Here is a 144,179-nt window from a genome sequence, read left to right on the forward strand (position 1 = left end):
GGCCTTGTGTTTGAGTAGCTACTGTTGAATGCTTAAAAAGAGAAAAGTCCACCAGTTTGTCAAGTTCGAACATAACTGTTGGAAGAAGTAAACAAGAAATGACATGTATATGTTTTACCCATGCATTCTTTATTGCATGGGCTTAAGAAAGTACATATGGTATGAACATTGCTCTTGCAGCCATTGATAAGCTTTCAGCTAAACTTTCAGGTGCTTCAACATTCGTTCACAAGGGTGCTATTAGTTCAGAAGGTCCAAGTATCGTATGAACTTGTCATTGTGATGCTGCTGCTTCAGTAAAAAGAAACACATCTTTGCATGTCGTGTCCTGAAAAGTATATACTAGGGCAAGGTTCCCAAATTTCTGTAAGCGTTCTTCATGAATGCAGTGAGACCCCAAGAAAGGGTATGCACAACACAAAGGAAGAAAAATGCCAGTAAGAATGACTAAGCTTTTTGTGTATGTCTGTGGAGGGGAGGGCAGGGGCATCAATACAGTATTATCAAATCAGAACACTGAAGTGTGCACAAACATGGACAGAAAGAGGTAATGACAATACAAGCCCTTACATCCAACTAATCATTTATTCACAAAACTGCACAATATTGCCACTTGCTTTCATGACATGACAAAACATAAATGAAAACAACTGTACATGCTCAGAAACTGTTACTTGCCATGATAAAATAGTGAAAAGTGTGCTGATGTACAAGTGACTTGCTTTTCTAATATAATAAACGTCATTAATCTATCTAATATGTTCGTTTTTTATTCTCACTGTTACCTGGCACTAATTATACAAATGGCTACGAGGCATCCGCCACAGCCCGGTTGAATCTCGGGCGTATTTTCGATGGAAGTGACAATGCTTGAGGCCCGTGGGCTTAGCTAGGTGCATGTTGAGAAATCTCAGTTGGTTAAAATTTCCAGAGCGCTCCACTACGGCATCTCTGGTAATTGTATCTTGGTCAAGGGATGTTAAGCCCCAATCACTATTGTTATTTATTTAACAATACTGCCAATCTCCTCAGAGACTATAGCAGGGAGGGCATATGAGAAATAAGCAGTCACAAGACTTCGTACAGGCCAACGGACAGGCTAAAGTTTGAATGAAATTTCCTGAAACCTGGTGTGTCAAGTTTTGGCTCTCTTGCAACACAACTTACTTTCCCTTTACCAATCAGGAATGATGATGTTCTTAGTAGATGCCGTCATAATTATGATGTCACAGTGGCTGGTGACACGCCCTCACGCCTAGCCATGTGTGGGTTAGCTGTGTCTGGAGGAAAGGTGTGATGGGAGTTGAGCTGAAGCTGGGTGCTTGGACCTTTCCGAGGTCCCCTGGAAGAGACAACACACCCTTGGCCCAGGCTTTACCTAGAGAGCACTCCTGAGCTGACCCACCCAAGGAAAGCCAGCAGTCACCATTTCTCGTCTCTCTACATATATATTTATATCTTTCTCTCAATTTTAATGTTTCCCGTCTTCTTCTCTCTTCTATTTGCTTTCAATGTTTTTGGTGGCAACGATTATATGTGTGTTGTATTGAGCCTTGGGTATAGATATTAGATTATAGTGGTGGTATATAGCTGACGCTTGCAGGTTCTTGAGACCTGTAGCAACTCCACGTTGGGCATGGCAGTAGGTGTCTACCAGTGCTGCCTAATTTCAAAACCATGTTATTGCAGCAACTTTCCCACACTTTACACATTGGCCTATTGAAAGAGATTGCACCAAAACAGAATTTAACCTTATTCTCTGCTCCAGCCTATACTTCGTTTCACAAGCTGTTGGGAGTGCAGCCAAAGAAAGAGCTCTCGTCCAATCAGGGCTGTAGAGGCACAGAAAATACTCCCTGAAATATTTCAGAGATCCAATACTATTTCGCAAGCTACACTCACAGAAATTGAAAACACGATTAAGATTGACTGTTTGAAAGCATGCAGTGTTTAAATCATTAGTGAAATTAAGACACACAGCCCGCACGGACACATCTCTGCGAAGTTTTTTTGTGAGGTGGTGATGCGCTGCTTCTCGAAAACATGGTGTCACCTGAGTTGGTTGTGTCTGTGCAAAATGCCCCTCAAGCTGAGTGACCAGTAAGCCATCCTCCGAATGTGCGTGGTATTCCCAAGCTGGAAAAGTAGATAGCGTCGAGTGCGACGACAGTGCAAGTGAGGATGCTTTTATTAAGAAAACTGCAAAACTGACCCAAGTGAGTGAGCGAATGCTGTATCATTAAAAAACCGATACAGTTATAGTAGAGTCGTTATGTTATAGCTACTCTGGTTATGTGTGAAGTCCACTTGTCGCTGGCACCAGCTGCAGAACTGCAGGTCAGCGGAGAACAGCTTGGCCCCGATTCCGGAGCTTGCCATAGATGGGCTTTCTACGAGTGATTTTTGAGCATCTTCAGTAATTGGTTGAGATAAGAGAAAGAAATTTTTAGCTGACTTTGGTAATTTACTGGGAAGTCAAGGCCGCATGCTGCACTGTAATATTTGGCTCGGGCGTTGTCCGGGGGCTCTACCAATTGGCAGCGTTTTCTGATTAGGCTCAAAAAGTGTTGCAGGGCCTCTTTAAGTATACTTCTGGGCCCACTATTTCAAGCACTCGGCATGCCACCATTAATGTCGAAGTCACTGACGTGTTACCAATTCCCTAACAATTATGGATTTCTAGAGATAAAAGCCGAGTTGATCATCTACAGGAAAGAGCGGAGAGAATGTGCCAGAGACTAATCCAATGATAAAACAAGTCATCTGAAGCTTACAGATCGAAGGCACTGCAAGTAAAGACCAACACGCAGCAGACCCTTAATCTTTAATTGCTTGACTGTTCAGGTTTAATAATGTCGTCCATGACAGCCGTGACCGATGCGAACACTTCGTGCGGGTCGTCCTCAGCTGAGATCTGAAATACAAACACAACATACTTTATCGAAATTTTGCAGCGAGCCTTAAGGAGTGACTAGGAAAGTTTAAAGTATAATAGCGTACCCCATGTATTTTAAACACACACACAAACACACACACACACACACACACACACACACACACACACACACACACTAATAGCAAGCAGAATATACATATAACTATACTTTGAGGTACCACAAGTTGTACAGGTGAGCTGACCGCGAACTCAGTCTTGAATTTGATCTTTTAGACTCGCATTGTAACCGCTCATTACTTGCATGTATGTGTTTCATGACTTTAGCCCGGATTTTTAGAAACAAAAAACAGTGTTTTAGGCACCAAAAGTAGGTAGGCCAAACAGTTTTAGGCTCCCAAAAATGTAAATATGAACACAATATAACTTTACAAAAACTCAATATTTTGTAGAAACAGGTGCGCAACCTTTCTGCGACCGGAAATAATGAAACCTTATAGTTTGTGATGGCACAAAGGCGCCAGTTCTTAGCATAAAGCCAATCAACTGTCCCTTTTTCCGCCTGGTTTGCGGAGCATTATCACCAGTTCAACTACGTCTACTGCAGAACGAAGGCCTCTCTCATGATTTGCCAATCAACCTGGTCTTGTGCTTTCTGCTTACACGTTATACCTGCGAACTTCTTAATCTCATTGGTCCACGTTACTTTCTGTTTCCCTCTCGAGCGTTTTCCCTCTGAAGCAATCCAGGCAGTTGCTTCGCATGACCAGCAGTTATGCTGCCTGAGGTATAGTGGTTGATTACCATTTATTATTTAGGAATGCTCACCGAATGTGATCCACCCTATCCTTATCGTTTTAGTTACTTCATTCTCATGGGTGGGCTCGGCAGTTACTACCTGTCCTAAATAGATATATTCCTTCACAACTTACAGAAGTCTCTCCAACTATCATGAAGCAATGTTCTCTGCCCAGACAGTTACACACTAATTATATGCATAATAATTTTCAGACCTACTATTTTGCTTTCCATGTCCAGTTTAGTATTCGTGACCTGTAATTTGTCCCCTGAGTTACTCATCAAGGCAATGTCATCAGTGAATTGCAGGCTACTAAGATACTTTCCATTAGCTCGATCCCTAACTCTTCATAATCTGGGGCCGTGAAAACCTCCCGTAAACACGTGGCGAAGAGCATTGGAAGGATTGCGTCTCCCTGCCTTACACCCTTCTTTATTGAGATTATGTCGCTTTCTTTAGAGAGAACTATAATGGCCGTGAATCTTCCATAGATTTCTTTCAGATTGATAATGTAGGGCTCATCGACGCCCTAATTTTGTAGTGCCTGCATTACTGCTGATGTCTCGACTGAGTCAAATGCCTTCTCGTAATCTATGAAGGCAATGTGTAGAGCTTGGTTATATTTCGAGCATTTCTCTATCACCTGATGGAAAGTATGAATATGGCGCCACCGCAGTGGTCTAGTGGCTAAAGTACTGGGCTGCTGAACCGCAAGTCACAAGATCACATCCCGGCTGCGGGAGCACCTGCATTTTCGATAAAGGGGGAAGTGATGCAGGCCCATGTGCTCAGATTCGGGTGGACGTTAAAGAGCCCCAGGCTGTCGAAACTTCAAGAGCCCTCCACTATGGCATTTCTCATAATCATATGGTGGTTGTGAGATGTTAAACCCCGCATATCAATCAATAGTATAAACATAGCCTATTCTGGAGCAGCCTGTACGAAATCCTGCTTGGTTTTTTGTTTGATTGAACTTTAATGTCGCCCTTATTCTACTAGCTATTCTTTTTGTAACAAGTTTAGCGAGAGTGGACAATAAGTTAGCTGGTCGGTGTAATTTGTGAAGTCTGACATTTCTTTTTTATAGGCTATGATGACGTTCGCGTTCTTCGAAGATATTCTACCCTTCCTATCAAGAGACACTTGGTACATAAGGTGGCCAGTTTTTCTAACACAATTTCTCCGCCATGTTTTAGCAGGTCCATTGTTAACTTATACTCACCAGCAGCTTTGCCGCTTTGCATTCTAGGGCATTCATTACTTCCCCTTTGTTATTGATAGAATGTCGAGAATTCCTCTGGGGTTATTATTGCTTCTTACGATATCATCCTGGTTGTTTCGGCTTCTGTACAGCTCCCTGTAGAACTAACTCCTCCGCCACCTCAACCACCCTATCCATAATGGTTATGAAATTGTCTTCCTTGTCCTTTAATGCATACATCAAATTTTTCGTTTATGCACAAATTTGCCTTTGCAGCTCTTAAGATTTCGCCGTTCTTTACAACCTGCTTGATTCTCCCAATGTTATACCTACTGATGTCGCCTACCTTACTCCTATTAATTAGCTTCGAAAGTGCCACTAGCTGTATTTTGTCGGTTACATTTTTGGCTTGGTCAATGACACTTTTCGTCTCCGAGGGTAGTTTGCCATTGTCCTGTCCAGTGACTGTACCTCCAACTTCCATTTCTCAATCTTTGATGATACCAGTAAGACTATTGTTCACTTTGCCAACGCTGAAACCGGGGATCTAATTTACAGCCGCGAATCTAATCTGAGACGAAACCATCAATTCCTGTACTTTACTTCTCAACACCAGCTTAGATATTGGCTTCTTATGTATCAGTTTATGCCTTTCACTTTTTTAAATCTAGGTGAATTCAAACTCTTACCATTCTTACCAGAAAGACTACCAGAAAGAGGTGAAGTGTCAGACTGACCAGCACTTGATGGCCAACTTAAGTGACGACATGCTGAATATATTTATTTATCTGAATAATAAGTATTGGGTCGATAGCATACTGCCTCAGGAATGGAAATCGGTTGAAAGTGCCTTTATTCCCAAACACGGAAAGCCAATCAATATAGAGAACCTTCGTCCTATTTCTTTAACCTCCTGTGCAGGCAAGGTATTGGATAAGGCACTGTACATTCGGCTCACTGAATACATAAATAGTCAGTAGTAAAAAAGAAGCATGAACAAGCAGAAATATTCAAATTGTTCAAACCGACATCAGGAGACACAATCTTGTTACTCCTTCAAAGTTCTCAACAATTTTGGGACGTGAATCATTGGATGAAGGACCCAACTGAATGCGTAATGACGCCAGTTCAGGATATGCGATAAGTTTGCCAGGCTCAAAACAGAGTTGAAAAGCATAAGAGCAGTGTAGCATTCACGTATGTCATCAGTTAAAAAAACCATGCTGTCGCTTGAAAGACCACAAAGCCCATCCGCAGTTTATGGTGTTTTTGCTTTTGTAGGTCCATTCAAATGGCCCTGCACCCCTTTTTGAGCGTGGCCAGAAAATACTGCCGATTGGTATTATTAGTTCCTGAAAACACGCAAGCCGATAATTATAGCGTGGCAAGAGCCTGGAATATACAACTCATTCTATGTCAACCAGAAAAAGCATTCCCTATTCTCCCGACCAATCCTGGATAAACCCATTGGCTGGTTTGAGCATCGTGAGCAGCCTAGCTACGATGTCCGCCACAAGATGCCCTCATATGTCTGCTCGCAAGCTCGCGACCATACTGAAAGGATGCTAGGCGTTCAAAGAAAGTGCTCAAGCTCGTGACCAGCACTGACGAAGGCGTCGTCTTTTTGCCCCCTTGTGATCCCTTTTTCTGTATAGGTTTTAGCACGCTCCCAAGTACAAAAAGGGAGTGAAAGTGCCATAAGCGCTGAATTCCTGTATGTTTGTACTTGACAGATTCTAGAAGTAGCAGTGGATTCGTGACGCAATAAGCTCTTTTAATGAAGCTATCAAACAATTACTTAAAAGAGTGTTTCAGAGCTCCATGATCGAGTCACCTTCACTCGTTTTTGACCTAGGTGAGCTGCCAAAGTTTTGATGACAAACTTCAGCGTAATGAAATGTGGGCCTCGAGTGTGCGCCTCGCGAAATTTCCTGTCGAAGCAAGCAAGGAAACAGTCTTTTTTTCGAAAGGAAACCATAAGCCCACCTTGTGAACGATAAATTTGTACTTTTGAAGCACAGGCTCTGACTCGACATGGAAGGTCTTGATGCACTTGACGATGGTGTCCTCATTGTCGTCCACACGGCCGCTCGTCTGGCCATGCTTCAGAAGCCGGGCCTTTATCGTATCGTCTGACACCTCGAAGTAAATCAGGTTCATGCACTTGCACACCTGCAGAGTTTCATGTGCAATAAATATGTGACTGCTCATATTTATTATTCAGCATCATATTCATAATATCAATCTTTCGACTGTTTGTTTGTTTTCTATTAGAAATATCCGGTGATGACTGATATATTGCTACTATCTGTCTACAGATCACACAACTTGCGTATACGACACGTCCTCCTTCGCCGACATGCGATTTGCTCATTTCCCGTGAAGGCAGTGAAATTGGCATTGTGACCACGATTTATTAAAAAAGTGTGCACGTAGCACCGTCTGTCACCTGTGGCAGCGGTGGTCAGCAGTAACTGAAGTGCAGATAGGCGAAAAGAAAATCATACTCGACAAAAGCCAGTCAGGAAGAAGAACTCCAGGTTGTACAGCAGAGACTCGCAAAGGACATTCTGGTTAAACTGTTGTGTCGAAATACAAATCGCGTGGCTTGCCCCGAGAATTTATTTCTTCAAAATACGGCCCAGGTATTTCTAATGGACTGTATTCAACTGTCCCAGGAAGTCACACGCCTTATAGTGTGACAGTTTTTTTAGCAGAATTTTCGCAGAGTTTTTTAGCAGAAAAGTCAGTGCATTATAGAACCGGGATTACTTTTTGATACCTATCTTTTTCCGTCAGATATACGTATATTTCGCCTCTTACCATTCACTTACGGCAGGTCATCATTGCTTCTGTCAAAACAAGGCACCCTGTACATATGTCCCGAAATCCTGGAGAGGCTCTTTATGTTCCAACTAGATTTTGCAGAGGACAAAAGGTGTAATTTCTTGGCACGCACCAAATTAGCTCTGCTGTATATAGTCATACTTCTAAAAGCACATGCCTCTGAACTACAGCAAAACTTGTTCAGTTCAATTTATGCTAGATAATTTTGGGGAAATTTGTGTAATAAATGTTATACACGTTTCACTGAAATATATTCATTAGGGAGGAGCAGATTGTAGACCTCAGCAGTGGTCATGTGCTCATACTTATGGATTGGCATGTGTATACTTACAGTAAATACACGAATTTCCATTGGCGCATTGGTTATCAAGTCGCATAAGAAACAAAAATAGAAAAATGTCTACGAAAGAGAAGACTATTGTCTAACAGAGTAGTAATCGTGGTAGCAAGTTATGTGCTCAATGGCGCTCCCTTGGTGCGCTTTGCATTTCAGAGTGCTTTTGCTATGACAGGTCTGGCATTGAAAGATTATTTATTACGTATACAAGACTTTGTATGAAGTATTCACCAAAAATCAAAAACTGCTGTAATAGTACAATGACCAAAGTTTTTTTTTCGAAAATTAGGGTGAAAATTGCTGGTGTTGCTCCCCATCGAGCAGAAATGGAGACTCTTTTGGTATGTTTTCAGGGCTACTTGTCCTTCTTGAACTGCGGTATTAGAGTTTGCAGGGAAAACCGAAAAAGAACCTTGGCAACTTTCACCCAGTTCGAAGACCATTCCCTTTACCGCATCCTCCTCCCTTCTACTCTTCATCCTAAATTCGCCTCTGTCCCAAATGAGATTTTCTTCTGTTCTACAGAATTCATTCGAGATCCTCGAACTTTTACTCCGTCATCGTGAAGGGAACTCCATCCCACCCTTGAAACATCTAGTGGCAAAATACGGAATCTATGGCAGCGTATACAAAAGCACCAGAGTTCGACTGGAGCCATTCGAAATGGAAACAATTTAAGCCACTGGTGTAGTACGAGGTGTAGTACAAACGCATTTTCTTTTTTTATAATTGCTATGTATTTATGAGTGTGTCTATTCTGGTAATATATTAAGAGCCAAGACCTTCAATTCTTCTATAGAAGCAAAATTTGACTGTTCGTGTTAATACAAGTGAAGACAAAATCATCACCTGATGCCATGACTGTCATAAATCACCAAAATTTGACATATCATTATGGTGTCATCATAGCATCATAAGACGATGTCATATCATCACTCGTTGGCGCCGATGACGGAGACGATGCAAAGGCAGGTGAGCTGCCCACAGTTTACAACGACTCCTATCCTAGAGGCAGTGCAGAGCCACATTAAGTGCAAGAAGCTCGCAGAGGGAGGCAGTGAAGGATCAATTCATGTACAGAAAAGAAAAAAAGTAGGTGTTCGCCTTATAGTCACATTAGAAGAAAGGACTGTTACAGAGAATTCATCACTGTTTATATACACCGCTTTCCAAAGCGATTTCTTGTGTGCCATCACAGCGTCATAAATTAATAGCGCGTATTCACAAAAAAAAATCCAGTTGGAAGCTTGGCTTTGTCTTAGCCGTATTTTTCTCTAGGCATTCGCGCAGCAACATGAAGAATATACATATATTCTGAAAAAAATAACAGCACACAATACAACTCGACTACTTGCATTACCAACGTTTGACATGCTGCAGGAGCCACACGCATGGACGTTATCAAAATATAGTCCTCAAACTGTTTAAACAGCACGGTGAGTTGTTATGCTTAATTTCGATCTTCTTGTATGACGATCAGGAATATGAACAGGTGAACACAAATGGCATACGTTCCTTGACGTGGACAGGCTACCTAATATGTAAAATACATTAACAGCACGGAGCTGCACGTAGACAGAAAGCTCACGTCAGATTCGAAGCGCTCCCCTTGCTCGACATTCCTGGGATAACCATCAAGGAGGAATCCCTTCACTGTCAGTAAGTCTTTCTTGATTGTTTCCTTTATCAGTTGAATGATCATACCCTGCAATAAGAAAAAGAGGTGCTCATCAAATATATAAGCACTCGAATTTCTGGCATCTGTAATTCCCAAACAGCTGGATGATTAACAGGGCAAAGAAAGTTGCGAATATTGTTTATACGAACATACATACATGCTGACGATATCTGCATGTTAAAGAACAGGGGTCTCACTGCATACCCAGTATAACTTCTGCCAACAATATGAAGCAAATCTACTTAATAATCAACATCGTACTTAATCTCCATGTAGTACACCCGCTCAACAACGTATGCCGAGAATATCAAAACTAACCGAAATGTTTTTTATTACCTGTTAAACTCGACTAATAACTAATGAGCACAACAAAGCATAGAATGACGAAGATATTTTGGTTTTACGCGCTCTTTAACAAATTCATATACCGTGCGAATGCTAGTATACATCAACCCTAAAAATCATCATGGCAAGAAAAGTTGCCCCATGCGGCTGCTCATTTAGGATTAGTTGTATTGTTTTTATCTTGAGCACGTATTTCATAGCGTCTAATACAACTCTCTCAGCATGTAACACGGCCCTTCTGAAGGGGTAACCTTCCCCCTTACCAGTTTGGGCAGGAGGAGGTGTTCGCGTGTCGCGCACCTAGGCGTATGGTCGGATTGTGTCCTTTACCTGCATCTGTCATCCACGAACTTAGCCTATATAGAATCTGCTCTAGAATGTTTCAGATGGAAAGGACTGTATCGCCTGCACACGCAGATGTGGGGAATGTGACAGGCGTATAAGAAGAGCCATATATTGTATAATGCTGCACCTCAAACTGTTAGTCGTAGTTTCTGTCAAAAAACATAACTTTACGGATAAACGAACTATATCTGACGCACGAATTTCCAGTGCTTTTGGCCGTCTCTGTACAGAAGGGGTCCGAGCATGGGTACATTCCCCTCGAACGCAAGCTCGTAGTTCTACTTTGCCAATTATATTTCCACTTGTGCTCCTTTCGCTCGATTTTTATGTAACACGTGTAACTTCGGACTGACGCAAACAGCGTCCGATTGACTGGAAACTATCTAAATAGTACTAGAACCTTCCTATAGGATTATGCGCAAAACACAAACATTATAGTTTGTTCTAGAACTCGCGCGGCCTCTAAGCAATAACCTTGGAATCATCTATAGCACACATATAAACGCCGAAGCGCTTGGCCGCTTGACAGATTATCGACGGAAAAACAAAGTTTCACTTTGGACACGCCGACTGCTGCCTTCGTCAACGCATTATACGCCATGAAAATATCGAGTTGCACGTGTCCTTTAGTGAACGCTAACCACTAAACACTGACACAGTCGGGTAACCGACATTCCTGCGTCTACTAGTAACTCTTACGAACTGCTATCCCTGATTTATCTAACGCCTGCTAAGCCACAACACCGAAGTTTACGAATCTCTAGCTGTAAATGCATTTTCTGTTCTATGCCTGCACAGAACCATGAATGTCTTATTTTCTGCGTAGATATAGCATGTCATGTCTATTGTCCGTTGAAATTAAGCAATTTTAGAGCCGAATTTTGAGCATTCTACGAAACAAAACCTGAAAAATTTACTTTTTCCTTTCCCAGCTTATGAAAAGAAAAAATAGAGAAGAAAAACGGGTGTCAAGGGAAGATGCTGCTCCTGGATGCCAGTGCTACAGCAGGGCCACGCTCTTTAACAGCGAAATTTCTTATACCTAGAAAGCTGTATGGGCTGTATACATCTGTTATCCCCACAACAGAGGTGTTGACGGCGTTTCCATTATCTGAAGTTTTGAGACGTCCTTCACCTGGCGTGCTTCCGCAGAAGTGACCTATCATATACTCCCGGTTTACAATGTGCGTTGGAAACAGCCGAGTATTGCACGGACGTCCTAAGAGCCCAGTACCCGTAGTTTTGACAAAAAACTACCCCCCCCCCCCTCCTCCTTTAAGAAAATTGTGAGGAAATGTGAATGCATTGCGTATCGTTCATAACGGTGTTTTGCTTGTGAGATTCCAGAATTAGAAAAATATTGTTTTTTTTAACCGTGCAGTCAAGAGCGCCGTTCGCAGCAGGTGGCATTTTTTCGTTGCGAAAAAGAGGGTATGGGTGTCCAGCTCTTGTAGCTGGCGTGCACGGTGAAAACATACTGTGAAATGAATAAAAGAGGGTTCTCGGCTCGGGGTCGGTACACAATTCCGGATCTCCACATTTCTGGATCTTCACATTTTAGGATGTTCTTGATAGGCGCCCAGCCAGCGAACAGTCCAGAGTGAGGTGCAAGCAGACAAGAAAGTGGAGTGCAAGGAGGAGAGAGAGCGAACGGTGAGAGGAGCGGCGAAGCACTGCACCTGTCATTGTACCTGACGGCCTTAATGTCAGCATCTTATCAACAGAAACGCTACGCAAATGCTGGCAGCACAAATGCCACAAACGCGTTTCAAACGCACTGAATTGAGGCGGTGGCAAGTCAAGTTCAAGGCAACAAGATGGGGGCTCCGGTTTCTAAGGGCGAGAATAAGCGCGCATGCCCGCCGCTGTTGGTGACAGCTGCCGACGCCGAAGCGTGACTTGGTGGAGGCTCCGGTTGCTAGGGACGTGCACGCCCGCAGCTATTGCTATGGGAGAGGGTGGTAGACAGATCCGAACGAATGTTGACATATTCCGATTAAGAAACGCTTTTGCATTTAAAAAATATCAAATGAAGAGCGTTCATTCACCCGCGTTTCATTGCTGAAGCCTCCAGTCATAGAAAAATTGTTAAAGGGCTACTCACCAGACTCTAAAAATAAAAAAAAACGAGTGCAATACTTTCTTTTATAAGTCTTGTCTTTGATGCTCACTTTTGTAACGCAGATTGTTGCTGTGACGTCAATAGTATACATGCTCTGGAATGGTCTATATATGAAATGTGATTTGTCTCCTGCACTGCTCTGCCATGCAGCCGCCCCAGTCTTGCATGTATATTGTGCATGACCAACGGATAAACATCATTTTGTGTGTTTAGAACTGCGCAAGAGGTGATAACAGCCTGCAGCCGATACGCCCGAAATCCTGAGAGGCTTTAGCGGTAAATGCTGACATTGTTTAGGTGCTTTTAGAACTAAGGTCCAAGGATAATGCATCGCGTGTGAGAAGGGTAGCGAAAGAGATCAGAAAACCACCCCCTCGTCATTGAACAGTGGAGAATGGCCCTTTGAGAGCGTTTTCATGCACTCCGTTGCCGGTAACTTCAAGTAGCCCTGCAGCACTTTTTAGCAAGGTCAGAAAAGGCTGCCGGTCGGTAGTAAAAGGCCCTGATAACACGACAGCCTAACATTATAGCGCAGCATGCGACCTGGATTTTGCAATTATTGACACGTTTCGCAGAAATTCCGGTACCAGCGTCATTTGTTGTGAGCAAAAAATCTTCTGTGTGACCAAAAAATAGAGAAAGATGTTAATAAAATAAATATACAAAAGTTCTAGTTCTGACTAGAGATCGAATCCGGGTCATTTGCGTCGCAAGCGGGTGTTCTACGGCACAGCCACGCCCCTCCTTGTGAACATAGTGAAAATCTCTTCATCTGCTTAAAAATGCAAAGAAAGTAAGCTTCATGCTTTACAAACACACGCGTCCTATATACATGCTTAACAATACAACAAGAAATATTGCAATAATAATGTGTGGTACAAGCGTACACTACCACGGGTGTCCGTGCATATGAAGTAAATAATGACTTCTAGGTTGAAAAGTTGTTCACCCATACAGTAGAAAAGGCACACACGTTACTGCGCCTATTCTCTTTACATGCAATAAGTGCTTGAAGTACGTACTAGGGAAAGGATATCCCTCTTGGGTTCGAACTCTTAGAGGCAAAGCTTAGCCCCCGAATGCAGAGATGTTACTTGACTCGTACTTGACTCGTTCTTGACTCAAGACAGTCTTGCCGGTCGCCATAAATCGTTCTCGAACTTGCGGATGACTTGAAGGCGACTTGGCTCGGTCGAAGTCAGGACAAGTTTCAAGTCAGCTGCGGGGCTAGCTTGAAAGCGACTTCGTGCGTTATTCCAACATGGCCACCTCTCGAATGGACGTCGCGTGAAAGGTGGCCGCTTTTGAGTTTGCTTGCCTCGCCATAAGTGTAGCATTGTTTGAGGCGCACTGCCTGCCGAAGATTTTTGGAACCGCTTAACGTGACCAAGGAAATCCGATGGAGTTGTACGATGAGCAAGAATTCCACGCAAGGTACAGATTCATGAAGAACGCCGTGAGGCAGCTGCTTGTTATGTTGCTTCTCCGTGAAAGTGGGGACAACCGAAGACAGCCTGGGCATCTAGTGTTACAGCTACTGATGGCTCTCAGGTTTTACAGCGCTGGCACATACCAACCAGTTACCGGAAATTTCGTCCGCTTTCCGTAGTCGACAGTGTGCCGTGCAGTCGGAAAAGTTACGCTACTCATCGCAAAGCACCTGTACGCGATGCTGGTGCGCTTTCCGCAGCCGGCGGACTGTTATGAAGTGGCTGAGTTCCCTTGTGTTACAGGTTGTGTCGACTACACACAGGTGTGTATTAATAGCCCCGGCGTCGACAACGCCGAAGTGTTCCGTAACCGCAAAGGCTTTTTCTGTTTTCCTATAACACGACGACATTTTGAGTCTCTTTCGGTAAAAAAAAAAATTGACTCGGTGCTGTGTCCGTGTGCCTCGTCTATCTTTTCGTCCCGTCTAGGGCGCTGTTTCTCGCTCAGAAAGGCATCGCTTGTAGCACAACGCTACGTAAAATTACACACACATAAAAAAGAGGTGCCCCTATCACGGGTTTTTTTTATCCGCGTCACCATCATGCAGCGATACATTGCTGCACTTCGCGAGACAGAATTCTGCTGAGGGCAATGTCCTGACCCCCGCTTTTTCTCTTGTTTACCAAGCTCAACAAAAGGATACGAATCACATTTGTTCCCAGAACTTGTTTTTTTTTTCATATTAACTGCGGCCTAGCCCATTACAGGCATGCACAAAGGCGAACAGAAAGGCAAATACCGTGAAAATCGCGTCACCTCGTAAGCCAGGTCAGCACAAATACATGCCATGGCGTTCGATTGAGAAAAAAAAACGACGAAAGAACCCATTGCGATGCTTGTTTCGCCTCCAAACAAGCAACCATGGAGCAACGCGCCGCACTTGGGTGGCCACTAAAACGAGCGAGCAAGGAACGCTTTACAGAAGCAACACTGCGCATCACTGTGGCGGCAGGCACCACCTGCCGCTCGTTAGCCGTAAAATGGCAAGAATATGCTTGTGGCCTTTCGTTTTTATAGTTATTTCAAAACGTATGGTCTTTTTTTGGCGTAATGCGTGCCTTGCGCGAACTTCATTATTACCCTCGTTAGCAGGCGAGCAGCGTGTTTCTGCTTTGAAGCTCGTTCTTGACTTGACCAAGCAAGACAGCCTGAGCATTTATGAAACGCGAAGACTGACTTGGGCGTTTTGAAGTCCGCTGCTTACTTCACGCCGACTTGCTCAAGTCAAGTTGAAGTGGCGAGCCAAGTAACATCTCTGCATTCGGGGGTAAGGATCCCCCAATTTCTTTTTCTCAAAGTCCTTTAGAAATCATTCCCTTTTCTCTATTGAAATATTGACATGCACAGAACTGGCTGCACCATGTACTCGCATTCATGGTCATTGGGTTAATCGAGCATCGTGAGCTGCACAATTGTTCCTACCACTGCTGGAGGCCACCATGTGCGTTACTGTACACCGGTTACTCTGAGAAGCAATGCAAAGCCTATTTAAAGCAACTGTCCGCCGCTTGGAAAACTTTGTGATTGGGGCACGAATGAGAATATCGTTCATCGTATTGGTGACAAGAAAAATGCAGTTGACTCATAAAAATAAATTATAAGTTTATCTTGATGTTGAAAGTCGACAAAAAATGATCGTTTGCGATATCCAACAATTTTCTCTTTGCTGGCCCATTTCCTTATTGTCTTGATGTAGGATTAAGCTATGATCAAAATTTTCAAGCAATGGAGTCAATTCACTGGTAGGAGAATGAATCCTCACAAGTAGATTTATTTTGCTTAAAAAAAACATGCAAAGCTTGAAATTGTACTTTATACACTTTAGGTAGCTTTAGGTTGTGCCAAATACTAAATTTTGCTTTATTTTTCTCACGCATTAAAGGCGCCCGGTGGCGCTGCACGCTTTTTGTTCACTTGCCTGCATGTCTGCCTACATTTCTGCTTGCAGACGGTGGAGAAACGCAAGCACGGTGCCCACCGCCACTCATAAGAACAACAAAATGTGGGTGTGCAGTTGAAACGACCGCCAAAGTATTAGTTTTATTCTGAAGCCCGCAAAAACTGCTCGCGGTTTCAGTTTTCCATTTTCACCGGCAGTACAATTGCCGTCGCCGCCACCGACCAGTGCCCCGCCGCCGTGGTCTAGTGGCTAAGGTATACCGCTGCTGACCCGCAGGTTGCGGGATTGAATCCCGGCTGCGGCGGCTGCATTTCCGTTGGGCCGGAAATGTTGTAGGCTGGTTTGTTCAGATTTGGGTGCACGTTAAAGAACCCCAGGTGGTCGAAATTTCCGGAGCCCTCCACTACGGCGTCTCTCATAATCATATGGTTGTTTTGGGACGTTAAACGCCACATATCAATCAGCCACCGACCAGTGTTGTGAACATTTACCCGACCGTTGGATAGCGAGCAAACGCAGATAGAAAAACTTTGTTTTAAAAGTTTCTACACACTTTCCAAACTGCTGCATGGTTAGACAGTTCACATGGTAGGCTTTTATTTAAACACAAAACAGAAAAGCAGTGAAGGACGGTAGACAGTTCCTTTAAGGATGAGTCACTTACCAGTGGTTCAAGCTCTCCCTGCTTCATAATGTCGTTGATTTGCTTGCCCTGGTCACTGCCAGACGCCACTTCAGCCCGCAGCAGGTCACCCGACGAGATGTATGTGAAGTCGTACTTCGCCACCATTTTGTCGCACTGCGTGCCCTTGCCCGACCCAGGTCCACCTGCGTGGCCCGGTACGCATTTAGCGACACTAGTATAGACGATTTTATGTAAGACACCCGGTTGCCGCTCCCATGATGGGTTAAGCAAATGTTTTGTTATTTTTGCTTATTGCGGCACGAGTTAAAATGGTCATGACACATCGAGTGCGTCAGCGCAATCATTTTATATGTATGCATCTACCATAGCACAAACTGTGGCACTGTCGGTTTATTCGATGAAGCCACAAAGTGACAAGGTTTTGTATGCTCTCCTCCTTTGTTGGGATTGGTGAAGAAGGTACAAAACATATATACACAAAGGCAAAGGAAATCAGTCTTGAAAAGGACTAGTCCACTTGTCGAAATGTCAGCTCCTGCAACCATCCCCTGTTTACAAATTTCACAAGTACACTTGCAGTAGGCACTCTGGGATAGTTCTAAATGGTCATTTACTCGTTTCTTTATGAAACGATAGTACCGTATACCAAAGATTGAAGGTAAACTAGCATTTAAGAAGGTGATACGTACGGGGCTCATTTATGCGATCGACTTCTGCACTTAAAAAGGAACTTCAAGTGAACTCCAAGTTTTTTTTCCTAAAGTCAACTATAGTATCGGCTGTTCATGTTAGTTCTTGGATTTTCTCTGGTATTGGACCTAAAGTGACTCAGGCTGTGCGCGACGCGACACGCCTTAGTGAAAGACTCCGGATGATCTTGACTACCTCAGGTTTTTTTTACTGAAGTGACACAGCACAACAGTCGATCATCCAAAATTTCATTCCAGTGGCCGGGGCCAAGCACGCAACTTTCGAATTAAAAGTCGAATATTCTAACCGGGCAGTCAGCCACCCCAGAAGTAACATCTGCTCAGCTGTCGTCCTATCATTTTTGATAGAGTCAACAATGCAAAAATGCTCCCTTACATTGATTTCGGTGCAAGTTTAAAATTAAAACTCACCCGAGAGTCAGGACATCGAAAGGGTTCGTACATGCCACATCTCATAACGCATAATGACAGCTACAGGTACACTTGTCGTTGGTGCGTGGTGGCAGACCCGAAAGGAGGAGGTTCGATTCCATCAACGGCGGTCGCATTACGATGGAAATTAAACGTTAGAGGTCCGTGTACCATAAGGTAAGAGTGCATATTAAGATACACCAGATAGTTACCTCACGTGCAGAGTTATAAGTGATCTTCATTAGAAATATTGGACCACTTGTAGTGCTTTCAAACTACATATACACTTCCGCGTTCCTCTTTCATCAGAACGAGGAAATGGCAACACGGAGGTTGATCTTAAACATGAGGATGCCTGAGCGTCATCTTCAAGAGTAGAACGCTATAGCGTAATCTGACCCTGTTCGCGTTCTCTTCTCATATACAGGCCAGCCTTCATTTCTGAGTGAGCATCTCAATCATACCGCAAGGAATTGAATGCCTGTCCATGTAACACTGCCTATTGTGGACTCTCTTTGAGTGTATGCATACTGCCGGAGCATTTGAGTGCGCACTACACCACGAGTCATCATATTGTGAATCAGCGAAGTAGTAACCACTACGCGTCAACGAGGCAATATAAACGCAGGCGCACACCTTGTTAATGACGTTCCCGATTATTTAAAGGTGAACACTTTGCAATGGGTGGACTTTTTATCTTAGCTGATTTCACATGGCAAAGCACCTCGTGCAACTCTACCCCTTTTTATGATCGGTGCCAGGGCTGACAAGGGAACAGCGTTCTTTTTGATCTTCAAACAAGTCGCCGACCGATCGGCGGCCTATGTCTACCATGTATTGTTCCCCCCTTGCCGGAGGGTGAGGCGTTTTGCTGCCACGACGCCGTAAGCAGTTCAGGAGACGACTACAAGTGCAGCATCTTCCTTAAAAGATGACAGCGGCAGCCGCAAATCGCCCCGCTAATTAAGCGGGCAGTACGGCCGACCAGTTTAAGCTTGTTTACGGCAGCCCTGTTGATGGATGCTGTCATGAGCTTCAGACCCCTCGCCCAGCGGCACACATTGACAAGGAAGAACCACGTTTGTGCCACATAGCCATGCAGAGACCACGCTTCAATATTGGACGTTTACGTGGGCTGTGCATGTCCGTCACCCTCGCCGGTTATGTGTGATCCGTGATTGGACAGTGCCATCTGTACGCACTCCCCAATCTAGGGATCTAGGGAGAACATACCTTTTATATCCCCCCCGGCTCATTTGGGGTGCTTTTTTTGAGGGGAGAGCTCGGCATGTACGAAGAACGCCACTATGTAACTAAAGTTTTTACTGACCTTTTTCTAGTGTAAATAAACGTCTGTTCTCTGTTTTCCTGTACAAGCATTGCTCCTCGTTACAAGGGACGAGTTAGATGGTGTGGCCAGCTACCAACGACGAGACCCACCGAACCCGAGTCACAACTGGTTGACAGTGGTGGGATCGAGCTCATCGACCAGAAGGAAATTCCGAGACCGGTGGCCTGGAGGACCTAGCGTTGGACGAAAGTCCTTTGCAGCATCACTGACAACACTGGAAGGAACGCGTCCCAATTCACGACTGCATAGGATGAGAGGACTGCTTTTTTTTGCTGAGATATCACCAGGCTTTGCGTAGGATTGTAAACAAAGCACTGATTTGGTAACTGTTGATGGAAGCACTGATAGTACGTCAAAGTTGTTTAGTTAGGAGTTAGCAGCACCAAGGATAGCCATGAATTTGAAGGGACTAAAAAAGCCAGAGTTGTTAGAGTTCGCCAAAAGCTGGGCCTGCAAATTGCCGAGACGACATGAAAGCCGGAAATCATTGACGCTGCCGAGCAGACCGGCGCAGATGACGAGGAGCTCAGCGAATGCTTAGAGGACATTAAGCAAAGCAAAGACGAGCACAGACTCTGTAAGGAAAAAAAAAGAAAACGTATCGATCGTATGGAAAGGAAACGCCTAGAAGTTGAACTAGCGAAGGCTCAATCAACGAATGAAGCTACCCCAGTGGCACGAGGAAGAGAGCGCCGAATGACAGATTTGATGCCATCCTAAGCAGTAGGGGGGGACATTGGTCTGTTTCTGGTGTACTTAGGGCACGTGTGAAAGGAAAAATTTTGCTAAAGACGCGTGGCCGCAGCGCTTGCTTACGCTGTTGCCGTGTGAAGTAGCTGACATTATAGCCCACATGGGGAAGGAAAACGCAGACGACTATGACAAAGTCAAAGCGAAAATGCAGACGACTATGACAAAGTCAAAGCGAGTCTGCCCAATAAGTACAGAATGTCAGCGGAAGCGTTCAGGCGAAAGTTTCGTGAGGTCGAAAAATCCAGAAACGAGTCATACCCAGGGTTTGCGTACACCTTAAAGGTAAATCTTCAGGAATGGCTTAAAAAGAAGGGCACGCTTGGTGACACGGAAAAGACTCTGCAGTGCTTTGCGTTAAAACAGTTCTTTCGGCGTCTACCCGAAAACATTAAATACTGGGTTCAGGATAGGCAAAGAGTAGATACTATCACGAGAGCGGCAGAGCTCGCAGAGGAGTGCGTAAATCGCCGTGCTCTCGAAAGCAAGGATGTCCCTAGGAGCGAGATGAGTAAATATCATGCCGACAAGCCTCCGCGATGGGCAAAGTCGAGTCAGTATATGCTGAAGGAGGAATTAGACTCCAAAGGAAGTGGTGACGAGAACAAGCGAAAGGAAGAAGCACCCGAGGAAAGGGTGGAGGGACAACAGAAAAAGGCGTTCGGGGCCAAGAAGCCGATAGTTTGCTACAACTGCCAATGAATGGAGCATATTTCTCTAGGTTGTAAGAACCCGAAAGCTGTGGTAATGGCGAAAATTTGTGGTAAAAAGTCAGAAAAGCCTTGGAGAGCATGCAAAAAGGCAAAGCTGCTGGTGAGGATCAGGTAACATCAGATCTGCTGAAAGATGGAGGACAAATTGTGTTAGAAAAACTAGCCTCCCTGTTTACGAGGTGCCTCCTGATAGGACGAGTACCAGAGTCTTGGAAGAATGCTAACATCATCTTAATACATAAGAAAAGAGATGACAAGGAGCTGAAAAATTACAGGCTGATCAGCTTGCTCTCTGTAGTATACAAGCTATTTACAAAGGTAATTGCTAACAGAGTAAAGAAAACATTACAATTTATACAACCAAAAGAACAAGCAGGATTTCGAACAGGCTACTCAACAATCGACCTCATTCATACTATCAATCAGGTAATAGAGAAATGCTCATAATATAACCAAGCACTATACATAGCCTTCATAGATTACGAGAAGGCGTTTGATTGAGTAGAAATATCAGCCGTCATGCAGACACTGCGGAATCAGATTGTCGAGGAAGTATATATAAACATCCTGGAAGAAATCTAAGGGGATCAATGGCTACCATAGTGCTTCATAAATAAAGCAACAGAATACCAATCAAGAAGGGTGTAAGGCAGGGGGACACAATATTCCCAGTGCTATTTACCACGTGCTTACAGGAGGTTTTCAGAAGCCTAGAATGGGAACAGGTAGGGATAAGAGTTAATGGAGAGTACTTTAATAACCTGCGCTTCGCCAATGGCATTGCAATGCTGAGTAACTCAGGGGACGAATTGCAACTCATGATTACGGAGTTGGACAAGGAGAGCAGAAAAGTAGGTCTAAAAATTAATCTGCAGAAAACTAAAGTAATGTACAACAACCTCGGAAGAGAGCAGCACTTCGAGATAGTTAATAATGCACTTCAAGTTGTAAAAGACTATGTCTACGTAGGGCAGGTAAAAACCGCGGAGCCGAACCACGAGATTGAAGTAACTAGAAGAATAAGAATGGGGTGGAGCACATTTGGGAAGCACTGTCAAATTATGGCAGGTAGATTGCCACTATCCTTCAAGAGGAAGGTATATAACAGCTGTATCTTGCCGGTACTTAGCTACGGAGCAGAAACCTGGAGAATTACAAAGAGGGTTCAGCTTAAATTGAGGACGACGCAGCGAACAATGGAAAGAAAAATGGTAGGTGTAACCTTAAGAGACAAGAAGAGAGCAGAGTGGATTAGAGAACAAACGGTTGTCAAGGATGTCATAGTTGAAATCAACAAGAGAAAATGGACATGGGCCGGGCATGTAGCGTGTACACAGGATAATTCTGGTTATTAAGGGTAACTAACTGGATTCCCAGAAAATGCAAGCGAGTTAGTGGGAGACAGAAGGTTAGGTGGGCAGATAAGATTAAGAAGTTTGCGAGTATAAATTGGAGCAGCAAGCACAGGAGTGGGTTAACTGGCGGAACATGGGAGAGGCCTTTGTCCTGCAGTGGACAGAGTCAGGCTGACGATGATGATGATGTCAAATTCATTAAAAGCATTCGTATGTATACAAGTTATACGAGAGAACGTTTCCCAATCTGCACATGATAATTTCCACTTCAGGTTATGTGGTATAGAATGCTCTTCTGTGGTCTTGAGGCAGATAGGGAAGTGGTCACTTCCGCAGGGGTTTTGAACCATTTCCCAATCTAGGCAGAGTAAAAGAGTGGCTGAGCAAATTGTTAGGTCTATTGCAGAATAAGTGTTGTGTGTAGTGCTGTAATATGTTGGTTGTTTTTTGTTGAGAAGGCATGTGCCAGAGTTCAAGAGATACCGCTCTATCAAGCGGGCCCCGTGCATCACATCGAGAGTCTCCCCACGGTGAGGTGTGTGCATTGAAATCGCCAAATAAAATAAATGGCTCTGGGAGCTAGTCAACTAGGTCTTCAAGATCAGCTCTGCTAAGCCCTTGATCTGGGGGGGGGGGATATATAGAGAACAGATAGTTATGGTTATATTAGGCAAGAGGCACGACTGGCCACTGCCTCCAAAGAAGTTTGAAGATATAACTGCTCGCTTGCAATGGACCTTACTGCAATGATAGCTACCCCACTTGACAAGGCAAGGCGGTCGGTACGGTCCTTACAAAAAATCACATTGATTTAAGAATCTTGTGTTTTTTGGCTGTAGATGTGCTTCCTGTATACTTAGCACTTTAGAATTAAACGTGCTAACTAGTTCCCACACGTCATCTAGGTTATGTAAAAGGCCTTTAACATTAAACTGCAGGATCTCTGCAGCCATTATTACCTAGGAGGGTAAAGTACTCTGTACATCGTGATTTGTTTCATGGCAGACTCTCTTTTGGAGGAGCTGTTATACGATGTTTGTTTTTAGCAGCACGCTCACGGGAGCGGTGCCGCTCCTTTGACAGCCCCGGTGTCGAGGCGACTGGTGATTTATCCATCGCCTCACTGGAGACGCTGGATGACCCTTTTTTGGAGGAGCTGTTATACGATGTTTGTTTTTAGCAGCACGCTCAAGGGAGCGGTGCCGCTCCTTTGACACCATCGGTGTTGAGGTGACTGGTGATGTATCCATCGCCTCGCTGGAGACGCTGGATGAACCCACAGTGTGCGCAGACTGTTGTTTCAGCCTCGACTCATAAGAGGCCGTGGAGGCCACTGAGCCACTAGGCTGTTGGTTTTTAGTTGAGGGCAGAGCAGCAGCAGGTGCTGCATCCCACTGGGGGACAGGCCGCTTAGCCGCTGGATCCCTACACAAGGTTTGAGCGGAAGCCATTGGCCATTATGACACTGCCCCCTCGCGTGTCACATTGACAAATGTAGTGTGCTGTACTATTGAGAACTGCTTTCGTGCTTTCTTGAACGATACATTTTCTTTGAATTTGAAAGTTATAATGTCTTTTTCTATGCAGGGAATGATCGGGAGTAAGAAGGGTGTTCACCAGCAGTTCGCACAGTGGGGTGTGTTGCTACAATCATCAGAGCAGTGTTCATGCTCACTGCATTTTGCACACGTTGGCCGTCCTCGGCAACTCAAAGATCCGTGACCATATCTCTGCACCGGAAACATCATCTGGGATTAGGTATGTAAGCTCTGACACAAACTTTCATATACCCTGTTCCAATATGTTCTGGCAGCCTGCTCGAGTCGAATGTGAAGATAAGGTGCTTGGTTGGCATTTATTTGTTATTCCTGCTTATCTTTCTTCTCTTACCATCAATCACATTTTGCTCTTTCCATCTGTCCAATAATTCTGCCTCAGTCAGTGTAATAAGGTCATTGTCAGTCACTACACCACGAACCGTATTCATTGATTTGTGTGCTGTCACAGTTATGAGGATATTTCCAAATTTCTTAAGGCTGGCAAGTTTCTCATGTTGGGACTTACAAAAGGTCTCAAGAAGAAGATCTCAACTGGGCATTTTACTGATCTTATATCCTGGTCCTAGTTTTTCTTGGAGGCATTTGGCAACAAGGAAAGATAAGACACCTCTCACTGGCTTGTTGGTTTGCTCGCTGTGGATATCATGATACAGGGAGAAATTGTCTTTGTACGGTGCAAAAAAAGCTTGATGTCACTTCGGTGCACACTTTTTTGAGAGAGCGATCAAAAAATAGACGGAAGGGAGTACCCAGGAAACGTTTTATGAACCAGCAGCTATGCTAGGCCCTCACCATCGAGCCCAACAAGGGGACGCTACAATGCTTGGGTAACACATGTAGACGCCAGCTATACATAGCTGCTATAACCCAATATAATATATCCAAGGCTAGATATAGAACACAAGGTTAACCCAGGCCATTTAAGAAAACTGGGAAGCAACTGAAAGGATTAGAAGACAGGACAGTAAGGAAAAAAGATGGAAAGAAAAAGGTATGAGAGGGTGGATAGGAAAAGGCGACCTCTGATTTCCCCTGGGCGGGTAAGCCCAGGGGTGCCGTCTGAGTGAAGCCAGAGCCGAAGGGGCGTGTTACCTCTGCCAGGGGGCCTTAAAGGTCCAATCACCTGACGTCGGCTCAACCCCCCAGGATCCCCTTTTTCCCTGACACGGCTCAGCCACGCAGGACTAGGCATAGGAGGGAGTCGAAACCCCTCCATCAGCTCGGGTCTGTGGTGTCGCTAGACTCCAAACACCTGCTTGCACAGACGCCCCTGCGGGAGTGGTTAGGGTGACTGTGCAAGATTACTGTGCCTTCAAAGATGAAATTTCATTTGCATGACTGCAAATGCGAGGTGAGATGAGATGGCTCCATTCAGTTAATTTTGATGATATCTGAGGAACGTGTTGATACATCAACCAGTCTGACTGATGTTCATATGTGTACACATGAGGAAGTCGGTTAGCAACTCTTAGGCAACAATGGAAAGAACAGTTGACATGCCTCTCATAGTACTTTTCTCTACCCACTGCAGACCCCTGCGACCTTTTGCGCTCTACGGAAGAAATGTTATTAAACTTATGGGACGTTTCCTTGCCTCGTATCGCTTCCCAACTTTTATTCAGGCTGTGCAGAATGTATGAATGAAATAATTGCAATATTCAGTTTCTTTGAGGTTGAAGGTCGTCTGAATTAATCTGTTTGCAGAGCGAATGAGCTGCTCACGAACGGATGCAATTATGATATAGGAAGGACACCGCGCCTTTTTGCAGCAAAAAAAATATTGCTTATGTAATGTTCCCAAGTTTTTTTATTCTTACCGAGCGTAAGTGCATCATTATTCTTCATTGAACAATATTTGAATGCGCAGACTAAAATTTAACAGTAGTTTCACTCAATGACGGATACACTGCCAGCAAACATGCTCCGCAGTGACACTTATTTATCCAATAAGAAACCGCAAATTATCAGAGCAAGGTATCTTGCACATAAATTTTTGTTTCATCCCGTCGTCTTTAAACACAATTAGAACATCTTTATCGTTTTTGAGTGAGTGACATTCACAAAAATGAAAAAACTCTAGCTTAACACTTCTCTGCAGTTTGTTTTTAATGGCCCAATCTAACCACGATGGTATTTAATGCCATAGCACTTTATGAGCGGTTCATTGTAAAATAACTATGAGTTCAGTGTTCCAGTTCACATTCCCTTCAATAGCATGTTTTGATCACACGTATCAGTGCGCAACAAATCGCATGCCGCTAATCTGCTACGTTCGAGGTACTCCCGCCCAGTGATACCTACACTGACTGCGTTATTCATTTCACATTTCATCCATAGATATACATGCAGGTGCATTCGGACCTATCTATTCAACAAGCGGCAGCATGTTTTTTTCGTTTTGTGCTCGCATGGTGCCAACGAGCAGTGGGCGACGGAAGAGCCGGTTCACTGGGCGTACGAACTTTTCCCAAAGTGTCTGGTGCCCACGCGAAGCCTTGTGGAATTGCTTAAAGAAGGTCTACTAATACAAGGCCTGTGCACTTGTCTCCTTTTTTTCATCTTTTTTGATGTAGGAACAACTTTGAATAGTAGAGGATTTGACTTTTGGTAAAATGCAAGTGATAGCTTGTAAAATATGTTACTTCTTAAAATTTTCTATACTCAGAGCATATAATTCATTATTACAAGTTTTCAAACATAAAAGTATGAACTGATGTGAGCGTAACATTCTTATTGAGCCTTGAAGCAGGTCTTGGCAGGAATGCGAATTTTCTCTGAAGACATGCTTTTACGGCTTAGCACTATTTCACTAAAGTGAAACCACAATTGCAGGAAGTTGTGCGAATTAAAGTGCGCTTGATTAGGTGGTTTCACGGCTTGGCTCAACTCAGCTGCAGTGAAGCCGCTTTTACAAAGTGTCACATGTGGAATAATATGCACCTACTCGTTCTCTGAATAATTTGAAATTCTAGAAGGTAAATTCGATTATAATCATATTTAAAATTTGCTATATTTGTTTGAAAATTTGCAGCATTCAATTATTTGCACAAGTCTATAGCAAACCAATTTTATAGCAGCTGTGTTTCAACATATGTTCTCGCAATTCACCCCTGTGGCCAAGAGAGAAACCCACATTTTCGAGCTTAACAGTGCACCAAGTTAGCCACTAAAATACCGTGACAGGTTCTGTTAAATACAAGGATGAATGCCTACGACGGTTTTTTGAAGGACAAATGCCATGATGTGCTAATCATTGATGTCCATACATAATATAAGTGTAGTCGAACCAAACGAACAACTGAAAAAAGCATGCAAGAGGAAAAAAGTGTTGCCTCTTTTCAAGGTCAGATATACGTCTGACGTATGGTGGGAGTGATGCGTGTGAAGGTCCAGTACTATAAGTCTTAGCACAATAACAGTTGCCTGCTGTTTCAGAATTTTTGAAATTGTATGGTAAACCATCTGTTCACCAAAAGGAGTCGGTTAAAGTTAAAAGCAATGCTCAGGGGTGAAACAGGATACATGGGCTTGGGCGCAGTCCTGGGAGCAGGGAAAAGTGCTTTGTGTAGTAAGGTTGGAGCACCCAGAAAGACTTTTCGGAGCAAGCTTGGAGCAACCAGAAAAAGGCCCCTTTGAGCGAATTCGAAGAAGTCACAGATTGAGACATAACATTCAGAGCAGAGCCCGTTACAAAGCACTTTAAAGTGACATTTGTGTAAAGATGCATTGTTCACAAAATTGTGCAATCACCTTATTATCGCAATAGCAGTCACTCCTAATGGGTTTTCGCAGTAGCCGTCATGTGCCATATAAAGTCCATATTGGTAACATACCCTCGCGCGTCATATGTTCTATCCGCGGGAGAAAATGCTCGAGCGGGGCTGACAAATATGGCTGTAGCAGATATTGAACAAGCCGGCCCTTCTCTCACTCGGAGGCCGTGTGGAATAACATCACCCTGCTCGAGAGGCGTGCCATCCAAGCAGAGAGGAAACACACCACCCGTTTGAACGAGATGCAGATGCGAACGATATGGGGGGAGGGTGATTGCTGGTGTGCGTGCTAGCTCGGAAGCCATAAGAGTATGGCACGCATACACTTCTACACGCATACGTATACACTTCTACACCCCTGTAAAAAACTTCTCTTTTGTTTTTATATCTTTTGTTATTCCTTATTTTGTGGATTTTAATTCATTTTATGTGCGGGAAGTGACTGACTTGGGTTCATAGCGCTTGCCTCCGCTCCTTGCCCCTCGCTGAGCGATATTAAAAGTTGGATCGCGCTATGTTGGCGTGTTAGCTACAGAAAAGATAAAGACGGCAAGTTGTGGCAGACAGGTAACAGAAGCTGCAGTGAGCTACGCCTAGCAAGTCAACCATGCATTAGTCGAAGATGGCTTAATCGGGCAACACGTGTTTTCCGTGTCTCTACGATGTGCTAACCCAGGATATTGTAGTTCTGTGAATGTTTTTCAGCGTTTCCGAAAGGCAAAGATGAGCACAAGAATATGGACTCGTTATTTGAGTAGGTATTGATTGTGCATGAGTACATGTTAGTAAACCCCGTTCTTTGCAAGTCTGGCTAGACTGACAGAAGTGCAGTGTCGATTGACTAATTAGTGAAGACTACAGGCGAGCTTCTGACAGGCAATTGCGTTTATTGAATAGCTTGAATTTGAGTTGGCGCGGCTACATAGTTTTAGTTTCTTTTACTTTTGGAGTGTAGTTTAAAATATGACATGTAATTATAGGCTGCTTCCTGCTCATAAAATTCTTGTGGTCACAGCTTCAAAATTTGTGAGTCTTCACTTCTAACATTGTCACTCAAATACACGTGATAGGAGAAATGCTTCTAAAAATTTTTACAGAGAATGTCAATGCATCCAATGTTTTCAAAGTGAACTTTTCTTCATCAAGGCAACGCTGTTGTCCTGACGAAGACAAGTCAACTTGCTGAAACGCTGTTTCCAGCGGCAATCTTTCTCAAAAAAAAAGGAATGACAACAGCGGTACTCATAAAAAGTGGGCATGGGGTCCGGTTCCCGGAAAAGCCTAGCAGACGACAGCTGCCCAGAACTGCTCAAAGCGCGCATACTCATATTCACTTTCATTTACGCCGCGCTACACTTTGTGGCGCTGATCAGCTCGGCGATCGACGCTCGCGCGTTCAGATTAAAAAACGCGTGGGTGTACATATTACTAAGTCACAAAAGCATTACCATCTTAGTATGTTTACCATTCCATTATTTTTCATTTTGCAATAAAACATGGCCAGCATCGCTTAACTTTTTGCACATGTGGGGCTGTTGCAAGTCTTCAAAACAAGAATGTAATTAGGTTTGAGAAACATGCCAGGGCGAGTTCCTATGGAAGATGTTCAGAAGACACAAAAAGACGTTTGCCCATCATAATGCTAGCATGAGAAACAAGTTTCCTCTCTGACTTATTTTTTAGAAGCATTTGTTCACACAAACACCTTGAGGCTGTTACGGCCTATTCAGTGTGTGGTGCTATGCGCTGTTATAACAACTATTATGCAAGCCATAAAGCTGCAACTGCCTTGCCAGTTGTGACGAGAATAGATCGCAGCGTGCAAGCAGGACTATTTTGAATTCCATGCACCCAGTGGGTTTACACGATCTCCTGAAAAGCTTTTACGACACACGTTATGACAGACTAACGGATTTGATTGAAGTACTGGGCCCGAATTCACAAAGCTTTCTCTTTGGCTACGCATTTTCTTAGCCAAAAAGTCTCTTATCTGGAGGGATTACTATAGCACAGGTATGAATTTAAATTATTCGGCACTTAAAATGGCAAGGAGGACAGACGATAGCCGATGAAACGACAAGGAAAGAAAGAAGTGTGTGCCGATAATATCAAGGTAGCACGCAAAGCGTCTAGCATCGAGAGTATACGATGATAGCCAATGATTTGCTGCATCTAAGTTTCAGTTCCGCGAGCGTCTGCTACAGCGCTTACGCGATGCCGCGTACGTTGTAATAGACGTTTTGGTGGGCTGTGCAAAGCCAAGCACTCGCCTTTAATCAATGACTGTAGCTAAAAAATAATTGCTTGATGGCCTTAAGCCACCGAGCAATCCATGCACTATCTCGCCAAGTACAAGTAAACAACACTCCAGGTGCACCACATAAATAAAACCACGCATAAATCGATGCATGCAATGTTTGAAAATGTGCCTTGAATGTCTTCCCTTATTGAAAGCGACCACTTACCTTACATTTCATTGAAGCTGCGCTGCTACTTAACTAATTCGGTGCAATCTAGCACGGTATAGTGGTGAACGTAAGGGTGTTTCGTACCTATAGTCAAAGGTAGCCTTTGTTACAATATTCTTATTACAAGACACATGAGCGACCTTGGTGCCTGCAGACGAATTGTGCTAAAATAGATAACAGCAGTAATTAAATGAAATTGTGAGCGCAATTTCGCTGGTTCCATGCACCGCAGCATTTTTATAAAGCCGGAATGCGAGAACGTGCATACGCTTACGCTTAGGTATATGTATACGTAAAATGAGGGAGACTCGTCGGGAGGTGTCTCAGTGCTAATGCTTTTCACAAAACACGGTGCAAATATTTCGTCCAGCGTTGTTTGAGTGCGCAAACAAAGCAAGGGACGTGTATACGAGTCTTGAGGTCGAGAGACGTTATCACACGTGCGAAAAGGATGAAGAGAGAGAGAGAGAGACTCTCGTTTCGACTTCGCGAAAGCTTGAAATTTATAGATAATAATGACAATTTTCTGGCCCAGCAGACGTCAGGGAAAGTCTCCGCAAAGCAGCGTCAGATGCTCGGAGAGCATAAAAAAGAGGAGTACGCGTTATATGGGAGTGACATCCACTCAGAAAGCGAGATGAAGTGTGACTGTCCTTAGATGTGAGAATCATTGCTAATTAGGAGAGTTGAGCCAAAACTTTCCTAAATAACGATAATGGAAGCAAACTGAGCATTCATCTAGTGAAAGTGATACTAGTGACAGTGAACTCATAATAGTTGATTAGCGTTGTCACAGGCTGTTATATATTTTTATTTTCTTATTTATATTTGGCCAACTATGAGAAGGTAGCCTACGTTAGAGCCGGCTATCCAAACATCATGACATTAATGTACAAGAATAAATAGCGCACGGTTATACAGTCACACGTGGCAGTTTCTATCTTCTAGTAACCTTGGACAAACGCATTCTAACTTTTTTTTCTATTTTTGACAAAGTTTCACCGGACGTTTTTGCATTTGGCTTCATTCGAAGGAATGACGATATATCAGCAATAGGGCGAATGCAAGCACTGCTGCAGTGGACGAGTGTAATAAAGAAAAAAAAAAGCTGCTGTGGACGAGCGGTTACAGCGCTCAACTACAATCTACGAGGTACTTGGTTCGATTCGCAGAATCACTGAGCACTTTTTTTTTTCAAGAGGTTGCCCGGCCTGACATTATGCGTGGTGTCGGGTACTAATTTTTTGAGAAGTAGGCTTTCGCACTTGCTTCTTTCAGTCCCCTTTTGACCCAAAAGCGCTGTACTGTGCTCCTTCAAAAATTAAACAATTCAGGGTTCGTAATTTTTTTCATCCATTCTCTCTTATCGCAAAAGTGTACAGAGCTGAAATACCAATATTATACCTGGTATATTACTTTTCACGTGTTTGGATATTCGACCAGCAATCAGTCTTCACGGTGTTTTGAAGAAAAGTTACACATGCAGTGAGCTAACTGCTTGCAGTCAAGTTGACTGCCTTTGTAGGGACACGCTTTTGTGCAAATTTGGTGGGCATCATCACATGCAGCAAGACCAAAGAGTGCCCCGCCGCGGTGGTCTAGTGGCTAAGGTACTCGGCTGCTGACCCGCAGGGCGCGGGTTCGAATCCCGGCTGCGGCGGCTGCATTTCCGATGGAGGCGGAAATGTTGTAGGCCCGTGTGCTCAGATTTGGGTGCACGTTAAAGAACCCCAGGTGGTCTAAATTTCCGGAGCCCTCCACTACGGCGTCTCTCATAATCATATAGTGGTTTTGGGACGTTAAACCCCACATATCAATCAAGACCAAAGAGCACAGACAGTTAGAGCTGACGCGAACAGAGTGATTAGTTTGTGTCTTCTCTCCCGGTATTTGTCATGCTGCACGCTTCAGTGTAATGTCGCTGTCAATGGTTAAAATGAACTATAGCAGTTAATCGAGTTCTGCTGAGAGGGTCCCCTATTGTCCAGAATGGAACAGAACAATGGCAATTTGATTTGTGTGATAAAGAGATACCCTGCTTTTGGTTACTAGAATAAATTTCTAAACTGAAGTTTATTTTTTATTAACAACAGTTCCAGTGCAGATGAAAGGTGCATGGAAAAAATTTGTGTATTCAGCTTGACTAGGTTTGTGACCTTAATTGTAATTGCGAACCGGTATCACAGTATGCATAAATATCACACACATATACAACCACGGGTGATTGCTTGCTTATTCTGATTAAAATTGAAAGGTGGAAATTGACATATTCAACCAACGCAATGTGTACGAGATATGCCATGTAGAGTAGCTATGCTCTGAACTAATCTTCGCAGGTTCGTTCCATTTTACCCAATTTCTTGCCCATGACTGTAGGTTGGTAAATAAAACAACTTCTTCGAACACACATATTCTGTGTAAGGTTACATTTATTTTTATGCAGTACAAAATAAATTGAAATATGTAATGGCTCAAAAGAGAAATAAGTAGAAACAAATTCAGCCATATCATTACCAAACTTACTCACCAATGATAAACGGATTCTCATTTAAAAGATACATACATACATACATACATACATACATACATACATACATACATACATACATACATACATACATACATACATACATACATACATATACGCACACACACATATACATATGTACACCCATACATACATACATACATACACACACTCAGGTGTAAATATTAAAATAAATGGCTATAAAACAACAATTCTAATAAACTCATTTTGAATACACTACAGAAAGTAACTTATGAGAGAAATCCACCGGCACTGTTATGTCTGAACACGGTGTTTCTCGAACCATCTCGCAAAAGCTTGATGCATAGTTTTCCTCTGATGCCCAGTGACAAGCACTCTTTATAAAAAACACAATAATGAAGCCCTTGACAATGTCATGCTAAACAAAAGGGCCGTGCATCAATATTCTGTACATGTCTGCAATATCACTGTGTTTATTTACATAGCTTAGCTCATTCACAACCCACTAACAAAGCATGTTAGGACACTTGGGCTGAAAGTTGGCACAGCGCGAGTAAATTCTAGAAAATACATGAATAATACAATTAAAAGCTACTAAGCTCCTTGGTGCAAACAGTGTTTATATTGACAACTAAAGGTGCCATTTCGTTTCTCCAAAACACTTCTCAAAAGTAGAATCAACTTTATTAATTAAAAGTTTCTATTCGGGCGCGTCGTGGTGGCTCAACGGTGAAAGTGACTCTTTCGGCCAAGAAAACAAAGACCAATTATTTTTCCAGTTCGTGAATTCACCCCATGCTAACATTGAGGCAGCTGGTAGGAGTGCTTTTGGAGAGAGGAAACCACCACATTCCCACCAGTTATGGCCTTGGGTAGCTACTTCACTTGGACAAAAAACACTCCTCAAGAAGACTTCAAAGTCTGCACACCAACACAGTTCCCATACAGCTGTCTATTAGTCTGCTTGAAAAATATTGAGTTTACTGGTGGGCAAAGACTGTACACTATGTGAGGTGATGCTCCAGTGCACTGCATTATTGTCTTGCTGCTGGCCTCAACTGCGATGTTGCTCAGCACATATGTATGTAACGCTATAATGAATGGGCGACGTGGCCTGGCTCATACCCCATGTTTATTCTTCTCTGCATCTACGGACGTCCCCTTTGACAAGTGGCTCCGACTCTTTGAGGTGAGGACTGCGGCCGCAGCATGGACGGAGCGAGACAAGCTGTGCTACTTCTCCGATTACCTTGAAGGTGAGGCTTTCCGATGGTTTCTCACCGAGGTTTTCGACACAGACGCGTCTTGGGAGAGCTTATGTGAACGCATGAAGGGACGCTTTACGAGCGGCGTCGCGGATCCTTTTCGCCAATTCATTCATTGCCGGTTGCGAACAGGCCAGAGCTTGCAGGAATACTATAATGAAAAAATGTCTCTCGGACGCCTCGCCGACTTAAAAGACACGCACCTTATATCAGGGCTCATCGACGGCCTTCCTGCGCATATGGAGATGGCGCTTGCTGGGCTTACCTCGTCTACTCCAGAGGCATGGCTTACAGCTGCACTTCGTGTAGAGTCAACCATGCAGAGAATGAAGTTACATCGCTTTCCACCAGCTCGGAATACACAGAATAACGTAACAAGTGACAGAACTAGTCAGCGTCCACGTAATTCCCCGGTACGAACACCCCTGCGTGAGTGCAAACACTGCGCGATGGATGGCTTACCCCGACAGATGCACTGGCATAATGAATGCCCACGACGCGCAAGCGTTTCCACCCTCTCCACCAACCAGGGAAACGAGGAGGGCGACCCAGAGTTCATGTAATTCAGTTTGATGCCCTCATTAACGGGTACCCTGTCAGCGCTACACTTGATACCGGAGCTACAATTACCTGTATCAACGAAGCAGTGCTGAAGGCACTTCACCTGCAAATAATGAGGAATTCATGCATCTCAGTTCAACAAGTCACATCATCTACCAAAACTTTGGGTCGCGTTAATCTAAAGGTACAGATAGGAAAAGTGACAAGAGAAATTCAGGCTCATGTTCTACAAGGCATGAAGAGCAACTTACTTCTTGGCTTGGATAGTGCTTGCCTCTTTAACTTGTCGCTGGACCTTGACACTATGACTCTACGCCAAGGGAAAGACATCCTCCATTCTCGTACACAGAACCAAACCACGGTTAACAAGGGCGCGTCTTTGCAAGGTGTTGAAGTTTGTGATGTACTGCATCTAAATAAAACTCAACAGTTGGCATTGAAGCAGCTTATCCACAAGTATGATGACATTTTTTCCAAGTCACAGACAGACATTGGTTGCATCAACGGCGAAATGCATCGCATTCATCTCAACAACAATGTTCCCATTCGTAGAGCTCCCTATCGATGCTCCGAAACTGACAGCGTTGAAATGGACAGACAGATCAATGAGCTTCTCAAGCAAGGTGTCATACGACTATCTACCTCCCCATACGCTGCGCCAGCACTTATGGCAGAGAAAAAAGGGGAAGGACGCACGCGCTTCTGCATCGACTACCGCAAGCTGAACGAATTGACGGTGCCTGATTATCAGCCCATCCCTCGCATCGATGACGTTCTCGATTCTCTGGGGAAATCTACGTACTTTTCGACATTAGACATAACGTCAGGTTACTGGCACGTGAAGATTCACCCTGATGACATTCCTAAAACGGCGTTTGTCACACGTACCGGTCACTACGAGTGGCTCGTCATGCCTTTCGGCCTTCGGAATGCTCCGGCCACCTTCGAACGGGCTGTCAAATTCGTATTAGCAAAACACCGTTTGCAGAACGTCACGAATTACTTCGATGACGTTGTCTACTCTGACACGTTTCCAGACCATCTGAGGCATCTGGAGGGCGTTTTGAAAGCTTTCAAAAGCGAAGGCGTCAAGCTGAAATTAAAGAAATGTCAATTCGCTCGAACCTCCATTGAGTACCTGGGACACAAGGTTTCCCATGGCACCGTCACTCCAAAGCAAAGCAACGTGGACGCAATCTTACGGTTTCCGACACCATCACGCCCTAAAGAGTTGCAGCGTTTTCTCGGCACTGTCAATGTTTACCGGCGATACATCGACCACTTCAGTCAAATCGCTCACCCACTGACGCGCCTGCTCAGCAAAGACGCCACCTGGAACTGGGATGCGGAGTGTGAACTGGCTTTCACTCAGCTCAAGAAATGCGTGACGGAAGAGCCAATCCTTAACATCTACGATGCCACTAAGCCTTGTGTGCTATACTGCGATGCATCCAACAGAGGTATCGGCGCCGTCTTGAAGCAGGCTGATGATGAAGGTAGAGAGCACCCAATCGCATACCATTCACGAAAGTTACTAAAACACGAAATTAATTACGCCATCACAGAACTCGAATGTTTGGCAATTATTGACGCCATCGATAAATGGCACTGCTATCTACACGGGAAACCTTTCACTGTGATCACAGATCACGCAGCGTTGCAGTGGCTTAAAAGCATCAAGAATCGCCGAGGCCGACTTTTCCGGTGGTCCTTGAAACTCTCCATGTACGACGTGAACATCAAACAGCAAAAGGGCATCGACAACATTGAAGCTGATGCACTATCCCGAAGCCCGGTAGTTCAACTCCTATCTGCTGAGCAACTGCGAGAGCATGACAACGACAAACCACCCGGAAAGCATACCATTGAGAACGGACTGAGTATAGTGACACGCAGGGGAATACGAAAAGTCTATGTGCCTTTTGCCCTCCGGTCTTATATTCTCCAAAAAGCTCACGACGCTTTCGGTCATGTCGGGGTAAAGAAGACGCTGCGGCTTCTCTCTCCACAGTACTATTGGCCCGACATCATCACCGACGTGAGCGAGTACATACGCCACTGCGATACCTGCCAGCGCTGCAAGAAACCGAAGAACAAACGATTTGGTTCCTTGGAGTCTTTGCCACCAGCGGAACAACCGTTTGATCTTCAGGCCATGGACACTATCGGAGGTTTTGGCAATTACGGCTCATCCAAAAGATTTATTCACTTAGCCGTTGATCATGCCACCCGCTATGTCTGGGCTTTCGCACACAAGAATGAGACTTGCGACGCGTACATCTCTTGCCTGAAGAGTATCTTCGCTGCTGGAAAGCCGCGGAAGTTCCTTTCCGACCGCGGCACAGGATTCACTGCCGGCAAATTCAAGCAGTTTCTCAAGCACAACAATATTCATCAGCTTTTAACAAGCTCACAACGCCCGCAGTGTAATGGCCTAAACGAGCGCACTAATCAGACGATCGTTACTCGCCTCCGATGCAAGATCAACGATGAACCCCGAAAACCGTGGCCGCGTCTCCTCTCGGACGTTGTCGACGAGTACAATAGAACGCCTCACGAAGTCACAGGCTACCCACCCTGCTTTCTTATGTATGGCACACCATCGTATCCCTATCTTCTTCCAGGCATTACCGAAAATCTGCAGGAAGCTCGTACAAACGCAGTCCGCAATTCAGTAGCATATCACGAGAAAAACAAGATCATATATGACAAGAAGTTCCTTCCATTAGAGCTTCAAATGGGAGACGTGGTCTGGCTCATACGCCATGTTTATTCTACTCTGCACTTCTTCCTTCTCTGCTTCTATCAATGATCGCCTCATACGTCACACGATTCCCCCTCCCCCCGAAAGAACGCATGAATTACGCACAACAAAAAATAAACAAGGAGAGGTTGAGAAGTCACAAATGTCAAAATGCACAATTGGTTTCATGGCCCCGTGGTGTTCCGTAAACTCGCAAAACTTCAGAAAAGAGTGCAGCAGTCCGGCAAATGGGGTAGTTCTGGTGGGCGAGGTTGGCTGTGGCGTTCTGGACAAGGTAACCGCGTCTTGCAAAACTGCACTGACCATGACGTGACTTGATCACCAGCGAGGAACGAACAAGGTTGGAAGTCCTTGGAGCACTTTAAGGTCGAATGTCGTAGGCGCAGAATCCTCTGTCGTACGCGCTGTATTCTGTGTCGCGGCTGAGACAGAATTAGTGCTTGCAGCCTGCGTGTACAAGAACTGAAGTTCAAGGAAATATGTCTATGTTCGTGCATTGTACAAATTATAGCGTTCTGTCTCTTTTGCAGTTTTCTGTGGCGTTGGCTCCGTTGTCGTGAACTAATGGGATGGTGTCTGAATCTTTGCGTGGTAGAACAGGTGACTTCTTGTCTTGTGCGGTGTTTCGTGAGGTTTCGAAGCTGTAATCTTAGGCGCAGTCTTGATATTTTGTGCCAAATGCGTTTCTGACACCGATCCCTTATGCGAAAATGCCTGAAGTCTTGAATTTGTTTTAAGAGGCTGACTTGGCGTCGTCGTTTTTGTCGGTGTATCCGTTGGAGTGTCTGCGATTCTTGGACTTGCTTTTGCTGGCGTTGCTGCTGTTGCTGTGGAACGCATTGCGCTGAGATCCCTTCTTGAACATCGCGCTCGTTTTCTTCACAACTTGATGTGGGGCCAAGTCGGCAGCTAGTAGTTTGTGGGCTGTTGTCATGCACTTCGGGCATGGAAGATAATGCTTCTGAATTGGTAGAAAGTTCTTCAGAAGCTTCTTCTACCCTGTTAACTATAGGAGGCTCTGGCGCATTGTAGCGTGCGATGTTCGATGCGTCGGAGCCTTCGGTGTTTCTTCCACTGTCGAGTGTGTATGGACTGGATGGCGATGCATGAACCCGTGTGGAAGGAGCATGGCTCGACAGGGTATTTTCCCGATGCGCCAGGTCATCTACCATAAATACGGCGTCCTTATAAGGCAAATGGTGAGCGCTAGGAGCGCTTGAAGAACAGCGTGATGAAAACCCAGGTGGTGGACCACGTATGCCAGACGAAGAGCGAACGGCATCAGGTGGTTGGGCAACGTCTCGGGTCATATGCTGAAGCGATGACTTCTCAAATGCCGACTTTCGTGCAGAAGGGATGCGCGCTTGACGGTTAGGTTTTTCCCAATATACGCATGGCCTTCTGTGTGTAAACTCATGTGCCGCTTCGTCTTGAGGCAGTTGTCGATGCGCACTGGGCTTTCGAATGGTTGGGGACTGCTTAGGAAATCGACGATAGTGCGCGGTTGTCTCTTGATGGTTGGCAGTGAGTAGGTCTCGGTCATAGTCGCTAAAACGGGTAATCATCTCCTCTTCGATTTTTTGCCATGACTCGTCGTTCTCGAATATGTGAATTAGGTAAAATTTGAATGCCTCACCGGTGACGTAGTCACTGAAGTTCGTAACCATCTCCCGTTCCGACCAAGATGCAGCGGTAGCGTGGAACTCGAACAGGTCGAACCAGTCCTGTACAGGTCCATCGTCCGCTGCTCCGGTGTACTTAGGGATGGGAAGGTCGGTCGATGATTCTGTCATGGTGCTGGTTGCTGTGTGCGGCTAGGAGCTGATTCCGTAGTCGATGTATGGTCAGGGCGTCTTGTGTAGAACTGCGTCGATGATGAGACACTGATGAAGTGGCTGGGAGGTCTTCATCCTGTCGACTTGTGTGACGCTATGATGAATGGGAGACATGGTCTGGCTCATACGCCATGTTTATTCTACTCTGCACTTCTTCCTTCTCTGCTTCTATCAATGATCGCCTCATACGTCACATGTATAAAAAAACAACTAATACTATGCCACTGCAAAGTAATTATGTGTCATTTGCATGAAACTGGGACCACAATAAAAGAACATAACTTTTGCCTTCACAACGTTCAAAAACTGTAAATAAATTTCCACAGAGTTTTCACAGTTCATCTGAGGATAGTAATATTGGTTGTAAACACATTCTTACTTCCACTAACAAACTATTTTAAGATACCACATTCAATATTAGAGTATACCAGCACTTTTGTAGGGCTAAACAATTGTACAGGCACCTAGAAAAACATAAGTGAATGCATGCTATAGCAACATATAAAAATAAATACTTTTATTTCTAGTCTGAGTAGAGCTGCATAGATGATAAGTCACTTGCATTACATTATGAACAAACCTATCCAAGCAAAGTATACATTTAAAAACTTACACTTATACAGTAGATAAGTAGACTGTTGAAGGACGGACAGGCAGTGGGATAATACCCAAGCACTAAAATCTACTGTTAAGATATACTAGGAGTAGTGATGATCCTCTTCCTTCCAAATAAAATAATCCACATAGATTCACTTCCCAGAGCTTATACACTCATGGCATCATTGGTGCTATACAATTGAGTGTACACTGAAGGATTACATCGACTAAGTACATGATTACTGCATCCATGGCTTTATTTCTTGTACTACAAAGAATGCAAACACAGTTACCGTTGGAGACAATACATGCTGTGATTTCTGGCATGTAAATGTAGAGGCACACAGGCACTTAACACACATGTTAAAAACTTCAGCTCAAAAATATTTGCCCACTAACACTACAGCAGCCTTTAAATTAGTGTCATAGTTTGATATCTTCCATGCAAAATTTAAATAATTTCGAATGCAAGCAAATGAACTGCTGAATAATGCACTGCTAAGAAGTTAAGCAGCAGCTGCTCCTGACATCACAATGTGCTCTTTCTGCTGTTGTAAACTTTGAGCAGGAGAACAGTCACTGGCAGTCCCTTTATACTTGTTGGTCTTCTGTGCTCTGTTCTTGATACACTGTTCATGACCGTGGAGCCCCGAACCCCTTGTTACTGCTGGAACTTAGAAAAATACAGATTATTGTTACAACCGTGCTACATGCAAGAGTGTATAGTTGTCAATTATGTGCTCATATTTACAAATATTGTATTTTCAGAAGTCAATGACAAGCCTCAACACACGCACACACAAACAGTGAAGGCTGAAAATATGTTTATTATGATACAAGAGCAAAACCACAATGTTATAGATGAAGGCATGGAACTTCTGACAGGCATAAAAAGCCAAGGGAGTTTCTTTTATTTCGACTTTACACTAGGTGCGAGAAGTAGACCACAAATAAGTTCACTAAGAAACACAAGTTAGACTGCATTACAACACAACAGCCAATGTTGATAACTTTAAGGCTGTCTAACATAGCCAGCTCGCCATACCACATATAGGAGAAAATGGGCAGTCTAGAAGACACAAAGAACTTGTGGATTATGAGTGTGCTTGTTACTGACATCTATTATTCTAAATGAAGAAAACCTTTCAAAAATGCACTTCATCAGGAGAAATAATCATACGCAACAAACACAACGGGCGCCTACAGGTGCTACCAACACTCACCATTATTGTTGATACCAGTGTCTTGCCGGATGGATATGCTGTGTCCTGCACAGAACACCAAAGGAGCGCTCCATGACTTGGATTGCATGTGTGCTAGCTGCATCGCTCTGCTGCTGAAATAGGCTAGCCGCAGACAGAGAAATGAGAAGCCATGGCTTTGAAACACACTGAACGTCACCTTTAGAGATCAACAATGCATACTTAGGTCAGGTAAAATTTGTAGAAAAATATATATCACTATGCAATCGTGGTGAACATGTTCGGCTGAAACACAAGCAACAGCACTGAGAGAGAAAAAGCTACTTTAGGTAAAAGATGCAGTTACTGGCCCTAAGTCATCTGAGGCTTCTTCAATAGGTCTTTCTCCTTGCAAGTTGTGAACAGCAAGGCAATTTTCACCCACTTGCTATTTCCTTCCAGAGCACTCAATCCACAGAGGAAGTCACAAGCTCGAGAGCTCAATAAGGAATCAAAGTGTTTGTGCTCGTTTCAAAGCACAAGCTTTTGAGTCTCAGATTATTGGAGTTTCATTCATAAGCTGCAGGCTTCCAGCTTTCAACATTCTCAATTATCTTGCAATTTAGTTCTGTAAATGTTGAATAAGAATTATGTGTAAGAATATTACAGGTATCCACTGAAAGCAACCATGCTTGGGTTTTCAATTTGTGCACAGTAAGTGGTGTTCACGTAATCGTATGTATTAAAGAAAAACTAACCTTGCAGCCAGCCGTTAGGCAGTTCGGTGCCCTCGAAGCTCCCAAGCAGATTGCAGTCCTTCCAGATGAGGCTGCCATGCATGCTTCCACGCCACTTCCGCTGAATGATAACAGTCCGAGCAGTGACATAGGCTTGCACAGTTAGGGAGAACGTGTCCTTCTTATTTTTGTACAGGTGCTCCAAGTAATGATGAGGATTGATGTGCCAGAATGTGCAACCGATGCATCACAGGACCTTAACAAACCAATCTCTGCGATCTGTGAAGAGCCAAAAACGAGATATTTAAAAACAATCATTAAAAGCACTCACTTCTAATACTTATTTGAGGAAGCTATCACTTCGTTAAAGGGACCAAAATCTGCTATAATCACTTTGAAATAAACTGAAGCCCCATGTAAAATTTACGTACCGCAATATGTATGTCCTACTGAAGTATAGTACTACCACAGTGGTAATCGTTTATAGAACTAATTTTCCAAAATAACATGAATTTTTTAAGTGCAACCTGGCTCCTGAAAAATAAATTCACATTAACTTTCTAACTATCAAACGTGGTCAATCGACAGGCCCAACCTCATAATCAAACAAGAGCTCACTTGTATCAAATCACAAAAAAACTTTTTATGTATTTGCTCCATAATATATGTATGTATATAACAGTAGTAAATTTTTCATGCTTCAACTTACCATAGAGGAACATTACATCTGATGGGCTTAAAAACTTGCACAGGTTATAGAACTGCGTGAATTATAGTACCGGTGAAATTTAGTTCTGCAAGGTGAACTTACCGATGGCAGCATTTAGTAGCCGTCGGTGTCATAAGGAACCAAGTACGGCCAACAGGCAAAGGGCATCTGCAGACTGGAAGCTGCCAATGACAGCAATGAAGGGCTGGCCAGGCGTGCACGTCCATTGATAAAGTGTAAGAACTGGCCATGACCGGCTGTTGTCAAGGCTCTAGTGCCGTGCAAAACGATGGCCAGACGAACTCGGAAACCTGTAGTTAGGCGATATTGGCCTACAACTTCATCCAAAGCAAGGCACCGGTGAAATCTTTGCTTTTTTGGGGGGCTGGAGGGAAGCTTGACGTTCACGGGCTCTCGCTGCCACATAGAACTCTCAATTTGTTACCGAAGAACAGTCTAGGCGCGCTTCCAAAGTAACACGATCCACAACAGAATGTAGCATCTCGCAGTTTTGGTTGATCACATCACAGCGCTAGGACTATGGTTATCACAAAAAGGAGAAGTGACGACTTAACAAACAAAAGCGCCAAGCTGCCCCACCACGATTTCGCAGGGCAAAACAGTTATCAACGCTGTCTTTCAATTTTCGGTCACATGAGCACAGCTTGTTCACAAGTCTTGGAACGTCAACACAGCACCACTGTTCACAACGAACATCGTTTCACTCCCGAACAGTACATTGCTCTCAAGTAAATAGAAGCGTACGGGCTAACTATTGGCGAAGCAAGAAGCGAGCGCGTAGTTCATACGTTTCCGTACGTACTTGGGGTCACTCAAGTAACGTGTCAAAACGCTGTCAATCCGAAATGTCGCACAGCACCAAACTGAGAGACTGGAAAGTCAAGCGAACGAACTGTTACCGGCACACAAACACACATTGCAGGCTTCTCGAGTGCTAGTTGCCGTCGATACATCGACGCCCATCCCCGCTTGATAACCACACCGACGCACAGGCTTCACTGCGCTTCACCGTACACCATTGCACTGCCACAGCTTTCCGCACTGCTTACACGCACCGAAAGAGCTGCTGTAATCACAACACATCCGGTCAAACGCTGAAGTAACTCGTGCGAGAAGCGTTTGCTGAAAGTCGCACCGACCGATATGCTGTTTACGACGCCATGTTGTTTTCGACAACTGCGCAGCACATATAATGATAAGAGATCTCTTAGAAAGTACTTGCACTATTTTCACGGCGTGACAAAATTTTCTCTTATGTGCGAGGGGGGTGATATGACGAACAGCACAGGCGCGCCAGATGAAAGAAGCGTCTTGGCAACGTCACGGAGTGAGCTGATGTAGAGGGTATTGCTTCACAACCAATCACAAGCTGTGCCTGTCGGCCAAGCCGTCGTCTGCTCACGTTTGTCGTCTGCTTCGATCAGAGCATGCGACAGGGGATTCGCCTTCGCAACGCTATTATTCTCAGGTCAAGTGGTCGCTGCGTCGCACAAAATACATGTCAGTGGCTCGCTCTACTTTTGAATGATGTTCGTGCGCCAAGTTAAATGGCTGGTAATTGACGAAGGGATGAATTCAGCCAAGGTTTGCTCTAGAATCGTGAGAGTTGGCATATTTTTGGTGTCATACAAAGTTACTAGGGTCATTTCATTCCGATTGCTTGCCATGGTATCACGGTCCATATCGGTGTCTGAACAGTGAAGGTGAAGATGCATGATTTGTTTGTAGTTCCATGCGTAATCATGCGCACCCCTAATACGCTTTGGTTTACAAAGTATGCTTTGTTCCAGATCGTCCCAAAGTGTATCGACAGCTGTATTTCAGAGATCGCAACCATTGGACAGTTAGAGCCAATGAAAGTACACTAGAGCACAAACTTTAGGAACCACTCACTGAAAACTTCTTCTCATTTTTATTTTCAATAGCGTGCAAAGATTGTGCTCCCATTAACCTCTTTGGTGGTAATTTCCACCAATGAGGCAAGGATCTCGAGTCGCACTTTTAATTGGATGAGATGGGGCGCAACACAACAACATAACAAATAAGGTTGATCCTATTTCATGTCGCGTTCGAATTCACCGACCATTCACGTATCACATTGGTTTTCAACCAACCACAAATCTTTACATGCGTAGTTTTATGCCATTGACGCCCAATAGAATTCTTCAATTACTGCGACTTCGAACTTATTGGACGATGGTGGTTGTCAACACTATCCACTGCGTACAAGGGAAACAACACGTGAAACTCAAAGCGCCGAAAGAAATAAAAACGCACCAGCAGCCATCAGGCAGCCCTTGATGGGCGTGAATTAACTCAAAACCAGCCAGGGCACCAAAGTATACCACTGTGGCAGCAGGTTCTAAGTAGCCACATTGTTCCTCAGAGTGGTCCGGACCACTCTTGGGATTTTTTCTCAGCCATGCTGTTTTTACGCACAATTTCGCTTCGTTAATCCACTTACGAGCACTTTTCGGTAACGTAAGCAAATATAGCAACTGCATCACCATCGCTGACATGTTCAAGGGCAGTCACAGCGCGCTTCATTTGCAGCGGCCGATGTGACAACTATGGCCTCTTACAACGTTTTTTCGTTTCGTGAATCGACTTACGCAAGAAAATTTCTCTTGCGCAAAAATGTTTTCGTAAGTGAGTTTTGTGAATCCGGGCCCTGATCTCTGTGACACTTCCAGAAAATCTGCTATGTAAATTGACCTACGTTTCTTTGATCTAAAGGAAGCTTTGAAGGAGTGAGACATGGTCACCCAACAATATGTGGTTTTCAGCAAAAACTAGAAGTATAGGATCTGATATGTCTATACAGCCGACTCTCATTGATACGAAGTTCATGGGAACTGGCGAAAAATTTAAATTAACCACAACGAATCAAAAATACATTTATTTCAAAGCAGTTTGCGCAAAAATCGGTCATTGAAGTTTGCCTTTGCCTGCTAAATCTTGCAGCAGAAAGAAGTCTTGCAGTCTGAATATGTGCCCAAAAGCTTCCTCGGCGATGCTGTCAGCAGCAAAAAACCGCTGCGCGAGGGCAAGGCCCACAGATCCATCAGCAGCTCGCGGTTGTGGCTCACTTTCAACGTCGTTGTCGTCCACCTCAATTTCATGACTATCCTCGCTAGGCCGAACCATTTTGATGATCTCAGCGTCCGTCAACGCACTGCACGTTTCTACGGCACTGTCAGTAGCAACGTATTCTTCGAAAGAGACGTCACCAAGAGCTGGCAGGAGACTGTCAACTTCAATCTCACTTGTGTCTGCTTCCCCTGCGATATAAAACGAATCATCTGCAGCACTTGCAATGAAACCGCACGCCTTAATGCAGTTCGCCATGGTCTCGTCCTTACGCGACCCAACGCTCACACCAGCGTATGTATAGCGCTGCTAAGGCTCACCTCATATTGTGTTGAATTGTCCATACACAACACCGTCCGCTCAAGAAGATGTTTCCGATAAAGTACTATCACGTTCATTATAATCCCCTGGTCCATAGGTTGTAACACTGATGTAGTGTTCGCTGGCAAGTAAGCGAGATGGATGGCACTCAAGGGTGGCACATTATGTGCGCACTACACTGGTCCACAAGCAGCAACACTTTGCGTTTTGCTAACATGAACTTGCGATCCAATTTCATTAGCCAATCTTTGAATATGTCTGCGGTCATCCACACTTTCCTGTTAGACGCCTAAGTCTACAGGCAACATTTTCACACCCTTAAAACATCTAGGCTTAACGGCTTTCCTGATTACGAGCAGGCGACATCGCTCAGAGCCTGTCATGTTGGCCACCATCAGCACTGACACTTTACTCCGCTTACCTTCTGCGCAGTCATCGTCTTTGAAGGTCAGCGTCTTCTTTGGCAACATTCTGTAAAAAAAGTGCCGTCTCATCGGCATTGAAGATATTTTGCCACTGATATTCGTCCAAGTAGCTGTGAAGCTTACCTTCTCTCCACATTGCAAATGTTGCCGCGTCGATGGCAGCCCTATCTCCATTCACGCTTTTAAACACCATATCATGTTGTTGCTTAAAGCGTGTAAGCCATCAATCGGGTGAAGCGAAGTTCTCGATGCCTAGCATGGTCGCAAGCCATGAGGCTTTCGCTGCATTGATCTCACCCTTGAGCGGAAGTTGGTTGCTTCGTGCCTCTCGAATCCAGACGAGCAACGCTTGCTCCATCTATGGGTGGGCACCAGTGCACATCCTCTTGCAAGACAACTTAAACTGGTCATTTTCATTTTCAAACGTGTCCAGCAACGAGCACTTGCTCTTGAGGATGTTTGACAGGGTGTTATGCTTGATGCCGTATTTCCAGGCGATATCTTGCTTGGGGGTGCCTGCTACTTCCACTTGTTTTAAAATTTTGACTTTCGTCGCTAAGTCTAGCAATCGATGGGGCCCGCGAGTTGCCATAGTCATGACTGCACCTGAAATACATGTAGACTTCCGTTGCATGTGGAAACGCTGTCCGCTCAATGAGATAAACGGTTAGGCTCAGCGCTTGTCACTGCACAGGCCGCTCGCAGAATTGCCTCACCGCTTCATGGTCTGAGGCGCTCTAAGCAGCTGCGATGTAAAGCCCCATACTTCGTAAAAGTACCGCCATCTACTCTTCCCCTTGCTGCCTCCTCTCCGGTGCATTGTTTTTTTTCCTTTCGATTGCAACAATGATGCCCCCTGTTACCCGCCAGGAGCTTGCAGTTTGCTTTCGAGTCGGTGGTGTGCCCCCGCTTCTGCATTAGTTAGAGCCGCTCCTGTACAGCTGTGGCCATGCCTTGCATATGGCTTTAAGTAATGATTCTTCTGCATTGATTTTCTCAGCAAGACTGGATGCGCTCACCATCGATATTATGGCAGAAGAGCTGCTGCAAGTCATGCACAAGCTGTAGCGAATCGCACGTCGTTTAAACTTCTTTTTCAGGGTAGTGTTTCCTTGCGTATCTGGCGCTGATATACGCAACCGTTTGGAAATAAACAGTTCCCGTACGTACGGCGCTGATATACATAACCGTTTGGAAATAAATAGTTCCCGTACGTACAAACTATCTCGATATTTTATAACTGCAGCAATGTCAACAAAGTCCATGAAAGTGCTTGCTCAAAACTTCGTGACGTTTCACATGCTACCTCTTCTTTGCCTGTCCAATAATTTGTGCTTCCAGTACGCCGTTCTAAAATGTTTGTCCTCTTCGGTACAGTTTGTTACCATTTTCTTTAGGTTTTACATGTTTTCATGGGAGTTGCAGATAATGTGGGTGATAAAGGTAATGCTTGCTCAAGGTAATTAATTTCTAATTGCTGGCGGCCAAGATGGTGCTCTGGTGTAGAATACGAAAAACGCAGTTGCGTCAACACTGTCAAAATTACTCCGCGCCTATAGCGATGTATTTTGTGAACTCAATGCACAGTATCACCTTAAAGCAATGAAAACTTTGGCACATCATCATATGTATTGTGACAATTTCAAAGGAGCGCACGAGACGTTGTTGCAGACAGAGGCTGTGCTTGAGAACAGCCGCGATAATCATCAAAATCGAAACATTACCTACTTTTGAGAGAAATGCTTTCACGTGAAAAACAGGTACGCAGGCAACTGCTGAATGCATATTTCTGCTATTTCACGACAACACGCCCCATCATGCATTGCTGCAGTTCACGTCTATGAATGATATGACGTTCCTCAATCGTTCAATGCATGGTTAATAAATAATTTATTTTCTGTCTATAATAATAAACAAATAAAAATAGAACCAGTCTTATTAAACCAATAACATCTCCCTACTCATTGTATACAAGTGTCACACTTAAAACGCGCATGTTCAGTGGCGGCCGCTTCACCAAAAATTGCACTCAACAAGTATATTTTTTGGAAATGTTTTTTATTTCCATAATTTAATGAAATGGGAGATATGTTGCAAAAGTACAAAGCAAGTGTCATAAGACATTTACAGATTTTCACAGAGCAACCCGGCATCGTAAAAAACGACTAGTGAGATGCACGCGTGCACTTCGCACGTCCTCAACTTTGCATGCGCGAACAAGCAACACAGTGGCGCTTTGGCGCATCCAACATAATGCCGAGCGGCAAAAACCGGTTTTTCGCCACATCCACCCGAAGAGACAAGAAGCTCTGGCGGGTAGAGAAGAAAGCGGCGCAGATCAAAAGAATGCTGTACTTTTTCGTAGGTATAGGGGATTTACTGCGATGCCAACGGCGCCGTTAAGATGCAGGAAGTGTTGAACTGTGGTGCTGTGGTCTGCTGGGATGCCTTCGAGTGCCGGCTACACTGAAATCGTTATTTTGCACCTTAAAACTAGCAAATTTATCAAATAATATTACAATTTCTGCGGGAATTTGATTAAAAATTTGAATTAACTTAAATTTCGGACTTCTAGCTTCCAATTTATGAGCATTTCTTTCTATTGAATTGCATGCAAAACTGACGGGACCTCCATTCCACTTCCAATGAAGCGACAATTCCAATTAAGTGATTTCTAGTTATTGGTAGCCAAGTGTATAGATATGAAAAGTGGGCTGTAAAAGAAAAAATATTTCCGTTTGGACAAACCGCAAAGTCACTAAATATATAAAGGAACGTCAACTTCGTCCGTTTGCCTCTGCCTTTTCTCCTAGGAGCTGCTGCAGCAGTACCTCTAGCGTGTCCAGCAGGAAACAACTGATGTTTTTACGCTGCAGTAAAAACAACTTTCCGCAGTTGTGCTCGAGTTTGCCATCATTGGCACAGTAAGTTGGCACACCGAAAAATTCAGAACTACCGTATGGACAGACTGAGATGTGGTTGACCACGTACCAAGCACTAATAAAGGTGCGAACAGACAAGATGGCACTCGCATAATCCCCTAAGAAACCAGTGTGCCACTTTAAAAGGTTAGCGATTTCTTAGCGCCGCTGACTTTGTAGGGATGCTGCCATCACAAGCGAGTAGACTTGTGCAAATGGTGAATTTTAGGTTAAAAGCGAATTACAAGCGAATAGTGATTGTGGTCGAATAATTTCGAATCTCATTCGAATAGTATATATGGCATACAAAGAAATTGGGCATATTTATCGTGACCCAACTGACCTGCACAATATTTTTTTTAACTTAAATAGGGCCTCTATGCAAATGCATCTTTTTTTCACTCAAAGGAAGGGGAAAGAACTCAACAGTAGTAGGATTTGACTTTCTGTAGGGTGTAAATCGTAACACTTTAAAATTTATCATACTTAAGCATAAAAGCTATCATAACGAGCCTGTAAGCTTCCTAATATGATGAATTGATTTGAAGGTAACATGAGGCACATGCATTAACATCATAGAAGGCCAACAGCACATACTATCAAGACATACAATTTTTCCCTCTAACAGCCCAGAGCTCATGAACTGGGATTCACTTGGGAACAAAGATAGCGAAGGCGCACTTACACAGTGGTCCTTATTTTTTTTTTATGTTTGATGCCTGGGTGAGCGTGTGAGTGTCTCGTGTGCGCTCAAATTAAGTTTTTGGAGTTGCAAAAATTTGTTCTACGCTGCAGTTGCTACAAGTGACGGCATCTCGCAGTTGCCCCAGTAACGACCGAGCGTGCCATGCCCAAATAGGCCAGTGGCAGGTACAGTGGCTGTTATGAGTGATATGTGATCTTGTAGCATCATTTGTCGAGAAAAGAGCAATTTTCAGCTAATTTTGCGAATTTATTATGAATCGTAAGATGCGTGCTTAGCTATAATATTTGGCTTGCGTGTTCTCGGTAGTTACTCAGTAGCCTCGACTTGCAATCAGTAGCATTTTCTGTTCATGCTCATTAAGTGTTGCAGGGCCCCTTTAAATTTGAGGGGGGGGGGGCGCTTCGAGGCAAAGTGTATTTTTGTTTGAATAAGTGAATTCACGGCTTAGCATTCTTACACTGCAATGAAACTATCTTTACAGGCAGTTACATGAGGACTAATATACACCAATTCTTTCATTGCGAATACTTCGGAATTTTCAATAATTTAAATTTCAATCAAAGTGAATTCGAATACTTTATTATTCTTTCGAATATTTGAAGCGTTCGAATATTTGCACAAGCCTTGAAGTGAGCACTTTCGCACACTAAGAAATTGCAAACCATACATTTTCAAGCTGTCAGACACCAATAAAACACGCCTCTTGCATTCCTACACATTACGTTGCCATATATCGCTATATTACATCTTCGTCATTTCCCAAACTTTTTGTATTGTGTCAAATATAACCGCAGCGCCCTCGGGTGCTCTAGCAGAAAAATTGCGCAAGCCCTTTTTCGTCCAATAGCCATGTTCCTCAAGCTTTACAGCTCAACTAACTTCATTTGCATCCTACAACGCATAGGGGAGAGAAGGTGCCTGGTGCATTGACACGAATGACGCTAACGTAGTAACTTTTAGGAACTTTAACTCACTGCTGGAGACAGACATTTTGCCATAGCACATGTGACGTGATGTTGAAAGAAGTGGAGCAGTCATCTTTCCCCGAAGCTCCAGCCGCTACAAACAGTAATACTTCAGTGCCAATCTGACGAAACCTTGAATACTTCAAGTACATGCGCATCAGAAAATTGAACACTCGACTTAATGCAGGCCCTTGCACTGCTTCTTACATCACTGCCCTAGAGTGCACCAGCGCTGCCGAAATCTCAAGCCACTAGCGTGTTCATAAAGACACTCATTTATAAATTAGGTGCTTGAATAAATGCACCGAAATTTCATGATCTGATTTGCGAATGCTCAAGGATACCATGTAACACAGATTATGATAGAAAATTGGGTGTCCTGACCCCTTTTACAACTTCATGCAGCTTTGTGAATCTATGAGAGAGAGCCAAAAATTTTTAGTCACCTTACAAAGCATTAATATAACTTTACTTGTTAGTAAGTACCTGTGACAAATAAGATTTCACGGTGAGCCGCGCATGCTGAAGTTTTCGGGGACAAAAATCATGAAAATTTATGTGCAGAGGTGAAAATCTGATCATTCGGCCTCTTCAATCAAGGACCCTACTACTCTGAACCTCAAATGCTTTGTACCATGCACTGTGTAAATTGAAGTATTCAAGAGCTTTTGCCTTCCATCCCCATTCGTACATAATTGCCACAAATGGGAATGAATTTCATACATGAATCCCCATAGTGAAACATCTTATTCTGTGAACCAACACAACGTTTCTGCATTCAGCTGCCACTGACTCCAATATCTATACCCAACACACTGCACAGTTTGGCCTTAATGGGTGCGGACCTTTGCAGGAGAACAAAATGAAAAGCTTTCAATTTCAATTTCAATTTATTTTATTTTCTGTACGTGCAACAGAAAAAACGAAGCAAAAGCAAAAGGCTACATAGCCTGACGAAGGCTTTTGCTCCGAAATACAGTCTGGCAAAATAAAATAAAATAAAAACCAAAAATAACATGTCATACACAACTTAGCCGCAATTAGAGAACATCATTATATACAGATACAATTTGAGAATTCTGATCACACATGTAACCATCACAAATATAAAGAAAGAACAGGACAGTAAATAGTAATAAAATACCTAAAAAAACATCGTAATATATACAATAGGTGAGGTAAGGAAAGCATCTGGAGACACATACATTCCTAAGCACCTTGAACAAACAATAAGCAAAAATAAAAAACAACAACAAAAGGACACAAATAGTGTACTCTAAGCAATTAAGACAAGGAAAGTAATAGGTAATGCAAATTTCTGTATTAAGTGTATTCAATACAATTATAAAGGAGAAATTCCTTGAACCTATTTTTGAAAGTTTTCCTATTTAGGTCAAGTACGTCACCCAGTTTGTTGAGGAGACTCGGTATTTGATAATCAATATGTTGTTGACCATAGGTTGTTCTAGTTTTCGGTGTTCTTATACTATGTGTACGGAGATAGTACTCAGCACATCGAGAAGAATCGTACATGGGGTAAAGTTTATTACTTTGGATATACAATAATAACTTATAATAATATATTTGGTTTGCTTGTAATATGAGATATTTAGGGAATAACGGACGTGCGCTAAGACCTTGTGGCATACCGTAATATCCCTCGAATAGTCTTAGTACCTTCTTTTGTAGTGTAAGTAATGTTTTATAGTTTTGAGCCGTCGTTGTTCCCCAACATAAGACACAATAACTTAGCCTGGAATATATCAGTGTATAATATAACGCTTTCTTTAGCCAAAGTGGTAATAACGGACATAGTTTGTACATACATCCAACGCTTCTACTTAGATCTGCTGCCAATTTATTTATATGTTCATTCCAGGAAAGGTCTTCCTGGAACCACACACCAAGTCAAGGACAAGCAATTGGGACAAGGAAAGTAATAAATAATCCAAATTTCTGTATTAAGTGTATTCAATACAATTATAAAGGAGAAATTCCTTGAACTTATTTTTGAAAGTTTTCTTATTTAGGTCAAGTACGTCACCCAGTTTGTTGAGGAGACTCGGTATTTGATAATCAATATGTTGTTTACCATAGGTTGTTCTAGTTTTCGGTGTTCTTATACTATGTGTACGGAGATAGTACTCAGCACATCGAGAAGAATCGTACATGAGTCGTTGTTCCCCAACATAAGACACAATAACTTAGCCTGGAATATATCAGTGTATAATATAACGCTTTCTTTAGCCAAAGTGGTAATAACGGACATAGTTTGTACATACATCCAACGCTTCTACTTAGATCTGCTGCCAATTTATTTATATGTTCATTCCAGGAAAGGTCTTCCTGGAACCACACACCAAGTCAAGTCAAGCAATTGGGACAAGGAAAGTAATAAATAATCCAAATTTCCAATATTCCTTATTGAACAAGTCAAGGTACATTTCTATACCTTGACTTGTTCTAAAGTCTGACCCTCAAAGGAGACACTTAAACTTATATTCCGTGGCTTATTAATGGGTGCAAACAATATATATTTAGTTTTACTCGCGTTTGGCCGCAACTTGTTTAGTTTAATCCAGGAAGACAACTTATTTAGATATGTGTTTACAGACTTTTCAAGCTGAGAGATCGATGAACCAGCAAAAAATATATTGGTGTCATCAGCATACATGATTAACTTAGGAGAGTCCAGAAGTCTACACAATTTATTTACATAAACTATAAACAACAGAGGACCAAATATCGATCCTAGTGGGACACCTTTGTTGAGCCTCACACGGGGAGATGTCTCTTGATTAATAGCGACATACTGATAGCGGTCTGTTAAGTAATTTTGAATTAACCTATTGGCAACGCCACGGACACCGTAGTTATTAAGTTTTTCTAAAAGAACACTGTGGTGCACGGTGTCGAATGCTTTGCGGAAGTCAACATAGAGACCAAGAGTATATAGCTTTTTCTCAAAATTGGTTAGTATCTCGTTTTTAATATTGAGTAATGCAAGCTCGGTGGATTTACATTTTTGAAAGCCAAATTGGGCATCACTTATTACATTGTACTTCGCAAAAAATTTTTGTAATCTAATATTATTAGCGCTTTCAAAAAATTTTGACAGAATCGGAAGTACCAATATCGGTCGGTAGTTTTCAATCTCTTGGTCATTACCACCCTTGAAAACCGGACATGCGCGAGCTATTTTTAATTCATCAGGAAATACGCCGGTAACAAGAGTTAAATTAATAATATGTGACAACGCAGGTGATATAACATCAGCGATGTATTTTATTGGTATAGCTTTAATATCATCGTAACCTGCTGCACAATTGTTTTTGACCTTTGTTATTAATTCTTCGGTTTCATGACATGAGATAGTGTGCAGAACTATAGAGTTAGGTGAGCGACGGTCATTTACAGGCAGTTGTGTGTCCTCGTCATACCCCGCATCATCGAAATCACAACTTTTTATGAAGTAGTTATTCATTGCCGTTGCCACCTCTCGGTTACCAAGGCCACTAGAGTTTTCCAAAACCCTAGGAATGTGGCTTTGTTTTATTTGACCAGAAAGATTTCTAACCTCGCTCCAAATTTTGCTCGGATTATCACTTATTCTACTAAATAAATTCTCATAATACCTGAATTTAGCGCGCCTTATTTCACCATTTAGATGGTTTCTGTATTTTTTGAACTCACTGAGTAATTTGATATCTCGTGTCTTTATAAACGCATGGTAAATGTTGTTCTTCTTTGTAATTTTTTTAAATAGCGCATTACTTATCCAAGGTTTTCTAATTTTCTGGCGTTTTGCGTTCTTCACAGACACCGGGAAAGCTTCATCATAACACTTTATGAGTTTATTAATGAATAGCTTGTATGCCAAGTTAGCATCCCTTTCTTGTAACACGTGGTTCCAGTCTGTTGCAATAACACGATACCGGAAGATTCCAAGCATATCAGCGTTGATCTGACGAGACCGTACTTTTTTATTGCTTTTGCAAGTACCATTGGAAGGAGGAATGGTGCAAAAGATCGGTAGATGATCGCTTATATCTACTGCCAGCGATCCAGCAACGCAAGACGTTGGGAGTGTGTTCGTCAAACATATATCAAGTAGTGTCGCAGTCTCTGCAGTTAGGCGGGTTGCCTTAGAAATTACGTTATTACAGGCAAAGGAATTTGCCAGCGCTATTAACTGCCGTGAAGTTGCATCCTGAGAGAGCATATCGATGTTTACATCGCCCATTATCACAAGTGGAAAGCCAGTAGGACACAAGTACTCAAAAACGTCTTCAATGAATTAAATAAACTTTGTTTTACACCCCGAAGGTGGTCTGTAAACGATCACAGAGAATGATTTTTCTAAGCGAACCATGAGGCACTCTACAACTTCATTAACCAGGGAAAATTGGGGGACAACTTCATGCTTTAAGGATTGTTTGACGTAAATAGCCACTCCACCACCTCTGCCAACGGGACGCACTACGCCATTGTAAGTGTAGTTCTCAAAATATGGTGGATCTTCGCCTACAGTTAGCCAGGTTTCAGAGAACAGCAACAAGTCAAAGCTAATTGTAAGGGAGCTAAATATATTGAGGATCTTATCTGTCTTGTGGCGTATGCTGCGTGTGTTTAAATGAAAAACCTTTATGCACCTGCGCGCAGCCCCAACAAGACCATTCGCAGAACTGCTATCATGATAGTCATCACTAGGTATTGCTGTATCGGTGCTCATTTTAAACGAACGTATATCAGTTTGTGCATGTTCAAAAAAAAATGTTCACTCTGTGGCAGTTCCGCCCCCTTTCACGGTCATTTTGGCGAGATCATCTGCGTTTCTTATCTTTAGTATAGGCGAGGTTTCGTTTCTACGAGCAAATATCTTGCCCCGATGTCCAGACAAATTTCCAACGCATTTTCTTCTTTCTCTGAATAGCTGATCCAAGAAGCTGTTTTCCGTGTTTCGTCAAGTGCTCATTGACATATACTGCAGAAGACGTCTGGCTGCCCAGGTCCTTGCTGTCAATTCTAACTTTCTTTGACTTGCTTAGAATGGCAAGCTTCTTTGTCCTGCGCACAAATCGGACTACTATATTAGTTTGGTCATGACGAGCAGTCGGTACTCTGTGACAGATATCGACGTCATCTGAAGTTATTTCCTCTTGAATGGCACCACAGATTTTCTTAACCGCATCAAGGGGTTCAACATCAAATGGGACACCCTTAATTTCCAGATTATTTGAGCGCTGGTAACTTTCGACCTCCTCTATTCTACGATGTAGTCTGTCATTTTCAGCTTTGAGCTTTTGGTTTTCTTTTATTACAGATTGAATATCTGCTCTGAGTTCTTTCACTTCGTTCAAAGCATCTTTTATATCTCGAAGTTCCTTTCTTAGTTCTCGTTGTAAGTCTTCGATTGCTTTAGCAGTATCGCGCGCATCCTTCGACATGGTTAGCCAACACAAATGCGTTCACTTGCAAACGATGACACAGGAACAGCACGTCCGGCAGCAGTGCACAAATCACAAAAAAATGCTGTTGAATACAACAGACAAATTCTCACCTGAAACAGGCGTATACTTAGTAAGCGATGCCAATGTGCACTGCTGCCGGACTGTAGGCGACGACTTTCTTGCAGCGTCTTTTGTAGCAGCGGTGAAATTAGTAGCTATAAGTCATCAGCAGTATAGCTGTTAGAAGATTCATTACATGAAAGTAATGCCGTATTTACTCGCGTAATTAATGCTCTCACATAATAAACACCCACAACTTCACTTGTCAAAATTTGGATTTTTTTCATTTCCCCCCGTAACAAACGCACCCCTTACACACGTCCACTGCAGTCCCGGTTAAAGACTTGCCTATTGAGTCTCTCCCATTTTTTTATCATCATGCCAACCTCCCTCGGCTCCCAGCCTCCCCACTTTCGCGCACCGCCGCATAGTTTCTGTGCGTGGCACGTACACAGTCTTTTTAAATATCTATGAGCCACAGCAGGGTTCACGAACGGTGCGAGTGTAGAGACATCATAGCTGACAAGCACACAGCAAGCGAAGGTGAGGAAACTTCCTGTGCCAACCGACGGTCGCTTCCTGCAAATTCGAGACTTTAAGGCCCAACCACATGCACGCAATTTTCGAGCGGCAATGACAGGATTGGCTTTTGCAAAAGGCCATTCGTCATCATCGCGTCGAAAGTTTCTGGAAAACCTGCGACGCCTAGAAAAGATCGTGACTACTTCCACAACATTGTCCCCGATTCTCGCTTCGGTTAAGAGCAAGGCAGTTGCCGTATTTAGTCGTTAATCTTGTTATCGACGGTTTGTTTTAAGGCTATGGTGGTAGCTTGCTGCAATGCAAACGGCGGCGACGTGGTCGTCATACGAGGTTGCCATGAAGTTGGCTAAGTGCGACATGGCGCTTTAGCACACGCTTCTGGGCACCCCTCAAGATCGCAGCAGATACCACTGTTGCAGTTAAACAATTGCGAGAATAGATAGCCATGAAAAGCTTTTAATGGGTGCATGAGTCGTGTGGGAACAGATTGATTGATTGGTATGTGGAGTTTAACGTCCCGAAACCACGATATGAGTATGAGAGACGCCGTAGTGGAGGGCTCCGGAAATTTCGACACCTGAGGTTCTTTAACGTGCACCAAAATCTGAACACACGGGCCTACAAGAAGGTGTAGCATTTCCGCCTTCATCAGAAATGCGGTGGCTGCATTTCCGCCTTCATCAGAAATGCAGCCACCGCAGCCGGGATTCGAACCCGCGACCTGCGGGTCAGCAGCTGAGTATCTTAGCCACTAGACCACCGCGGTGGGGCCGTGTGGGAACAGCTTGCATAAGATGGGGCATTCAACCACCAAAGATGACTGAAGTGCAGCAAAGAAGCTGAGCAACCTAAATTTTTTGCATCACCGCATTTTTTTGCTCATACCGAAAAAGTTTTCACAGTATATTCCCAGCAAAATAAATGCTACCCAACTTTGCTCCGATTTTTCTAGAAAAAAAGTGTGTTCATTACGCAAGTAAATACTATATTTATTCAGCTATTCATGGCTGTTAAAATGTTGGCCTCATCTACAATATGACAATAAACTTGAATAAAGTGTATATTTCTCTCAACTAGTATCTTGTGACCATCAGAAATATTATGGTCAATGGAAGTAGACTATATCCCCACTTTTGGGGTTGTGTAGAAAAAGAATAGGTCACTTGCAGTGTTTATATATGATGAGGACAGAATGAGAATGCCAGGGATGATATGCAGGCAACGTTTTGAATTAATGTGTTGAAGTGAAATGTAAAAGGTTGAACCCTCGCATTTAGCCTGCTTTGAAGTACTAGTATACATATAAAATGTTAACTTACTGCCTTGAAAGCACCGATAAAAGAAGTACTATACCTTACATATTTGGGGACTATGGAAGCCATGCTATTGGTGGCAACTTCGAAAAATTTAAGACAGGTTTGTCAGCGACTATGCGCATTAAAAATAATTGCTGGTGCATGATTTATCTTTATGCATTTTAATAATTATGTAGCAAGATTTCTTGATCTCAGTGACAAACTGTGGAAAGCATGCAGTGAGTGAAGAGTGATTTCATGTGTGTATATCTATCACAGCCTTTGTTGGAAATTACTTATCCCAAGTGTTACAGCATGCCGCATCACAATTCTGAAATATTTCCTAGAGCCGTCAAACAAATGTTTTAACATAGAAATTGTTCAGATTGAGCAAAAACATTTAGCATGTTAATCATGATGTGTAATAAAACATTCAGGCTTCTGGATAATTATAAGCATATAATTGCAATACGTAATGCATAAATTGACACCAGTGGATCAAGACAATATATTACCAGATATAACTACTCAAAATATTCCAAAAATATTGTACGATTCCTTCAGAGGATCTGCAGATGAACGTACTGTGTATGAACTGGTCAACAAATATTGCCTCCTCACAAAAAAAGGAAAGTTATTTCACTGTTTGCTCAAACGAAAGCACTTACGTTTGAAAAGTCACCTGTTCGAAGAGCAGCCGACCTTCGGATCCTCTCTTCTCTCTGAAGCTTCTTTTCAAAGTCGTCAGGAGAAATAGCTACAGAACATAACATTTAAAATGAGCTCTGCAGAATCTCACAAGATGGCGGAAGGGTGACGAAAGAGATCATTGACAAACATTCATTCGTAGCCTGAAGCTAGACAGATTCGTATGGATTTAGTTGTACCATCTCGCTACAAGTGAATGTTCGTCAGTTCTCTCAGAACAGAAGATGTCATTCAATAAATAATGATAGAGTAAAAGCAGTGTAATTGAAATTTCACAGGGCTGGAGAAACTGTTTTAATCAACGAAATGCAGAGTTATCGAAAGTATCAAGAAAAAACTTAAAAAATGTCTGTTTCATCAATGCACTTTCATTTTCTTGAGAAATACATGAATCCAAGATCTAGGAGCCACAGTTCTTTTAATTTGTAACATCGTTCCTTATGTAAATGTGGCTCAGACACTGTGTCTTAAGCCGAAACATGTTTTGATCTAATAAGTTATTACGAACTAGCAATGCAATTGTGGATTAATCCAGGACATCTATTATGTGTGTCTATTCCCGGTATGGCCAGTATAGGAGCAGGTTTGGGCCATGTTTCCGAATGACGTTTTTGATGCTTTAATGTCTCGCTGTGCTTCGAGATTTATATTTGATATGTGCTATATATTTATGTATGGTTTATGTTTGTGATATATGTATATATATATATATATATATATATATATACTAGGACGAGAGAACAGGTCTGAATTATCCAATATTCTGAATAAACAAGGGAATGTTGAATGAACTAGCTGTTACTGTGTAACACTTCTTTAGGCCCGAATAAGTGAACGGGTGACAGCACACAACTAACAGCAGTCTAAGAATCAACTTGACGAACTGAACTACTTCTTTCGTCCCAGCAGAGAATCATATTCTTGAACGTGAAAAATACGCAAGCAAACAGAAGTTATCACTCTCTCTTTTTGTGGCATGTGTGTCACTAGAGATAATCATACTTAAACGAGCTCCCTTTACGTCAAATTGCACTTTGTTTGAATATTTTTTCAGTCCACTAGCTGTTCAAAATGAGGTCACTGCATGCTTCTTGGAGCTTTTAAACCAAGAGGTTTGCTTAGTTACCTGCATCTCTGGATTGATATTATAGTGCTTAGCATTGAGTAATAATAGCGATAATAGCGAACTATTCATCACTTAGCATTGATGTCTAGTTTTTTTCTTTTTTGCTTTTGTTATCACCATAATTACTGGACTGTAATGCAAGGGTTTCCAGATTTTTGCTGCCTGAAGCCAACCCTCTCGTTACAATCGAATACCAAAATTCAAGTTGTCTAAAAAGTGCAATAATGCACACAAGTCCCGCTTTTGTTCAATTTTTTCTCTTGGAAAGTCATTGGTAGCATTACAATCGTGATTGCTACATTTGGGTGAATACACTGCCTAGTTGCAAAGCAAATGTCAAACGTGCAAATCAAAGCTGCAACCACAATTTTAGCAAAAATGTTGCAGTCTGGCCACAAAGAAGGGCACAAACTATAAAGGTTGAGTGATCACCATCAGCTTAACTAAGCCCCCTGCAAGGCAAGGGCCTCTCTCAATCTGCCAATCAACCTGGTCCTGTACTAAAGCAGCTCCTACATGAGTATGTTCTGTGAACCACAGATTTTTTAACAAGCCTCTTAGTTAATCATTAACACAGACTTGTTAACATGCACAGATATAGAACCTGATTCTGGAATATATGTGCTGCAACCGAGAATCGCAACTCATGAAATCAAACTCGAGAGGAAATGTTAAGGCTAGTGCTTTGCATGCAGAAGTTTAATTGACATGTAAAAATTTTGCTTTTCTTTTTTCCTTAAAGCTATACAAGTGTAAACATTCAAGAGCTGCGGACAGTGCCCTGGGATCGAGAGAAGCCTGCATGAAATATTGCCGAAAACATAAGCAAAGAAAACTCATACGTTTTTTCCAGTAAAAAAAAAGTTACCCCCCTCTCCGAAGGATATTGTGAGAAAATTTGAATGCATTTATTGCGCCGAGAGTATGCCGTAGTATTTTAATGGCGTAAATTTATGACGAGACGAGGATTTGTACTGAAACTCTTTATTTACACATTAATCAGCCAGTGAACGGTCTAGAGTGAGGCGCGGACTTCACTCCATGTATATATACTTACGAGCTAGCGAACTGGAGAGTGGGGCGCACGGAGGAGAGAGAGTGAACGCAAGAGAAGGAGCGGTGAATCACTGCACCTACCTTCTCTTACACTCTCTCAACACACACGGGAGCTCCGCCAAGCTCCAGTGATGCGTCGCATGCCAGAGAGCGTTCCTCCTCTCCACTCACTCTCCGCTACTCCGCTTGCAACACCTCAACACCTAATATATTTTAAGGCCGAAGGGCTGCCGCAGTGACGTCAGAGGGTGGGGGCCCAGTTATGCCCCGAAATATTGCTGAGCATGCTCAGTAAGATTTTTTTTCCTCCATCTTTTAATCCGCCCAATTTAGCCACAGCAGCTGCGACAACAGGAGCGTTGGTTCTCCTAAAACGTGAACAAAATACTGGCTTTCCGCCGCATTCGCGGCGTAACTGAGTCCCCACCCGCTGACGTCACTGCAACAGCCCTTCGGCCTTGAAATTTTGTCGGTGTTGAACACCTGCAGCTGTTGCTATGGGAGAGCAAGTGAGAGTGGAGAGATAAAACCTGCCGAGGCACAGACCCGGAAAGACTCCTGACATGCTCCCACTAAGAAATGCCCTCACATTTAAAATGGTTCGCGCCTAAGAGTGACCTCTGTCCTGGCCTAATGACTGAACCAGCACTCTTTGTAAGCTTTGAATTGAAGATTTGTAACTTAAACATAACAAATTTACTGTACACACTCGTGTAAGACCACAATTTCAAATAAAAATCTTGAAATTTTTTGGTTGTGGCTCATACATGAATAGTATCATGGGCGTAGCCAAGGGGTTGAGAGAGGAAGAGTTCAAACCTAAATAAAAAATTTCACGTTTGCTTGCGCGGATGAAAATACATAAAGTATAGTTCACCCTCCCCCAACCCTGAGAAACTTCCTGGTTCTTGTGCTGAATAGTATATAATTTTTTTCCCATTGGAAATGCCTCTCATCGGGTAATGATCACACTGCATAGTTTGGTCATCTGAACTACAACCACGACTTTTTTTAGGATTCTCACAAACAAAAGCATGACCTCGGAAATCTGTACTTCAAATTAGAAATACAGCAGTTGTGGTATGATTCAAGAAGACTTAGCAAAATCAAGGGCTTTGAGACAACAGGTTTGCTAAACCTGTTGCATTGGCATCAGCTAATCATCACTATGACAGGTGCTTCACCCTTCTCCACGTTTGATCCTGATCCCATTGCCTTTGCATTTCTGTTGTTCGTAATTCGTAGTGCAAGTGTGCTGCATACGTTCAGTTTTTCAACACGTCAAACTGCTTGTGCCAACGAGATGGCTTCATCCACAGTACTGCAATCACTTAATGATTGCAGTACTGTGAATGAAGCCATCTGCACAGTTTTGTGTCAATCCATAGCCTCCGAGCCCATGCTCAATGTGCACAGCTGCAGTGGCTAGAGTACATGGATAGAGTTTGGAAGTCTTATACTCAGCCACGAGTCACGAGCAGTCGCCTCAGCGCTGTGAAAGGACCCTACCTCCCGCCAAGTGTGTCACTGTGTCGACGTAATGTTGCGGCTCCTTTGTGACACGCTTGGACAAGCTTTGTGGTTTCTCTCACGGATGTGACACAAGGCCCAATGCCCACGATGTCACAACAACACCGTGACACCATTTGCTGAAGGGTGGGGGGTTCTTTGACGGAGGAGAAAGTCTGCACTGCTCTTTACATGCAACCGAGTGCAGAAAGAAGCACATTTAAGACGATCGTTTGCAGAGGCACTTTTTCATGGAATTTTGCTGTCTATGGACCACAACAGATCGCACTCTGCTAAGTGTGCTAATACAGCTGGCCCGAAGTATCACTCTGAGCTGCTGATGTGTTTTAGCAAAAATATCACTAGATGTGATTGCTAACCAGACACAAGGTCAAATGTCTTCATTGGCCATAAAAGTGATAAATGAAGAAGTTATGGCACTGCATGTGCTAAAAAACACTCTTTGCTTTGTGCTATAAATTGTAGGTCGCAGCGCAAATATGGTGGAACGGCTTCACTTGGCGGGTGCTTCAAGAAGGAGAGTGTGTTTGTACATGAATAACATTTCTCAAATATTTGGTTTGAAAAATGTAGGTGCAGCCCTGCCTAGGAATTGCACAGTAAAAAGAGGTGTTTATATCTAAAATTGGATGTATCAAGATTGCTTAGCGTTGTATAGTTCACATGGTCTTGACAATCAATATCCACTAGTGCTTATATACAGGCATATTTTCAACAGCTTACAAATGATTCAAAAGTGCACCCAATAAGGTAATAAATTGGGTCAAACCTTTTTCATTCCTGTGTGTATAGTATGAACACAACGTATGAGAGCTTACATAATGCAGAAGACTACAGAGCCAGACTCCATAAACTACACAAAGATCACTCGCACACAATACACTCTGTGTATGCAAACAATCTGTCTAATTGTTCCCAATGGTCGATTTCTGCTTCTAATGCTAAAGTTTTGAATGCTATGACGGGAGCAACACTTTTGATAAAATGTAAAAAGCAGCTATTCAATATGGCAAAATTACTTGAAAAGCACTAGTAAAAGCATTTATTTGTTCAAATAATTTTTATTGATATATTTGATCACCACGTACCCCCCTCAGTGCTCATTGGCATTGCAGTGGCAAGAGGGGCGGGGAGACTCAAAATACCACTACGTAACACAAATTACAATACATTGTGTACACGCAAAAAAAATTCAGGGAGCTCTCATACTCGAACAACCATGCAAAAAATCTTGAGCACCAGTAGTGAAATAAAAAAAACACCCTCAGTTTAATTTAAATGAATATCATTTTGTGTGCAGCTGGCACTACTCGGTTCTCATTTGAAATTTTGTTCCCTGTATTACGAGTCTCAAAACTAACTGGACTGAGCAGTAGTGAGAAAATCTATACCCTTGAATGACTCGCACCTTTCGACGACAGTGGACAGCCTGCCTCGCCCCAAGTCTGGACTTTCCTCGATCGAGAATGGAGGTGGAAGTGTCCATCGGGGTAGTGGGCAAACCAGGGGCCTCGGCAAGCTGCCGATGCTCGTTGGTGCTGGCCACGTCTCTCGGCACTGTTTTCGTTTCTGTAAGAAGCAAATAGCACCCTGCATTCAGCGCAAGTGAAGAACAAGTGAGGACTTGAGCACAAGTCCTTTTCTAATTTGCCAAGCACTTTCCCGCCTGGTATTTTTTTATATTGTATAACTCAAATATTTAATGAGTGGAGCAGGAAAGAATTGAGAAAGAGTAAGAGTTATGCAAGGATGGTACGGAGGTTCCTCTGGCCGTGGTCATACACCTTTCATCAGGGGTGTCAAACACACGACCCGCAGACCTTTTGCTACTGACCTCGTTCACTCATGACGGACATCATCTCAAATTTTTCTAAAATTATCTACACAAGTACAGTCAAGCTCGCTTATAACGATCCTGAGCATGATGTTGCATCCGTTCGATGTATCCCAAAGTCCGTAGTAAATGAAACACAGATTTTAAAAAAGTTGCGAGTGAAAACACAAAGTTTTTCTTGCCCCAAAAAGTCCGTGATGCACGTGTTTCGAAGAGAAGAAGTGATAAGGGCGGTCTCGAGTTCATTTCAAATGGCAGGGTGCTCGTTCGCCGAGGCCCATGGCATGAGCTGCATGAGGCTCTGGCTCAAAATTTTCGTCGTTCTAGCAATCCGATTCCTCCAAATTGCTCTCGCCACGTACTTCATTCACAATGCCCCAATCCGTGCACGGTTCCGCAGCGTCGGCATCATCATCGGCCGTAATTAAACTATGCCAACAGATGTCCCACCCGCTCTCCCAGGTCGGAGTCGACGACGCACTGCGACAAATAACTGCCGCAGTGGCCCTGTTCGGAAGCTTCAGGCTTAGCATCGGGCCCAATGTAAACGAAGTCGGCCTCGCGAAAACAGTTTCACGCGCATGTAGCTGTCAATGCCGCCCACAAAATATTCACCATCTCCACAGCTGAATACTGCGACGCCCGAAGCGGCAAATTTGCATCCAGGTGGTCAAAAGCTATGAGCAAGCGCTCCGCAACGCGGCACCTAACGCGCGCAATACACTCATGCCAAGCAGTGACACTTTCGACGTTTTGTTGAAGAGGTTGTGATCAAGAGAGGGGAGCAGATTTGCGAGAGAAGGGCAAGAAGTTGCGATAAAGAGAGGGGAGGATGCAGTGGGAGGGTGACCTTGAAAACCAAAACACACGGGAAGGAGGTAGGTTGGGTAGCTTGCTTGAAAGGTCTGCCAAACTCGCATGTAAAAAACTTGAAAGACTGCCTGCACGCGCAGAAGTGAAAGCACGGCAGTGAAGCAGGGGGACCCTTACGGAAACGCCATACCTGGCCCATATATAAGTTATATCTGGCCATATATAAGCATAAATGGCAGCATATGTGGCCATATATAGGCATATATGGCAGCATATGTGGCCACATATAAGCATATATGGTTGTATATCTGGCGGAGTCGGTTCATGTATGGGGTTATATACGGCCATATATGACGCGGTTGGCCCATATAAGGAGTCAAATCCGGCCAAATAAGGCACGGCCACACCATATATAACATATCAAGTGGATCCTTATATGTAAAAGTGCTCTCTTATATGGGATGAACCACGTATATATTTAGCACCGTGATCACACTTTTATGCAAATTTTAATATATAACAATTTGTACACAAAGCTGACCTGCTTATTTTTCATAACAATAGAAGTATTAAATATATATGTTGTTTCTGCCGTGCAAAAAAACCGAAATTTCAGGTCAGCTTTGTGTACGTGATAGTTGTAACTCAGTTGGATGCATATATGCATGCATTCGTGTAATTTAACTCGTACATTTTTCATGGCATTTAGGTTTGAAACAATAAGTTGCAATTAATACGACGTAAATATTGTATACAAGAGCAGACATGTTTTACGAGGAAGGAATCGTGTCAAGTCACAAAACGTATTGAAGCTTCCGAACCTCGTTAATATTATAGAGCAATTCTATATAGTATTGTGTAAAGACAAAATGCATGCAACTCATATTGTTCACATTAATGCATTGTTTAAAGTGGCAGCAAGAAATAGTAATTTCAATGCGCTTTTAGCTTCCACAGCGGTGGACAAAATTCCTGATTATTTGAAAGTTTTGATGGCTATATGCTCCCTTCATATAACAAGATTTCTATTAATCCTGTGGACCCCTCATCTGCGACTGCTTTCAGCAGCCATTTACTTTAATTGCATGCGCAGTGCAATGTTTAAGGGAGTATTTTCAAAAACAAAAAGAACTTACGTGAATGAAACTTCCAGGCACCATTATCATTACATTCAAGATGGAAGTTGTACTAATTTATTGCAAAAATATAGCTTGCGTTTCCTTTGGCTACGTATAATGTTCCTGGCTGTGCACAAAGTAAATTTATCGAAAATTTTATGATTGCACAAGTGAACAATTAATTTAGTGTAATGTTTGCAAGCGTCAAATAAATCTCACGTCATAGACATGTACGTTAAAAAAGGTGCAGCTGACTCACATGTGATACATATTTAATGAACAATGTAATAAAATGCTGAAGCTTTATAGCAACATTTAACGTAGGCTGCCGAATTCACAAAACTTCTATTTTGTGTCGGTGTGTCATTACTTGGTCGAGGTCACTAAAGCGCACGTGCCATCATCAGGATTAGCCTAAACATTCCCTTGTGAATACAATTAGTATGACACATTTTTTGCGGGCTGGCGTGATACCTAAGCCAAACTCTACATTATGTAAACAGCCCCTTGCTGTGCAGGCGCGTAGCGATTCAAACTGCTTGCGAACATATCCTTTCAACACCAACACGGTAGTGCACTTATAAGATATGTATGCCGGTACATACCCACCAAACTGACAAGTGTACACTCGCGTATAGAGATTCATGGGCACCCGGACACTGGCATTTCATTCAATGTGGCTAGATATTTTCGGACATGTCAGAATGATATGAGTGTATTATTATTATTATTATTATTATTATTATTATTATTATTATTATTATTATTATTATTATAATGTTGTTGTTGTTGTTGTATTTCGCAAAACGTCCAACATCGAATTCATATGCTGTCATACTGTGTCGTTATGTAAGTTTTATGAGATCAGTTATCTTGGTGTTCTTTTTGATAGCATGCTGAATTTTTCTACTTGCATTAAATGTGCTGCCATGCGAGGCCTTCATTCTCTTCCTGTTGGCTCAACATCTCGCGAGAATCCGGTTCTTCTACAGCCTTCTACAAATTGTACACCGCGATATGTCGTCGTCAATTTGAGTACATATGCTTATTTGATTTGGAATGGCCCTGCTATAACCAGCAGTAGCGCCACTGAGTGAGTCAAGAAAAATTTCATAAGCATTTACCCTCATTGTTTCACTAGAATCCTTTCAACACTGCTAGAATATTATATTTGCCATCAGTTAACGGCCGGCAAAATCGCGCTGAGCTGTTATTTCTTTACAAGCTAGTTCAGGGTGAGATATTCTGCCCTTCTCGGTTGTAATAATTTTGAAACTCCACGTAAGTTATCGAGAGAGAATCGACCGTTGCATGTACCTGCCAGCTTCTTTCAACACTCTATCCTTTGCAGAATACTGAGTCTATCTAACGTCAACTTTGTTAATTCGTTATGTTTTTCATAGTCTACAGTCATTTTCTTTTTGTCAGTGAGGGCTGCCCTGTCCTAACGTAGCTTTGCACATGCACAGATTCTTCCCTTTTCCGTCTTTCAGGAAGCCTTCGGCACGGTTATGTATAGTCTACATTATTTTTCAGTCCCATTCCATGAATATCTACTCTTTTATTTGTTGTTTTCATTGTGCGTTGATTTCTTTTCGACTGCTCGTCTTTGCTCTTTTTATTGATTTGCATTTCTGTGGACAGTCTGTAATGTATTGTTTGTTTTTGTTTTCTTTTCGCGCGCGCCAGCATGAAAGACCCTATGGTTGTTCTTGGGTAGGTTAAAAAATGATTGATTGATTATTGGTTGATTGAATATTATTATTATCATTATAAATGCTTGTGAAATAACATGATAATTCGGCTGAAACGCGTCTTCGTAGCCAGCGTACACGAAGCAGCGATTTCAGCTCCGCGGAATGCCTGTCTCAAAGGACTTGCACGTGCAGCTTTCTGGGCCCGCGGAAGGAAGTTGAAGTCCATTGTACGAAAAAACTCGCCTGACTGCTAGGTTGCAAGGGGTGCGCACAGTAAAAAAAATACAAAAAAGGGCGCCCATCGGATGGGTGGACAATTCGGAGAAAGTTGTTCGAAGGAGCCCACGTAGGCACCGTGAAGCCCTGCCGTGGCTTACACCAGTCTGTGGACTGAGCAGGAAAGAGAGTGCCGCGGCCCATTTCAAGTAACGACAAAGAAAATAGTTTGCACAAACATTCAGTCGTATGGTAATAAGATTGCGTCAATAATAGTTAAAAAATGAAACGTCGTTCGCCAATAAGCTCAGGAAAATTTACTTCTAGTGAAAAGTGCGTAAATCATTGATCTCAAGGAGTAATGTAGCGTCCATTGCAATATTCATTGTCAAGCCTGCGTGCACTGTATCCGTCCGCGTCATTGTTGTTTTTTTTTGCTCGCCGGAGTCATGGGTGCTGTGCTGATTGAGTTTGTTAATTTTCATTCCTTTTGCTCTTATTTCGTGTTCAACTACTGCTCCAATTTACACAAGATAATCGTGCAGCTCTCAGGAATCTACTTCGCTGTACGTGGCGAAATTGTGGACGGACGTGGAAGTGTTTTTGTGTGCGTGTGCGTCTGTACGCTGCTGGATTGGCGATCGTCAACTTTTCGTGCGAGAAGAAAATGGATACCCACGCTTGCGGGCAAGCGTTCCTTCAAAACTTCTTCCTAAAGCAGTACGAATGGACGTGGTGGCTTTAAGGTGTGAATAGGTTATCAGGATTAACAGGCTCCTTTAAAGACAAGTCTCGGTTAAATGTTAAGGGAAGTTCATCATTTTCATTACCTTCGCACATTGTTCATAAATATTATGATAACTCGAAAACATACCACATTGCATGCTTGCTGAGTAAATAACTTTATGCTAACCGTGGTTACGTCATTAGGCTGTTTTGTTCAAGCGATATGACAACACTTTCTTTTTTTTTCACTTGATCCAGACAGTGCTCTATTTAATCAAAAAATCTAAGTCAGGAAAATGTTGGTTTTGTGTATATTGATGTAAATATACTTGTGTTGTATTTTTCTCATTTTAACGCTTGAGGAAAAACCAAGGATAAATTACAACTTGCGCAATTACAAATGAAAAAGAGTTGCATATCTCCAACTCCAAGGGTGTCATGAGATTTATGAGCCCACGTTTGAATTTGTCTTGCGTTTGAATTTATCTTTCTTCGTCTACGTTCCACTTGTTTTTATATTTACGTGTGTTTTGATAAGGACACGCAGTTAAAATTTTGTTGCTAGTTTGATTCTTCAAAACAGGGTGCAATGTCACGGATCCAAATGGAAAAACTTAAGAATAGCCCGTAATTTTGTTTCCGCCATCTACAATCAGGGTGATATAAGTGTAAATTTGACTGGAATGCGTACATCACAGGCGACATTACCGTTACTGATGTCGCAACATCGCGTGGTTATCTTGAGGAACTGCGCATACCCGCATACATAGTTACACAAAATAATGTGATGTCACGTTTTAATCCGTGAGCACTGTAGATATTTTTACGCAAGCCGACAAATAAAATGGTATGATGCGTTAGAACTTGCTACTGTGTGAAAAAACTGGGGAACTGTTAAGCTCCGTTTTTCACAGTTGAACGTGATAGCAGTATCGATCATGTTTCTTGTGTGTAATTGAATCACTTAGTGTGTACTCTTTATTGCATGATGCTACTTGAACAAATTTAATTGTGGAATAGTACTGCGTAATTGAGAAGGTTGAAAGTGTCTCAATGAAGGTTTCGCACATGACTGCATTTTGTGTGAAAAACTGGTAACACAGTTTAAAGAACAAGAAATATTATGTAATTACTGAGTTGCGCGAAAAGATTAAAATACAAAAAGAACACACCTAGATGCAGCACACACTGACAACTGAAACATTGTTGGAGAAAACAGACATACGTATATATGCGGTTACAAGAACACATGCGGTGAAAGAAAAGGATTAGATGAGCAGACAGATTGTATAAATGATGCGCTTCCAGGAAAGCTACCTCAGTAGCAAGCAACATAAGTGAGAGTTACGTGACACATGAATCCCCAGCTTTGTTTATGAAATACGCCTCTCCGATTTCCCGCGCTATACCATGTCACTAAATCTAGCTTTAACTACCGTATTCCAAACAAGGGCGCGCAGCCACACTCTAAACAATATGATGATTAATTAGAGAATGGTTGTTAATTCCTTTAGAGAAGCTTTGTGATCTACAATTATATAAATAAATTCTAAATAATACTTCCCACATGACAGCGCAGTGCCGTCCATCACACCATGTTCACACTGTGAAAGAAAATGATCAGATGTCTGCTCATCTAATCATTTTTTTCCACCTGACGTGTTGTCGTAACCGCATACATATGTCTGTTTTCTCCAATGAAGTTTCAGTTGTTAGTGTGCGCTGTGTCCAGGTGTCTTCCTTTCACACTTCTAATTTTTTCGCGCAACTAAGTTAAGATGAAGTACCAACTCGACCAGCAGAACGTGCTTCTCAATATAATGTGTGTAAAATGTTTTAGAACTTTATGCACCCACTACGCAGTCGTGAGGGAATACGTGCAGTAACCAGTGTGCCTTTTGTAATGGTTGGCTGTCTTTAGACCGCGAAGTCACGTTGGTAATAACGTGTTGTGATGCTTGATGACAATGCACGCTTGTATCATGCAATATAGCTGCGATATTAAATGTTGTGTTGTGAAACCTGTATGCAGGATACATGTATTTTTTAAGCATGACAGTTATTTTCCTTGCATTACAACAAGAGGAAGTTATTCATGCTTCATTTCCAAGCAGATGCATAGCTGTGTTGTAGAGCACTTGCATGCCATGCAAATTGCCTGCATGATTTCGATCATCACTCATATCCGAAAATTTATAATATTTGTTTTATTTGCATTCTCTCAATTTTCGATCATTGACAAGACGATTTTTCACGGAGAGCCACCGATGCCTACACCGTAATTTTTGCAGAATGAGCTCTTTACCACTGTTACAATAATGATGCATTATTGGCAAAATGGAAAGTGGATTACGTTTACAAAGTACATTTTTAGTGTCCCGTTGGCAAGAAATATTGTTAAATGCCTCCGTTCCCACGCACACAGAGACCTATAGACACCAGTTTTAGCAGGTCATTAGTCACAATACTTGTACATAACAAGCTTGCATACCAATCACTTTCGACCGAACTCTTTAAAAGTTGATTATAAACTCATTTAAGTTATTCAATGCACACGCAGTTCATACGGTCAATAGCAAGTCAATATTTCGTTTTGACTGACCATGGACGCTCCATTGACACACGAGAAAAGTTTTAAACATAACACACTGTGAAAGATATCTTTACGAAACTCAAATTGGGTTCTTTTATGCTATTTATTTTTGTCAAGTCGGAATCGATAAAGCGGAATATTTACTTGCACCGTACTATGTCTCGGACCGTGTTGACCATAGGTTCAAGATAAGAATAATCGCATGCAAGACTGACGTGTTTCAAAATGATTTTTTACCAAAAAAAATTACAAGATGGAACCAGCTGCCTTCTAGCATTGCCTCTACACTCCCAAATATTTGTTTTATTTCATGTTAGAATTGTTCTGATTTATATGTTAGAACATGTTCCGATTTATATATGAATTTCTCTTGCAGATTGTGATTCAGGTGACATTGATTATTTGTTTGGCTATGTATTTTTTGTATTCTACTTTTCGTAAATGCTCCCTCAATGTAATGCCAATTGCTGCTGTGGGTAATGAAATAAATAGATAGATAAAAAAGTGTCGATAAGTAAGCAATATATTTAAGCACAAAGAATGTATCTCTTCAGGAAAAGTGGACTAACAGTGACATGTGCCCACCACAAGCTTTAGATATGATGCCAAGTTACATTCTAGCAAATAGTTGTTGAGAATAACTTGAGATATATTTAGGAAAACCTAATTGAACAAGAATGTTCAGGGGGTATGTACTGCCTTTGTTTTGGAGATGATAGTGGCTGCATGCAACCTTTCAACAAACAGGTATATTTCTAGCTGAAGAATGATTTGAGCAGCTATATTTTTTGCCGGTGACAAAAGCTGAACTAATATAGATGAATCATTTGAATGGCTTTATATAAAGGTATCCATATAAGGCCATATATGAAAGCATCCATATAAGACCTTATATGGATGCTTCTATATATAGCCATATATGGCCATATACAGCAACACCCATATATGGGGATATAAGGCCCATGTATGGCTATATGAGGATTTGGACATATCAAGTTATATACGGCCCATATATGGGGATTCCATATATGGGCCAGATATGCCCAATTCCTGATGTAGCCATATATGGGGATTTTTATATAGGTCCATATATAGGATTTTTGTAAGGGGACAAAGAATGAAGGGGTGCCTAAGAAAAAGCAGTCGGGGCATGGAAGAAGGAAAGAAGCTTTCCTTCCTCCATGGGTCGGGGAGAGCGGCAACTAGAGGGTCCCGGAGGCAGGGTCGGCGTTTTACAAAAAGAATGTACGGGCACCATGCTGATGCCTGATTGGTGGTGGAAAGTGGTTTCCCAGGAAGTTGGCAGACCCCTGACTCCGTTCACTATAACCGATCAGCGGCGCTCGGAGACGTTCGTTGTAGGTGCGATTTTGTGCCATTAAACCAATGTATATTTTCACGGTCATGTGGATATTGTGTCTTTTAAGCTAAAGTTCGTTTTAAGTGGGGCCGTTATTTGTGGGCTTGACTGTATAATCATCAGCTACACAAACATCACTGGTCTCAAGCAATGTCTTTTCTGAGGCACCCCACCCAGTAACAATGGAACATTACAGAGAGGAAAAAAATTATATTTTCGAATCGCCACCCACTTTTCAGTCACTCTGGCAGTCAGTACAGATGAGGCTTTTGTGAATAGTGAACTTAAGGTTCGAAGTGAAGAGAGGTTTCCGATGAATAATTTCAAACCAAATTTAAATACAGTAGAACCTCTATGATACGTTTACGATTGTTGAAATTTCGTGATGATTTGCATTCTAAGGTTGTTTTAGAAGGACTACATTATATAAAATACGCCGTGAATAGATGTTATACGATCAGTTTTCCTAGCCACCTCGAATTATACGAATGTGCGATGGACCGCTGCACGCAAGTGACGCAACGCGGCTTGTCTGTGGGAGGAAGGCCCATTCACTTTTGGCCTTGAAGGGAGTGAATGTGGCAAAACTCGCAAGAATTTTCCTTACTTTAGTAGCTGGAAAAACACGCCGCGAAAAAAATTGACCCGAGACAGATTTTTCCGCCACGCGACACCAAGTCGTCTTTTTGCTTGACGGCTTTGGCTACACCGGCTGCTGTAACTCTCAAACCACGTCATGTAAACTATAGCAAACTCTATTATGTAAACCCCCAGCCGCTAATTTAACATGGCGGCAAAGACGTCAGCAGTGAAGTGCGTGGGCGTTATCGAAAACTACTCGTGCCGCATGTCAAAGCTCACTACCTTGACAAGGACGAGTTCATCGAGAGTCTGGTTTGGATTGCGATTGCTGAGAACCCCAGAAGTAGAAGGTGTTGCAACAAGCAAGTTAGCATGCCCTAACATGTCTTTTTTTTTTCTCTGCCGGCTGAATCTGTCACTGCTACTGTGTCCACTTACGTCATTTCTGCTGGTGTGCCTTCCGAAACAACGTTTGTAAAGGGGTAAACTGTTTCCTATTAGTGCTTTGCCTGCATAACTAAAACTCTGTACGAACATAAATGCTGAGAAAACGGGCAAAATGGAATGAATTCTCAAGTGGCGGTGGCATAAGTACGAGGGGCATAACTAGCGTGAACGTTTTGAACGGGCCCGGATGTATTTTCCGGCCGCTCTGGCGTTTTTCGCCTGAATTCTCTAGCGTGAATTCTCTAGGAATGATTTTTCTTCGGGGCGCACTTTTCCAGCAGCTTCAACGACGAAAAGAGGGCATTTCCAATGAGTTTTGTCACTTTCGCTTCCTTTGATGTCACGTGTGAATGCGTCACGCCAGCAGCATGATTGAAGGAACCGGGGCACTTTATTGAGAGATGAGGAAAGCAGGAAAGTTGAAAAGAAAATCAAGGGCTTTTTTTAGCAAGAGGGAGTTGCCAGTAACGTTCTTGTTCATCTTCAATATTAGCTTCATTTTGTTTTTGGTACGTGAAATTTCCGGATGATATGAATGTTTTGTGTGCACCCTTCGAATTCGTATCATCGAGATTCTACTGTAGTATATTATCACGTATTATAAAGAAAATTGGCATACTTGTCTTGACACAACAAACCTGCACAGTAACAAGCAACTGAGTTTTATAAAAGAGCTTGCCTGTGGAAGGACAGAGACGAGCAGTTTCTTCTGCAGTGATGAAACCTTGCTCTTGAGTTGATCAATTTCGATGTTCTTTTCTTCAAGAGCTTTTGTCAACTGAGTCTCTTTCATGGCCTGCATGCATAATTAAGTAAAGCACTGTTCTCCTGGGAAGGAAAAGATGATTGCACACAACCTACACATAGACACAGAATATAGGGACAAGCGCAACACGGTTGTGCTCATCCCTGTACTCTTTTTATATGTGTACTCTGTTCGCTGCCATTTTTTTCTTCAAAGTATGGACCAACTAGCCCAGCAGCAAGTTTTATTGAATTCTTCTTTTTACTGCGCAAAAGAAGAGAACATTTAGAGCACAGCCTGGGGTATTCAGGCATGGACTGTTGCACATGGAACAGCCTTGCGCATCACTTGCAACAGTAACATGTAGTGCCTTGTTACAATTACCTAAAATATGGAAGAAATTTGGACTCGATGCTTCTGTATTGCTACACCAGGGAGGCAGGATCTCAAATACAGTTGAACCCCGCTACAACAAAACTGATGGGGCCCAGAAAAAAATTTTGTTGTAGTGAAATCTAAAAAATATAGCTGATCTGAGCTAGCAAAAGAAAGGAACGTTTGCTTTCAAAAATCAAAAAGTGTGCGCTGCTTTCTGTTCTTTCCCAGCAGCGCCACGACGCGATTCTCACCCATGCATAGCGAGGCTATCGTGAAAAGCATGCTGAAACAGCACCTACAACCGCTTTTGTGAATGAGCCAAACAGTTGCATTAACACGTTAACACCAGCAGCTGTTCACCGTTAGTGTATACGACAACGCCGAAATGGAGTCAGGGTAGCGTGGAGCAGTGACTTTTTCCTTATTCTCATTTGTTGATAACGCGGACAAGCAGCCGCTCATGATTAGTTATCACAATGGCCAAGCGTGAACGAAAAGATAAATTGGCATTGAAAAAGTCATCGTTCTGCGGTTACACCCAACAGCAGCATGAAGAAAACCATGAATTGAGTGACTGAGCTTCAGCTTCGGATCGTCTGCAGCTCAAAAGCAAGCCAGTAGTGAAAGCAAGGCAGTGTCATTACCATCACTCTCGAGCAATGGCGGCACCTGTGCTTGCTGAACAGCGATGGTTTCTGGTGGTGCCAACGCGTGTTTGGGACTTCGCCGACGTATTTCCAAATTCAAAAAACACATAAAAATGTTCAAGATTGTGTTTGCTGCATAGCAATAAATATCTGAGCCTGGAATTGCGTTTTGAAATTTCGTTGAAGCGGGACAGCAGAAGAAAAAATGTGTTGTGGCGACTATATTTATGCATTGGCTCCCGTGGACTGCTGACGGGGAACCGTGAAGTTTTCATTGTAGCGAAAATTTCGTTGAAGCGGCATTCGTTGTAGCGGGGTTCGACTGTATTGCGGTCTTAAAGAAATGCTTAAACGACTTAGTTTCAGGGAAGATATATTTGCACACATATACAGTATTCTCACTTTAACCAATATATTTGACATAAATATTGCCAGCATTTATGTAAGTGTTTAAGCTGCACTTAGAAGAACTTGTTGCTGGGTGAGTAGGTGCATATTAACAAAAAGAGGCATAACTGTGCTACACAGTGTAGTGCAGTTATCCCTTTTGTGATACAGTTAAAGCTCTTTAAAGGGAACATCCATATAATGAATTTCTCGATATAAGGACGTTTTTCTATTCTCCCCCATTGCTCCATGTTATCTGCAACCTCTATGTAACAAAGTAACAGCGGGAGACAACCTTGATATAACGAATTTTCCCCATGGACCATATAGGAATTTAGCTCTGCATTTCGTTACGAGCATGCTTCTTCCGCGGCTGCCCCGTCGCTGACGAAGCGCGAAGCGACGCAGTGCGCACGACGCACCAGGGAGAGCAAGCGCTCGTTATTGCACGCGAGTGAGCGCGAGGCGGGCGGGCCTGCCGTTCTCGTCGCCGCGGGCGCATGTGCGAGTGTGCCTCCCACCCACTCCGCACAAAAACAAAAAAAAAACAACTTTTGCGGGTTGGCAGTGCCCCGCTTTAGTTAGCGTCATATATGTGGGGCCGTGCTGCATATGGGGGGTGCTTTATCGAATAGTTTTCTCGGCATTCGTGTCGCTCGCTCTTCGTTTTCGACGCCGTGCATGCGTGCATAGTTTTACTGCGCGCGCATGGGTTGGCCCCTGGCGACGTTCAGCTTTGCTGTTTTTTTTTACCATAGCATTTATGCGGAGAGTCCCGGCTGTTTATTGCCGTCGCCGCCGTCATTCACCGTAGGAGTACGTATCCAATATGAAAACTCAAGCAAAAAAAAAAGTCGCCCGTGCTTCGCACCCAGCCCGTCACGATGCGCTGACGCACGCTTATCTCCCACGCATACTTTGCCCCGCAGAGGGGAGGTTAGATGCCTGTGCCCGCACGCTTACTTTCGGAAAAAAAATAGCACCTTCCACTTTTACCGGAACGATTAAGTTTAGTTGCCAGGTGCACAAAGATTACTTCGCTCGCTGGACAGGCACCATTTGCGAAAAGAGTGTGATTTTTAAACTTGGTGAAGTAACAGCTGGGGCACTTGTTAGTTTGTACTCATATCTGTACCACTGATTATGTTTCATGCCTTGTTTTTGTATAAACAGCACATTAAGTGTCGAGCGGTAAAAGCTGTCAGTTTGCTCTTGTCCTGTGAATTGTTTTCTGCATCATTTGTGCGTGAGCAGCACGTTGCACCATTCAATCTGCTTTCCGTTCTTAGCATTATATTCAAAGTAATTGCTATTGCAGTAATTAAGTGCCTTGCCCTTGTGACAAAACTGTGACTTTTCTTAATTTCAGACAACTGTGTTGTCGTCACCGAGGGGATGTCAGATGAGGTGTTCATGGAAACTCTCCAAGACGGTTCCTTGGAGCTCAACTCGTCACGTGCTTTCGTCTTGCGCCGCGAGTTACCAGGCTGGTAGCTTTCACGATTAGCTGATTAGTTCTGGCAATACGACGGCGCGTTGAATGAAATGCAATGAACGCGATAGCAAGAAACTGTATTAGTATATCAAATAAGGCTGCAGCCAACTTTTCTGGATCGGATATCGCGGAACTCCTACAAAGTGCTGGTGTGAGCGAATACTCCCTGTCAAGGAAGAAGTGCTCTTTTCACACAGTCACTTCGCGTTGAAACCGCACTGGTACTCGCTGAGACAGCAAGTGTTCCAGCGATCGCTACTGCCCTTAAAGTTCATTAATGCTACTCGATCGATTCCCCCCGCCCTCCACGTGTTGCTTCATGCTAGCTCAAGACGGGTGGTTTTCTCTGAGAATTCGACGGCAGTTCAAACACGCGGGGTTATTTATCTTAGGCACTTTCCAGGTGATAGGAATGGGCCGACTGATTTGATCTCTGCTTCAGCAGAGCTCACGCGCTTTTACCCGTTCCTGAAAGTTACGATGTGCGGGGGCATCTTATAAATTCGGACTTGTTACGGAACATGGCGGCGATGGAAAAAACCCACGGAGTGTATCCATGTAACTGTTATCACAAAAATATAGCAGTTTTTTCATTGTGAAATAAGTGTTCTCGGTGAGCTATGCTTCAGTACCCCTCTCGTGTAATTTGCACATTTATTTTCCAAATTTTTTATACCAAACCTGCATATAACGAAATCCTCTTTTTAACAAATTTTTCTGAGCCTTCATCAGTTTCTATATATCCAGGTTTAACTGTACTAGCTCAGTTGGTAGAGCATCGGATGCATTATTCCAAGGTCGCAGGTTGAATCGCTGCACACAACAAGTTATCTTTTTATCCACTTTTCTTTCTTTACATTTACATAATAATTAACTCATATAACATCCCATACTTTCCTAATGTACACAACCAGACACACAGTTATGATGAGCATGCATTTAAAATTTAATTAACATAATTTTATTTGTAAAATGATTTCATAGATCCCGAATGTGTTTTCACATCGACAATCTGAAGGCACTGTATTATGCATTCATTCACAGCCATTTTAGTTATTGCATTACATCATGGTGTAAACCATATCCAGTGCACATTTGGCTGTTGAAGGTACTGAAAAAACAAGCCATGCGACTCATAACTTTCGCTTCACATCAGATGCTATTACATCGTATTTTTTGCCAACTTGACATATTACCCATCTTCCAAAAGTACATTTATTATGTGTGTGTTTTAACTTTCAAAGTTTCCCACTTCCTCCTTATTATCGACATACTTCCTACTGCCTTGTTGAGTAATCCCAATAAAACTAGAATCGCAATCTCCCAAAGCCTTTCGTTACCTATTATTCACACTAGTTATAGAAAACTGAAAACTATTTTTTCAATTTTACTGTGGAATTCACCATCACATGATTTAAAAAGAATGCGCATTGTTTTAAAGGCAAAATTGAAAAAATGTTCATTTGGTGTATAACTGCTACTTTTTTTCTTTTCCTATTGTTGCCCTGTTTATAAACAATTGTTAAAGTGCTGATTTGAACACTCCGAAAAGTCCTTGTTACTTGTAACGTTTAAAAAAACACTTTCTTGGTTTCTATTTTAGTTTTTCCTTTGTATTAACACAGAACGTCCCACCTGCAATTTGTAACCTAGGGACCTCCTCCTGCATATTTATATTCTATGCATTATATTTCTGATGCCAATAAAGAATGATTGATTGACTGATTGACGGATAAAATTGGCCGGTACCTAGAGGCAGGCACCAGTATGCTGCTGAAACAAAAGAATTTATTTTTGAAAATCTTGGGCAAGCATTGCAGAAATTGGGGCTATAAGACGGAGGCTTTTGTAAAGATCCCAGGACAACTGGAATACCATTAATGAGTAATGTGACACCCCACCTTTTCTAAAAATGCTGAAATATGTTACCCACTAAAATGCAGAAAAAGTAAAATTATATTACTAGGTTAATGAAAAAAAGTAACGCATTACAGGTCATGCTTTAACTTGTAATGCATTACCGCCTACTCTGGCTATGGCAGATTTATACGGCCTAGAAATGCAAGGTGTAGAAATTTAGTTGCGTACGGGTCAGCCAACTCAAAATGCTCAAGCTTGCTTAAAGTGCTCTCAAATTTGCTGCCATTTACCACTGGCTGCACTATGGACTGGTGGGGCATTGCATGGCGCATTACAGCAAGAGAGTTACTCATAAGCAAGCAAGGGGCCTATGCTTAGTGATACAAATACATAAATGAAAATGTAGTAAATGTAGCTAGTATAAGGAAAATTCTGAAAGACCTCCTACGTACCTCATTAAAATGTATCCACAACACTACAGTAGGAATTTTCTGCGATGGAGGTCCTTGGTTCAGTTCTCGAGCAATTGATGCATGAGCATTTGATGTTTTCAATTTTTACAGTCGGTCCTGGGTATATCGAACTTGGATGTATTGAATTAGTGGCTATATCGAACAGCCGAAAAATCGCCTTAAAAAACACATGTGAAAGTACAGGGCACAGGTGCGCGTACATCGAGCACTTGTACGCCGACATATTCCATATATCGAACATTGCGCTGCATTGGATGGAGCCGTGACACTAATCACAATTCAGTCTCTATCCAAGAGAGTTGCAGACCTTTTTCGTGCGCGCGTCGGAATGGTGATCACGTTGTTTGAATAGGTTCACACAGCGCTTATTGAGTCGCCCTCCAATATAGTTACGGATCCTTATCGTGTGCACTAGCGTCAAGAAAGTGATTGGGTTGCTTCAATAAAAGTCGAACTGACAACCCATCTCCTCAGAGCGATACAAATGATAACCGGAGCGTGAAAATAATGTCAAACAATTCACAATTGTGAACTGCTTCGGTAAAGCTGGCTTTCTAGCTTCACCTGACGACTTTGGGAGCGACGGTGATGTCACAGCAGATGACGACATAATCCCCCTAGAGGATGACTTTCACCAGCTTTCTCCGTTTCCGGGTGCCATCGCTGATGGGGCCGCAGCGAGCAATTTTGTCAGTGCTGATGATGGTGTGCAAGCCGTTTCGGTCCGCACCAATGCAGAAATCGTGACCGACATCGCCGGTGCCGGTAAGGCCGACCAGAGCCTCGACGATGATGCCGACGAAGTCTCTACGCAACCCTGTACCGCTGCAGACCTTGCGTCAGCATTTAGCCTTATTTGCCGCTGTCGTGGTGCTTCAAAAGGTGCTGGGCTTGCCTATGTAGAAAGCCTAAACAAAACTAGGATGGGCTCATGAATTTATTGGCTCAGACAAAGAAGCAAACCAAGCTAAAATTTTTGGCATCCCAAATGGAGTGCGGTGGATTTTGTGTTTTTCTTTTGATATTCTGGGAAAGTCTGAAAGTGGGAGCCCAAGAAGCCGGCTCCCAGTCCAAGCATCGTGAAGCTATAATTTTTTGAAAATCGCTGTTTTCTCGCAATTTATAGAAAAGGTTTTGCTACACCTAGGTGGGTGAAACGAAATGTCCAAAGAACTTTTGCGCAGTTTTCAGTGTAGATATTTTGGAACAACATAAAAAAAGGGTTCCATAAACTGAAAACTTGAGTTTCAAGAAATCGACTTTTTTGCCATTTTTCGCGATCCCAAAGTCGCGTCTCCCCTTAAGGCGATCGAGAAGACATGACGGGCTTTCTGCAGTGCCAAGACCGACCGGTGTATGAATGTCGAAGAGCAACTGGTCCGGCATATGCGGGAGCTACAAGACGGTTGTGCTGAGTCATTGGATAATGTGCAGACTGAGGCGCGCAGAACAGCCCGAGCTCAGCGCATCATAGCAAAAGAGTTCAAAGCCACCTCCGGATACACAACTCGTTTCATGCCGTGCCATGGCCTCGCACTGCAAAAGCGGACCACGTTGTGCCAGCGTTTGCCAGCAGCATTATGAGAACAAAGTGGTGGACTTCTGCCATTTTGTTATAAAGCTCCGACAGCAGAAAGACTTCATTTTGTCCGAGATCAGCAATGCTGATCAGACTCTTTTTGCTTTGATATATGCCACAGAACACGACAGCGGAGGAGAATGGTGCATCGAGCGTCATCTTTAGAACGTCTAGCGCTGAAAATAAGGATGCATCGTAATGCTAGCGGTGACAATGGGTGGGCGCAAGCTACGGCCTTACATTATTTTTAAAGGTAAGGCGCTCCGAAAAGCGAATTCCCTTCAAGACATGTACGTCAGAGTCCAGGAAAAAGGCTGAATGAGCACGGCCGGGTGGTCTGTTGTTTCCGTCCATGCTTATCCTGAACAGTTTTCGTGGCCACCTACCAGACCGGGTACGAGATAAGCTTAAGGAGCTACGCACAGATGTGGGAGCGATTGCGGGCAGCCTTGCATCGATACTGCAACCTTTGGACGTGTCCTTGAATAAGCCTTTCAAGGACAATGTTCAAAGACTGTACACCACCTCGATGGCTTGAGGAAAACATCAGCTGACTCTTGGTGGTAAGATTAAGAAGCCGCCTGTGGAAATGCTGTGCGCTTAAATCGTGGAAGTGTGGCAGGCGATCTCCGAAGAAGTCGTCAGGAAAAGCTTTAAGAAGACTGGCATCTCGAACACACTGGATGCCAGGTGCAGATGATTTGGACACAAAAAACGAATCCCCGCTCGGCGAGGATGAATGTGTGCTTTCGGACTCAAGATAAGGAAAAAGAAGGACACCAACGACTTTTGTGTTGATAAATTTTATGTGTGTGTGTGCAGTTGACAGCTCTCGCCTGTTCATTAAAGGTATGTAGGTATGGTTGTTTTATTCTGAATTAATTGGTAAACGATAATGCCGCCTTTTACTTGACAAATGTGCAGATTTAAAACGCAAGAGAGTTGAAAGAATTTTTGAAAATTTTACCCCAAGTTCTTACTGATGGTGCGTCTATTATGCGAGTAAATACCATACTTCGTACACACAAACTTTATTTCATGAAAACCTTCTTTATTTGTGTCTGCCTCGTCATCATAATTTATGCTAAAACGACAGTCTAACTTCATCAGGTGGTGCTGCGTACACTCCCTGTCGTGTAAACCAAAGATAATGAGGGCTTCGGAGGCCTTCTGCACAGTGCAATGCCACGTAATGAAAACCGCATCGTCATCGTACGTTTTAGTATACACTGAATGCACCGACAACCGAAGTGTTTCCGCCAGGTGGTGACTAGCACCACATAGCCACCTCCCCCTCATTCACTATCTTAATGATCACACACTGCTGCTTTTTCCAAAACTATACGGTTCTGCCGATGGTTGTGGCAAGCAGTAGTTGATTCTCCAAAACTGCCGAGATTGCGCGACTCAAAGCACGAAGTCCTGATGGCCGTCTTCGGAGTTGTCCGAGTTAACGAGCATTTAACACCATTGAAGTACACCTAAACCTCGTTATAATGAACTAATAGATATAACAAAGTAAATCTAATCCATCTCTTTACCAGCGCGCAACTATCCATCAACGTCTGTTATAGTGACTGAGGCCCATGGAATTGTAAAACTAATTGAATCGCTCAGAATATCCTCTGCTTGTGGTGTTGGCAACATAAACGCAAGAATCCTTAAAGAAACTAAGCATGCCTCATCTATGTTCCTGTGTAAAAATATTCCAACAGTCTTTGAATGAAGGTGTGGTGCCACGCGTTTGGAAAGAGGCAAAGGTGGTTCCGCTACACAAATCAGGAAACAAGCATTCTGTTACTAATTACCGACCTATTTCACTTACTTTTATACCATGCAAACTTTTGGAGCACATAATTTTCTCTTACTTGGTCAACTTTCTAGAATCAAAATCGTTCTTTAGCACGTCACAGCATGGATTAAGGAAGTCATTCTCATGTGAAACACAGTTGCTTTGTTTTACCCATTCGTTACATATCATTCTAGATCGGAGTTCACTGGTCGACTGCATCTTTTTAGACTTTTCGAAGGCTTTCGACAAGATTAATCATCACCTACTACTATATAAGCTTAGGACTCTTAATATTGATGGCGGCATTCTTGCTTGGATCGAGTTTTTCTTAATTAATCGCTCACAATTCGTTGTTGCTAACAACTACAGCTCACCCTCTTCTCCCGTTACTTCTGGTGTGCCCCAGGGTTCTGTGTTGGGCCCTTTACTATTCCTTATTTATATTAACGATTTACCCGATGTTGTAACTTCTTCGATTCACCTTTTCGCCAATGACTGCGTTGTTTACCGAGAAATCTCATCTAACTCTGACGCTAGTTCTTTGCAAAGTGACATTAATAATATTGCCAGCTGGTGTAGAACTTGGCACATGGACCTCAACACTAACAAATGCAAAGTTTTACGTATCTCACGAACTACCGGTCTCCTGTTAACTACATCTTAAATGACGTTGATCTAGAGTCTGTAACTTCGTATAAATACTTGGGGATTCATATAACATCTGACTTGAACTGGAAACATCATATTACCTATGCTATTAACAATAGCAACCGTATGCTAGGGTACCTGCGACGCAACTTTAGCCGTGCCCCTCAAGCCGTGAAACTAACCATGTATAAAACACTAGTTCGTCCGAAACTTGAATATGCATGCTCCATTTGGGATCCTTTTCAACTGAACTTGACTCACTCGCTTGAAATGGTACAGAATAACGCAGCACGCTTCATTTTATCTAAATACCATCGCACTAGCAGTATTACGTCAATGAAACAGAGCATTTCCCTACAGTCACTTGAATCACGTCGCAAAGCATCTCGTCTCATACTTTTTCACAAGATAATCAATCATCCACTTTTGAAAGCTCAGTTCATTACCACTCCTGCCTATTGCTCAGCTCGTTTAGATCATCAACATAAGGTACACGTCATTAGCTGCCGCACTAACACTTTTCATCATTCCTTCGTCCCACGCACATCCAACGACTGGAACCACCTTCCCTCAGACATGGTTTCCATTTCAAGTCACGACTTGTTCTCATCTACAGTACAGAATTACTTACGTGATGACACGTGAAGTGTATATTGTACATATATATTTTTGTACTCTGTTTGCCCCATTCTGATGATTCTTACACGTACATTCATTGTACTGCCTAACATCGAATTTTCATGTTTTGTAATTTTTATTATTTTTATGTTACTATGTTTGCTCTTGGTTATAGTTTTTTTTTCTGTACCCCACTCCCCTCTGTAAAGCTATGTGCGATTGAGGGTAAAATAAATGAAATGAAATGAAATGAAAAAAATGAAATTCCCCTTCAAAACCCTATTGAGAACCATGCATTTTAAACCTCGTTGTAACGAAGTATATTTGACCGGTAATAGGATCTAACAAACTAAATTAGTCAATCAAATCTTCTACAAAAAAACCAACCGAAGTGTGTTAACAAGTATATCGTTTTCTGCGGAGTTGTACTCTTGCTCGGCGCGCTGCGTGAAAAGCGTGGAGGAAATGACATCAAGGCGGCCATATTCACTGGGCACAAGGGCGGTGTTGCTATGGTTACGTGTTGCGCATTATAGCTGGTCTAGCAGTGAGCGGCCGTGGCTGGCGGTGGCATGTGTTCCTCCCCAGGTCATGGATATTGTTGCGAACAATATCCATGCTCTGGGCCACGTTATTGTTTACGCAGTGTTCTCCTGGGAGTTACTGTACTTTAAGCAACGTTTACAAATCCTTTTGTTCATCACGGGCTTTCAACAGTGTGTAAAACGAGTGAATATTCATGACATGCAGAGGATGACGTGGATGAAGCAACTAGTGTTCAGCAAAATTTCGTTGGGCACCAATGACGAAGCGGAACGACAACGAATGCGTTGCAGGTAATTGACGGTTGGGTAGTGCTGCTGCTTGTGACAATGGACGACGCTGTTGAGCCCAGCAAGACGCAAAACCATGTGCACATACGTAGTTTCATGTTGTGTGTGTACAGTAACAACTTGCATGTGCGCATTAAAACACCTTTTCTCTTCTGCTTCGTATACTCTCCCCAAGCATTGCATGTAACCTCAGCGTAACAGCAACCGCGTTCAAGTGTCACTTGCACCATGGTCCAAGTCACCACGGTCGCAGAGTGCTGACGCCTGTGAGTTTCACACTGAACACGAACACAGTGGTCGGACGCTGCGTCGGCCACATGGCGGAATGCAACCGTAGAAGGCGCACGACTGACCGTGTTGTCTGTACAGTGGCTGAACTATAGACGTGAAAACACTCACTGTTGTCGGTGCATCTAGCGCGCATTCTCTCGTACTTGCTTCGTTGTCGGTAAGCTGTTACTCGCTGTTAATACTGGGACGAAATAATTTCGCCGAAGGTGTCGCGCTGGCCCAGAGTGTTGAGCCCCATTCCATTAGTTTCGGATCGTCATGACGCGCGCTTCACAGCTGACCTGCTTTCCGAGCCGGAGAGAGAGTCGTGCATTCTGCTTTACATTCCGATATAAACAAGAGAGGAGAATTCGCCCAGTCAATATGGCCCACTTCCGGCTTCATCGCGGCTTCACAAAGAGTGACATCAGGGCCTCTCCTACCTTTCCTTCCTTCGTGGGCGCGGCTCTTTGAAAACTCCAGCGCCGACCTTATAGCCATGCCCAGCGCGGCGGAGTCTCCGTCCTCACACAGCCAGCACAGAGGATTGAGAAAGCGCTGAGCTGGTCACATGACCGAGAAGTGGCGCCGTGGTGCAAAGCGATTTCCCTCTGCGTTCTGCTGCTACCCTCGGCACCGAGAAAGCAGGCCTCTCCGCGACAGCTTTTTTTTCTCTCTCTCTCGCTCCACTCCACTCCCATACTCTTGTGTAATATGGGTGCCAGGACACGAGGGTCTGCAGGGAAATGAAGCGGCTCACGCCGCTGCCCGCAAGCACGTCAGCCGGGCTGCCCTCTGCCCACAGGACATTCCACCCGTCGTTGAAGAGACGGAAATTGTTCAAAACACCTACTTGTCGTTACTCCAGCACTACAGGCTGGAGCGACATGTATACCCGCCACCACACCCAAAACTGACAAAAGAGGAAAGCGTAGTACTGAGACGCCTGCAAAGCAGCACATACAGACATGGGGCCCTAATGCATCGTCGCTACCCAATGAGATATAGCTCTATGTGCCCGCTTTGCAGCGTACCGGACAGCCTAGCGCACTTTCTTCTTGCATGCCAGTGTATTGCCAGACGTGATCTGCCACAAGACATGACTGATAACGAAGCAGGACGGACATACGAAGACCTAACCGAAACGTGCGAGGCGAAGCTCGCCCTCGAGGATCTGGAAGAGCAACAACAACTCGACGCCAGAGCCAAGAAGGCAGTAGAAGCCAGAGGGTTTCTAGACTAAGGAGCCCCCCCCCCCCACCTAAGGGTGACACCGGGCATTGCTCAGGGCACTGTTTCAAAATAAACGTTTACTTCTCTCTCTCGCTCCATGCATGGCCTTGAAAGGAGAAGGGTTCCTACGTGCAGAGACGGAAATGGGAGAAGCGCAGAACAGGCACGTCGCAGATCGGCATTTGAGAGAGAGAAAACAATCCACCACAGTGTTTTTTTTTCCTTTTTATTCCTTCACGGGCAGCGTTGAGAGGTGCCGCCGCAGGGTTGGGCATGGTGCTGAGAGGTGCTGAGAGCATTTTTGGAGAGCGGTATGTTCGAATAAACCGCCGCAAGTGCTTGCACGTTCGAATTACAGGGCGTTTTCGCCAATTAGAATACATATAGCTTTTACGGGACCTCAACGTGAATTTGAATCACCCGAAAAATTTAATTATTGAGATACGACTCAGTTTATTTTCGGTGGCACGTGTGGTCGCGTAGCTGTACATGGGGCAGCAAGGCGGTTTCCTTCTTTGCATGCTTATAGGTATGCGCCCATCTTAGGCATGCGCCCATCTTAGCATACATTGCCACAAACTATTATAACATATATAACGAAATAATAGAGATAATGAAATAATTGTGGCTCCCCTTCAACTTTGTTATAACGAGGTTTGAGTGTATACGCTGCTTCCGGGACCACGCCGCGAGTCAAACTTTACTAAATTTCAGAGTCAACGTGATCAGCATGAATGAGATTTTACTGTTATACGTGTTTCTGTGTAGTTGATTCATGCATAGAGAAAGACATAACTTATGACAGGATAGTGAAATACAATGCATGCTGCACTAACTTATCAAAGCTGATGTTTACATACTTCTTTCATACATCACAGTTTTACACAAGAGCAAAGGAGTTAAGGCCACATCACACATAAGGGAATAAGAATAACGGCCATCTTACTATACACTCTAAAAAAGAGTGAGTAAAAAAGGTGTCTATTTGTCCCACAACAATAATCGTCATCTATATTGCGTTTCATCCTTGCGCTATTGCCCCGCGCCCAGTACATTCCGGTCACGATCGACATGCCTATTATCAGGGCTACATTGCATTCTCGATAGGAAAGTGGCCAGCGCCGAGTTTACAAGAAAGGAAGCGCGCGCAAGCCTGATGACGATTATGGTTGTGGGACAAAAAGAGACCCTTTATACTTGATATTTTTTTAGAGTGTACACACAATGACACGAGCTACCGTCCTGACAACAAAACATTATTCCCGTGCCACATAAAAGAAGTATCACTGATACACATATTAAGTTTTATATAAAACACTCACCAACTCGTGTGCGAGCGTGTCACCACTGTCATGTAGAATTGAAACGCTTGGAAGCAAAGCCCAACATTCACTGAACCAGCAATGTGCCAGCAAATACAATATGTATATGAAATCATGCTTGAGTGACTGCTAATGTTGAATGTGACTGCTGTTTCCCTCCTTGAAAAAGAAGCCCACTTGTCGAAACGCCATCTCCAGCACATACACGCAGTTTTTAATTGAGTTTCTCATTGCTGGAGCTACTATGCTCTATTATCAACGTGCTGGCTTGTTAGACATAAGTCCTTCAACCATAAAATTGATGCAGGTAATACAATAATAAAGGGCAATTTTATTGCACCAAAAATGTCAAGGACAAAAAAATGGACAACTTATCACCCCGAGTCTTGAGTTCCTGAGCATCGAGATGCAGCTCATGGCCATATCAAGAGCCAAGGCGGTGGCAGCCAGGCCCCGCCTGACGGCCATACCTCTGTGAAAAGAAACTTTCACATAAAGTTTCTTCTGTCTCACCTTGATTGTGCCCAGCGTCTGCTCTATGCTGCATGGGTTGATTGTGCATACTATGGCAGAGTGCGAGTTGCCACCCAGGGAGTTTCTAAGAATGTGAGTCAGTTTGGAGTCCCTGGAGTTGATGTGACCTCTGAAATGAAAATTGGTGTAAGTGTTCTGTGAAATTACTAGATAAAAAAAAAACATCAAGAACACCACAGGAAGATAGAAACCCCAAATTTTATCTTGGGTAATTTTGTATGCAGCTGCATCTCATGTCCCTCATTCTATATAAAAAAAAGCTTAAAAACCTTTTGGTGGTGCCCACCTCGAAAAATAGAAATAACTGAGGGACATGCTTATTGCAAAAATGAATGTGGCAATGTAGCTAGGAAATGACAGTACCACAGCTTGAAAGTAAGCACAGAAGCAGAGACATAGGACTGAGTTACCTGTTTATAGTTTGTCCATCACCCACATTAACGATTTAACAGTTACAGTTTTATCTCTAACTCAAAATCTCAGCTTGCAAACAGAAGCTCAAATTTTTGTTATACTCACTCTTGCAAAACACTAAAAAAGTAGAGGACAGACAAAGGAACATTAGGCACATGGGGCTCTTCATTTTTTTGCGAAAATTTGACAAATTCCACTTACTGCTGATCATGAAGCCAAAAAACAATAAACAGTGAAGTCAACACATTAAGCTATGTGCCCCGTTGTGCTCTATAAAAGCAAAGTTTTTGCTCTTCCCTCTGCAAGAGTGTTGTGTTTTACAAGTTTCATTGCATAATGGGCAAGGCAACAAAGCAAGCAAACGATCATCTTACTGAAATGGAAGGCAGCACTTATAACGACTCTTACACCCGGTTCTAAGGCGTGAGAGAATGACGCACGATGTAACGTGATGGTCACCTTTAAAGAATGCGAAAACAAATTTCAAGTTATCTACCAATTAAATGCCTATTAATTATGAAATGGATGGTAAGAAGACTAATTTACTAGATTAGCCAACAAATCTTGTTTTTATTTTGCCTAAAAGCGATTTGTAATTTGTAATCGTCATCATCGCGACTTCCTGCAGTTGTGACTGTGGCACAGGACCAATGTTTTTATTCAAGATGCATATGCTTTCCAGTCCTGTTCAACTAATACATGCATTCGCATGCACTTGATAGCTTTTTTGCTAGTCAATTTATTGACAAGCAATTGTGTATCCATCATATGTAGCCGGCGGGTTTGATAGGAGAGCGTGGGGACCACGACGCAACCAACATTACCTTGCTGACCAAGAATAAAACTAATTGAGAACACATTTTTATTATGAATCATAAAGAAGTTTTTAAAAGCCTCCACTTCAGCAGTAACCCGGAACCTAGAACTTTTAAAATAACAAAGCTCTTTGTTGCAAAAGAATATGTGTGACGTGCACCAGACATGTGTGCACGTCACTTTTTCCGCTCGAAGGGAAGTGGAAGCAACTTTGAACAGCAGCAAGACTTGAACAGCATTATGGTGCAAGTTATAACTGGTTCATTAAGTTGCCTCTTAAAAATTACTATACTTGGTGCATGTGCGCCCTCAGAACACTCCTTCAGACTTCAAGCGTAACTGTGGTGAAGCTGATATGCACATTTAACCTTCTTTAACCTTCAAATGTGACTTAGCGACAATGCGGTCTTTGCTTGGCAGGCTGGTTTCAATGCACAGTACCGCTACGCTGCAGAGAAGCAACATTTACAAAAAGTTAGATGTGAGGATATAGCATGTACACATATTCGTTTACTTCGAATACCGCAAATATTAGCAGTGGTCGCATTTTCGTCCATCCCTAAAGTTTACCCTAAACAATGAATTATCTGACATTACCACCAGCACTGGTGTCCGTAACCACTATCTGCAAAACAGGAAAAAACAAAATAACTAAAAGTACACATGACCAAACCCGATTCAATCCCAAACCATCTGCGTGACAGCCTAGTATTTTATCACAGAGCCACCCCTGTGTTTGAAAGACCGTTGCAAACTGATCGTGTGTAGGCTTTCTGTTCGTCAACAGGTTAAAATGTGTAATCTAAACAATAAAGTAATACGCTGGCAACACACAATGCGAATTGCATAATGAGTGGGTCATTAAATGCTTCCAACCCATCTCAAAAGTTTCAGACCTAAATATTCATTGTCGTCAGCCGCAGCATCAACAAAGTGTGCACAATGTCTTGCAGATGTGTAGCAGGTACCTCAGTTCTCTGAAAAATGACAAATGCTAATGGGATTGTGCACACTTCCTCACCTAATAATAATTAGGATGATTGGTAATGTAGGTATTATGCAAGTGTACTTGTAGTAGCTTCGAGCAGGCCAGTGCAAATATTAGAATGCACCGAAATATTTGAATGAATAATTCAACATTCAAGTTCACTTCCACCCGAATTTAAATTATTGAAAATTTTCAATCATTCAATACGAACGAATACATGCACAAGAATCTGCATGTGGAAACCTGCAGAAATGGTTTTGCTGCAGCAAAGTGGAAAACATTACTTCAAGGGAAATCCACACAGCCCCGAAGTCCCACTTCAAGGTTAAATGAGGATTGTAGCCACACAATGATTCATTCAGGTTTAGCGCATACTGCGCAGACCTGCCAATTTTTAATTTGGGAAGGATTGGGAGGGTGGGGGGAGGATAAAGGTGGCTCACAACAGAGAGAGAGAGAGGGAAGGAATGTAGGAAAGGTAGGGAGGTTAACTAGACTATGCGTCCAGTTTGCTACCCTACACATGGGGAGGGGGAGAGAGAGTAAACGGAAAGATAAGGATAGACCCATGTCACATCACACACACAATGCCGAGTTTCACAGGCGGTCTCTCAATGAAGTTGTTGACAAGTATCTCAGGAGGGCTCGGGTGGCTTTCTGTGCTGATGTGCTGCGCGACCAGGCTCCTAAGATCTTTGCTTCATTAAATGGCCGGTCATCGAGTCTATTCAAAGCACACTGGATAGTCCGGCGATCTTCATCAAATTGGGCACAGTGGCACAAGAGATGTTCAATAGTCTCTATACAGTTGCAGCTTTCACACACGGATGAATCCGCCATGCCAATGCGATGGCTGAATGACTTAGTAAACACTACCCCAGTCCACTGCTGGCACAGCATTGTAGCGTCACGTCGAGAAATCTTGGATGGCAGTTGTTTCTGAAGTAGTGACTTCAGATTCTTTGGGCGTTGTTTGGAGTTAGATAGAGAATTCGAGTGCGCAAACGTGGCATTATGCGCGATGTGACGAAGTTCTCTAGCTGCGTCTACTCTTGACAAGGGTATTAACAGTGTGGGCGCTCCATCGTGGGCACATCGGGCAGCGTCGTCGGCGAGGTGGTTACCACTGATGCCACAGTGGCCCGGCAACCATTGTAAAGCAATGTCGTGTTCTTGATCAGCAGCGCGATGACAAATTTCATTAATACGATGCACCATCTGGTGGTAGTTTCCACGTCGTAGACTTCGCACGCATTGAAGGGCTGCCTTGGAGTTACAGAAAATGGCCCATCTACTAGGGGATTCTTGAATAACAAACTCCACGGCAGCTCGAAGAGCGGCGAGCTCGGATGTCGTAGATGTCGTGACGTGTGATGTCTTGAATTTGACGGTGATTAATCGAGATGGTATGACAAAGGCACCTGCCGAACTTTTCGAGACCGAACCGTCCGTGTAAACATGAATTCGGTTAGCATATGACAAATTCAATATGTCCAGTGAGATCTGCTTGAGGGCTGCAGGTGACAGGCTTGCCTTTTTATATATCCCCGGCACTTCGAGGTGCACAGTCGGTCTTTTCATGCACCACTCTGGAGATAGTGGTATGGTTGCGGGCGAGAATCTCCACGAGATGGAATTCTGGTTAGCCGCAACAACTTTGAAAAACGCTGCCTTTGGTCTTACTATAGTGGCAGGCTAGCAAGGTGGTAGTTAGGCACTCTAGATATGTGACGGATTTGTGTCTGGAGTGTGTGAACAGTTATATATGTCGTGATTGGATGGTCTTTAGTTATATATGTTTAGTTATATATGTCATGATTGGATGGCTCACAAATTGGCAGACTGAGACGGCACCATCTGTTCCATCCCTGAGACTGCTTTCTATCACCTGCATTCAACGGAGAAAATTGTACTTGGAAGGAAGTTGTAAACCAAGACTGAGGTGCACACACATTGAAACCATTTTGGTGCTTTCCTATCCGTTATATTCTCCTACCACTTCTGCATTGAAACACAACTTCCAATTACAACCTGCTTCAGGCAATCGTTACCAGATGTTAGTAATTTCCGGATCATAATATCATTTTATATACTGTAAACATGGCATATAAAAAGTTTGTGCTTCTAGGTATTTCATATTGTTCTGTCACAATTATGACTGATATTAGTCTGCCGTTGAACCTTTTTTGTGTGTATCTCGCATCAACGAATAATCCCTCAGGACAGACGTGGCTCAGCCCTAAGGTGCTTCGCCCCTAAAATTCATCCTGGTCTGCGAGTTGAACATGGGTCAAAGTCTATCAGAGGTGGTCGCTCCGACAATTGAGCTGACCGGAGGCTAAGAACAGGCAACATGAGGGCAGATGAATTGAGACATTTAACCTAAGCAATGAATGTGGCAAATCAGATCTGCATTATCCCAAAGAGTGGAGAAAGCATTCAGGCTAAGAATTGGAATTTACTTGTATAGCTTTGTGTTACAACAGGTAGATGCCAATTCTCCCTTTCTTGTTAATGCTTTATTGAAATGGCGAGATTCTGGAAATTGAAAGGCCAAACCAATCAAGCTACCACTTTATGTACAATAGCATGTGTAGACAGCGTTTATGTAAATCTTTAAATGAGTTCATGGAACAATAAAAAAATGAGTGAGTGCATTTCCAATGGTAAGCGAATGTTACTGACGCACGGACAAATTGACGGACAAATTGGCCGGTATCTAGAGGCAGGCACCAGTGTGCTGCTGAAACAAAAGAATTTATTTGTGAAAATCTTGGGCAAGCATTGCAGAAATTGGGGCTATGAGACGGAGCCTTTTGTAAAGCTCTTAGGACAACAGGAATAACTCTAATGAGTAATGTGGCACCTCACCTTATCTAAAAATGTAGAAGTATGTTACCCACTGAAGTGCAGAAAAAGTAAAATTATATTACTATGTTAATGAAAAAAAGTAACGCATTACAGGTCATGCTGTAACCTGTAATGCATTACCGCCTACTCTGGCTATGGTAGATTTACACGGCCCAGAAATGCAAGGAGTAAAAATTTAGTTGCGTACGGGTCAGCCAACTCAGAATGCTCAAGCTTGCTTAAAGTGCTCTCAAATTTGCTGCCATTTACCACTGGCTGCACTATGGACTGGTGGGGCATTGCATGGCGCATTACAGCAAGAGAGTTACTCATAAGCAAGCATGGGGCCTATGCTTACCGATACAAATATATAAATGGCAATGTAGTAAATGTAGCTAGTATAAGGAAATTTCTGAAAGACCTCCTACGTACCTCATCAAAATGTACCCACAACACTACAGTAGGAGGTTTCTGCGATGGAAGTCCTTGGTTCAGTTCTCGAGCAATTGATGTTTTTAATTTTTACAGTCAGTCCGGGGTATACTGAACTTGGATATATTAAATTAGTGGCTATATGGAACAGCCAAAAAATCAACTTAAAAAACACATGTGAAAGTACAAGGCACAGGTGCGCTTAGATCGAACACTTGTACGCCGACATATTCCATATATCGAATGGTGCGCTGCACTGCAGCCGTGACACTAATCACAACTCAGTCTCTATCCAAGAAAGTTACAGACCATTTTCCTGCGTGCGTAGGAATGGCGATCACGTTGCTTGAATAAATTCACACAGCGCTTATAGAGTCGTCCTTCAAAATAGTTACGGATCCTTATCGTGTGCACCTGCGTCGAGATTGTGATTGGGTTGCTTCAATAAAAGTCGAACTGACAACCTATCTCCTCAGAGCGATACAAATGGTAACCGGAGCGTGAAAATAATGTCAAACAATTCACAACTGTGAACTGCTTCGGTAAAGCTGGCTATCTAGCTTCACCTGATGGCTTTGGGAGCGACGGTGATGTCACAGCAGATGACGACATAGTCCCATCGAGGATGAATTTCACCAGCTTTCTCAGTTTCCGGGTGCCATCGCTGATAGGCCACAGTGAGCAATTTTGTCAGTGCTGATGATGGTGTGCAAGCCGTTTCGGACCGCACCGATGCAGAAATCGTGACCGACATCGCCGGTGCCGATGAGGCCGACCAGAGCAGTGATGATGATGCCGACGAAGTCTCACGCAACCCTATACCGTTGCAGACCTTGCGTCAGCATTTAGCCTTACTCGCCGCTGTAGTGGTGCTTCAAAAGGTGCCGGGCTTGTCTATGTAGAAAGCCTCAACAATATTGAGGATGGCCTCATAAATTTATTCGCTCAGTCAAAGAAGCAAGCCAAGCAGAGACTTTTTTCATCCCAAATGAAGTGCGGTGGATTTTGTGTTTTTCTTTTGATATTGTGGGAAAATCTGAAAGTGGGAGCTTAGCACAGTCTTTGGAAACTGCTCCGAGACTCTTGGCGCTTCCAGGTAACCCTCAAATGAACCTATTTTATATTTTAAATTATTGATATAGATAGATATGTGGGGTTTAACATCCTAGAACCACCATATGATTATGAGAGCACCATAGTGGAGGGCTCTGGAAATTCTGACCACCTGGGGTTATTTAACGTGCACCAAAATATGAGCACATGGGCCTACAGCATTTTCGCCTCCATCGAAAACGTAGCCGCCGCAGCCGGGATTAAATCCACCTGCAGCTCGCGGGATCACGGATATATTGAACTATTTCATGATCCCCTTCGAGTTCGATATATCTGGGATCGACTGTACTCCCTTTTTCTCTTCATTTTTCAATTACTACTGCTTCATTTTTCAGTTTGCTTTTATACAATGGAGGCAGTGATACGACAACCGGTGCACACTTTTCCCGTGCGTGTTTTTTATGATGTCGCTTCTAATGAGACACCATTAATATCTTTTGGTTACTAACACCGTGAATTATAGGTAGCATTCAAGTCAGGCTATATGGTTATACGAAGACCTGAGCAGCATTTTAATTTGAGGCATTGCATTGTTCTTACTTACTGAACAACCCAAGAAAAAAAGTGGTACAAACATACCTTCACTTGATCCTTGAGCTCTTGAATTTGCATGTGGTAGCGAAAGGTTCAGAGTTTCGATTGTAAGAATCTCGTCACTGTTGGAGTGTTCTGTATGTTTTTCGCGGAGCTTGCAAACTGAAAAATGCAGAAAACAATATCAACCAAAGGCAGCAAAAAGGTCATGGGATCCCTCTTAAAATATAGGTGCACACGTTAGGCATACTAGGAGTAATTAAATATTATAACCGTATTTACAACAAAGTAAAGGAACTAATAAGCCATATCACAGTAAAGCCTCGTTAACCCGGATGTCGCGTGACGGGTGAAAATGTCCAGAAATATTCGAATTCTTGGATTATTGAATGAACCATGCAAACAAAAAGAAAATGAGTACCGTATTTACTTGCATAATCAGCACACTTGCATAATAGGTGAACCCCCCTCCAGTTTCGTCGCGGAAAATTCTATTTCAATTCCGCGCATAATTGGCACACCCCAAACTTGGCCGTGATCATAAACTATTATACCCCTCAGCGGTACAGTTGGAATGTGGCCCTCTTACTCTGAAGAAAAAAAGAAGGCAAATCGACGAGCAAATAACAAAAATTCGAAGTGCAATGACCTAACCAACGAGTTTGTCGATATAAAACTTGAGAAAAAAAGCGTCCACGAGTGAAAAAAAACGGCTGTTTCAATAATTACTGATACCCTCCCAATCGCCATGCTCTTTGGAGGTCACGTGTAGAACGCCGTGTACTTCATCGCCATTACCACCATCTGAAAAAAAGAAACACCATTTTGCAAGCGGTTGTGTATGTTGCGGCCGTGTATTCGACCTTGGATCCAACATGGGGAAGTACGCAAGCTACATGACTGGGTTTAAAGTGAAGGCAGTGCAGTGCGCGCTGGAGCATGGCAACCGGGCTGCAAGCAAGAATTTTGGTTTTGGAGAAACCAATATTCGGTACTGGACGGATCAAGAAGAAAAAGTAACAAGGGGAGGTGGCATTGAAAAAAACTTTTTTATTCGTTGACCTACAGCAATAAAATTTCGAATCCATTCTCACAAGTGTCTCGAATAAGGAAATATGCAGTTTCATCAAGACACCTTCAGTAGTTCTCAAGTTACATAGTGCTACAAGGTCCATTTGCATGGTCTGCTCGTGGAAAACCTATAGCGCTGTAACAAAACATCCCAGGAAGCTCCGGATGGTGTTGATCTTTACTCAAAAGAAAGCTACAGGGTATGGCACTCTCAGAATTCTTTAATAAGTTGACTTTTTTCTTAGAGATCGTCATGGCTGCCGACACATTGTCAGAAACAGTGGCACGGACAAATCATCGTCTAGGAAAAAACATTACCATAAAACAGAAACTGAAGATTGCTTTACCCACAAGCATTGTTCAGGGATTCAGGAAAAAAAACAGAATCAAAATCGGTCCAGTTATTCCCGTGCTACTCTCTCCACGAGCAATGCAGAATGTCCTAAATACACTTGTGAGCAAAAGCCTGTCGAAGTTTCTGACGGGTTTTTTTATCAACTTTTTGTTTATTGTTGGATATTGATGAAATCTGGCACAGACACTAAGAATGACCTCACAGTGCTTCCATGAAAAGTTTGAAGCGATACCACAAATGCTTTATGAGAGACAAATTGTTTCTTCATTGAACCTTGTGGAAGGGCTGGGCATAATGTCGAAAAAACAGTATTGAGATGGCTTCGTTTAAAGTTTCAACTTTTCTTTACGTCTCTAAGACACCTAAATTTTATGATTTCAGGTTTGTCTTGTGATATTTGACTTGTTTTCATAATTTACTCCTTTTCATGATATACAATGAACAAGTGTGGATTTCAAACCAAGTTCTTTGTAAGAAAGAGTGGTGTGATAGATATATGACAGAAAAGATTGTAATTGAATAAAACCATATACTGAAATTATTACACATAATTTTGTGCTGAAGTTAAAATTAGCATAATTAAGCACTTGATTACAAATATTCACACAACTTTTCTTTATTTGGAGAGAGAGGTTTATTGCATCAGAAATATGGATCACACCATGACGGCCTATGCCTTCTTTCCAAATAACAAAGTTATGGGCAGAAGAATGGTGGCACAGGAATTTAATTAATGATGCGAAACGGGCATATAAAGATTTGTGCCCCTCATTCATTCATGCTCTTTTGCCGCTCTAGCCATGAAACAAATCATCATAAAGCCGGTCACGGAAACTCTAATCTTCTGCAATTCATTCATATCGGAACATTCATACACGTGCGTGGCGATATCAAGCACGGCTTTAAGCACGTCTGAATCGCATCTCAAAAGCTTATTGACAGCACTCCATATGACCGTGGGGTGCGCGGCCACGTGGACAGTGACGCCGGCACGTAATGCATTTGCCGGCGGCGATCAGTGACGATGCGCAAAATGTGTAACTACGATGACGAAAAATCGGCACGCACTGCACTTGGCATCGCATTTTCGAATGACGACGCGCGAAACTGCTAGCCGCTGTTCAGAGCAATCCTTGACACTGAAGGGGGGGGGGCGACAAGCATGACTGTGTTGTCCGCTGCCGATGCGTAAAATGCCTGTACGTGATTCAGAAGAGCTAGCGAGTGATGTGATACATTCCTTGCGAAGAAGCATGTCGCCAAAAGTGCGCTTGCGCATCGTTCCTGCCCGCAGTCTTGCTGTCAGCGGAGTTAGGGCTAAAGCCGACTCCGAAGACGTGTCGCACTCGTAGACCCCGCGCCCGCTCGTAGCAATCTCATCGTGCATCCGGTGCAGCCACTCGTATAGTAATCAGATCGTGCCGCCGCTTACAGCTTCGTTGCTTGAGAAGAAGCGCACGCCGATTGATTGATTGATTTGTGGGGTTTAACGTCCCAAAACCACTGTATGATTATGAGAGACGCCGTAGTGGAGGACTCCGGAAACTTCGACTACCTGGGGTTCTTTAACGAGCACCCAAATCTGAGCACACGGGCCTACAACATTTACGCCTCCATCGGAAATGCAGCCGCCAAAGCCGGGATTCGATCCCGCGACCTGCGTGTCAGTAGCCGAGTACCTTAGCCACTAGACCACTGCGGCGGGGCCGAAGCGCACGTCACCACGAATGCGCTAGCGCGTCGTTCAAGCCCGCAGTCTCGCTGTCGGCGGAGTTAGGGATAAAGACAACTCCACTAACGCGCGGCGCTCGTAGACCACGCGCCCGCTCGTACTAACTTGATCGGGCATCCGCTTACTGCTCGTAACTGAAGCGTAAATATATCTTAAGTGATCATCAAGCCGTGAACACGTCACGAAGTAGTGACTTTTGAGAGCCATGTCCTCGCGACGTACAAGCAGCAGACGACGATCTCCCGGAGCGAGCATCGGGCCAATGGCGAGGCGAGCTTAGGCAACAAGGCGGCCATGGCCAATCAAGGGTCTCAAAACGACCTTCAAACGTTTGCTTTTTGTGCACTTGTTGTTAAAGGGAGGAGCCAGCTGAGGCGGGAAAGTTAAACACGGAGAAATGCTTTTTCCGATGAGCCCAAGAAGCCGGCTTCTCGGGCTCATCGTCGAAAAGCAAACGTCGAAGAGCAACTGGTCCGGCATATGCGGGAGCTACAAGACGGCTGTGCTGAGTCATTGATTATTATGCAGACTGAGGCGCGCAGAATAGCCCGATGTCAGCGCATCGAAGCAAGCGAGTTCAAAGCCAGCTCCGGACGGACAACTCGTTTCATGCCACGCCATGGCCTCGCACTGCTAAGGCGGACCGTGCACGTTGTGCCAGCGTTTGTCAGCAGCATATGAGAACAAAATGGTGGACTTCCGCCATTTTGTTATAAAGCTCCGACAGCAGAAAGACTTCATTTTGTCCGAGATCATCAATGCTGATCAGACCTTTTTGCTTTGATATATGCCGCAGAACACGACAGTGGAGGAGAAATGTGCATGGAGCGTCATCGTTGGAACGTCTGGCGCTGAAAAAAAGGATGCACCTTAATGCTAGCGGTGACAATGGGTGGGCGCAAGCTACGGCGTCACGTTATTTTTAAAGGTAAGACGCTCCGAAAAGCGAATTTCTTTCAAGACATGTACGTCAGAGTCCAGAAAAAAGGCTGAATGAGCGCGGCCGGGTGGTCTGTTGTTCCCGTCCATGCTTGTCCTGAACAGTTGTCGTGGCCACCTACTAGACCGCGTACGAGATAAGCTTAAGGAGCTACGCACAGATGTGGGAGCAATTCCGGGCAGCCTTGCATTGATACTGCAGCCTTTGGACGTGTCTTTGAATAAGCCTTTCAAGGAAATGTTCCAAGACTGTACACCACCTCGATGGCTTGAGGAAAATATCAGCTGACTCTTGGTGGTAAGATTAAGAAGCGGCCTGTGGAAATGCTGTGCGCTTAAATCGTGGAAGTGTGGCAGGTGATCTCCGATGAAATCGTCAGGAAAAGCTTCAAGAAGACTGGTATCTCGAACGCACTGGATGCGTGTGAGGATGACATGTTGTGGGGTGCGGATGATTCGCACACAGAAAACGAATCCCCGCTCGGCGAGGATGAATGTGTGCTCTCAAACTCCAGATAGGGAAAAAGAAGAACACCCACGACTTTTGTGTTAATAAATTTTATGTGTGTGTGTGCAGTTGACAGCTCTCGCCTGTTTATTAAAAGGTATGTAGGTATGGTTGTTTTTCTGTGAATTAATTGGTAAACGATAATGCCGCCTTTTACTTGACAAATGTGCAGATTTAAAACGCAAGAACAGAGTCGAAAGAATTTTTGAAAATTTTACCCCAAGTTCTTACTGATAGTGCGTCTATTATGCGAGTAAATTCTATACTTTGTACACACAAACTTTATTTCATGACAACCTTCTTTAGTTGTATCTGCCTCGTCATCAGAATATTATGCTAAAACGACAGTCTAACTCCATCAGGTGGTGCTGCGCACACTGGCTGTCGCGTAAACTAAGGATAATGAGGGCTTCGGAGGCCTCCTGCACAGTGCAATGCCACGTAATGAAAACCGTGTCTTCATCGTGCGTTTTAGTATACACTGAATGTACCGACAACCGAAGTGTTTCTACCAGGTGGTGAATAGCACCACATAGCCACCTCCCCCTCATTCTCTATCATAATGATCACACACTGCTGCTTTCTTTAAAACTATAGGGTTCTGCCGATGGTTGTGGCAAGCAGTATTTGATCCTCCAAACTCCCGAGATTGCGCGACCCAAAGCCCGAAGTCCTGATGGCCGTCTTCGGAGCTGTCCGAGTTAACGAGCATTTGACACCATTGAAGTACACTCAAACCTCGTTATAATGAAACAATAGATATAACAAAGTAAATGAAATTCCTTTCGAAAACTCCATTGAGAACCATGCATTTTAAACCTCGTTGAAACGAAGTAAAATTGACCGGTAAATAGATATAACGAACTAAATTAGTCTATCAAATCGTCTACAAAAAACGGACCGTAGTGTGTTAATAAGTATATCGTTTTCTGCGGAGTTGGACTCTTGTTCGGCGCGGCCACGGAGGAAGGAAAGGTAGGAGAGGGCAAGCCCAGCCGGCGCGCTGCGTGAAAAGCGTGGAGGAAATGACATCATGGCGGCCATATTCACTGGGCACAATGGCGGCGTTGCTATGGTTACGTGTTGCGCATTGGAGCTGCTCTAGGAGTGAGCGGGCGTGGCACGCGGTGGCATGTGTGCCTCCCCAGGTCTCGTGCTGAGCCGTTGCGAACAATATCCATGCATGGGCCACGTTATTGTTTACGCAGTGTTATCCTGCGCGTTACTGTACTCTTAGCAACGTTTACAAATTCTTTTGTTCATCACGGGGTTTCAACAGTGTGTAAAACGAGTGAATATTCATGTCATGCGGAGGATGACGCGGATGAAGCAATTAGTGTTCTGCAAAATTCTGTTGGGCACCAATGACGAAGCGGAACGACAACGAATGCCTTGCAGGTCAGTGACGGTTGGGTAGTGCTCCTGCTTGTGACAACGGACGACGCTGTTGAGGCCAGCAAGACTCAATGAGAACCATGTGCACATACGTAGTTTCATGTTGTGTGTGTACAGTAACAACTTGCATGTGCGCATTAAAACACCTTTTCTCTTCTGCTTCGTATACTCTCCCCAAGCATTGCATGTAATCTCAACGTAACAGCAGCCACGTTCAAGTATCCCTTGCACAATGCTCAAAGTCACCACGGTCGCAGAGTGCTGACGCCTGTGAGTTTCACGCGGAACACGGACACAGGGGCTGGACGCTGCGTCGGCCACAAGGCGGAATGCAACCGTAGAAGGCGCACGACGGATCGTGTTGTCTGTACAGTGGCTGAATTAAAGACGTGAAAACATTCACCGTTGTCGGTGCATCTAGCGCGCGTTCTGTTGTACTTGCTACCTTGTCGGTGAGCTGTTCCTGGCTGTTAATACTGGGACGAAATAATTTCGCCGAAGGTGTCGCGCTGGCCCAGAGTGTTGAGCCCCGTTCCATTAGTTTCGGATCGTCACGACGCGCGCTTCGCAGCTGACGTGCTTTCCTAACCGGAGAGAGAGTCGTGCCTTCTGCTTTACATTCGGATGTAAACAAGATAATAGAATTCGCCCAGTCAATATGGCCCACTTCCGGCTTCATCGTGGCTTCACAACGAGTGACGTCAGGGCCTCTCCTACCTTTCCTTCCTTCGTGGGCGCGGCTCTTTATAAACTTTAGAGCCACGCCCCGCGCGACGGAGCCCTCCGTCCTCACACAGCCAGCAGAGAGGATTGAGAAAGCCCTGAGCTGGTCACATGACCGAGAAGCGGTGCCGCGGTGCAAAGCGATTTCCCTCTCTGTTCTGCTGCTACCCTCGGCACCGAGAAAGGAGGCCGCTCCACGACAGCTTTTTTTTATCTCTCTCGCTCCACTCCACTCCCATACACTTGTATTATGGGTGCCAGGACACGAGAGTCTGCAGGGAAATGAAGTGGCCCACGCCGCTGCATGAAGATCTGGCTCAAAAGTTTCGTCGTTCTAGCAATCCGATTCCTCCAAATCGCTCTCGCCACGTACTTCAATCACAATGCCATTATCCGTGCACGGTTCCGCAGCGTCGGCATCATCATCGGCCATAAAAAACCATGCCAACAGATGTCCCACCCGCTCTCCCAGGTCGAAGTCGACGACGGACTGCTGCAGTGGCCCTGTTCGGAAGCTTCAGGCTTGGCATCGGGCCCAGTGTAAACGAAGTCGGCCTCGCGAAAACAGTTTCACGCGCATGTAGCTGTCAATGCCGCCCAGAAAATATTGCCGCCAGCACGTAGTGGGTTGACAGCAAGAGCGGCTCTAAAACTGGAGGAAAAAATAGGATCGCGTTCTTCTTTGCTCGAGAGCCAGCCACGACTGACGCATCGTCTTAGTGCTAGCTACCTGGTGGTTTAATAAATCCCCCAGTACTTGTGACTCATCGTGACAAACTGGTGGAGGTGCTGGGTAGTTTCACGGATGCTGCAGACCCCCCCACGAAGCCGCGATACGAGTCCAGTGCCAGTCAATACTCCCGTGCATCGGACCAGCCGCCGAATCAGGGGATTGCCTCCGGAAGCCGACGATACTGCTCCCACCACGTCGACAAACATGACCAGCGCTTCGGTGCAAACCTCGGCAACCGGGACGGGAAGCACGACGTCGAACCGCTACATGTTGGAAAGCCCACGCGCACCGGCGACGTTCCATGGCTCGGAGCACGAGGACGTTGAGGACTGGTTGGCAGATTTCGAGCGCGTAGCCGCCTTAAATCAGTGGGACGACGCAGCGAAACTGGGTCGTGTCTAATTCTATCTCGAAGACGGGGCACGTACGTGGTATCGAAACCGAGAGGAACAGCTGACGACGTGGCCCGAATTCTCTCGTAGACTTCTGCAGACGTATGCCAATGCTGATCGCCAAGAACGAGCTGAACGAGCTATTCTGGCCCGCGTCCAGCTGCCAAACGAAACTGTGACCACGTTCGTCGAAGACATGGCGCGCCTCTTCCGACGGGCCGATTCAAGAATGACGGAGGACAAGAAGTTGCGTCACTTGATGCGCGGTGTCAAGGACCAGCTTTTTGCCGGCCTCGTGCGAAGTCCTCCGAAGACGGTCGCGGAGTTCTTGTCTGAGGCCGTGACAATGGAAAAAATGCTGCAGCAGCGATCCAACCAATACGACAGGCAAGTCAGTGGCATGGCTACTGCCGACATTTTCACCGCCACTAGAACCAACAACGACTCTCTACGTGAACTCATCCGTGATATAGTACGTGAAGAGTTACAAAAGGCTGGTGCAACACCTCATCCTACATTCAACTCTATTGCAACTGTGATCAAGGATGAGCTGCAGCTGCAGGCCCTCCGGGACACCTTGCCTCATGATACAGCTTTGCCAGCTCCTGCTGAATACCGCCGTGAGACAACCTACGCGGAAGCCTTGAAACGCCCTGCTGCAACGCCGCCATTATTCGTCCATCCTGTTCCTGCTGTTTCACTTCAGTCAGCGCAGCACATACCGTACTACGAAGGCACGTACACGCCACCACCGTTGGCCTTTGTCCCTGGTGCTTCTGTCGCCCATCGTTCAGTGCAACCAGTTCAGTACATCGACGATCGGCGCACGTCTCCTCGAAAGTCTGATATTTGGCGCACACCTGATCGCCGGCCTCTGTGCTTTCACTGCGGAGAAGCTGATCACTTGTACCGCCAGTGCCCATATCGCCGTCTTGGGCTTCGCGGCTTCTTTGCGTACTCACCGCCACCCCGTTACGGCCAGAGACCACGCGGCATTGAAAACTACCTCTCCCAGCAGCATGCACCACCATCTGCCAGGCGCCAGTCGCGCTCGCCATCACCGAGGCGATTTTCATCAACGCCCCAGCGGTATTCTACTACACGGTCTCCCAGCCCCCGCCGGGAAAACTAGCCAAAGCGACCTCTGGGGGCGGGGTCGCTGAACGTCGAAGCGCTGAAGACCTCCTATTGACGCATAACTGTACAGAAACCGGTCCGACATCACATACTGCTGCAAAGGATGGCCGACTTTCACTCGACATAGCAGTGACAATTGATGGTTGTGCAGTTAATGCGTTAGTGGACACCGGCGCAGACTATTTCATACTGAGCGGGAAACTGACAACGCAGCTGAAGAAAGTCATCACGCCGTGGCATAACTCGCAGATTCGGACAGCTGGTGGCCACGTCGTTACTCCACTGGGTGCCTGCACAATTAGAGTACAGATTCAAGGGTACACATTCGTAGCAAGCTGCCTTGTTCTACGCGAATGTTCCCGTGACGTCATTCTGGGAGTTGACTTTCTACAAGAAAATGGAGCTATCATTGATCTGCAAGAGCGCCGCGTCACGTTCTCAGCCCAGCGAGCAATCAACGTGCAGGATGGTGGAAGGCGTGTCGACGTACTCCGTATTTCTGAACAGAGTGTGACGCTTCCTCCACGAACAAGTGTTCTAGTCGACGTAACATGCTGTGGTTTGGGTGATGGCGATGTGGTGGCTGAGACAAATTTAGAACACCTCCTGCAGCAAGGCATTTGTGTAGCTAGAAGTGTAATACACCTTCATTATGGTCGATCTGAATTGCTCGTAACCAACTTTAGCAACGAGCATCGACATCTTTTCCGTGGCACATCGATAGCGTTTGCCCACGAAGTAGCAAACGACACCAACTGTTTCACGTCGGAAATAGTGGATACCGCCGACACGTCAATGAGCAATATTGACATCAATCCTGATCTGTCCACCGTTAACCAGACTGCACTACGATCGCTCTTGTTCGAGTTCAGGTCTTGCTTCGCAACTTGCTCAAAGATCCGCCAGATGTCCATCACTCAACACAGGATAATCACGTACGAGGACGCACGTCCGATACACCAGAACCCCTACCGCGTGTCGGCCAAAGAACGTGAAGCAATACGTACGCAAGTCACCGAGATGCTTGACGATGGCGTTATTGAACCATCTAACAGCCCGTGGTCATCTCCAGTCGTACTTGTCAAAAAGAAGGACGGGTGGTTACGCTTCTGCGTCGACTACTGAAAGCTTAACAACGTGACGAAAAAGGATGTGTATCCGCTGCCACGTATCGACGATTCGCTGGATAGACTTCGTCGTGCCCATTATTTCACTTCTCTCGATCTCAAAGGCGGGTATTGGCAAATCGAAGTATATCAGCGAGACCGTGAGAAAACAGCCTTTGTGACTCCAGATGGCCTATACCAATTTTGAGTGCTCCCTTTTGGCTTGTGTTCAGCACCGGCAACTTTCCAGCGAATGATGGACACTGTCCTCAAAGGGCTCAAGTGGCAGACTTGTCTTGTCTACCTTGATGATGTGGTGGTCTTCTCTACCACGTTTGAGCAGCACCTTCACCGCCTGCGCAGCGTGCTGGAGGCTATCCGATCGGCGGACCTCACACTAAAGCCACAGAAGTGCCACTTCGGCTATAAAGAACTAAAATTTCTTGAACATGTAGTTAGCGCTGAAGGAATCCGTCCCGATCCTACCAAGCTTGCCGCTGTTGCCGAATTACCAGCTCCTGTTGATAAGAAAGCCGTCCGGCGCTTTCTTGGTTTGTGCGCCTACTATCGCCGATTCATTCATGGCTTTTCACAGATAGCAGAACCTCTGACTCGTCTCACAAGGGACGACACACCATTTGTCTGGGAAAATGAGCAACAAGCAGCTTTTGATGAGCTGCGACAGCGCATGCAATCAGCGCCCGTTCTCGCTCATTTCGACGATGATGCTGACACGGAGGTCCATACCAACGCTAGTAACATTGGGCTCGGTGCAGTGCTCGTTCAGCGTCAAGAGGACATCGAAAGAGTGATAGCCTATGCCAGCCGCTCTCTATCCCGTGCCGAGGCGAATTATTCCACTATGGAGAAAGAGTGCCTCGCAGTCGTGTGGGCAATCACCAAGTTCCGCCCGTACCTTTATGGTCGTCCCTTCAAGATAGTGACGGACCATCACGCGCTCTGTTGGTTGGCAAGCCTGCGTGACCCTTCGGGTCGGCTAGCATGGTGGAGTTTGCGGCTGCAGGAATTTGATGTCACCATTGTCCATAAGTCCGGCCGTAAGCACGAAGACGCTGACACACTGTCACGCGCACCCCTTCATGTCGTCAGTCAGGAAGCAGAGGAAGACGAAGGCTTTCTGGGCGCCGTTAGTGCATCAGACTTGAGCAAACAACAGCGAGATGATGCAGAGATTCGTCCAATCATTGATCATTTAGAGGGCCAGGGCGCAATCATACCAAGTCATTTATCCCGCTCGTTGACGTCGTTATGCTTACGAGACGGTGTGCTGTACAAGAAGAACGCTCGTTCGAATAATCGTGCTTACCTCCTGGTGGTTCCTCGAGACATGCGAGACGACGTCCTCTTCGCTTGCCATGACGAACCCACATCCGGTCATCTGGGCTACTCAAGGACACTTGCCAGAGTTAGCGAGAGGTACTATTGGCCAGGACTTTCAGCAAGCGTAAAGAAGTACGTAAAGAGCTGTCGGGAATGTCAGCGCCGAAAGCAACCATCTGTTAAGCCAGCTGGTTTGCTTCAGCCCATTGAAGCACCCTGCACGCCATTCGACCAAGTCGGCATGGACATTCTCGGGCCATTTCCTATGTCTGCGGACAGCAACCAATGGGTGATCGTCGCGACCGACTATTTGACACGCTACGTTGAAACCCAGGCAATCCCACGAGTCACCGCTTCTGAGGTAGCACAATTTTTCATGCGCCACATCTTGTTACGACACGGTGCTCCTTCCAGTGTAATAACAGACAGAGGGACGGCATTCACGGCGCAGCTTACGGACGAATTTTTCAAACTGAGCAACACCAGACACCGAAGGACAACTGCGTACCACCCGCAAACCAACGGACTTACTGAACGACTGAATAAGACCGTCGCAGACGTGATCTCAATGTACATCGACGTACAGCACAAAACATGGGACCGGATCTTGCCTTACGTGACCTTCACGTATAATACCGCCGTGCAAGAGACCACGCGATTCACGCCATTTCGGCTTCTCTACGGCCGCGAAGTGCAGACCATGCTAGACTCAATGCTACCGTGTCAAGACGAAGACGAGTGGGCAACAGACGCCGAAGAATTCGCAGAGCGTGCTGAGGAAGCCCGGCAGCTCGCGCCACTGCACATCGGCCAGCAACAGCAGGCAGACGCACGACGCTATAATACCCGCCACAGAGAAGTGTTTTACAGCCCCGGAGATCAAGTTTGGGTGTGGACGCCCGTCCGCCGCCGTGGCCTTAGTGAAAAGTTGCCGAGCCGGTACTTTGGCCCATATAAAGTGTTACGCCGCGTCAGTGATGTGAACTACGAAGTGGTTCCGGACTCAACACCCCATGCACGGAGCAGGACACGGCTGAGGCCGGACGTCGTTCATATGTTGCGCATGAAGCCATTTATTGCGCGTTGTTCGTAACTTTTCCTTTACCGTAGAGCGTTCTTTGTGTTTTTTGTTTATTTTGTGAACTTACTTTCTCGTTCATTGACGTTTCCTATGTTGGCACGCTCTTCAATTTTTACTTTCACTTCATCCGAATTTCCATTTTTTTTCACGTGCCTATGTAGTAGCATCGCGGTGCTGCTATGTTCTTTCCTTTCCTCTTTTTGGTACTCGTTTTTTTTCTTTTCGGAAGGGGGGTTAATGCCGCCAGCACGTAGTGGGTTGACAGCAAGAGCGGCTCTAAATCTGGAGAAAAAAAGAAGATCGCGTTCTTCTTTGCTCGAGAGCCAGCCACGACTGACGCATCGTCTTAGTGCTAGCTACCTGGTGGTTTAATAAATCCCCCAGTACTTGTGACTCATCGTGACAGTATTCACCATCTCCACAGCTGAATACTGGGACGCCGGAAGCGGCAAATTTGCTTCCAGGTGGTCAAAAGCTATGAGCAAGCGCTCCGCAACGCGGCACCTAATGCGCGCATTACACTCAAGCCAAGCACTGACACTTTCGACGTTTGTCGAAGGGGTTGTGATCAAGAGAGGGGAGCAGATTTGCGAGAGAAGGGCAAGGAGTTGCGATAAAGAGAGGGCAGGACGCGGTGGGAGGGTGACCTTGAAAACCAAAACACACGGGAAGGAGGTAGGTTGGGTAGCTTGCTTGAAAGGTCTGCCAAACTCGTACGTAAAAAATTGAAAGAGTGCCTGCACGCGCAAAAGTGAAAGCACGGCAGCCTGGATCGTTGCGCGCCGAGGTGTTGGAAGAATTAGCGGCCGTGGTCGAAAAATCGTTTTGTTGCGCCGGCGGGTTTGCGTGGCCTCACGAACTTTGATATTTCACGATTCATTATGCGCAAATTAACAGCCATTTTTGCGCTTCCGCACGCACGCGGAAGGCATGCTGAGCCGAGTGCTAAGTGAGCGAGAACAAGTCCTAAACACGAAAGGAATCGCACATGATCAGAGTCGGTGGGGTAGCGTACACGCGGGCACTAGACGCAGACTGTCAGTGGCCAATGATGTTGGCAAAGGCTCTGGTCACTCAAGCCCAGCGGTGCCAACGACACTACCAAAGATCAAAAACAGGGGAGATGGCTGACCGGTCTTCCAAGGATCGGTAGTAGTGTGAAAACGCAGGCCTCGTCTGGCGGTGCGGGGTGCTCAGAGTAGCAGGGGAACAAAGGATGGAGGGGTGCCTAACAATAGGCAGTCGGGGCATGGAGGAAGGAAAGCAGCTTTTCTCCCTCCATGGGTCGGGGAGAGCGGCAACTAGAGGGTCGCGGAGGCAGGGTCGACGTTTAACAATAAGAATGTATGGGCACCATGCCAATGCCTGATTGGTGGTCAGAAGTGGTTTCCCAGGAAGTTGACAGTCCCCTGACTCCGTTCACTAAAGGCCCGTTTACATTGACCCGACGAGGGCGCGTTGAGTCAAAATAAACAGGTTTTCTGGACTCGCCCTCCCCATGTATAAGTGGACGCGTCGGGGCGGAGAGTCGTCGCGGCGAGTCCCGTCGACCCGGAGACAGGGGGTAGGTTCACCGAACTCGCCGCGCTCAGAAAGGGCATGTATAACCGGTCGCGCTGAGTTGACGGCTCGTGACCTCTCCCGCACGTCGCAGTCTCCGCTTCCCCTGTCCCCATCACTCCGACGTTGCTCTGTCTCTGTCGGCCGGTACGCGCGGTACGCGCGGAGGACATCGTCTGTTATGCGGTAAATGCAGATCACTTTTACGTTTAAATCTTGCTTGGCACGTCCTACGAGAGCTTGTTGGTTATCGTTCTCACGACCGGCTATTATGCTCTGCCCGTAACAGGAAATCGGCTTGTGCGCCAGAAATCTCAAATACGTGCACATGAACGCTTTAATAAAGTTTCTGGTCACCTCGCCATCAGAATACATTTGCGTCAATTCACAGAATCGTCTACTAATGCGCAGCATTTCAGCTCCGCTTGCATTTATTTTGCGTTCTTCACAGCCAGGTTCGACTATGAAAAGGCAAATACTTTCGGGTATTTTATTCTTTGTAAGTTTTGTTTTGGGTTTTTTTGCAAGTGGTGTAAATTGACTTTATCACAAAAATTAAGTGACTTTACCAATACGTGTAATTCCCCCCAGAGGAAAAGCGTAGTCCAGGGTTGGTTTCGCTCTTTTCAATTCGTGTTTCATGAATCCCTGAATGGACTTAGGAATTTCGAACGTTTTTTCGGGTTTAGTGTTCAGGTTTTGGAGGAGATGAGGGTCGTTCCACGCCAAATATCCCAGACAGTACGCTAGACCATCTAAGATTACACTCTAAAAAGTAATGGTTGGTCACTTTACTACACTATTCATTTTTGGAACCAATTTTCTAAAAAAAATTTTAATTTCTTAAATATGGTGACAGTTAGGTTGCGACGAAACTTCGAAAAAGTGAAATATTATACGCAGCACGGTAAAACGATTCTAGTCGGTAGGAAAAGAACCGCGTTTCCTTGTTAAAACGCATTCACCACTAGTGTACGTTAATGTGCTTTGCGGGGAAGCAATGCAGTGTTCTTGACCAAAGTCAGAAATTTTTACAGCTTTTCAACTTTTCCAGAGACAACGCAGCTGCATAGCTTGCTTGCATTGTTGACGGTAAGAGGGGGAAAAACACGAGTCACGAAGCCAGTAGTTTGGAAGCGCTGGCACATGAACTTTGAAAAATTTGCAATATTGTTCATGTTCAGGCACTTATCGGTCTGTGTGGCGCTCCATATAAAAAATATGCACTTTGGATCATTTCAAAGGGTGCAAAAACGATAGTTATTTCTGTAAGTTTGATACGAATCTTTGTTTTACGTGAGAAAGTATTATTTATATTCGGTACGGCGAATTCCTGGAGAGACCAGCCAGGGGTGAACAGGGGACGGTGCGTCAGGCTGCGGATACGCCTGCGGCGAGCGCTGTGCCGCAACAGAACCACTGCTGCCATCGCGTTGTGCAGTGTCAGCCAAGACACCAACACAACCATAAAGTCCAGCTGGTGCAAATTGAGAAAAAATACCAAGACAGCCATCGCGGTGGCGGAGCGACAACTGCGTAAACAACCGCAGCCCACAGCGCCGAGAGGCGAGAGCGCAGGCTTGGAGGAGCGGAAACCGGTACCGGAAGACAGGCTTTCGGCTCGCCTCGACGCAAAGCGTCGCTGCGACCACCGCTCACCTCAACTCGTCCGTGCGAGTTCATATAAACTCGGACGCGTCGGGGTAATCTGAACCCGCCACTCAACTCAGCCCGCCCCCGTCGCGTCCATGTACACGGGGCTGCTGCGATCACCGCTCACCTCAACTCGTCCGTGCGAGTTCATATAAACTAGGGCGCGTCGAGGTAAGCTGAACCCGCCACTCAACTCAGCCCGCCCCCGTCGCGTCCATGTACACGGACCTTAAAACCGATCAGCGGTGCTCGGAGACGTTCGTTGTAAGTGCGATTTTGTGCCGTTAAACCAATGTATATTTTCACGGTCACGTGGATATTGTTTGTTTTGAGCTAAAGTTCGTTTTAAGTGGGGCAGTTATATGTGCGCTTGACTGTATATTCATCAGCTACACAAACATCACTGGTCTCCAGCAATGTCTTTTCTGAGGCACCCCACCAAGTAACGACGGAACATTACAGTGGGAAAAAAATTTATATTTTCTAATCGCCATCCACTTTTCAGTCACTCTGGCAGTCAGTACAGATGAGGCTTGTGTGAATAGTGAACTTAAGGTTCGAAGCGAAGAGAGATTTTCGATGAATGATTTCAAACCAAATTGAAATACAGTAGAACCTCTATGATACGATTACGGTTGTTGCAATTTCGTGATTATGTGCATTTTAAGGTATTTTAGAAGGACTATACATAATATAAAATATGCCGTGAATGGATGTTATACGATCAGTTTTCCCAGGCACCTCGAATTATACGAATGTGCGATGCACCGCAGCACGCAAGCGACGCAAAGCGGCTTGCCTGTTGGAGGAAGGCCCGTTCACTTTTGGCCTTAAAGGGAGTGAATGTGGCAAAACTCGCAAGAATTTTTCTTACTTTAGTAGCTGGGAAAACACGCCGCGAAAAAATTCGACCCGAGACAGATTTTCCCACCACGCGACACCAAGTCGTCTTTTTGCTTGACGGCTTTGGTTACACCAGCTGCTGTAACTCTCAAACCACGTCATGTAAACTATAGCAAACTCTATGATGTAAACAACCAGCCGCTAATTTAACATGGCGGCAAAGGCGTCAGCAGTGAAGTGCGTGGGCGTTATCGCAAACTACTCGTGCCGCATGTCAAAGCTCACTACCTTGACAAGGACGGGTTCATCGAGAGTCTGGTTTGGATTACGATCGCTGAGAACACCAGAAGTAGAAGGTGCTGCAACAAGCAAGTTAGCATGCCCTAACTTGTCTTTTTTTTTTCACTGCCGGCTGAATCTGTCACCGCTACTGCGTCCACTTACGTCGTTTCTGCTGGTGTGCATCCGAATAAACGTTTGTAAAGGGGTAAACTGTTTCCTATTAGTGCTTTGCCTGCATAACTAAAACTCTGTACGAACACAAATGCTTAGGAAACGGACAAAATGGAATGAATTCTCAAGTGGCGGTGGCATAAGTATGAGGGGCATAACTAGCGTGAACGTTTTGAACGGGCCCGAATGTAGTTTTCCGGCCGCTCTGGCGTTCTCCGCTTGAATTCTAAAGCGTGAATTCTCGAGGAATGATTTTTCTTCACGGCGCAGTTTTCCAGCTGCTTCAACGACGAAGAGAGGGCATTTCCAATGAGTTTCGTAACTTTCACTCCGTTTGATATCACGTGCGAATGCGTCATGCCAGCAGCATGATTGAAGAAACCGGGGCACTTTATTGAGAGATAAGGAAAGCACGAAAGTTCAAAAGAAAATCAAGGGCTTTTTTTTTGCAAGAAGGAGTTGCCAATAAAGTTCTTGTTCATCTGAATATCAGCTTTATTTGTTTTTGGTACGTAAAATTTCTGGATGGTATAAATGTTTTGCATGCACCCTTCATATTCGTATCATCGAGGTTCTACTGTAGTATATTATCATGTATTATAAAGAAAATTGGCATACTTGTCTTGACACAACAAACCTTCACAGTAAGAAGCAACTGAGTTTTATAAAAGAGCTTGCCTGTGGAAGGGTGGAGACGAGCAGTTTCTTCTGCAGTGATGAAACCTTGCTCTTGAGTTGATCAATTTGGATGTTCTTTTCTTCAAGAGCTTTTGTCAACTGAGTCTCTTCTATGGCCTGCAAGTATAATTAAGTAAAGCACTGTTCTCCTGGAAAGGAAAAGATGATTGCACACAACCTACACATAGACACGGAATATAGGGACAAGCGCAACACGGTTGTGCTCATCCCTGTACTCTTTTTTTAAGTGTACTTTGTGCGCTGCCATCTTTTTCTTCGAAGTATGGACCAACTAGCCCAGCAGCACGTTTTGTTGAATTCTTCTTTTTACTGTACAAAAGAAGAGAACATTTAGAGCACAGCCTGGGGTGTTCAGGCATGGACTGGTGCACATGGAACAGCCTTGCGCATCACTTGCAACAGTAACATGTAGTGCCTTGTTACAATTACCTAAAATATGGAAGAAATTTGGACTGGATGCATCTGTCTTGCTACACCAGGGAGACAGGATCTCAAATACGTATTGCGGTCTTAAAGAAATGCTTTAACGACTTAGTTTCAGGGAAGATATATTTGCACACATATACAGCATTCTCCCTTGAACCAGTATATTTGACATAAATATTGCCAGCATTTATGTAACAGTGTTTAAGCTGCACTTAGAAGAACTTGTTGGTGGGTGAGTAGGTGCATATTAACAAAAAAAGGCATAACTGCGCTACACAGTGTAGTGCAGTTATTCCTTTTGTGATACAGTTAAAGCTGTTTAAAGGGAACATCCATATAACTAACTTCTCGATATAAGGACGTTTTTCTATTCTCTCCCATTGCTTCATGTAATTTGCGACCTCTATGTAACAAAGTAACAGCGGGAGACAACCTTGATATAACGAATTTTCGCCACGGACAATTTGGGAATTTAGCTCAGCATTTTGTTACCAGCATGCTTCTTCCACAGCTGCCCCGTCGCTGATGAAGCGCGAAGCGACGCAGTGCGCACGACGCACAAGGGAGGGCAAGCGCTCGTTATTGCACGCGAGTGAGCGCGAGGCGGGCGGGCCTGCCGTTCTCGTCACCGCGGGCGCATGCGCAAGTGTGCCCCCCCCCCCACCCACTCCCAACAAAAAAAGAAAATTACTTTTGCGGGTTGGCAGTGCCACGATTTAGTTAGCGTCATATATGTGGGGCCGCGCTGCATATGGGTGGTGCTTTATCGAATAGTTTTCTCGGCATTCGTATCGTTCGCTCTTCGTTTTCGACGCCGTGCATGCGTGCATAGTTTTACTGCGCGCACATTTTGTGGCCCCTGGCGACGTTCAGCTTTGCTGTTTTTTTTATTACCATAGCATTTATGCGGAGAGTCCTGGCTGTTTATTGCCGTCGCCGCCATCTTTCCCCGTAGAAGTACGTATCCAATATGAAAACTCAAGCAAAAAAAAAGTCGCCCGTGCTTGTCACCCAGCCCGTCACGATGCGCTGACGCACGCTTATCTCCCACGCATAGTTTGCCCCGCAGAGGGGAGGGGGTGGCCAGATTAGATGCCTGTGCACGCACGCTTATTTTCGGAGGGGAAAATAGCACCTTCGACTTTTACTGGAACGATTAAGTTTAGTTGCCATGTGCACAAAGATTACTTCGCTCGCTGGACAGGCACAATTTGCGAAAAGAGTGCGATTTTCAAACTTGGTGAAGTAACAGCTGGGGCACTTGTTAGTTTGTACTCATATCTGTACCAATGATTGTGTTTCATGCCTCGTTTTTGTTTGAACGGCGCATTAAGTGTCGAGCGGTAAAAGTTGTTTGTTTGCTCTCGTCTTGTGAATTGTTTTCTGCGTCTTTTGTGCGTGAGTAGCACGTTGCACCATACAATCTGCTTTCCGTTCTTAGCATTATATTCAAAGTTGTAAAGGAAAACTACCGATAGGCGAAGAAACCAGACCGAACGCCCTTTCTCGTTTTCAACTTCTTCTTCTTCTTTTGCAGTACTAGCCTGCACACGTATATTCCTTTTCTTTTCCAACATACTCCCGCCTCCAGTAGCGTCACTCAATTCCAGTCTGTACAATTTCTGCACTGGTTTTTTTAAAAACTTCCCGTCTTGAGCTTTCACTCAACAAGGATACACTGTTTGGGGAGAGCGTGTGCAAGCTGCAGTTGTTCGACGTCCTTCGCGAATACTTCCAGCTGAACATATCAGACCCGAAACATTTCAGACGTGCTGAGCTCCCGTGCCAAAATCGTTTCGCTGAGCAAAGCTTGAAGTCCACGGCATCAATTCACAAAGTGAAAGACTCAGGCGGTGACGCGCAGGAGCTTCTGTGGGTCCTTTTGCTTCCTTATATCGATCACCGGGTGTAAGTTTCTGGACGACACTTGCAGAAATACATGTTACGTCTCAATCTCTGCCTCTTAGTTTATCGGTTTGTACTGGTTAGGTTTTGGAGGCCAGCTTGATTTTTGCTTGGACAATCATTCAGGTCCGTACCACCAATAGCGACATGCACGTAGAGTCCTTATCGGTATACCTCTAGTCAGTACATCCACCGGGTTGTCTTCGCCAGGGTAGTAGCGCCATAACGCTGTTTCCGTAACTTGCGTTATTTCAGTCACTCTGTGCTCTAAAAACTGACTCCACTTGCTATGGTTTCCGCGGATCCAGCTCAGTGTAACCATTGTTGGGACTCCGGGTCCTGCCGGTCTCGTTTTCGGTAGCTGGCCCCGTCGCAGGATCCATCGTCCAACAATTCATCGAGAAGAAGCGCCCGAACGAACAACAACGATTTATTTACATGTGGAGAAGTGGTCAACTGACCCAAAGAGAGAAGAGTGCGATAAAAAACGTCTTCGGCATTTTATAGCGCCGCGCCGTTGACACTGGGCGCCCCGTCCGCATCGTCGGCCAATACAGTGTCTCCGGCACCTCAGCCACGAGAGAGGGGGAAACACACCTCACAACACATGGAGTGGCACAACCTAACACGAGGTCCATATATGATCACGGCGCCCTAAAATGTTACCAAACATGGTCACGAACGCACAGCAGACCCCGGAGCTCTCCCGGCGAGAGGAGGAACCCGAATGGGGAGGTGTGGGTGGACGACACCGTCGGTCCAGAACCGGTTCTCCCCCAAACTCTTCCTGCTTGGCTCCCCAGGGCCGGTCGTAACAGTCTCTCGCGCGGGGGGGTGAAGATCTCGATGGGTTGAGGTTTGCCGCCACTGTCCGGAGAGATCAGCGCCGGCAGTCGGTTTGGTGACGACCGTCTTTGATGAAGTAGAGGGCAACACCTGCTTCATTGTGGGCTCAACAGACATCACATACGCACATGAAAACACAACTACTCAGCCGGTGAGCGCCGGACAATTCCGCCAAACTCCACCAGGCAATTTTCCCCTTTAAGTGATATTAAAGGAAATACACAATTTATTTAAAATGTTACTCACACTTTAAGGTGACACAAAACAACAACACTGGAAGCACACCAAACCCGAAACCCTGGATAGCCGTGTCTTCAACGTTTTCAAACAAGTACACCTAAAAGAGTAAAAAAAACAATCACTAGCTCTTGTCTAGGTCAGGAAAAAAAATTCCAGAGCTCTCAAGACATCCTCTCGCGTCAGGGGCATCGACTTAAGCCATCAGCGTTGCCATGGAGTACACCCTTTTTGTAGCGTATTTCAAACGTATATTGTTGCAAAACGAGGCTCCAACGCAGCAGGCGGCCGTTCCTAGAGGACATGGTCTGTAGCCAGGTGAGAGGACAGTGGTCCACTTCCACAATGAACTTGCTTTCGGCAATATAACAAGCCAGTTTCTGGACTGCCCAAACCAAGCACGCACATTCCTTTTCGCTAGCGCTGTAAACCTGCTCGCGAAGGGTGAGTTTCCGGCTAACATAGAGGACGGGATGCTCTTGATCCCCCTCATCCCTTTGACTAAGAACTGCCCCCATGCCTCTATCACTAGCGTCGCATTGGACTATGAAAGGCCTCGAGTAGTCCGGTGAACTAAGCAAAGGTTGGCTCGACAAGGCCGCTTTCAAAACGCGGAAAGCCTTTTCTTTCTCCTCATCCCAGTCGACCATTTGGGGCTCGGTCTTGCGCAACGCGTCAGTAAGAGTGCTGGCAATGTCGGAATATCTAGGGATGTACTTACGATAGTAACCAGCTATTCCAAGAAAAGCCCGAATATCGGTTTTTGTTCGGGGCTGGGAAAAGTCTCGCATAGCTGCCACTTTCATTTCAGAGGGACGGCGATGCCCTCGACCGATAACATGCCCGAGATAGAGTACCTCCGCTTGTGCTAGCTGACACTTGGGCGCCTTTACCGTTAAACCTGCTTCGCGTAGGCGTGTCAGTACTGCTCTCAAATGCGCCAAGTGTTCTGGCCAGGACGAGGAAAACACGGTGACGTCGTCCAAGCAAGGCAATGCGAAGTCCTCTTGACCCCGCAAAACCTTATCCATTAAGTTTGAAAAACAGTAAGGCGCGTTCTTTAGGCCGAAACTCAACACTTTAGGGCGGAATGTCCCCAATGGTGAAACAAATGCAGCATACCGGCTCGCCCTCTCGGTGAGCGGCACCTGCCAGTAACCTCTCACTAGGTCTAGCGTTGAGATAAATTGCGCGCTGCTTACCCTCTCGACGCGTTCCTCAATGTGGGGAATTGGGTATGTCTGATCCTTGGTGATGAGGTTTAACTTACGATAGTCTACGCAAGGACACGGATCTTTGCCGGGTACCTCCACAAGAATTAACGGGGAAGTGTAATCACTTTCACACGGCTCAATCACGCCCAATTCCAGCATCCTGTTAACCTCTGCTTTTATTAGCTCAAGCCGGCGAGGTGACACCCGATACGTCTTAGATCTTACCGGTTCCGACGAGGTAAGCTCTATGTCATGAGTGAGGACGGATGTCCGGCCTGGCTCGCTTACAAATCTGTCCTGAAACTCGGTCAAAAGACCACGCAATTCCTGCTTCTGCTTCGTTGTCAGTTGTGACTTTGATGCTAAATCCTCAACTCTTTTCTCGATCGGGACTTCGTCCGATTCGGGAGCTAATTCAGGGATTTCTGCCGGAACCTCTTCCGGAGCATTTAAAGTCATGTTCACGATGGCTTCCTTCTCTTTGTAGGGTTGGAGTAAGTTGCTATGATACACCTGGTGTGCCTTACGACTTCCTGGTAATTTTACCACATAGTTGGTGTCAGACAATTTTCGAGTAATCTCGGCCGGGCCGACCCATTGCACTTCAAGCTTATTCTTTTGGGAGTGCCTTAACAACATGACCCTGTCTCCTACAGCAAAGTGTCGCGCTTTAGCTGTCCGATCGTAGTAAAGCTTAGCCTTCTGCTGTGCTTTGGTCATCGCACTCTCGGTCAGTTCTTGGGCTTTTGTTAGACGATCCAGTAAGGTGAGGACATATTCCACTACTACAGGATCATCACCCTGACCTTCCCACGACTCTCTCAGCATACGAAGAGGAGACCGCAGTCTGCGGCCGTAAACAAGTTCCGCTGGCGTAAACCCTGTTGTCTCATGTGGTGCAGTTCTTAGTGCAAACATCGTTGCAGGTAAGCACATTTCCCAGTCAGTTTTTCGTTCAAAACATAAGGCTCCTAACACTCGCTTCATCATGGAGTGAAGCTTTTCTATCGAGTTCGATTGCGGATGGTAGACTGAACTATGCAATAATTTCACGCCACACTGCTCTAGAAAGGTTGTCGTTAAGGCACTCGTGAAAATGGTGCCCTGGTCTGATTGTATCTCGGCAGGAAAGCCTACCCGGGAAACACGGACAGAAGTGCGTTCACTACTTCAACGGAACTTAGCTCTTTTAGCGGGACCACCTCTGGAAATTTAGTAGCTGGGCAGATTAAGGTCAGGATGAGACGGTAGCCTGAAGTTGTCTTGGGCAAAAGACCTACTGTGTCAATTACCAACCGACGAAAGGACTCCGTGATTACGGGTACCAGCTTCATTGGAAATTTCGCCTTATCTCCCGGCTTACCCACTTGCTGACACACATCGCAAGATTTTACAAACCTCTCTACATCTTTAAAGCATCCAGGCCAGTAGTATTCCTGTAAAAGACGATTTTTCGTCTTCTTTACGCCTAAGTGGCCTGACCATGATTCTCCATGCACCAAACTAAGCAAATCCTGACGATACGCCTGAGGTACGACTACCTGGGCAAATTGTACTCCTCGCCTATCTAAATATTTTCAATAGAGTATGCCGCTCCTCTCTTCGAATCTCACATTTCGCTTGGCGATTCCCTCTAACGAACTGTCCTGGAATTGCTTAAGCGTCGGGTCTCCCTTTTGTTCGGTTATTAATGAAGCGGGACTCACCTGCAGCAGCCGACTGAAATTATCCGAAGTTGGCATGACACACACTCTTTTGTATTTCCTAGTACCTGGAATGTGTCACCCTCTGTGCTATCCTCTGTACTACCAGGAATCGGCTTGGGATCAACGGCATTTTCTATTTGCTCAGTCAACGAGGCGTAATTGACCCCTTCCAATTCGGGAGGAGGTTCAACGTCGCCTTTAGGAATGGTTGCCTCCGCGACTACGGCTTCTGCATCCTGTTCTCGTACAAGTCGATTCGTTACCGTGGTGTCCAACTCGCAACCAGGCCCGTTGTCGATTTGAGGCTTGTTTGCCTCAGTGAATGTTGCTCTCGCAGCCAGCGCACGTGCCTTCGATCTAGTCAGTGCCTGCACTATGCCTTCTCCCAACGTTAGACCTTTCTCCTTCAGCATTTGATCTGACTTATTTGAAAATAAGTAAGGATACTGAGGGGGTAGATATGGCGATACCACGGCTTCCGTTTCCAACGTACCAGATGCGCCTTTAAGGACAACTTTAGCTACGGGGAGGCACTGACTGTTTGCTTCTACGGCTTGTCTAATCCAGGCACAGTCTCCTGAATACTGTCCGGACTGAACAAAAGATGGATGAACTACGTCCATAGTGGCTGCGGAGTCTCTAAGAACCCGACACTGCTTGCCGTTCACGGTAAGGTCGTACATATAGGGCTCTAACAACTTCATGTTCTCGTCGGCTTCATTTATAGATAAAAAGGCCACCTTTTCTTTCGGGCAATGTTTCGCGAAGTGCCCTGTTTCGTGGCAATTGAAACAAGTCGCCGGTTTTTTCGCCTCAAATTTTCTTTTGCTTGCCTCTGCCGACGCCCCATGGTTAGATGCCTTGTTTTCCTCACCCTTTTGTGCGAGACTTGTCGGTTGTTTTCTAAACGGCGCCTTATTCGGTAGTAGGAATTTTTCCCTTTTTAGCTCTCTGTTTGCCCCGAGGGCGCGGCGCGTAACGAATTCTTCAGCGAGCTCTGCGGCTTTCGTTACTGTGTTCACGTCCGGTCTATCCTGCACCCAGAACCTCACCTTTTCTGGTAACCTTTGATAGAATTGTTCCAGACCGATACACTCGAGCACCTTGTCATGATTCCCATACGCCTTTGCCTCTTTGAGCCACTCCCCCATGTTGGCCATTAACTTGTAAGCAAACTCCGGGTATGAATCATTGTTCTCTTTTACGGCGTTGCGAAATTTTTGTCTGAAACCTTCCGCTGACAACCTGTATTTCTTGAGAAGGCTCGACTTTACCTCACTGTACTCGTCAGCCTCCTCTTTCGTGAGGCGCGCGATTACTTCTGAGGCCTCCCGCGGAAGTAGGGACAACAAGCGTTGAGGCCACGTATCCTGGCTGAAACCTTGCCTTTCACAAGTTCTCTCAAAGTTGACGAGAAACAGCCCAATGTCCTCCCCTAGCTTGTACGATCTCATTAGGTCCGTCATTTTGAACCTGACCCGCTCTGCGGTACCGGATGCTTCGCTGCCTCCTGTTCTACTATTGTAGCGATGCTGAGGCAGATAGGCCAAAAAAACAAGCAACTTTATTAGGGCGAACTTGTGCCCACAAATCTAATGACTATGGTCGTCGAGTCCAAGTAGCCGAGAGGCACAGAGTCAACTAACTTCCTCTTCCTCGTTGTTGGAGCGCACGAACGCGTGACGCATGCCAGCCGGGTCTTGCTGGTGCTCTTGCCATGATGATTGCGGCGGCTACTTGAACATGGCCAACCTGTCGCGGCATTATCCCCCCCTCAGACGCATCGTCCCGATGCTTGAGAGAGTAAAATGATACATGCGCCCTCACTCGTTTTCCGACTATCTGTCATGATAGGGCTTCATGCGGACTACGTGTACCACTTCCGTGGTATTGCGGCGTCTTGAGCTCACGTGTCCCGCGGATCTGACTTCATAAGTGACGTCGCTGATACGGTTGAGTGCTTCATAAGGGCCGAAGTATCGACAAAGAAGCTTTTCAGAGAGTCCGCGGCGGCGCACTGGGATCCATATCCACACTTTGTCACCGGGATGATAAAGTGCCTCACTGCGTCGCTTGTTGTACCGACTAGAGTCGACGCGCTGTTGACGGCGTATTCGGTATCTTGCCATTTGTCGTGCTTCTTCGGCTCGTTGCAAGAAGTCATCTAAGTCAGGTGGATAGCTGTTTTCGTCCTGTAGCGGTAACATGGCATCCAGTGGGGTGGTCACTCTTCGGCCGAATACTAGTTCGAAAGGGGCAACGTGGGTTGTTTCTTGAACGGCTGTATTGTATGCGAATGTTACGTAGGGTAATATTTCATCCCCCTGTTTATGTTCAACATCGAAATACATTGATAGCATGTCGGTCAGAGTTCTGTTGAGGCGTTCGGTTAAGCCATTTGACTTGGGGTGATACACCGTTGTTCTTCTGTGATCGGTATTTGTCATGCGCATCAGACATTGCATAAGGTCTGCAGTAAATGCTGTGCCGCGATCCGTAATAACGACGATGGGCGCACCATGTCTGAGCACTATGTTGTTCACAAAGAACTTGGCGACTTCGGCAGCTGTCGCACTGTACAGAGAGTCAGTCTCAGCATAACGGGTCAGATAGTCTGTAGCTACGACAATCCATTTCTTGCCTGCACATGATGTCGGGAAAGGTCCTAGGAAGTCCATGCCGACTTGTTGGAATGGGGCATCCGGAGGGTCTATTGGATGGAGAAGGCCGGCTGGTTTTACGGCTGGAGTTTTGCGCCGTTGACATTGACGACATGGTTTCACGTAGCGCTGCACTGATGCGAGCAACTTAGGCCAATAGTACTTCAGGCGAATCCTGGCGAATGTTCGGCTCACACCCATGTGGCCGGACGTTGGCTCATCGTGGCATGCATGCAGAATTTCCTGTCGCATGGCTGTGGGCACGACTAGTAAAAACGTTTCACCATTAGGTTCAAAGTTCCTCCTGTAAAGGACACTTCCTCGAAGGCAGAACGTGGAGAGCCCTCTGGAGAATATGCGAGGTACTTGAACGTCGAGACCCTGCAGGTGTTGTATAAGCGCCAGCAAATCCGGGTCATCTCGTTGTTGTTGAGCGATTTCGGATGTGTCGACAACGCCTAGAAACGGGAAGTCTTCCTCTTCAGGTACACTTGGATCGACGGGAGAGCGTGACAAGCAGTCGGCATCACTGTGTTTCCTTCCAGATTTGTATACGATCGTAATGTCATACTCCTGCAGCCTAAGGCTCCATCTGGCTAGTCGTCCTGACGGATCCTTGAGATTTGCTAGCCAGCATAGAGCATGGTGGTCACTGACAGCTCTGAACGGTCTACCATAATGGTAGGGTCGAAACTTATTTATTGCCCAGATGACTGCGAGGCACTTTTTTTTCAGTAGCAGAGTAGTTTGCCTCTGCTTTTGAGAGTTTGCGGCTGGCATAGGCTAACACTTTCTCTTGACCATTTTGCCACTGGACCAGGATGGCGCCGAGGCCGACATTGCTGGCTTCGGTGTGGACTTCAGTGTCGGCTGTCTCATCAAAATGGGCAAGTATTGGTGAACCCTGTAGCCGTTTTCTTAATTCATCAAAAGCTTTCTGTTGTTCATTTTTCCATGTGAAGGGCACGTCGTCTTTCGTTAGTTTTGTAAGAGGTTCCGCAATCGTTGAAAAGTTTTCCACAAATCGCCTATAGTAGGCACATAAACCCAAAAATCGGCGCACTGACTTTTTGTCTTTGGGTGTAGGGAACCTCTGAACAGCGGCTGTCATTTCTGGATCTGAACGAACACCGTCAGAACTAATGACATGTCCAAGGAATCTCAGCTCTTCGAAGCAGAAGTGGCATTTTTCGGGTTTGATTGTCAACTTTGCTGACCGGATGGCTTGTAATACAAGGCGCAGTCGCTCTAGATGTTTGTCGAACGTTGCAGAGAATACCACCACGTCATCCAAATACACCAGGCATGACTGCCATTTCAATCCGGCGAGGACAGTGTCAATCATTCGCTGGAACGTCGCTGGCGCGGAACAGAGGCCGAATGGAAGCGCTTTGAATTCGTAGAGGCCATCTGGTGTTACGAATGCCGTTTTTTCACGGTCCCGCTCGTCTACCTCTATTTCCCAATATCCGCTTTTCAGATCCAAGGAGGAGAAAAACTTTGCGGATCGCAGCCGATCTAGTGTATCGTCAATACGTGGCAAGGGGTATACATCTCGTTTAGTTACACTGTTCAGTTTTCGGTAGTCGACACAGAATCTAAGCGTGTTGTCTTTCTTCTTAACGAGCACTACGGGGGACGCCCATGGACTATTTGAAGGCTGGATGACATCATCCGAAAGCATTTCCTCCACTTGCTTCTTAATGATTTCGCGTTTTTTCTGTGACACTCGATATGGATGCTGGCATATAGGCCTCGTGTCGTCTTGCGTTATAATTCTGTGTTTCGTAATTGACGTGCGCTGTACCTTCGAGGTAATTGAAAAGCAATCAGAGAATTCTTTTACTAAGGCGTAAATCTGTTTCTTTTGACTGTCCGGAAGGCTCTGGTTGACGGTCACGAATGTGTCGATGTTGCAGGCCACTGGTCGAGTGGTTGACGTGGTTAAGCTGCATAGTTCTGTCGCCATACAGAAGTCGTGTAAATAGGCAATAGCCATGCCTTGAGCGATGTGTTGAAGTTCATTAGAGAAATTCGTAAGTAGGACATCTGCACAGCCATTCGTCAAGTGAACAAGACCCCGAGCTACGCAGACACCTTTTTTCAAAAACAGCCCTACATTTGTATCCGCTATGCCTTCGCGGTTGTAAGACGCGTCATTCTCTACGAGCACCATTATGCTGCAGCGTGGTGGCACAGTTACGTCATCATGAACAACGCGTAGAGCAGTTAGGCGTCCATCAGATTCCTCTACAGGTATAGCTCGTTCAGTCGAAAACGACACGCTGGACCTACGCAGGTTGATTACGGCGCCATTAGCTCGCAAAAAATCTATTCCTATAATAAGGTCTCTTGAACATTCTGGTAGCACAATGAAATCGGCAACGTAAATAAAGCCCCGTATTTCAAGTCTTGTGGTGCATCTGCCAAGGGACGTAATAATGTGACCACCTGCCATGCGTATCTGCGATCCACTCCACTGTGTTACAACTTTGTTTAGCTTCTTCACCATCTTGTGACTTATCACTGAATAATCAGCACCGGTGTCGACTAAGGCATTCAGCTCCCATCCTTCTATTCTCAAACATAAATCTGAAGTAACACTTTCGTGGTTGCACCCATTTACCGGAAATACACCGTCGTCGCCCTCAAGCCATATTGGAGGATCTTCGTAATTGATGTTATCAGCGGCCTCACCTCCACAGGTCGCTTGCTTCAGTTTTCCGGGAGTGGACTTGGAGAGCGATGGCCAGGCTGCCTTGAAGGTGCACGTGGGCTGGATGACCGGTAGCGCATAGGCGATGGTGACCGTGACCGACGTTGGCGTAGAGGTGGCGAGTTCTGGCGCGTAGACAAGTACTCCTCAAATTCCGCTGGTCGTTCGCCGTTTCGAGGGCACGGTGCATACGACGGGAAGCCTCTTAATCCAGCCTGTCGGTAAGGGCAGAATCTGTACAAATGACCCGCTTCGCCACAATGGAAACAAAGAGGCCTGCGCTCGTGATCACGCCAGACGTCACTTTTTCTGGGCCTAGGCTCCGCATAGCGATGCGTGCTACGTGCTCCTGGGGGCAGATAGGTAGCCGTTGGTTCCCGTGGACGAGGTACGCTGCGTGCTGTAGATGGGAGAGGAGTCGTCGCCATCGTAACTGCTGCATTGCTGTGTACCGTTGGTTGTCGGAGAACTTCAGAGTACGTTCGGATAGGTCGAACTGGCTGCAGCTCACGCTCTGGTTCTCGTATGACCTGCCTCAGTTCGTCACGAACAACGTCTGTAACAGATAGTGCAGTTGAATTCTGGGGCATTTGCAGTCTGCTCAGTTCTTCCCGAATAACTGATCTAATGAGCTCTCGCAGGGCTTCAACGTCGTTTCGCACGTCTCCAGAGAATAGCTGTGCAGATGCGCAGTTAACATTCCGGTTGTACTGCCGAGCGCGCTGTTCTAGTGTTTTTTCGATGGCCGTCGCTTCCGAATAAAACTCAGCAACAGTGCTTGGAGGGTTGCGGACGAGAACGGCGAACAGCTCTTGCTTCACTCCGCGCATTAGATGGCGCACCTTCTTATCTTCAGCAATGTTGTGATCCGCACGCTTGAACAGACGGACCATGTCCTCGATGTACATGGCAGCAGTCTCGTTTGTGAGCTGGTTCCTGGATTGAAGAGCAGCTTCCGCTTTTTCCTTTCGGTCTACGTTCGCGAACGTAGCCACTGCTTGTCGTCGAAATACCTCCCAGGTAGACAACGAGGTTTCATGGTTCTCAAACCATGTCTTCGCGAAGTCGTCCAGGGCGAAGTATACGCGACGGAGCTTCTCTCTTTCGTCCCAACCATTCAAGCGCGCCACTCTCTCGAACAGGTCCAGCCAATCTTCAACATCCTCGTACGAGTCGCCGTGGAATACTGGCGGCTGGTGCGGTTGGCTTATGAACACTTGTGCCGGTGTTACCTGGGTAGTCATAGTGGTGGCATCCATAGTTTGAATTCCCCTTGGTGTGGAGTGAAGAGGACCGAACTCAGGTGAGTCACCTCGAAGACGGCGACTTGCCCTCTGGTGTACAAGAGTCACTTCCACGGGGTTGATACGCTGGTCGTCGGGGCTACGCTGTCTTGAGCTCGCGGGGCTTCGATTCATAACCCAGCAACTCCACCAGAAATGTAGCGATGCTGAGGCAGATAGGCCAAAAAAACAAGCAACTTTATTAGGGCGAACTTGTGCCCACAAGTCTAATGACTATGGTCGTCGAGTCCAAGTAGCCGAGAGGCACAGAGTCAACTAACTTCCTCTTCCTCGTTGTTGGAGCGCACGAACGCGTGACGCATGCCAGCCGGGTCTTGCTGGTGCTCTTGCCATGATGATTGCGGCGGCTACTTGAACGTGGCCAACCTGTCGCGGCAATATTATGGCTAATCTCTAGCTCGAGGCGCTTCATTTCAAGCTCGTGCTTTCGCATCTTATCTGCCTCGGCTTCTGCCGCTTTCCTTTCGGCCTCGGCCGCGGCCGCCTTTCTTTCGGCCTCGGCCGCAGCCGCCTTTCTTTCGGCCTCTGCCGCTTGCCTCTCCTGAATCTCCTCGACACATTCTGACAGCTCGTCATCCTCCGCCTTCAATGCGAGAATCACCTCTATCAGCTCTGGCTTTCTTTGAGAGTCCGACACCTCCAGATTCAACTCCCTTGCAAGAAGCAACAACATGGACTTTCGCAGGGATTTCAGATTCATGGCTGCCTCCAGTACCGCTGTCTCTGTTCCACAAAGATTCCTGTCCTGCAACTAATTAACCTTGACGGCAACGACAGCTCTAGATACCTGCCTTGCCTCAAGTTTTCCGTTAACTTAGTCTACAAATAAAGCTTCAAAAGCTCTTACACGGAATCCTGCCCTGTCACTGTTAACCTTGACGCCACTGACAGAAAGAGCTTAACCAAGCTATCACACTATTTCTGCCTGACGCAAGTTACCTGTTAACCCAATGACCAAGACAGCTCCTCTCTACCAGCTTTTACTTAACACATAGAGTAAATGCCTGGTAAAATTTAACAGAGAAAGCCGGCACTCACCCAGTTCGCAGTCATGTCTCCGGCGTCGTGCCTCTCAGAAGTGCCGTTCGATTCCCTCTGGAAGTCGATGAGCTCGTGTCCTCCTTCTCCTGTCGTCCTGTTGTTGAACTTCGGGCTCACTCCGTCCAGTGGTCGCTTTCGGGGTTATCGGCATCCCGCCGCTGCCATCCAGTTGTTGGGACTCCGGGTCCTGCCGGTCTCGTTTTCGGTAGCTGGCCCTGTCGCAGGATCCATCGTCTAACAATTCAGCGAGAAAAAGCGCCCGAACGAACAACAACGATTTATTCACATGTGGAGAAGTGGTCAACTGACCCAAAGAGAGAAGAGTGCGATACAAAACGTCTTCGGCATTTTATAGCGCCGCGCCGTTGACACTGGGCGCCCCGTCCGCATTGTCAGCCAATACGGTGTCTCCGGCACCTCAGCCACGAGAGAGGGGGAAACACACCTCACAACACATGGAGTGGCACAACCTAACACGAGGTTCATATATGGTCACGGCGCCCTAAAATGTTACCAAACATGGTCACGAACACTCAGCAGAGCCCGGTGCTCTCCCGGCGAGAGGAGGAACCCGAATGGGGAGGTGGGGGTGGACGAGACCGTCGGTCAAGAACCGGTTCTCCCCCAAACTCTTCCTGCTTGGCTCCCCAGGGCCGGTCGTAACACCATGGACTTAGTCCACATGACGCAATGAAAATGCTTGAAATCCCACGAGAAGCAAATGTATTTTAGCAATCTGGCTCCCACTACCGGGGCCATAAGCTCGAGCTTTGAAAGCGTTAATGTCTTAATAGGTGCCACTCTTAACTTCGCTACTATCAGAGAAGTAGCGGAGTTTCCACCTTCATCAAATGCTCTCAAATAGGCACATGCTCCATAAGCCTTCAGGCTGGTGTCGACGAATATATGCAGTTCAGCCCCTTTAAGTGCTGCATGCAGTCCGTCTGTCACGCAACGCGGAATCTTTATGTGGCCGAGCTGTATTACATCTGCACACAAGGCTGCCCACTGCGTCTTGATCACCGCGGGCAGTTCTTTATCCCAGGAATGGCCTAAAACCCAAAGGCGTTGAATCAAAAGCTTCGCAGTGATGGTGAATGGTGATAGAATGCCAAGTGGGTCATAAATTGGAGAAGCAACCTTCAGTAGGGTACGTTTCGTGTCAAGCTGGCCAGCCACTAAATACTGGGCCACCGACTTGGAAGAAAATTTGAAGTAATCATTTTCTATATCCCATTGCATTCCCAAGACTGCAGCTGCTTCTCCGGACGCTCCTTCTACTTGCTCCTCCTGGTTGTCGAAAATGTTCTGCAGCTGATGGTCATTGGTCTTCCACTTTCTGAGCTTCATTCCAGCATCTTTCATAATTTCTTTCGACTGCTCATAGATGCACCGACCTTTATGAAATGTCTCCGCACCCACCAATAAATCGTCGACATAAAATCCCTTCTTTAATGTAGAAACGAGCACTTTATCTTTACATGCGTTATCTGAATGGCAGTAAATAGTTGCCATGAGCAAGAAAAGGCTTGACATTGATCCAAACGGTACCCGTGTCATGCGCCATTCGACGAGCTTACGGTGTTGGCTTACGGAAATAGAGTCAAATAGAGTCTTAATTTGTAAGACTGCCTTTTCGATGTCGGAATTCATGGCGACAGGGTACCACGGAAAGCGAAGAAGGACTTGCAGAAATTATGAATTAAGGTTCACTCCTTTATCCAAGCAGTCATTAAGGGATGGTAGACCTTGTGTGTGTGACGATGCGTCGAACACTACACGCAGTTTGGTCGTTCACGATTCCTCTCCCATTACTTCCCGATGTGGCATATATTATAGTATGTGATCTTCCTCCCGAGGAGTATCCTTAGGCACCACTTCCGCGTGACCCAACTCCAGATATTGCCGGATTACTCTATCATATCGCTGCAACATTCCTTCCATCGTTGATAGCCTTCGTGTTATTCTTTGTAGACCTGACAGCGGAATTTCCCGGTTGTTCCCTAGAAGCGGTTTCTTATCTTCCTTCCAAGGCAACGCCACAGCGTATGTGTCGCTTTTCTTGCTAATGGTTTGATGTAATCGTGCAACGGACTCGTGGGAGGAAGGTTCCGTTGAATCTGCGATGCCCATTGCTTCTGGTGTCCAAAAAGATTGCAAGGTCTGCGAGGTTGATTCGTCATCCCCAATTGCTTGCACTTTCAGAATGCAGACCATTTGGCTAAAGCTGCAGTCAAGGAAGGCTTTTTGGTGACTGGGTCCTTGTAGCGTCCATCCAAAAGCTATAGTCATTGCTACCAGTCCTAGAACTTCTGCACTTTTGACGATGCGTCCCGAGATGATTTCACAGTTTGTCAGCACCGATCAACAAGCTGAGGCTATTTCCGTTTCCGCATCAAACTTCTTTTCGTCCGCAATGACCCTGCCTTCAAGACGCAGGTTCTGAACAAAATGGCTGTCAGCTTTCGGGGAAGCAATATCGTGACAGATAACTGGAACAACGATTGCGCGCAACGTGCAGGTGTCAGAACCATGTTGGCTACGCAGAGGAACTTCTACCACTTGCCGTTTTTCCACAGTACTTGGTGATGAACAGCCAAATGTATTCAGCGCAATTTAAGTTTCTCCCAGCACCTGCAGGTGTCATGTCTTGGCGAGATCTTCCGTGACGAAGGATCGTTGACTCGCTCCATTGAGAATCCCTCGGACATACCTTGTTTTGCCGTTTTTGATGATAAAGGCGCGAAACGTTTGTAGATATACTTCACTGTGATTTGTTGTGCCCCCGCTCAGTGAATCCTTCTCACACAGCATAACTAATTGTGACGACACCATTCCTACTGTGCTGCCGGAGGAGTCAACTGGACGAGAAGGTGTCGCTGTTTGGTTCGATGTATAGTGCGGGTCGCACATGATTGATGCGTGCCTCCCGTGGCAGCTCGAGCAGGTGAGTTTGACGCGGCAAGAACGTGCCTGATGTCCTCGGGACGTGCATCGATAGCATCGGTTGTCTTTCGCAAGCATTCCTTTCTTCGAATCGATGGCAAGGTTCGCGTCACAAGCGCGGGTGCCATGTTTCTTCGACTTGCAGAAAAAACACTCAACCCAGCTGCTCGATGTGCTGTGTAGTACGAAAGCCGTGCTGGTGCTGCCGCTTCGAGTCCTCTGTGCATGGTCATCCAGCAGTCGGTCATTAAAAGGCTTGCACTGCTCCCAACTTTCTAGCTCTATACGTGTATAGGTGAGCAGCTCCTTTAACTCCGCATCAGATGTAGCAGCTGCCACGCTTGGCTCAAAGACATTGGCGGCATACCCGTTTTCTCTTAGTGCCTGACGGCGCTTTGCACGTGTGTAGGTCACAATGATGTCGTACGGTAGGGCTTCCTGTAAAATGTCAATCAGCATAGCGGAAAAGCTACGCGTAGGAACATTTAGTGCAGTTAGACAACAGATATTTAGCTGCACAGCATCGTAAAGTCGCCTAAGGCCGTGGACGTCGCTTCCCGACTTGATGTGAGGTAGATTGCGAAGCGCTGATAGGTGGTGTTGCTCGATCCATTTTCGATCTCCGAAGCGTTCCTTCAATAACTCGATGGCGTCTGAATAACAGGCTTTGGAAGTCGGAAAACCAGATATCGCAGCTGCTGCTTCACCCGCAAGATAATGACGTAGATAGAAGAACTTCGTCGTTGTTGACAAAGCGTTAGTCAGGTGGACAGTTTGCTCAAACTGCTCTAGAAAGCTGACCATTCATGTATATCACCTCTAAATGTTGGCATGCCAAGGTTCGGCAGCCTTGGGCCAATTTCGGTTGGCACGTCAGATGGTGATGTGTTTGCGTTCTGAGGAGCAGCCGCTGCTGAACTGTCTCCATGTCGCAAACCGTCTATCTTGCAGCGAATCTCAGCGAGCATGCTTATAGCTTTGTCGTTATACTCTGCTGCCGTGACATACTCAACTTCAAACTCCTCGTCTTCTACGTGCTCCTCGAGCGCATCATTGATCTTCGAGAGCTCGTTGTTGCTCGCTGACAAATGATCATAAATACCTGTGAGTTTGGGCTTGTCCGCGGCAGGGTCACTTAGCAGTGACGTTGCTTCTTGCAGGAGCTTGGTGTTCTGGGCTCGTCGAGCGGAGCACTTGGTCTTGAGGCGATCCATCGGATCCGGTGTTGGAGTCTAGTCCGGTCTACGCCGATCAGGAACGATTCGTTGCAGTCCTCGCCGCCCTTAAAACGACGCGGTCGGGTAGAAGGTCCCCTCGAGTTGTGCGATTAAGGAGATGTGTCCGCACGAGGGTTTCGGCACCACGATGTAAAGGAAAACTACCGATCGGCGAAGAAATCAGACCGAACGCCCTTTTTCATTTTCAAATTCTTCTTCTTCTTTTGCAGTACTAGTCTGCAAAAGTTTATTCCTTTTCTTTTCCATTTATTGCTATTGCAGTAATTAATTGCTTTGCCCTTGCGACAAAACTGTGTTTTCTTAATTTCAGACAACTGTGTCGTCGTCACCGAGGGGATGTCAGATGAGGCGTTCATGGAAACTCTCCAAGACGGTTCCTTGGAGGTCAACTCGTCATGTGCTTTCGTCTTGCGCCACGAGTTACCAGGCTGGTAGCTTTCACGATTAGCTGATTAGTTCTGGCAACACGACGGTGCGTTGAATGAAATGCAATGAACGCGATAGCAAGAAACTGTAATGGTATATGAAATAAGGCTGCAGCCAACTTTTCTTGATCGAATATCGCGGAACTCCTACAAAATGCTGGTGTGAGCGAATACTCCCTTTTTAGGTAGAAGTGCTCTTTTCACACAGTCACGACGCGTTGAAACCGCACTGATACTCGCCGAGACAGCAAGTGTTCCAGCGATCGCTACTGCCCTTCAAATCTAAGTTCATTAATGCTACTCGATCGATTCCTCCCACCCTCCCCGTGTTGTTTCATGCTCGCTCAAGATGGGTGGCTTTCTCTGAGAATTCGACGGCAGTTCTAACACGCGGGGTTATTTATCTTAGGCACTTTCCAGGTGATAGGAATGGGCCGACTGATTTGATCTCTGCTTCAGCAGCGATCGCGCGCTTTTACCCGTTCGTGAAAGTTACGATGTGCGGGGGCATCTTATAAATTCGGACTTGTTACGGAACATGGCGGCGAAGGAAAAAACTCACGGAGTGTATCCATGTAATTGCTATCGCAATAATAACGCAGTTTTTTCATTGTAAAATAAGTGTTCTCGGTCAGCTATCCTTGAGTACCCCTCTCACTTATTTTGCGTATTTATTTTCCAAATTTTTAATACCAAACCTGCATATAACGAAATCCACTTTTTAACAAATTTTTTTAGACTTTATCAATTTCGATATATCCAGGTTTAACTGTACTAGCTCAGTTGGTAGAGGATCGGATGCATTATTCCAAGGTCGCAGGTTCAATCGCTGCCCAAAACAAGTTATCTTTTTATTCGCTTTTTTCACATATACATAATAATTAACTCATATAACATCCCCTATACTTTCCCAATGTACACAACCAGACACACAGTTATGATAAGCATGCATTAAAAAGTTCACCAACATAATTTTATTTTTAAAATGATTTCATAGATCACGAATGTGTTTTCACATCGACAATCTGAAGGCACTGTATTATGCATTCATTCACAGCCATTTTAGTTATTGCTATACATCATGGTGTAATTCATATCCAGTGCACATTTGGCTGTTGAAGGTACTCAAAAAACAAGCCAAGCGACTCATAACTTTCATTTCACATCAGACGCTACTACATCGTATTTTTTGCCAGCTTGACATATTACCCGCCTTCGAAATGTACATTTAATATGTGTGTGCTTTAATTTCCAAACTTTCACACCTCAACCTTATTATCGACATATTTCCTACCCCATTGTTGAGTAATCCCAATAAAACTAGAATCGCAACCTGTAAAAACCTTTTGTTACCTATAGTTCACACTAGTTATAGAAAACTGAGAAGTATTTTTTCAATTTTATGTTGGAATTCACCATTACATGATTTGGAAGACAATGCGCGTCGTTTTTAATGCAAAATTGAAAAAATGTTCCTTTGGTGTATAACTGCTCCTTTTTTTCTTTTCCTATCGTTGGCCTGTTTATAAACAATTTTTAAACTGCCGATTTCAACACTTCGAAATGTCCTGGTTACTTGTAACGTTTAAAAAAACACTATTTGGTTCGTACTTTAGTTTTTTCTTTGTAATAACAGAGAAGGTCCCACCTGCTGTTTGTAACCTAGGGACCTCCTCCTGCATATTTATATTCTATGCATTATATTTCTGATGCCAATAAAGAATTATTGACGGATTGACGGACAAATTGACCGGTATAACTAGAGGCATGCACCAGTGTGCTGCTGCAACAAAAGAATTTATTTTTGAAAATCTTGGGCAAACATTGCAGAAATTGGGGCTATGAGATGGAGCCTTTTGTAAAGCTTCCAGGACAACTGGTATAACTCTAATGAATAATGTGACACCTCACCCTATCTAAAAATGCTGAAGTATGTTACCCACTAAAGTGCAGAAAAGGTAAAAATATATTACTATCCCTACTGAAACGTTCCGTATGAAATCTTACGGAAAATATATGGACTCCGTAACATTTCCTTATGCTACATACGGAAAAAATATGGAGTTTTATGGAAATATACGGAAGTTGTATGGCATTTACGGAAAGCTTCTTATGGAGTATAAGGAAGGATAAGGAAATTGTATGGCGTATACGGAAAGCTTTTTATGGAGTATACGGAAAGATAAGGAAAATGTATGGCATATATGGAAAGCTTTTTATGGAGTATATGGAAGGATAAGGAAAGATAAGGAAACTTATGGAGCATACAGAGAGTTCATGATGGAAGGATAAGGAAAGTGTATGGAGTGTACAGAAGCTTTCATAAGGAAAATGCAGAATGTAAGGTCTTACGGAAATATACAGATTTTGTAAGGTGCTTACGAAAATGTGCAATAGTGTATGAAAGGCATGTGGATTGTTGCAAAAATGTGGAAAGTCTACAGTTGTTGTCACATATTAAGCAGGAAATCCGAGCTCTATAAAGTTATAAATGAATGCACAGTGATATATATAGTACAAAAGAATAACGCAGCCTAGTCTGTGTTGTCAGTCACCGCTGTTCGCCCTTTTCCAGAATGAATAACACTTCTGTAGATGACCAGGTGCTAAAGTCTGTCACACGGAAAATGTGTGATTCACAAGGAATGACAATAACTGTCAATTTACTTGCATGCTGTCACACGAAAACAAATCAAGCGAAAAAAGCATAACTTCAAGGGCTCGTTTTTTGGTAGAAACAATAATAATGAGAACTAAATTCAATGTGAATGAACTTGTCAATAATAATGAAACTGTTCTCATTAACATTGGCAAAGAGAAATGTCATTTTAAAATATCGGCCATGAGCTTAGCTCTCCTGAGCACCGACAAAAGAAATGAAAATCTATGAAAACTAATTGCATGTAGCCTAAAAATAATTTTTTATTGATAGTATATATGCTCCTACAATATAAATACAGCTATACACAACTTGTCACAGCTTCACGACAGAAACGAGGTAGGGGCAGAGGAAGTGGTCAGAAAAATAATTAAGTATGAGAGCACAACTGATATGTACAAACACATAATGGTGATTATCACTGATGCACGGATGGTCGTGTATAGAGCTGGGTCGTTTTGAGATTGTCAAAAGCATTGTTTCAGACCACCATGCAGATTACGCTTCAATTGTAGTGCTACATAAGACACAACTTATGGGCCAGCTTTAATGAATAAGAAGATTATAGGTTAAACAAATGCTTTATTATATATCATATCATGACTGCATGGACGCATACAAGCTATGTAAAGCGCAATAAAGTGAGGACGCATGAGCTTCTCTTGATGCTTCAGTTCTACATAGATGCTTCAACTGTGCTGCAAAGAAATTTAACCAATGTCTGTGTGTGCAACATTGTCCATTTTAAATTATCTATATGTATACATAAAATTCCTACTGCGAGTTAAGCTACGTAGCACTCCATAACTCTTCCTTTTATTAAGGGCAATTTTTCAAACAATCAACATTATTCATTTTCTGTCTGATGACTTCATGCCCGCAATTCTTGGTTTGGCTTGATCACAACTGTGCAGCCCTTATTTTGGAGGAATCAAAAAACATCAACCAAAATATATTTTGGAACTGCTTCTTGGTGATAATGCCTTCCCTCAACTGCCACAGCTTGAGATGAGTCATATAGCAAGTCTCGCGCATACCTAGGGCCTACCCTTGAAGAAACTGGTCCGGCTATGAAAAGCTCAGTTTTTTCTCAAATAAATTTTTTGGTTTGAGTTTTCTCACTTCTCGAGTCCCTTCACAATCAATCAGACCCATTGTTCCCCTTAGTCCTTAATTTTGTTATATTATGAAATAAATAAAAAAATTAATGATGAAAATAAAAATCATAATAACTGTTGTGCAAAAAACACAGTCCCACATACGTACTTGAACGCAATATTGCTTTTATTTTCTTTTAGAACCTAAGGCATTAGAAAAGATAGCAGTACAATAAAAACGTTGAAAAAAAAACAAAACAAAAATTAAACTTCGCGGGACTCGAACCTGCGCCACTTAGTTGTGCTCGCGTACGTGAACCGAGTGCGTTAGCTTGCTGAGCTATTCGCGCTGAAGGTAGCTTGGTGTTTAAGTTATGTATATAAATTTGCTTTTTACACGCTATGTGTTGGTATATTTTTGTACGATATGCGATCGTATCTATTGTTGTGTGCATATGTTTTGGGATTGTATATACGTCCAATGCTTTTCGCATGTCTTTCAACTATAGATTGCTGCACCGCCGCGGATGAAAACAAGTATTTTTACACCCACACACAAGCTTGAGCAGTTGAAGGTTGTTTCCCGGGGCTCTCTTGCGATTTAGTCGGCCACCACAGGGAATTAGAGTGATACGCCATTAATCCCTGCATCTAGCTGTATTCCACTTAGTAGCTCTATCGCTTGATGACAAATCGAGCGCGGGGCGCGACGCTATTGCGCACGACCATGCCTCGCGTAGCGGCGACATCAGCTGATTGCGCCGGCCGGCTTGCTTCGATTTGCTTCAGAGCAAACAAATGTCATACCTTGAAAGATTGCGTACTGCACTATGTGAAAATGTTACTGCTTTGTAGCCATCCTATGATTCATATCACTACTGTAGAGCTTTGCGTCGGCGACACGCACCGAACGTGAAACCGCACTACGTCTGTCGTAGAAGCAGTAGGAGGCTGTCGTCTGCTAGAACGAAAACAAAACAAAGACCTGCGAAAATATTCATAAGTTGTAACTTGTTTTTTGAATAACCGTTTATCACTTTTAAAGTTATTTTGCCAGATAACATACATCTTTTTTTCAGTTTATAGCAGCGACAGATGTTTTTTTTTATTTTTCTCACACAGCTATCCAAGTCAAATCCATATGCAGCTAAAGCCACATGTTGTTTGTCTTCTTTGTTTCTGTGAGCATGCCGTTTCGGTGCGTGTCTCATGTGTTCGCGCTGCTACACGCGAGAGCACGAAATGTTGAATTTACGCAAGGAAGCGCCGTTCCTCGTTCGTGTGATGTGCTAAGATTGCGCCCTATTCCCGCCGTTGTCCGAGTGCGGATCAAGTGCGAGTCGTCTAAGGAATCGGCGGGTTGGGCGGGTGCTCGAAGGACTCCGAGGTGACGGCTGACGCCTGTGGTCGCTTCCCTCAGGACAGTGTGAAAGAAACTAAAGGTAAGGGGGACACTTTTTTATGTAGACCAAGTATGCCACTCAGTGCAAGTGTGTGTTGCTGCACTCGAACCAGGTGTCGCGAAACGGCAACCTTACGAGCCTTTGCGAGTGCGGTTGCCGATTCGCTTTGACAACGCTAACGCCAGCAGAGCCATGGCGCATCGGCGCGGCCTTAGTGGAGCTAATTCGAGACAACTGCGGCAACGTGCATGTGTATGGTGATCGATTTTTTCATATGTGCAATGTAGTGAGGAAGACGCACACGGCGCTTGCTACGTTGTTAATTAAACGAAGCCTGCAGTGCCATTTCATGCAAAGCAGCTTTTTGTTTACGTTCGCGGGCGATACAATTTGTGACTTGGCTCGATTCACCTAGCCAACCGCCTAAGTGGGTTGATTAGCATACGTTCACGGTAGAGCGTTATCATGCCCCTAAACAGTGGCGTGTGCTTGTTGAAAGATATAATGTGTGTGCCTAGTGTAGAGAGAGAGAGAAAGGTGTTCGTGCAATCTGCATGTGCACCTGCAAGACGCTTTTGCTTGTAACTGATAATGTACCGGCCAGCACCTACATTGTACGCCTGACTTTGAAGAAAACTTGCATGCACAATGTGAGATTTTGTAATCTGCCAGAGTTGCTTTTTATAAAAGAATACACTGCCAGCATGTTCAAAATATGTTTCACTGCTGTGTGGCAGGGGTGTGGTTATCACGCTGTTGTGTAGTTTCTGATGCAAGGACTTATAGTTTTGATGCGTTAATATTTCTCATCTAACTCATCAGGTGTTTGCTGTTTCAGCACAAACAAGGTAAAGAGAGAAGGAAGACGGGTAATGACAGGACCAGTGCCGACTTTTGTTTGCAGAATACCCATGTTGGTGTATTTATTGTGACAGCCTTTCTCTGTTGCTTTTTTGCCCAATTTATGCAACAACAAAGTTGTCAGCAATATGAGAGAGAACACTGAAGTTAGCTTTTAAAGATCATGGTGACTAAATGCCTAGTAACTCACAGCACAAAGTAACAACAAAAGACATCAGTATGATCAATGTGGATGAGTACTGTCTTGCATCTAAAAAATATATTGTGCAAAATGTTGCCTAAGTAAGAAACCTCTCTATGTTTGCAAATAGTGTGACGTCACTTCGAGCACCGTGCCAGCCATTCCCTCCCTCTGTGCAAGGGCTGGTTGGCAAGGAAGTTGTTTGTGACGTTCCTGATAGACCACCGAGATGTATGCGATTCTAAACCTGTAGGCTAATATATACGTAATCTTTTGTGCAGTTACATCGCTGCATCTGACACCTACAACTTATTTGCATATTTACATTGCTCCCTTAGGACCTAACACACAAACTTGTTGTTTGCATTGTCACTTCATGAATATCGAGCGGTAAAGGTACTGAGTATATGTGAAACAAGAATCTCTGCTTATTACATGAAGAAATATGAGGCCTTCGATAAAACGAGTTATACCTTTATTGAGCTTGCGTACTCGTCGGGGCGATTCATACATGCAGCTTCAGCAAATGGTATCTTCCAGCCCGGTGACCTTGCAATTTTTTTTCTGCACACAGCGCAAACACCGAGATGTACCCACTCGCAGATGGTCACGTCAAGTGCATATTTACCTTCACTAAAATGTCGAATCAAGTTTTTTCATCGACCGGTCCCTGCCATGAGTGCTAGTGTTCGAAAACAAGACACATTGTTATTGACACTGCACACACCACACTCAGTATTCTCAGTTGAACCGATATTCTCAATACCTTTCAATGCACACTACATGCCGCAATCAACAGTGCACATTTTTGAAGACTATGCCGCTGTTGCTCGCACAGGCCACCACATGTGTTCACTTCTTCAAGATAAACAGGCAGCGTGGCAAATATTTTACCACACAGTTTACCACACAGCTGGATGTTTGCTGACACATACTACAGCTAATGTCGACATTGTAACGTGAAGTGTAAGCTTTGAAAAATTAAAACTTGCCCCAAACACCGCACGACTGTACCGGGCTGAGCCACCAGCGGGAGTGTTTTTCCAGCCACTTCTTTTACATGTGCCAGTGACATCATGCTGTGACGTACCTCGGTAGGGGCCTATCGCTGCATACTTTATGTGAATGAGGGTCCTGTTAGTGAAAGCAGGCATTGTTGATTTCGTAACTTGTTCATGCCCAACTGGACCTTCATTTGCACAAGTTGTCTGACTGATATTCAGGCGAACTTTTGTGTAATAAATTATACAGTTGGCAGTCTGTGCTTGCCCCATACTGTTGTTACTGGTGTTTCTTGTTGTTACTTTGCACTGCTCATTACTACTCACCTACACAAACTAGCCTATCTTGCCGCTGTTTTGGACAAGATGCAGCAGGCAAGTGCGATAGTGTTCATAACTCTAAATTCTCGAGCAAAATTGATCGTTTCATATTCAGTTAGTTGCATTCATATCAGTACACTATAAGAAATCATTGATTAAACATGAATCCATGTTCCTTTACATAATGCTCACAACTTTTATATCAAATTGAATGGTGTTTATAAAAAACATGGATTTTAGCTAAACTTCATGCTCTTTTCTCGAAGAGCTGACAAAACGCTATTGCATGCTTACTTGCCATGAATTGGACTGTGTTCTAAATACATTGCAATTCTTCACCGGACTGCCAGCACACTTCACATTGGGGGAACATTTAATAACCATGGATTGATTAATTAAGAACGGAAAGAAAGAAGCGGCAGGCCGGGATACTTGATATTGGCATCCGTTTTGCTACCCAGCGCATCATCATGCAAACTTCCTATAGAGTGGTTATGCGTCTTGCATGTGTGTCTGTAAACCAAGAACTTTGGGTAGAACTCTATTTATCTTACAAATGGTTGCAGGACTGTGGAGGCTGTAGGGCTGCTTAGGAATTGTGGAATCCCTGGACATGTGTTCAACCTTGCTGCATCAGCTCCTTGGTGTTTTCACGGCATCTTTACAGATGTGTTGGGTGAGTAAAGCAAGCAGGTTTCGACACAAGGAAAAGTATAATATGGCAGCACCTCTTGTGCGTGCCTTACATCCCAAGTATATCAAATATTTATCTTGCCTTGTGGCCGGTAATTTTTAAAGAGACACTTCTTTTTGCTTTATATTTGAGTCTTGATGCTTCGACAGCAATGTATTTGTGTTTGACAGCAAGTGTTTTTGAACAAATAACTGATCTCAATAATGACAAAACACCCTTCATACTTGGTCCTTAGCATAAGCTAGCACTTATCTGTAGCAGATTCAATTATTCATTTTTTGCTGGGATGATAATGGGCAACTAGCAAAGGCAAGTTCAGATTGGAGTGGTCGGTGACGTGTGTTTAGGCTCTGCCATATTGCTTTGCAACCAGAGTTACTTGTGGCCACATATACAATGAAGCCACATGACGTGCATTCTAAATGAGATTACCATATCACATTTCACTGCATCTTATTATGTGCCAAACAAATGCAGATATCATTAGCTTGCCACTATAAAGGGATCCTAAACCAACACAAGGTTGAAATTTAGTCGTGGTGTTGCAGCTGTGTATGACTCTACAATGGATACATATCCGTGATAATTTGTCTATATGTGGTCGCAATAGTAATATTACACACATTGTACGATATAAAAGAGGTCCGCGCTTATTTCGCTTTCTTTCGCTATGCTTCTTTGTTGTCTCTTCTTGCCATGTGCTCCTCCTCACTGTACAAGGAGCAAGAGCAGTGGGCATACAAAGACGTATTTAAAAAAAATGTTGTAAGGTGAGCACTGAGAAGCTGAACACTTCCAAAAGGCTCAAAGAGGTAAAGGTATTGTTTCTTGCTACTTTTTGGGCACCCATAGCTAGTTGTGCTGCTGCAGTTAAAAAATAAATGAAATGTTAAAAATTAATTGGAGATGGTTTGGCACCCATAATTGCAGTTACATACAGAACTAGGTTTCAATGCATAAGCAAAATCTGTTTACTCTAAATGAATCCTAATGATATCTGAAATTCAGGAAATATTCACAGAAAAGCTCAGGAAAAGGCTAAGTGGTTGCCCCTTGAATGTGAAGGAGATACCCTTCTTCTAAAAGGTCAATAGACAGTCTAGTAGTCTCGATATTACATGCACTATAAAATATTCTGGTGTGGTGCTTTTTATGCATGTTATAATGAGAGGGGTTTTTATTGAACTGTTGTCACTTTGCCCTGCATTGCTGAAATTGTTCACATAGTTATAATACATGAATCACTTTATGCCTTTTGATTTTATGCAAATGGTTTGCTTACCCAGTCGGTTTAACTTGATCTGGATAAAATCATAAATGCTCTAAAATTTTTTTACTATACAGCAGGTTTATTTTTAAAATACGCGATCATTGATGTGAACGCAGTTGGTGGCGTGCTTGATTAATCCTTCACTATCACCACTCTAACTACACCTGCTACAGTGCATAGTGTGACAAAAGTAATGGTACTTAACATTACTGGCAGCATACACTTTTATGTCTCAAAATAGGTTAAAAAGCCTGGTAAAAATGTGTGTACGTTTTTTTTTCGCTCCAACTAAATATTCGGGTCTACTCAAAGTAGCTTCCACTCTTTTAAGTTCCTCAAACTTTTAGGTGTTCAAAAGAAGTATCAATGCCATATACTTTCTTTGTCAGCCTACTCACCACTCTAATAATGAGAATTACCCGACAACATTACTCAGGAAAATATAGGGATGTTATAAAAAGTAATGTCAATTCAATTGTCAAAAAATGTCAACCCATTAGTAACTTGCCGCCAAGTTACGTTTTCGTTCACTTTTCTTTTCACAATTTTGTGAAAGTTATTTTTGATAACATCACCTATAGTTTGTTTGGCATCATTGTCTGCTAGTTCTCATTATAATGTGTTCAACAAAGACAACAAACCCATAAATTTATAGTTCTTTCCTTTACTCATGAATCAGAAACAGTGAATCTCGGTAATCTTAGCGGTGTGTGACTTGTTTTTTTTTTTTATCAGTTGTGCATGTATTCAAGTACATGCATTTAGGTGGGAGGGCGAACTATTGCCTCCTCCTGTGACTAGCAGATTTTCTGAGAACGGACAGATGCATAATGCTGCCAAAGAAGTATAGGGATATTGGAAGTAATCGTAACGTAATTGCAATCGTAATGTAATTGCCAGTAGGCAAAAAAAAGATGTCCCACACTCGCCATAATGGTAACAGGCAGCGCTGACTGACTCTTCCATGTATAAATGCACATATATACCGTACAAAATGGAAGAGGGATAGCCGCCATGGTAGCTCAGTTGATAGAGCATCGGACATGTTATTCGAAGTTCGCAGGCTCGGTCCCTGTACAGGGCAGGTTATCTTTTTTTTCCTGCCCCGCCACGGTGGTCTAGTGGCTAAGGTACTCGGCTGCTGACCCGCAGGTCGTGGGTTCGAATCCCGGCTGTGGCGGCTGCATTTCCGATGGAGGCGGAAATGTTGTAGGCCCGTGTACTCAGATTTGGGTGCACGTTAAAGAACCCCAGGTGGTCAAAATTTCCGGAGCCCTCCACTACGGCGTCTCTCATAATCATATGGTGGTTTTGGGACGTTAAACCCCACAAATCAATCAATATCTTTTTTTTCCTTCTACTTTTCTTTCTTCACAATTACAACACTTCTATTCTTCTTGAAGATTTTCTGGTGTAAAAAAGGTACCTTATAATCTGAAGAGGCAAACAGAATGTGCCAGTGTACGAGTTAGCTCTTGTAGTGGTTACAAGTAAGATATGTTTTGAAGAATAAATCATTCTGTCACTTGCCTAAAGAATGGCTACAGGACATGGCGCTGGATGCACTTTGTTATTTTTGAATCAAGCTATCTTGTATTCTATTTTTATAAATTACATGGGATACACATGACGGTATCACACACTTTAACGCCACAAAGATTATACAGTGAACAATGTTATAAATGCGAAATTGCATAAGGATAAGGTGAAAACTGCACCCTCAACGAGAATGTACAGAAAGCACATGGTGCAGGCGTCATTCCTTCTGCCCGTGCTTTTCAAGTGCGAGCTGTTTTCACCTCGTTCTGACCAACTAACTAGATTGAGATGTGTTGTTATAGTGCAAGAGGATGCTCCACGGGAAACTAGGTTTGTCTCAAAGTCTGTGTGTGTCTTTCAACTTATATGGTGCCCGGTTCAAGAGTTCATGCAGACCAGATCGTGTAAAACAGGACCGTGTAAAATAGACCGTGTAAATAAAATAAAATGGACCATGTAAATAAACAGGATCGTGTAAAATGTCGTTTTCATGTGCAACTGTAGTTGTGGTTGTGCTGAATTACCTTTCTTTATATACACTACATAACAAACTTGCTTTTTTAGAGTTGAGTGCATCTTCGGATCGATTGTAAATGTTTGCATATGCGAGGCCTTAAGTTTTATAAGAAATTCCTCAGTGTGCCACGAGGAAATGTGTGTTCAGCGAAAATTTGTATATCATTATATACAACTCTTAAAGCCTCGTCTACAACTTTATGCAGGTTGACCTTGAGCAGAAAACGAGGAGCGGCAGCAGCCCCCAGAAAAGAGCAAGCACCCTCCAAGCTCCCGAAGCTCTCTTCGACAGGAACAGCAAGGTCACTGTGTGGCATTGAAAACCATTGCAAGGAGCGCCTTATCAGTACACTGTGCTGCTCTTTCATCGCAGAAGACGAAGTTGACCACTCCAGAGGAACTTCACACTGTGTATTGTGAGTGCTTCAGTGGTTTTGTTTTTGTCCAGCAAGCAGTTAAGAAATCATGTGTCAGATTCAGCCAGGATGGCTAGAGGGAGTCGGGCAGGCATGTTTGGACATTTGTCTAGCCAAGTAGTGCCAATTTTCGCACTGGTCCTGTTGGAGTTACTGCCAGAATCACAGAAGCTACGTCACCTCTCTAAATGTACAGATGTGTCGGGGAAGATTAGCTGCATTAAGTTTTTCTATAACTGATAGCTGCCAACATTCTTCATTATACAGGAGTTTTGTTCCTCACTTATGGGTGTAAAGCCCTCTACAGAAAAAATGCAACACGTCTACTTCCAGAAGACTCCAAGGCCCTATTTGTAGGTTTTTTCGGCTTGTATCATAAGCACCTCGTTTGGGGTACATGAACATTTTATAAACATGTAC

General features: G+C 44.4%; 2 protein-coding genes and 1 long non-coding RNA gene across 4 annotated transcripts in view; 1 reads left to right on the forward strand and 2 right to left on the reverse strand.

Moving 5' to 3' along the window:
• Window positions 1-2,814: 2,814 nt before the first annotated feature.
• LOC119186087 (adenylate kinase isoenzyme 1-like) lies at window positions 2,815-63,635 on the reverse strand. Its single transcript, XM_075881812.1, has 6 exons — window positions 63,478-63,635; window positions 58,318-58,406; window positions 16,623-16,786; window positions 9,666-9,782; window positions 6,880-7,065; window positions 2,815-2,914 (listed from the first exon to the last, which is right to left on the reverse strand). Exons 3-6 carry the CDS (start codon window positions 16,746-16,748, stop codon window positions 2,825-2,827), a joined length of 519 nt encoding a protein of 172 aa, XP_075737927.1. The 5' UTR covers window positions 16,749-16,786; window positions 58,318-58,406; window positions 63,478-63,635; the 3' UTR covers window positions 2,815-2,824.
• Window positions 39,550-43,063, reverse strand: LOC142776512 (uncharacterized). Its single transcript, XM_075880315.1, has 4 exons — window positions 41,955-43,063; window positions 41,165-41,422; window positions 40,449-40,571; window positions 39,550-39,898 (listed from the first exon to the last, which is right to left on the reverse strand). Exons 2-4 carry the CDS (start codon window positions 41,244-41,246, stop codon window positions 39,732-39,734), a joined length of 372 nt encoding a protein of 123 aa, XP_075736430.1. The 5' UTR covers window positions 41,247-41,422; window positions 41,955-43,063; the 3' UTR covers window positions 39,550-39,731.
• Window positions 63,636-136,807: 73,172 nt separating the features above from the next.
• LOC142776513 (uncharacterized) overlaps window positions 136,808-144,179 on the forward strand; it is an 11,422-nt gene continuing 4,050 nt past the window's right edge. Inside the window, exons 1-3 of one of the 2 annotated variants that reach the window (XR_012887597.1) lie at window positions 136,808-136,999; window positions 139,891-140,000; window positions 143,550-143,759. This is a non-coding gene — a long non-coding RNA (uncharacterized LOC142776513). Of the gene's footprint in view, window positions 137,000-139,890; window positions 140,001-142,024; window positions 143,760-144,179 lie in introns of those variants that run through there. The other variant, XR_012887596.1, reaches the window with a different exon arrangement.

This window comes from Rhipicephalus microplus, chromosome X (genome assembly GCF_043290135.1).
Source record: "Rhipicephalus microplus isolate Deutch F79 chromosome X, USDA_Rmic, whole genome shotgun sequence".
Lineage (NCBI taxonomy): Eukaryota > Metazoa > Arthropoda > Arachnida > Ixodida > Ixodidae > Rhipicephalus > Rhipicephalus microplus.

Excerpts from the sequence above, each read along its gene's own strand:
- LOC142776512 (XM_075880315.1), bottom strand. The coding sequence starts at position 41,246 with ATGCATGGCAGCCTCATCTGGAAGGACTGCAATCTGCTTGGGAGCTTC. Across the intron at positions 40,572-41,164 it reads GCCTAACGGCTGGCTGCAAG|CCTATTTCAGCAGCAGAGCG; the intron begins GTTAGTTTTTCT and ends GTCTGCGGCTAG. Across the intron at positions 39,899-40,448 it reads CACTGGTATCAACAATAATG|TTCCAGCAGTAACAAGGGGT; the intron begins GTGAGTGTTGGT and ends TATTTTTCTAAG.
- LOC119186087 (XM_075881812.1), bottom strand. The coding sequence starts at position 16,748 with ATGGTGGCGAAGTACGACTTCACATACATCTCGTCGGGTGACCTGCTG. Across the intron at positions 9,783-16,622 it reads AGGGAGAGCTTGAACCACTG|GGTATGATCATTCAACTGAT; the intron begins GTAAGTGACTCA and ends TTCTTATTGCAG. Across the intron at positions 7,066-9,665 it reads GGGAGCGCTTCGAATCTGAC|GTGTGCAAGTGCATGAACCT; the intron begins GTGAGCTTTCTG and ends GAAACTCTGCAG.